This window comes from Nelumbo nucifera, chromosome 1 (genome assembly GCF_055504915.1).
Source record: "Nelumbo nucifera cultivar China Antique chromosome 1, China Antique-T2T, whole genome shotgun sequence".
Taxonomy (NCBI): domain Eukaryota; kingdom Viridiplantae; phylum Streptophyta; class Magnoliopsida; order Proteales; family Nelumbonaceae; genus Nelumbo; species Nelumbo nucifera.
The window spans coordinates 39,164,145-39,308,323 of NC_142649.1; the positions used below are offsets into that span (position 1 = coordinate 39,164,145).

General features: G+C 40.9%; 1 protein-coding gene and 1 pseudogene across 1 annotated transcript; one reads left to right on the top strand and one right to left on the bottom strand.

The window, feature by feature from the left end:
- Positions 1 to 13,984: 13,984 nt before the first annotated feature.
- LOC104590779 (glutathione synthetase, chloroplastic-like) lies at positions 13,985 to 93,742 on the bottom strand. The gene is made up of 13 exons (XM_088896478.1): positions 93,293 to 93,742; positions 92,691 to 92,860; positions 54,432 to 54,507; positions 54,186 to 54,316; positions 53,835 to 53,957; positions 53,624 to 53,705; positions 35,851 to 35,930; positions 35,521 to 35,590; positions 29,407 to 29,528; positions 27,212 to 27,351; positions 14,722 to 14,914; positions 14,323 to 14,464; positions 13,985 to 14,237 (listed from the first exon to the last, which is right to left on the bottom strand). Exons 1-12 carry the CDS (start codon positions 93,491 to 93,493, stop codon positions 14,341 to 14,343), a joined length of 1,512 nt encoding a protein of 503 aa, XP_088752604.1. The 5' UTR covers positions 93,494 to 93,742; the 3' UTR covers positions 13,985 to 14,237; positions 14,323 to 14,340.
- A 48,929-nt stretch (positions 93,743 to 142,671) lies between these two features.
- LOC148803139 (putative folate-biopterin transporter 4) overlaps positions 142,672 to 144,179 on the top strand; it is a 22,734-nt pseudogene continuing 21,226 nt past the window's right edge.

Genomic DNA, 144,179 nt, shown 5'->3' on the forward strand with positions numbered 1-144,179 from the left:
TTAGAATGTTCACAGCCGTTGAATAAGTCTGGGGAGATTTATCCTACTAAGGCTGACACTGATGTGCTGCCAAGTGTTGGGGTAGCCTGTCTCAGCTGCCAGGGTGAGACCCGAGGTACATGTAGTGTAGGTTTACTTGAAACCCTGAATCGGACTAGATTTCCAGTATTGCCCTGGACCTTCGTGATTAGTGGGCAAAACTAGAATGTTACACCTGACCCCTAGACTCGATTATAATACTACACTAGGTGTCGGATTGGGCTATCTTTGATATGCCAATCAGTGAGATCCTTAGAGGGGATCAAAACCTGGGTATGTTGGGACAGTCCGAGAATTCATCTTAGTGGGTGATCATAGTGACAGGATCAACCCCTTTGTCGGACAAAGGTAATGATCGGGGATGCACTCTCTCTGATGGAAACCAAGACTGCCAGCAACTGATTTCAATCATTGAAATTTGTTTTGCAAAATATATTTATATACGGATATACATATATATATATATATATTATGGTTTCAAAATTTTTGCAAAGGGTTTTAATTCCTGGGATCCATGTGAGTAGAGAGTGCAACATGTTCCTTGCAGCCGAGAGAGAGGTCCTCTCTTGTCAGGCAGTGTTTGATCATTATGGGCTGAGAGGTTAAGTATAAGACCATTGAGGGTAATACTTGATGGGCTAATCTTGCATTTGCCCACAGTCCTTGGGTTTTTATAAGGTGGTTTGATCCAGGGACCACTTAGTGTAAGTGTTGGGCCCATTAGGAGCCCATGTGTTGGGCTTCAGGGGGTTCACCATCTTTTCAGTGAATTCGGCCAGGCCTTGTAATAGAGGCTGGGCTAAACCCATGTGGCTGATGTATAGATCAATGTTTGGGTCCCATGCTATACAAAGAAGCCCAATTGGGCAGCAGTTTGGAAGGTTAATGAGCACTTAGACTTATTGGGCCTAAAGCGCATTTCGAACTGGTTTAGTTGGACTAATTAAAGAGAGGGGCGGATCTGGGATTGGATCAGCAGATAGGATAGGGAGTTATCCCTATCCACTCAGAGAGTCCTGATCTGAATTTGGATCTGGAAACCTCCTAATGAGATTAGGAGAGAGCTGATCTAATCTGCAGATAAGATAAGGATTTATCCTTATCACTTAAAGAGAGTCCAAATTCAAATAAGGATGTGAATCAGGAAACTCCTAATGAGATTAGGAGCTGATCTCTTTAAGGCTATAAAAGGAGGCGGGGGTGAACCATTCAGTTCATCGCATCACATCCCAGCATCCCAGAGATTAGATCTCAGATCATACAGAGAGAAGACAACAATAGTGTGACTACGCTATCTTCTCCCTGTGTTCTCCTCCAGTTGCTGCCTGCTGCCAGTTTGATCTCCAGTTTTGTAGGAGCGATCAAGAATAGTTCTTGATATCAATCTTAGGAGAAAGGCTGATCTGAAGTCGTGCTCACTGCCTCCATCGAATTCTTGCTGAAGGATTCGGTTCTTGGGAAGAACACTGTTGATTCTGCTCCACCCTACACTATGTCATCTTCAGTGGGAGCAGTCTTTGGAGTCTTCTTTGGGCATGAATACCTTCATTGGAGGATATTGTTTCTTCGTATCAGGTATATCCCTCTCCTATTGTTTTGGTTCAGATCTGGTTCGGTTCTTGGTTCAAGATTGATCCTTGAAAAATGCAGTTTTTCTAAAATAGGGAATGTGATTCCGAGATGGGAGAGAGAGAAATTTTTGAAATTTCGCCCAACCTACCTGCAGGGTTCGGCCATCCATATGATGGATCTCTCACTCTTTCACTATTTTAGTCTATAAATATGATGTAATTACCATATTCAATTAATTCATTCTTTCTAGTCTTCTTTGAAATCTAACTCTCCTCTACCCCATCACCACCTCCACCATCTGCACCTGCCTCAACCTTATCTGTAATAAACCATCTCCGATATTCTCATATTTCATGAGGCTCCTACATTCTACAACGGCAACACCTGTGGCTCCCTAGGCGGTACTGGTCACATCCATGTCGCCATGACCCTTGACGCCAATTATCTTAGTGGTACCATGGCAGCCATCCCCTGCCAATGCTACAACACTCAACTTGTCTATAAAATGTTGATTTCCACTTCCTGGTAGGTGCCTTTGATTCTGATATCTTCTTAACCATAAATTCCACCTTCCCTTATCTTAACTCCAACATATATCACTTTGATTCCAACCGGGTCGATGGGAAGATCTCCAAATCCGTGCACCAAGCTCTAGACCAATTGTTAAATTATGTATGTATCTACCTTGCCGACATCCTCCCTACAGATGTAAGCCATGCCATATACCTCAACTCCGACATCTTCATGGTCGACGACATTACAAAGCTCTGGGAGGTGGATTTGGAGGGTAAGGTGGTGACCGCATATTGAGGATATTGAGGGTTCGGCCAGCTCTAGTCCTCCTACCAAAAAGAGAGTTGTTAGTCTAGAAGGAGCTCCTACCAAAGATTGAGTAGTTACTATAGAGAGACCATATAGAATGAAAAGGAAACTTTCTCATTAGGATGTTTCTTAGCTAGGCTAATTACCTTGATTGCATGTTTCTATTCTTGTAATTATTTTTCTAGATTTATTCACCAGTGTTTTGTATATAATACCTTTGTACAATCAAATTAATGTTAATGAAATTTGACCCATTCCTAGAACTGTTGTCTTTCTCTTCATTAGAATTTAACTTGGTATTAGAGGCAAGTCTTTGCAACCCAACCATGGATTTTAACACTACTAATGTATCTGAAGCAATGAGCTCAAGCTCGACTTTTTCTGAGTCCTTCAACACCAATGAATGTCAGCTCCATTCCCAACATCTCCCATTATCTGACAATCAAGCTTAATGAGGAAAATTTTCTTCTCTAGAAAGCTCAGTTGTTACCAGTACTTCGAGCTCACAAGCTAATGGGACTAATTGATGGATCGACCAAGCCTCCTCTGGAAGAGATTCGGGATCCTACTAATAATGGTAAGAGAATTCCTAACCCAACTTTTTCTACTTGGGTACAATTAGATCAACTTGTCTTAAGTTGGCTCATAGCATCTCTAACTGAGGGAGTTCTAGCACAAGTTGTTGGACTCTCTACAACTGCTGAAGTTTGAAGTTCCCCTAGAAAAATCATTCTCCTCACATTCTCGGTCCAGGGTACTACAACTTAGGTGCCAACTTCAGAATCTCAAGAAGGGAAATATGTCAATTAGTAACTATGTTCGAAAATCAAAAACAATTGCAGATAATCTTTCTGCAGTTTCAGAACTAGTAGCAAAAGAAGATTTGGTTTTATACGTCCTATCTAGCTTGGGTAGTGAGTATGAATCTCTCTTTTTACAACAATAACAAATCGAACTGATGTAGATCAACTTAGTATTAGTGATGTTCTTGGACTTCTCTTGAGTCATGAAGTTTAGCTTTTGCAACACAATTTTTTTGGTGAAAATCCTAATGCAAATATTGCAACAAATAATAGTAAAATTTTGACCAATAATTTTCAGTCTTCTCAAAATTCCTATAACCAAAATAGATGAAGTTATAATCGTGACAAAGGCAAGGGGCATGACTGTCAGCCCTCTAGTCATGGATGAGGAAACACCATTATTTGTCAACTTTGTAACAAACTGGGTCATGAAGCACTGAAATGTTACAAATGGCATGATCTCTCTTATCAAGGAGAGAACAACTCAAATCCACCAGATCCTACAGCCTTTCATAGTGGAATGTCACACAATGGCTATGTTTCTGGATTTGATCCAATATGGTATTCGTATAGTGGTGCCACCCATCATATGACATCGGATGCTAATAACTTACAAATTAGAACAGATTATAAAGGTCTTGAACAAGTCAAGATTGGTAACAGAACATGTTTGGTGATAGGCAATATTGGACCGACCTCTCTTGTTTGCAATAATAATGAATTCGAGTTTCACCCAGATTTCTTTGTCTTGAAAGACCATATGGGGAGAGTTTTACTCCAAGGACACAATAGAGATGGACTCTATCAGTTTCTCAGGACAATTCAGAACAAGACAGTCAACTCAGAAGCTCTTGTAGGTGAGAAATCTTCCTTGAAAGAATGGCATCAACGACTTGGTCATGCATCTCTAAAAGTTGTTACAAATATTATTTCTAAATTTGGTTTGCCATATTCAAGGCCTCTTAGTCACCTTTTTATGTGTGGGGTGTGTCAAATGGGTAAAGCCCATCATTTAAGTTTACCTTTATTTGATACGAATTTTTCTTTTTCACTCGAGTTAGGTTTTTCTGATGTATGGGAACTTGGCCCAACTTTGTCTAATAAAGGATATAAATTTTATGTTTTATTCATGGATGCCTATTCCAAATTTTCATGGATTTATCCTCTTGAGAAGAAATCGGATGTGTTTAATACTTTTCTTAAATTTAAAAGTCACTTGGAGACCTTATTTTCTACCAAAATCAAGAAGTTTCAGAATGATTGGGGTGGAGAATTTCACAATTGTTTTTCATTATCTTGATGATGCAGGCATCCCTCATCGTCTTGATTGCCCTCACACATATGAACAAAATGGCAGTGTTGAATGCAAACATCGGCATGTCATTGAGTTCACATTATCTCTATTGGCGTCCTCCTCTCTCCCTCAGTCCTTATGGGCAGATGCTACTGAAACTGCCATTTTTCTTATCAATTGACTGCCTACTCCGGGCCTTGGTAATCTCTCTCCTTATGAAAAATTATTTGGAAAACCTCTAGATTATTCTCTACTAAAAGTGTTTGGTTGTAAGTGGTATCCTCTTCTTCGACCCTACAATAAACACAAGATGGATTTTCGCTTTGCGCCTTGTATATTCTTCGGCTACAATAACTGTCACAAAGGGAGTTGCTGTTACAATCCTGCTATGGGTCGAGAAATTATTGCTCGACATGTTGTCTTTGATGAGCACTCCTTCCCTGGACTGTTACAATCATCGCCGTCTACTGGCTCTTCTAACACTGCTGGCGTCATTCTTCCTCCTCTAGGCATCACCGACTTTGCTCCTTGTCTGGCTCCTTCTATTCCTGAGGTATCTTCCTCTCCTCTACCTTCTATTGAGATTACTAATGAGGAATCTGCTACTTCTTCTCCTGACCCAGATTAGGCAGTTTATAAGTGATGATCTCTTACCAGTTTGATGCACTCGAGCTCTTCGACACAACTCTAGTGGTGCATCTTCCTATGCGCACTCATTCCATGGAAACAAGGTCGATGGCAGCTCATTCGGTTCACGCTCTACTTGCCACTTGCCATCCTCTTTTGTCTTCATTGCTTCATGATGTCGCTACTCATGAAGTTGAACCATATTCCTATGCTCAAGCTTCCAAGTCTGCCCATTGGCGTTCATCCATGGCCGTACTTGGGAGCTGGTTCCCTATGACTCCTCTATGAATGTTGTTGGTTCCAAGTGGGTTTTCAAAATCAAACGTCACCCGATGGCTCGATTAATCGTTACAAGGCCCGTCTTGTTGCTCAAGGCTTTACTCAGGTTCCTAGCGTTGTCTTTACAAACACCTTCAGTCCTGTGGTCAAACCCACTACTGTCCATACTGTTCTTTCTCTAGCAATATCTCGAGGGTGGGATATTCGGCAATTAGATGTTCATAATATGTGGATTCAATACAGAAACAATATATGCACCAGTCCAAAGGTTTTGAGGATAGCAATTATCTAAGTCATGCCTACAAGCTTCACAAGGCCCTCTATGGTATCAAACAGGCCCCTCGGGCTTGGTTCTCTCATTTGAGCAATCGGCTTTATGGTCTTGGTTTTCGTGGTTCACAATGTGATCCCTCATTGTTCATTTACACTTGAGATTAGATTACCATATATGTCTTGGTTTATGTTGATGATATTATTGTTACTGGGTCCTCCTCTCATGTTTCTCGTCTCATTGGAGACTTATCTTAGTCATTTTCTTTCAAAGGTTTGGTGTCTTTGCATGATTTTCTTGGTATTGAAGCCCATCGGGATGTCACAGGGCTGTTTCTTTCTCAACACAAATATATTTTGGACCTCTTGTTAAAGACCGATTTTGTTGTGGTTAAACTGGTTTCCAGTCTCATGGCTACCTCATCTTGCCTCTCAAAGTTCCAAGGGGAGCCTTTATTTGACCCTACTCAGTATCATAGTGTTGAGGGAGCACTTCAGTACGTCACTCTCACACGACCAGATGTAGCTTTTGTTGTAAATAAAGCTTGTCAGTTTTTACATGCTCCTACTGAGGAACACTGGGTGGTTGTTAAAAGACTCTTGAGGTATCTCAAAGGCACTATTGGTTACAGACTGCATTTCTCGACTCAGTCATCAGGGTCTTTAGTTGCCTACTCTGATGCTGACTAGGTAGGTTGTCTTGATGACTGGTGCTCTATCGGAGGTTATGGTATTTTCCTTGGTTCTCACTTAGTCTCGTGGAGTGATAAAAAACAACATACTATTGCCCGGTCTAGTATGGAGGCTGAATTTCGAGCTCTAGCTAATGCAACTACAGAACTAATGTGGCTTCAGTCTCTTCTCTCTGATCTGGGTGTTATTCTCTAGTCGCCACCTGTGCTCTATTATGATAATGTTAGAGCTACATATCTTACAGCTCATCCCTACGTGACCTTATTCTAAAGAAATCCCTAGTGGTTTAGTTTCTTCCAACTCAAGATCAAGTTGTTGACATTTTCACTAAGCTTCTCTTTTCTCATCGGTTCGAATTGCTTTGGTCCAAGCTTCATATTCTTCTAGCCCATTTTCGGTTGAGGGGTATTGAGGATATTGAGGGATCGAGTTGAACCCCTAAAGGGTTGGGTCAGGTTCAGAAGCTATTTGTCATTATGTCGGCTTCAAGTAGAAGAATTAGAGGGTTAGGTTAGGGTGAAGGCGAACCCATATTTAACCCGACTTGTTGTATTTGTTTTTCATTATTTTAAAATTAAACTTAAATCAATTTTAAATTAGTAATTTATACTTTTATTAAATTTAAATTTATTTAGTAAATTGTTATTGATGTGTAATTCATGTTACAATATTATGCTAAATTTTTTTATTATAAATTAAGTGTGAAGAAAAACCCATAGCGTATCAAGTTTGTTGTGCTTATTTTTTATTATTATGAAATTAGATTCAGATCAATTTTAATTTATTATGTTAATCATTTTTAAATGGGAATCAAATGAATAATTTTATGAATGACTAACATTAGTTAACTAACTAATTTATTTTTCAAAGAGAACTGAAACGTTGATGTACACATTTAGACGTGTTTGTTCTCTGAAATTTTGAAAAAAAAAATGAAAAACTAAAATAGCTAAAAAATCCAACGTACATGGCTCTATGTGTTCATATGAGAGTGTTTGAAGTTAACACTTTTTTTAGTAACTAAGTTAACAATTTTTTTTTTTGTTAATGGATAGACTTGAATTTTGAAGGGGTTTACCCACTCTCACTTTCCTAATTTGTTGGGCAAAAAAATTGGAGATTGCCATTTTGTAATGGAGCACAAAGAGGCCATTTGACATGGCATAACATTAATGTAGTACACACACACACACACACACACACACACACACACACACACACACACACACACACACACACATATATATATATATATATGTATGTATGTATGTATGTATGTATGTATGTATGTATGTATGTATGTATGTATGTATATAGACTGAAAATGCCATTGACCATAAAACCAAGTTCTTTTTTATAATCCGGAAGCCAGGTCAGGTTGGAAACATGCATAATAAAAACCAATGTTCAGAGAATTGGATTGGGCATTGACCTAGAAGAGGGAGAGGTTCACAAGTCAGAGGTTCAACTAGGGTCTGGCCGAAGGTCGAACCATGATATATTAGATTATAATATATTTCAAATATATAATTATATTCTATTAGAACATAATTTTTATTTGTTTTATAATATAATATAATGTACTATAATTTATACAATATATAATATCCATGATTATATGATATATAATTATATATAATAATAATAATAATAATAATAATAAGCATATTTTATAGATATATAATTATATTCTTCTATAACATATGCACTTTATTTTAGTTTTAAATTTTATATTAGAAATTAACATTTGAAGCAAGAAAGGGCATTTTTTTATCAAAAATAGTGGGGAAAAGCACCCTTTTTACTTGGAAACACATAGATCTAAAAAATTTACGCAAAATAAAAAAGATCACCCCAATTGGACATCCAAATGCAAAGTTATGGCCTTTAGAAGTTCACATTTATGCATAAAAAAGTGTCAAAAAGGTGAAAAACCAGCTCATTTTCTAAAACTGGGTTTGGGTCATTGATTTTCCAGTTCGACCCTCTGGGTCACTAGTTTTGACTGGTTTTTTTCTCACTATAGTTATAGGAGTATGACTCAACTAGCCAGGGTTTGGGTCACAATTCAACCGGTTTGGTTTGATTTTCTAAACACAGATAAGAACACTGCAATTTTGCAATCTTTGGGGTAAATGGTATCCAATTTCACATATGAGATTCTATGTATTAGAATCAAAATTTCAAATTGGGTAATCATTTGAATTAAGATATGAAACTTATACTATTTAGTTTGGTTTATCTGATCAAATTCAATAAATTCAAATATGGTTCGAAGTATTGACATGCACAATATGCAACCATGGTTCAAAGCATCAACATGCATGATTTGCAAACTTGTGCATAATGTTCATAGGGTTGATGCACTCTTTTTTTTTTGTTTTTTAAAGTCTCACTCTATTATTTTTGGATATATTCTAAATTTGTATTTTTTTTATCATCAATAAAAGCAATTCTTCTTTGTCACACCTATTTTTTTTTTAATTTGGCCAATTAATATAATATTCAATGAAAGTTAATACCGAAATATAAGATTTAATGAGAGGAAATTGTATAAGGAGAAATGTAGTAGTTCAAATTACATTTTATGCCATCATAATTAGAAAGAACAAATTTTAAAAAAGTGGGCATTCTAATTAAGAATAGGATTCAATGAATTTAATGGGAGTTAATACCTTAAATATAAGACTTAATGAAAGAGATTTGAGTGACAGGAGTGTAGGTAGGATTTTATGTTGGGGGGGGGGGGGGGGGGAGAGATAATAAACAAGTGTGAGGGGTCAAAGATAAGTGAAACATCAATAGGGACTATGAGGATTTTCAAGGCATGAGGGGGGGGGGGGGGGGGGGGGGGGGGGGGGGGGGGGGGCGGGGGGGCATGGCTCCCCTTTGCCACCCTTGGCTATGCCCCTATTGAATAAGGAAAAAAAAAGATTGTTCAAATTACATTCAATAAAATAAATGGGAGGGACTAAATTAGAAAATTGAGGTATTTACCTAAGTTCTACACTTTTAATATTAGTATAGATATAGATTTTTACAAAATAATACATACACAAAGCCATTATTTTGTTATTTTCTATTTAAGTTCAAGGCACAAAACATACATAACAATTATTTTAATTATTATATATCAATTATTTTTTTATTTTACTATTTTTACTTTTTAACATTAACCAAAAAATCAACTAAATATTAAACTCTCAAATATCTGGTATACAATATTTTTCTTTTTACACATAATAAATATATTTTCAAATCTATTAAAATCATATCATATGTAAATTCATAATTTTTAATTACGAAAATAATTAATATTTTTATTTCTATAATTATCTGAAATAAAAATCATTTTTTGATATAATTGTAGATTATTGGATTTAATAGATTCAATTTAATATTATATACACAAATGTTTTGTAAAAATAGTTTTATTTTTGTAAATAAGAAATATGCTATTGTTTAATTTAATTAAAATAGTAATTTATAATTTATAAAAATATATAAAAATTTTAAGATACTTATCATGTGCAAATTTATAAAATTTTAAGTACTAAAATAACTGTTCTATTATTAATATATTTTTTGTATAGCTTTTTTGAGATTTAAAATCATATAAATGTGGATTTAATAGATTCTAATAGTTTATAAAATACCAAATTTAAATATTATTCTTTTCAATTTTTAGTTTGAATTGTTGAAATAAACATATGCTATTTGTTGGGTTGCATGTAGACAAAAAATGTAATAAAAGTTATTATGTTTCATTTGTTATCAAAAGAAGCAAGGTGGTGGTTTAGTGACTTAAAGGTGTATTTAAGATTTGGGTGTAAAGGTAACAGGGGTTCATAAATCTAATAAAAAGGGTAAAATATGAAAACCCCCCTTAGGTCTTCTGACAATCATATAAACCTCCCTTGTAGTTTTAAAAATATGTATAATTTTTGTTATGAAAAAGGTTAATGTAAATATATTTATTTTTCAAAATACCAGATTTACCCTTTGTGTTGTTCATTTGAAGACAGCAAGCTATGGTTCTCTACGTGCAAGGTGCAACACCAACATCACAAAACGGGAAATGGGCAGATCGGAATCATTCTCCTTAACACCGCACTCATTGGATTATCACTTATCGAGACACCCTTTTATGGATAGGTTTCTCTTGGAATGATGAATCCATCATTTTTGTTGACTAGGATTGCTAGTTTGTGTCATCAAGTGATTTTGCCAAAGCACCTACATTAGGGGATTCGGTTTCAAGAATTGGTTTCAGCAAATACTAATTTTGTGGGTAAGAGACGAGAAATTATAAAAGTTCTCTATGAACTGCTTAACAGTAGTAGCTTTCCAGAAATTATAATAGTTCTCTAATTGGAAAAACGTGATCAGATTTTGACTGGCATAGAATTAAACCTTCCAGGATATCAGAACTAGGGCTATATTATTTACAGTGACAGATCTAAATGGAATAGCACAGCGGAGAGAGAGAGAGAGAGAGAGAGAGGTTATTTCTCATGAGTCTATTGAAGAAATCGATGGGTTTGAAGGATACAATGAATTGTCATTTATGAGACTGCAATGCAAATTGTATCTTTCGATCTATTTCAAGTTCTTTTGTACTTTATTTTTTTAATATGGGAGAATGGAGTGAGACCTGCAATTGTTTCTCTCCTGCTTATTGAAATGGTTTCTGTGAAACCTTCAAGTTGAAGCATCATTTCAATGTCTTTGTTATTAGGAGAGGTTTATATGATTGCCAAAACACCTAAGGGAGGATTTTATATTTTACCCAATAAAAAGTAGTAAACAGAAATGAGAGTATCATAGTTCATATACCTATTTTTGGGTATTAAACATATTGATATTTTAATCCTTGATATATATATATATATAAACCCTGCATTGTAACTACTTGGTTATTCTTCTAGCACCCCTATCCTATTTTATCAAATAAAGCCCCTTGATTTCGTCACCACTAAGTTATGGAGGCTAGCGGTGACATTCATAGAGGTGGTTGATGCTTTTGCCAAGGATCAGGATGAACAATCCGTACTAGGGCAGTCTGGCTTTTTTCCTTCCTATTCTTTCTTGGGTGTGATGCATACATCACACAATGTTTTCAAAACTGGACCGGATCGAAAAAATTAAGAATCAGGACTGGTTCCATTTTACCTAAAACCACTTTTTGGCCAAAATCTTTTGATTTGGTTAGTGAATAGCTGACCCAAGTGGTCAAACCGTCAAATTGTTTGACTTACGAACGGTTTTGGTCATTTTTTGTGTTTTTTAGTTTTTTCAATTTTTTTTGTCAAAGCTGGCCGTCCATTCGGACCGGATGGCCAGACCGTTTGACCCAGGAATCGGACCCCAGAAAGGTTCCCTATCCAATCTGGTTATAAAAACCTTGCTTCAAACATGCTCTTACATGTTTATTTAGCACAATTTCATATCTTGTTCTCAATATACAATTAGCATGTTCATAATTTTGTTTTAAAATTTGGCAATATATCAGCTTGTATACTTTTAGGAAAGATCCGATACTCGGAACATACAAAATTTGATAGTTTGGTATTTTCTTGTTTGGACCAGTCTGGAATGGGATCATGGTTTAAAATTTTGCAACATATCGATCCATATCATTTCAAGAGAGATCAGATATACGGGACATACAAAATTTGATATTTTCATATTTTTTCACTTGAACCGATCTAAAACGGACCAATACACTATGTATTTAATTTTCCTTTCTTTCTACTTTTTAAATTCAAACTTAAATTTACTTTATCTCTTCTCTTCATTAAATGCTAATATTATTTAATTAAATGCTCATTTGAGTTACTTTTAGTTAAAACATTTAAGATGTCATTAAATAATAATTAGGTCGAATAAAGTTGAAGGTAAGGAGTTCTGAAACCTAGTCATTTATTTACAATAACAAATAATTAACGATTATGGCAACCTTAATTAATTATCTTAATAGCATGCATTTTTATTCTTAAAGTAATTTTTCTTCTCTTAGTGGATGTTTCTCAATAAATGCTAAAATTTGGTTATTAAAATTTATATAATAATAAGATTAAATATAAATTATATTTACTAATATACATAATAAATATTATATAAATCTATATAATAAATATTAACTAATAAAATATTAGTATATATGCACACATACATTTTAGTTCTTATATTATTTTTCAATGATTACTAATTATGTAAATAAATTAGTTATAATCACATAAAAGCTCAACTTTATTGTTAATATATTCTTTCTAAGCTTTTTTTTTAGATTTTCTAATATATCTATACATATTTTCATTCGTATTTATGCATTTCCAAAACATATCTCAATACATTTCTTAAAATTACCTTTATGATACATTTTAGGTTTTCAATACTTTAAACCTTGGTTGGGATAGATCATGACCAAAGCAAAACTAGTAGCTCTTAGCTTACAAAAGATCTTTGTTGTGTACACAGAAAATTCCTTGTTCTACTGGAATCCTGGACTTGGAGCATTCAATTACAAACGAGGACTTATGAGAAGCGAGTTCTACTGGGGTATATCATTATCAAACGTGTTTCTGCGTATCTTGTACAAAGACTCCACTGAGGTCTTTAGAAAGCTCCAGAAGACCAAATTCTCATTATTCTTTTTTTCCACCATGTCCAGTATTTTATTACCAATACTGTAACATTAATGCAACGCCATTTACAGTTATTGATCAATAATGAATAATAACAGTATTATGTGAGATGAAAAAGAGAAAAGGCTGCATTTGGCATTCCTTATTTTAAGGGCTTATCTCCTTTTTTTCTATTAAAATGCCCTTATGAACATTTAACTGTAAAAAGGAAATAAGTCCTTAAAATAAGGAATGACAAATGCAGCCTAAGTCCTGAATTATGAGAGAAGAATATTTAAATCCAAATAGAAGCGAGTGTGAGAGGTAAACGAAGAAATATTACAGTAGGTAACTTTAAATAAACTGTTCGTTCCATTTATAGGCTCAACATAAAAGGTTTGGATCTCCTTATTCAGACTCTAAAAAGTAAAAACTAAATTCAACTAGAAAACTATCCCAAGACAACTTCTAGCTACTTCAAAGCCAAAGCAAACCTATAGGGACACCCAAAAATGAAATGACACTCCTACTAATCCTACATTCCTACTACAACTAAACAAACCGAGTACTCCAAGATAGACCTAAAAAAGATTCAATCCTAACATAGATTAATACCTTACTAGTAAATGGTCATAGCTCTCTCAAAACATGTCAGATTTACATGGATTTCACCTCATGGAAAAGTTAATTCAATTACCTACCTAATGAAACTGAAATATGTAACATGGATAAGTTTTGGCCCTAAAATATGAAAGAAAAATAACCTAACCGCATCTTTAACTTTCTAAAATTCTAAAAATTCTCTAATAAAACTTTTTAAACTAATTTTAACTCCTTAAGATGACTAAAACCATATTCCTAAGACGTTAACAGACTAGGAAATAAATTTGAAAAAAAAAAACACAAACACTAAAATCCAAATGACCCAAAATAATGAAATTGCCACTTGCTCAAGAATATGAAGAAGTTTCATTTATTCTTCCATGATTACTTTCCTTGCTTCCACGCTTGAGTCACAATAAACAATAAAGTATGACCATCAGGAGAGTTTTGTTATTTATTTTTATTGCCATAAAAATGGAAACACTTGGTGGAAATAATTTGGAAACAACCTCTCTGTTTGTACAGGGGTAAGGCTGTGTACATCTGTCCCTCCCCAGACCCCGCATTGGCAGGCACCTCGTACACTGGGCTACCCTTTTAATTTGGTTTCTGCATAAGTTCAAAACAATGGTCCTTAGATCAAAAGGTTGTTTATGTCAATAAATCTTCCTTGCATGAGAACTTACTAGTTTACCTTTGCAAATCCGCTCAATCAATTCAAATATATACTATCCAGGACTGCATAACCAGCAGCAACTCCACCTTCATTTGATGATGACACTTTTGTCCGCATCAGATAACCACATTGATCATTAATTATCACTTTCTCTTTGTTCCTGCATTCCAATATGTCATACATGGTGTTGTGCTTGATGGAAAGGTATAACTTTAAAAACTTTAGTGCTATGCCAGATTAAGTATAACAAAGTTTAAAATATCCTAAGCTTTAAAGGGCTCCATCCTATTTATCAAAAAAAAAAAAAAGGCTCCATCCTGCACCTCCTGCCTTAACTACTCTCTCTCTCTCTCTCGCTCGCTCGCTCGCTCGCTCTTAATGCACACATAACAAAAAGGCAATAGAATAACTTAGTACCTTAGATAAGCACCATATATCCCAAGTTCTGATATGGCATGGTCTTGATGACAAATGCCATCCCGAACCAGAAATGCAGAAGCAGCAGTTGGAAAAATCCTTTGCATAAGAATGTAAGCAGCAAGTTCTTCAGTCCCTTCCCTTTCCAGTTTCAATAGAGTTTCCCTCACATTGTCACCATAGATATTGTTCCCTGAAGGATGAATCATAAACCATTGTTATGGAACTACCACCACAAAAATAATATTGAAACCTCAAAAAGCTAAAAGGAATAATGGTACCAAATCTGAAAAAGAAATTTCCAGAACTACTGATCAAAAACAAAGTACCAGAATACATGATTCACTTCTTCCATAATCCCTACTTTCATGCAAACAACTCAAGAGTATTGAACCTGTGAACCACTTCCAAATAGAAGGTTGAAGGCTTGAAGCAATTTCTAGTAAGTGAAGAGTGAAAGGAAGATAAGTTTCAAGAAGAATCCTGGGGAAATGGTTTATTTCAAAATTTGAGGCATTAGTAGTCCCATGGTTTATTTCTAAATCCTACAAGTGTTGGGCTCATGTGGGACTATAGACTAGGATATCATAAAAAAAAAAGAAAAACAGTATAAACTGGCGTAGGTACAGACGAAATAAATCATTCATGAGGGATTGGAAGGTTGTCGGGGCATTTGTGAGCCCAAATGGTGTGAGCTGAAATTCATAATGTCCATCATGAGTGTGAAATTCTGTTTTGTATATGTCGCCTTTGTGCACTCTAATTTGATGATAGACTGCCTCTAAATCCAGCTTAGAAAAAATCTGGGCTTTTTTGAGCTCATCCAAAAGTTTGCCAATCACTGGGATTGGAAACCGATCCTTGACTGTGATGTTATTGAGTGTCCTATAATCAATGCAACAACACCATGTTCAATCCCTCTTTTTGACCAAGAGGATAAGAGAAGAGAATGGGCTACGGCTTGGTTGGATGAATTGTTTATCTAATAATTCTTTAACTTGCTTCTCGATTTCTTTCTTTTGAAATTGAGGATAGCAATAGGGTCTTACATTTGTGGGTGCTGCTCCTGGGAGCAATGGAATGAGGTGATCGTGTTCCCGGGAAGGTGTTAATTCTGTAGGTTCCTAGAATACTGCTGCATATTGTTGGAGAAGTGCTCTAAGTTGTTGATGTTCTTCTTGTGTGATTGCATCTTGGGCTTGGGTTAACATGGGGCCTGTATGATTAAGTTCCCAGAGGATGGGCTGAGTGGGATCCTGAGCTTGTTTCAAGAGGGGAGATAGATTGATTGAACTTTTTGTTGATAGACCCTGTAGGCGAATCTTGGTTCCATTTGTCCTGAATTCCATTGACAATTGGACCAAATCGCACAATACCGGTCCCAGCTGTCTCAGCCATTGGATTCACAGAACAATACCGGCTCCGCTAAGCTCTAGTGGGTATAAGTCCACCACAAATGGCTACCCTTGGATTGTTGGTTCAATGCTTGTACATGCCCTCACAGGGAAGAGATGTACCATTTGCTACTTGGCCCTTGAATGCTGTTATAGGTTGGATTGGTAATCCCAGTTATTTGGCCAACACACCCGTTATGAAATTTAAGGTGCTTCCACTATCGATCAAGATGGACACGTGGAGCCCTTTGACTCTTCCTGAAACCCTCATTATTTGTGGAGAGTTGAGGCTGGTAAGGGCCTGGAGAGATATCTCGGGTGCTAGTTGTTGTTCTTCGGCCCAATTCAATTCTGGTGATCCATTCAGATATACACCACTTTCGGCTCCGTCTTCATTGTCATCTTGGATTGTGTAGATTTGTAAAGTTTTGCACCAGTGACCTGGCCCAAATCGTTCTTCACAATTATAGAAGAGACCCAATCTACTCAAAACTAGACAGATTTCTTTTCACTGCAGATTGGGAAGAGCATTGGGGAGACATGGTGTCAAAGGCGTTACCCAGAGTTACTTCTAACCATTGGCCAATTCAGATTAGCAAGTTTGAACCTGGAAACAAAGGACCTTCCCCCTTCAGATTTGAGAATATGTGGCTGCATTACTCGGGCTTTAAGGAGAAAGTAAAGGAGTGGTGGAATGAAAGTAACCCAAGGGTATATTGGGAAGGCATGAAATTCCATTGGAAGTTAAAAGAGTTGAAATTGAAAAATTAAGGAATGGAATGTTCTTCAATTTGGGAGGTTAGGAGAAAGAAAACAACAGTTGATAAACCAGATTGAGGAATTAGATGCAAAGGAAGAATTAGGTTCTTTAGGGATAAAGAGCTGAGGTGGGAGTTGAGGAAAAATTTGGAGGACATCCTCTTTAAAGAAGAAATTAACTGGAGGCAAAAGTCTAGACATAAGTGGATGAAGGAAGGAGACTTGAATACAAAATTCTTCCATGCCATAGCTAATGTAAGGAGGAAGAACTCCATTTCTAAGTTGGTGGTTGATGGTACAACTCTAACTTAGTAGACTGAGATTGAAGGGGCTTTTGTGGAACACTTTAAATCTATATTTAGAAGGCCCTTGAATAACAGGCTATAGATTGAAGGTTTGGATTGGCCTAGGCTCCCTCAAGAGTTGAAGGTGGGGTTGAAATAAGGGCAGCCATCTTCTCTATGGATAGATCTAAAGCTCTGCATCTCGATGGTTTCACGATGGCCTTTTATCAAAATTGTTGGGAGATACTTAAGGAGGATATTCAAAGAGTTTTCTCTGAATTTTTTGATAGAGGGGTGATTAATCCATGTATGAATTCTACTTTTCTTGCATTAATTCCAAAAAAGGAGGGAGCTTGCCACCTAAAAGAGTTTTCTCTGAATTATCTCCAAGAATTAGAGAGGCTCTCCACACAATCATTTCCCCCAATCAAGGTGCTTTTGTGAAGAATAAACAAATTGTGGATCAAATCTTAATAGCATATGGAAGTGTGGAAGATCAAAAAAGAAGTGAGAAGAAAGGGCTGGTGTTTAAATGGGATCTTGAAAAGGCACATAACTTGGTAGATTGGTCTTGTTTATTGGAAGTCCTTGAGTCTTTTGGTTTTGGACAAAGGTGGTGTAATTGGGTGAAAGGGAGGGTGAGGAGAAATAGAGGAAAGAAATGAATAATATGAAGGAGAAATAAGACCATAAGAATGGTGTTTAGAAATACAATGCGTAGTACATTTTCATTTACCTTTTCTTTTTCTTTTATCAACTTTTTGTTTACCTTTTCTTATGGCAATAGGGACATCGAGGTCTAGGAAGGGAGACTACAAGGGTGTGACCTTAGCACCTGTTGTCTCTTCAGCAATTGGAAGTGTAGGAGGTTCATGTGATGTAGGGGAAACAATATGTTCACTCTTGGCCCTATGCCGCTGGTACCACCTATGAATAGTAGGAGGATGAGGAGGCAATAGCAGAGGAACAAGAATAGTGGAGGGACTAGGGGATGAGTGTTCCACTCTGGACTCAAGAAAAGAAGACTCAACAAGAACCGGAAGGGGGAATGCAAACAACTGTGAAGAACACTCCCTTGAGATGAACCATAGAAGAGTGTAGACTCAGCAAAAGTAACATTCATTGAGACAAAACGAGTACCACTACTAGGATCAAAGCAGCAATAACCCTTTTGTGTGGAGGCATAACCAAGGAAAATGCACTTATGTACCTTTGGTTCAAACTTATGTCTCTAGGTACTAGAAATATGGACATAGCAAGTACAGCCCAAGACTCAAAGGGGAAGAGAAAAAAGCTCCTTGTTTGGATAAAGAAGATTAAAAGGAGACTTAAAACCCAAGACTTTGGATAGCATACGATTGATGAGGTATGTTGCTATAAAAATAACATCCCCCCAAACTTTGTAGGAACCGTCCAGAAGAAAAATGAAGAGAGGAGAGCTTGAGAGTTCAGCAATGAGGGTCTGAGAATGAGAGTTTCGAACCTTCTCTATCTCAGCACCCTAACATTCTTTTATTAAGATATATTTGAATAATTACAAGGAGGCCCTTAGGTGGGCAAGAATTTACAAAGAACTTAATATAGACAGGATGGGCCCAGAATAAGGCCCATTACAGAAAAGAAACATAAATAACAAGAAAGAATAAACAACCTATGGGCCATTTGGCCCATCTTCTCTACACTCCCCCTCAAGCTTAGCATAGATGTCAATCATGCCAAGCTTGCTGGTATCATGCTGAAGTTTTGCCTTGGGAATGCCTTTGGTGAGAAAATCTGCCAACTGTCCTTCAGATGTGATGAAAGGAAGACACACTTCACCCGAAGAGATCCTTTCCCTAATGAAGTGTCGATCAACTTCAATATGCTTGGTTCTATCATGTTGCACTGGGTTGTGAGCAATGTTGATGGCAGCCTGATTATCACAGTACAACATCATTGGCTTGTCATATTCAACTCCAAGTTTTTCCATCAATGATTTTAGCCATAATAATTCAGAAACTCCATGTGCCATGGCCCTGTATTCTGCTTCAGCAGAGGACCGAGCAACAACCGATTGTTTCTTGCTTCTCCAAGAAACAACATTACCAACCACCAAGCTGCAATACCCAGAAGTAGATCTTCTGTCATCAATGTTTCTGGCCCAGTCAGCATCGCTGTAGGCTTCAAGTTTCATATGAACATGCTTGGCAAACAGAATACCTTTTCCTGGGGAGCCCTTCAAATAACATAGGATTCTCTCTGTTGCTGCCAGATGAGTGTCTTGGGAAGCATGCATGAATTGGCTAAAGCAACTGACTGCATATGCAATATCTGGCCGAGTCATGAATAGATACAAAAGTTTCCCAAGAAGTCTTTGAAAGATTCCTTTGTCTTCTAACAATGTCCCTTCTGAGGCTGAGAGTTTATGACTCATATCAATAGGAGTAGCAACTGGTCTAGCACCCATCTTTCCAGTCTCGGAGAGCAAGTCAAGAACTACTTCCTTTGGGAGATAAGAATCCCATCCTTGGATCGAGCCACTTCTATACCAAGAAAGTATCTCAAGTCCCCCAAATCTTTAATCTCAAACTTTGTATGGAGAAAAGATTTTAGATCATGAATTCCTGAAACATCATTACCAGTCACTACAATATCATCTACATACACAATGAGGTATACTGCCAGAGGCCCACTCCTCTTCACAAAAAGAGTATGATCGGACTGTGTCTGCACATAACCAAAGTTAACAAGTGCTGTTCTAAATCTCTCAAACCATGTTCTAGGGGACTGTTTTAGTCCATAAAGAGATTTCTTCAGCCTGCATACCTTCCCTTTCATATTAGTTCCATACATCCCTGGAGGAAGAGACATATAAACCTCCTCATGTAATTCACTATTCAGAAATGCATTCTTCACATCCAATTAATAAAGGGGCCAGTCAAAGTGAGTAGCTAAAGATAGAAGAACCCTCACAGATGTCATCTTGGCAACAGGTGCAAAGGTCTCTAAATAATCAATCTCATATGCTTGTGTATTGCCTTTTGTAACCAGTCTGGCCTTGTACCTTTCAATAGTGCCATCAGCTTGGTATTTGATAGTAAAGACCCACTTGCAACTGACTGGATCCTTCCCTTCAGGCAAATCCACCACTTCCCATGTGTCATTCTTGTATAGGGCATCGATTTCAGATCTCAAAGCATCCCTCCACTCTGGAATCTTAAGAGCTTCTGACACAGACCTGGGAATAGGATGAGAAGCAACAAAAGAGAGAGAGGCAAAATATGGAGGTGAAAGCAAACTGTAAGAACGGTGCTTGGAAATGCAGTGTGCAGTGCATTTCCGTTTTCCTTTCCTAACAGCAATGGGAATATCAAGGTCAAGAAAGGATGAATCCAAAGATGCTGAAACAGTACCTGTTGTCTCTTCTGTGACTGGAAGTGTATGAGGCCCATGTGTTGTAGGAGAAACAACCTGCACATTTCTGGATCTTTGCCTTTGATACACCTTGGGATTGAGGATAGGACGAGGAGGTAGAGTACTGGGACAAGGGGAAAGGAACGATTGATCCACCCTTGATGCATTTGAAGGAGAAGCAGACACATCAAGAGACTCAACAGGGACAGGAAGAGGAAGAGCAAACACCTGTGACAAATCCTCCCCCTGTGGACAATGTCCTTCTGGAGAGGAACCATAAAAGGGGGAAAGCTCATCAAAGGTGATATCCATTGAGACATACCGATTGCCAGACTTTGGATCAAAACAACAATAACCCTTCTGTGTGGGGGAATAACCAAGGAAGATACACTTTTGAGCTTTGGGTTCAAATTTATGCCTTTGGACACTTGGAACATGTACATAACAGGTGCAGCCAAAGATACGAATAGGAACAGGAAAAAGGTCCTTGTCTGGATGAAGAAGATTGAAGGGAGACTTAAACCCCAAAACCCTGGATGGCATACGGTTTATAAGATAAGTAGTAGTAAGAACAGCATCACCCCAAAACCTGGTAGGAACATGTGAGGCAAATAAGATACTTCTTGCAACTTCAACAATATGCCTATTTTTCCTCTCAGCAACCCCATTCTGTTCTGGGGTCCTAGCACATGAGCTTTGATGAATAACCCCCATGTCAGAGAGATAGCAGGATAGGTTTTTCTCAAAGTATTCTTTTGCATTGTCAGATCTGAAGATTTTAATCCTGGTATCAAATTGGGTTAAAACAAATTCATGGAATTGTCTTACAAGTCTTGGAACTTCATCACGGGATTTCATCAGGAATATCCAAGTGAACCGAGAAAAATCATCAATAAACAGGATAAAATATTTATAGCCACCCATGGAAGGTAAGTGGTAAGGCCCCCATACATCAAAGTGCACAATATTAAAAGGAAAAGAAGATCTTTTATTACTCAAAGGATAATTGTTTCTACAATGCTTTGACAATTCACAAGACTCACAATGAAGACTAGACAAACTAATTCCCTTAAACAGTTCAGGGAAAAGATGACTCAAGGCAGAAAAAGATAGATGACCAAAACGACGATGACACAACATAATCCGACTAACAGACTCTGAAGAAACAGATCCAAGAGCAGCATTCCCAAGATGATCAGTGCATTGTTCCGGGGTATCAAGCAGGTATATTCCGTTCGCCTCATGGCCACTCCCAATCACCTTCTGAGACTCCAGATCCTGAAAAACACAATAGGAAGGAAAGAAGGTTACACAACAGTTTAGTGATTTGGTTAAACTGCTTACAGACAACAAATTTGTATTTAGTTTAGGTACATGAAGGGCAGAAGGTAGGAAAAAGGAATCCGTAGCCTTGATGGTTCCCTTACCAGAGATAGGGGCAAGTGAACCACCAGCTAAAGTGATTTTATCACGTCCAGGGAGCAAGTCATATGAAACAAATAGGGTAGAAAGATTGGTCATATGGTCAGAAGCACTTGAGTCAATAATCCAAGGGATTTTGAGATTACATGAAGTGGTAGCATGATTGGCAAAAGCCCTTTTACTTGAATGAGCAAATGCTGAAGCAACAGAAGAATTGCCTGAAGGGTTGGAAGAAGAGGTCACTTCACTCAGCTGACTGATCATCTTTCCAAACTTTTCATATTCTGCTCTCATGGCTGCCAACTGTGCAGAAGCAGACATTTCTTCACTATCTGGCCCGGTAGCTACATTTGCACTTCCTGATCTTTTACTATCATACCTTTTCTGAAACCGACTGGGAACAAGATTAGGATGTAATTTCCAGCACTTATCTTTGGTGTGCTTTGACTTCTTGCAGTACTCACATATAACTTCTTTCTTTCCTATGCCACCAGAAGTTCCAGCATTCCCTTTGGGTTTAATCCCCATATTGGCAAAGTGATCATTCATATCAGCCCCTTGAACCTGAACAGACCTTCTTCTCTCTCACTACTCACCAATGCATAAGCTTGTGACAAAGAGACACACTCCTTGGAAAGAATATTCTGTTTTGTGATATCATATTCTGGGTTTAGTCCAGTTAAGAACTCAAATACCCTGTTCCTTTCAACCAATTTTCTGTAGGTCTCTGCATCATTGGTGGTGTCCCAAGGTACAGCTTCTATTAGGTCAATCTCTTGCCATAAGGACTTAAGGGTTGAGAAATATACAGCAAGAGGTTTCTCCCCTTGTCTTAAATTCTTTACATCACTTCTCAATTTATATGCCCGGGCCACATTGAGTTTTTGTGAATAGGTTTCCGCAACACTGTCCCAAATTTCTTTTGCTGAATTCATCCATAGGTAGTGTTGGCTGATTTGCGGCTGCATTGAGTTCACAAGCCACCCAATGACAGTGTAATTTTCTTGCATCCACTTCTCGTAGGATGGATCATCTTCTGGGGGAGCCTTCTTACTCCCGGAAATAAATCCCCACTTTCCTCTACTACAAACATGAATCTTTACTGATTGTGACCATGCCAGATAATTAGTTCCATCTAGTTTAACTGTGGTCACAGTCAATAAGGAATCATTTGGAGTTCCCTGAACCAGTCCATATTCGGCACCACTTTTGTTTTCAAACTCTGAGGAGTACATCATGTAAACACTCTAAACAGAGTTCAGCCGACCACAAGAAGACAATATATTGAGTTCAGCCTTCAAGAAGTAATCAGAAACTCCTAGGCACTGTGCAATCAGCCGAAGTACCTTTTCAAAGTTGTGCACTCAGCCAAGAAGAGTAAATACCAATCGGTATTGCTGAACAGGCCTTTTCACAAACACAGTGTGGGCAATAGAGACAGCCCCACTGTCAAGGAAGAGAAAAGACCCCAAAAAACAGTTCATACAGCCCCTTAAAACAGCCAAAATATGAGTAACAATACATAGCCTTGTTACAAGGATGTTTCGGTAGGTTTTAACAGTCCAAGAAGAAGAGAAAAAACAGCCCAAAAATTTCTGGGTTACACCAGATTTAATGCAGTCGAAGGTAGTACAGAACAACTAGGGTTTTTGGACACTTCAACAGTCCAAACACAGTCGAAGATAATACAGAACAACCAAAAACTGAGCACAACTTACAGTTCGAGCTTCAACAGTCCAAACACAGTCGAGCTTCAAAAACAGAACAACCAGTCCAAACACAGTCGAGCTTCAATAGTCCAAACACAATCGAACTTCAGAGCAGAAAACTGAGCACAACTTACAGTTCGAGCTTCAACAGTCCAAACATAGTCGAGCATCAAAAACCGAACCGAGCTATTCCCCTTCTCCTTCCCCTTTTTTTTTTTTTCTCTGATTCTTCCTGGCCACCGAACCCCTTCCCCAAGAGATTCTAGTCTTGGGCTCGTCCACTGACCTCCAAGAATCAGGCAGTATGTGACTAAGCTTCCAGCCCTATGATATTCAGGTTCAGATATGCTCTGATACCAAGAAGAAAACTGAAGAGAGGAGAGATTGAGAGTTCAGCAATGAGGGTCTGAGAATGAGAGTTTCGAACCTTCTCTCTCTCAGCACCCTAACATTCTTTTATTAAGATATATTTGAATAATTACAAGGAGGCCCTTAGGTGGGCAAGAATTTACAAAGAACTTAATATAGACAGGATGGGCCCAGAATAAGGCCCATTACAAAAAAGAAACATAAATAACAAGAAAGAATAAACAACCTATGGGCCATTCGGCCCATCTTCTCTACACGTCCCAAAGAAGAAAAAAAAATAGTAAATTATAGCTTTAATACCAAGAAGGAAAACAGTCCCAAAAGAAAAAGAAAAAACAGCAGTTGATTAAAAAAGGGGAAGGAACAAACGAGATAGCAAAAGAAAGAAGAGAAGGAAGAAAAGATGGAAGAGATGAGTTAATCGTACTCTCTCCCTTCTCTAATCTTTTAATTAAAGGGTTAATCACTAATTAACAATAAATTACAAGTAAGCCCTTAGTGGAGCGGCTGGCTGATTTAAAAATAAGAGAAAAAAAACTAATGCTGAAATAGGCCCATAAGAAAAGGGCCATTAAGAACAGAACAGAACATACAAGAATATAAAAAACAACTGTGGGCTATGGGCCATTCGGCCCATCTTCTCTACACTAACTCAAGGTTCTAATGAGGAACCACCTCCTTGGAGTGAGAAATTAAGAGGGAGGGAGAGAGAGAGTTGTTTGAATAAGCTTCCTGCCTCCTTTCTTTCCTCTGTTTGTATTTATTCATGAGCTTGTTACATTCTGTTACATTCTTGGAAGTCAAATCCCAGTTCTTGTTATATTTGGTTATGCCACCCTGTTATTAGTTGTGTCTGGGAGTTGACGCGGAGTTCTTCTTTTGTAGGTCTTGTGTTTGGGTTGGCTATCTCCATACACCCGGTCTTGGTTCAGTACAATTTCTTCTAACAAATAGGGTCAGAAATAAAGTCATTCGGAGGAACCTAGGAGTAGCTCCAATATGTGATAAAATGAGAGAAAGTGGATTAAAATGGTTTCACATGCATAGAAGACCACCTACAGCACCCGTGAGAAGACAAAAGTTGAATAGGCTAGAAGGGCTTAGGCAGACTAAAAAGGATATAGGTCAAAGTAGTAAGAAGTTATTTAAGTGCTCATAATTTTTGTGATCACTTGCTCATAATTTAATAATGGGATATGACATTAAACAAAATGGAACGGTACAGGACTTATGCAGCCAATCCCGTAGAGTTGGGATAATGATGATCAGATGATGATGATGTCTTTTGGGAATGATTTGTTGAATTTCTTTATCCTTTTCTACTATTTTCCTCTTTTGGATTGTTTTACTGCAGTTTGGTTGCAACAAGTTCATGTTTGTATTTCCTAAAATAATTACTTCCATAATAGAGGTGTAGCTAAGGTTTCTTTCACATTGTCACCAAACTCACCATAGGTTGTTCTTCCCAGGCTAGTGACAAATAATCACTAGCGATACAATAACAACAATAAAAACAGCTATAACAATAACAATAATGATGATGATACCAAAGAGTTGTTTGTCTCCCTATTGGTGCTTTCTTTGTAAGGTTAATGGTGAGAGTTGCTATCATTTATTGATCTCATGCTCCTTTGTTAAAGATTTATGGGAATGGTTTTCTTCTTTGTTTGGTTGCAGGTGGGCCCTGCCACCAGATGTGAAAAGCTTGTTTGCTCCATCCTTCCTCAGATTGCCACAGAAAAGAGGAAGAATAATGTGGCATTGCGTAAGGGCTGCTATTATATGGACCATTTGGGAAGAAAGAAATCTCAGACTATTCTCAGGGAAGGAGAGAAACAAGGAATCTATTCAGGAGGTGATTTGTTTCAGGGTAATGCATTGGCTCAAATCTTTGGAACTCTTCAACAATGTATCATTAGATGATTTGTCAAGAAACCGGAAAGAAGTTGCATTCTCAGCCCCAGTTCAGGAGGTATCAGTCCCAGTTTGGTCCCCACCCCCCCCACCCCCCCTCCAAGTGGCTTTCACAAATTGAACATTGATGGAAGCAGTTTTGGCAACCCAAGGGCCAGGGCCCTCAGGTATTGGAGGTGTGATAAGGGATGAAAAAGGGATAATAATTGCCCTGTTCTCAGACCCAATTGAAGCTGGTGATTGTCTTAGAGCTGAGATTTTGGCAGCTTTAGAAGGTGTGCAGAGAGTTAAGGACCTAAATACAAGGAAGCTGATCATTGAAGGAGACTCAAGCTGGTGGTGGATTGGCTGAAGGGAGAAAACAATGGGTTGTTGGTGTACAGTAATGAAAAGAAAAAGTTCAAGTGGCTGATAAAAGACATGGAAGTTAAAGTAAATTGGGTTAAATGATGTACAAACTCCCTTGCTGATGGGTTAGCAAAACAAGGGGTTAACAGGGGTATTTTGTTTTGGGCTCAACTGTAACATTTCTACTTTACTTATCTTGATTGAAGGAGATAAGAGAGGTTATCTCCTCCATTTGTATCCTTTTTTCTAATTAATGAATTATTCTGTTATTGATAAAAAAATGATACCAACAATGACAAGAAACCAAAATAATGATAATAGGAATAGGAATAATAAACTACTCCTGCCATGGATACCCAAAAAAAAGGGTAACTTAGTGAAACACTCCTACAGTTTCATGGATTTACTAAAACCTACCTTATAGTTTGCGTTTTACTAAACACCCCCTATAGTTTGCAATCAATTTACTTAATCAACCTTCCATTAGATGACAGTGGAAAATGACAGTTTTCACCCTAATACCCATTTGAATACATTTAATCAAAAGAAAATACCATTTGTGCCCCTAGTAAGACACAAGAAACCACTCTATTTGGTTCTATTTGGTCAATTTTGTTTTTTTTTACAAAGAAGTGTTAGGGGCACTTTTGGAATAATGAATCATAGGCCCATGCCCTTGAACATTTTCCACTCAGTTTAGGTGATCATTGTACTATTTTCAGATGGCAAAACAAACACTTCTTAGTGAAAGGTCGATTAAGTAAATAGGTGCAAACTATAGGGGTGTTTTAGTAAAATGAAAACTATAGGGTAGGTTTAAGTAAAATAGTAAATCTGTTAAAACTATAGGCAGTGTTCTAGTAAATAACCCAAAAAAATGACAATAGAGCAGCCAAACCTCCTCCTTCACGTTGGGGCTTGAGAACAAATAACTCAGGGCTCTTGATTGCATTCTTCACAGCATTGGAGTCATCCAAACTCCATAATCCAGCAAAGCATTTACGTAGCTTGGCAATATCATCCTTGTTCTCGAGGAACCTGCTTGGCATGGCACACAAATAACACAATGAGTAAAACAATCAATAAAAAACCAAATTCATTGCAGTTTTCCATAAATATGCAGCTTAAAAGTTCAAAAAAAGGTTAACTTGATTAGAATCAGAGAATGTCAAGTGAAACCACAGAAATCAAATAGGAACATAATTGTGCATCAGGAAACTTCATTTTAGCGAGTCATTTACTGGATTTTGAGCACACTTTTACAAATATTGGCATCTTAAGATAGATTTGCTTCTTTCCTGCTAAGAACTATGCATTGTGTTGGGGGGGGGGGTTGTATAGTGGCAGGAGAGGGATTGTCTGATACAAACCTCACAATAATGGAAATCTAGATGCTTTTCCCTCTGCTTTTTCGGTTTATCAGATAGAACTAGAGTAGGATTATGGAAAACCTATGTTTCTGGGAATTGGGACATTCCCATATGCCAAAGGTTCCATAGTCTCTATTCTATATTCAAGTTCAAGAATCTGTCATTGCATTGTGCCTCAATTTTTACATATGGTATTACCTGGAATCTTGGTTTCCTTGGGATCATAAGAGCCTTGAAGTCACAGCCTTTGTCAAAGAGTTCAGAGGCTTATTTCTGTTGAGTTTACTATCTTCTCTGGGCATGTGGGTTTTTTTTTGTCAATTTACTTGTAAGCATATAAGTTCTTGATAGGGGCCAAAAGCCCTAATATTATTTTCTCATATCATCTCTCTTTCTTCTCTCTTCAGATTTTTTGTCCTCTTCCTTTCTCCATTAAAATCATTCACTTCTTCTACTATAGTCCATCTGATACCAATAGATGGGTCTAATGAATTTAGTCTAACAAGCACACTAGTCAGTACTGCTCATATTTCTTTACTAGTCTCAGATCCAATGCTTCTCTCCTCCATTTCCTCATAATTTCATGTAGAGTTTCATCACACTTCAGATCAGGGTATTATGCTGGAAGGTATCAGAATGAAGGTCAGCATCCGTGAATTACCCACCAATCAAAAAATATCTGTCAAGTACTACAATGGCATTGAAGAAGGTGAGCACTTCTTTCTCATGTGCTTCTTGTGTCAGGTAGAAAATAGGTTAGCTTGACATCTTTCCATTCAGTTAGAGTAAAACTAGGACCAACCAGAATAAGGGACATTTCATGTCTCCTTTTGGCTCACAATGGAACCCACCATCAGATTTGCAGAGCACCCTTGGACCGGTTCTCCTCCGTCCTTGCAGAGAGGGTCAGATATGAAGGTGCACTTTTTTGCTGGTATCTGGAGCATTTGGAAAGAAAGGAACAATAGGATCTTTTCTAACAGATCCACCTTCTCGAAGACCATACAACATTGAATCCTATACAGGGATGACGTCAGTGACCTTTAAGTGGATTGATTCTATGCAAGAGACTGCCAGCCCAATATCCCTTTCTTTCTTTCTTCAGCAAGAAGTACTTAGGACTGTGTCTTCCCCTACACCAATGTAGCTGTTAATCTTAATTTGATAGAGTCTCCTCAAGAATCTGGTGTTCTTGGAAATTTATGGTGCTTTCAGAGATCAGAGAAGAAACACCGTACTGGTGTTCCTGGGGCTGTTAGGTCATGGAGGCTCCACGAGGGAAGACTTGATGATTTTCCATCAAAGGTCAGACTGATGCATTCAGATGGATTGACAAAAGACAGCCATATGCCCAGAAAAAGATAGTAAGTCAACACATATTGAGAGTGTAACTTGTCCATATCTCATTCGGATGGATTACCAAATCTACTAACACCATAATGGATAGACTTCCTAGGCTATGGTTGAAAGACCTCTGAGTTGTAGCAGAGACCTCTCCAGGGAAAAAGAGTGTTTCCTTCTTACTATTTCTGGTTACTCCTTTTTATTCATTTCATGGCTTAGGTTAGGTCCCTTATCTTAGACCATGGATAGGCTTATATTTCCTTCTATTCTCCTCATTTTTACTGATTGAATAGAAGCTGAATATACTTGCTCAAAATCAATATTAATCATTTCATTTTGTACAGAGAAAATAATTAAGAAAAAAATATGGGTCTGTTACCTTTCAAGTACATTAGGTTTTGCCAACTCTTGCTGAATCTTCTTGGTTCCTGCTAAATGGTAGGAAATAGATGGGCACTTGATAGCAGAGGACTGCTCCATTAGTAGCCTAGCTCTCCATTCCTAGTCAATGAATAAGAACATAAGCATGTCAACCACCTTGAAAGAAATTGTGCAACATTAAGGCACCCTAGACTCTAGGACTGTCTAATTGTGGGCTCGGATCTGCTACCCACTAGTTGTTCCCACATCCCTACCCACCAGACATAACAGCTGCGCATTGGGAATATCTCCCTTTTCATTCATACGGAGATGTTTCCAATACACAGCGGTGGTGGGTATAGATGTGGGAACAACTAGTGGGTAACAGATCCAGAGTGTCTAATTGCAGTCCACAGAATGATAAATGACTTTGAAATCCATAACTTGATAGCACCAACCTAGGAAATCCCATGCACCCAAAGTCATTTGAAAGAATTTCAATGTGTCATTAGTCAAAAAAAGTGTGACCAATCATAAGATTACAGTAATATCAGGTGATTATACAGGTCCTTTTTTATTTGATTAGATCATTTCTTATCATGGAAGACATTCTAGGAAAGAATTTCAATGTTGTTTATCATTATTATGCATTTGCAGCATGCACTGGTCAGTCTTGCATGAACAGACATGAGAATGCCAGAGTATGGCTTGGCAAGATGGGAAAATGTAGACCCTCGGAAATGTCCAAAGAAAAATATTTTCTAGTAAAATATTCCATATATTTTGAACTCTAACATCTTATACATATGGAAAAAAGTCAAAGTTCATATTTGCTACTTAGTAACATTTTACAGGAAAATTGATCCATCATGTATATTAGCCGTCCATTCATGTCAACTTACCCAGGAGAAAAAGGAAAGTGTTACATAGAATATCTCTCAAGAATCCATGTAGAGTTGGAATTAAATGTATGACAGATAATGGACACATTATCAATTTAGGAAAGTCCATTAAAACTAGTACTGGCTGACCATCCCTGGGGCCTGCCAAAGGTACATTTCTTCCTAAGTAGGTTTTTTTTTTTTTTATTTGTGCATGTACCAGTTGACCAGCCCTTGAGTTCTGATGTATTAGGTATATGCCACAAGGGGCTTTTTAGTCTTTTCTCCTTTCTTTTAAGTTGTACGGTCGCCCTAGTATATATAATAAAAAAGGCTGGCACCACCAGCATCATCTTGAGTCTCTCTCATTCTCTTTCTCTCTTCCTCTTCTCTTCTCTTCACCCACTGTTCTAGTGATTAAAACATGGTATCAGAGCAGGACAGTGCTCTGTAATCATCTCCTGCTATTCGAAACTCTTCCCTGCTCCTCTGAACTGAGAATGGAAGAGACAAGTGCAAACTCCATCTAAAGACTGTTCGTTCCAGTTCCTGCCCCTGTTTCTTGGACTGCAACTGATTCATACAGCACCCAGAGACCAGTGGATGACTGATTGAGTCTTCTTAAGAGGTTGGTGTTCTCTTTCTGTGGTTTTCTGTTTGTTCCTGAGTTGGAAACTGTAGAGACTCCTGGACTGAATACGAACAGAATTTAAAATCAACCTTTTTTTTTAGTTCTTGTTGTTGAAACCAAGAACTTCTTAAGTTGTTCTGCTTGACTGAATGGTATAAAGGGAATTTGTCCCTCTTTGTGGGTGTGAAGACCCAATAATCTTCATGTTTGAGGAAAGTAGGTCATAAGTGACCTGGTTTGACTGACAGAGTGCAGCAGCTTTTTTTTTTAATGTGTTCTATTGTTTGTATTGCCTTAAGAAGGGGCCTATCAGATCTGTGAACATCTGTGACAGCAAGGCCTGTGCTCTGATTTAGCAGTTGTCTGTGTTAGCCTAGTTGAGTAAGGACTGTAGTAAGCTTGTGTCTGCTGCCTACATTTGGCTCCCATGAACTCTGAAGATTCTGCAACTTTGGAAACCACCTCACATCAAGGAGGGATGTCTGGTGGTTATGAGACCCTTCACTTTCCTATGACTATTACCCCTTGGACGGCAGAAATTATTTAGCTTGGTCCAAGGAGATGTGACATTACTGCCAGGGGTAAGGCTGGATATATAACTGGGATGACAAAGGAACCTAAGTCTGGTTCTGCGGATTATGATAAGTGGGACCAGGAAAATTACATGATAAAGTCTTGGCTTTTGACCTCAATGCTGCCTTCAGTCGAGCAAAATTTCATGTGGGCTGAGACAGCAAAGGAAATTTGGGATCAAGCCAATGCACCATACTCAGAACAGAGACACTATGCACGGATTTATCAGCTACAGGCAGAGTCTTTAACATGCAAGCAGGGTGAGAGGAGCTTATCAGCCTACTACTCTACTCTCACATCTGTCTGGAAGGAATTGGACTACTACCAAACCATTGAATGGGAGAGTGAGAAAGATGCCAAGGCCTACAAACAGTTGGTCTCCCAGCAACGGGTGTTTACTTTCCTTCTTGGCCTTAACCCCATGTATGAGCCTATCCGGGTATAGATTTTGGGCAGCAAGGATTTCCCGTCTGTCCAAGAGGTGTATGCTTTAGTTCAATCTGAGGAAAGTAGGAAGTCTGCTATGAATTTTCTTGAGGGGAGACCATAGCTTTAATTGTGCGAAATAACGTCAATTAAGCAAGAAAGGGGGAAAATCAGAAAAAAGTGAATGATAAGGATAAATTGTGGTGTACTCACTACCAAAAGTCTAGACACAACCGTGAGACATGTTGGGAACTGCATGGAAAACCAAAATGAGCACAGGAACTCAACAAGAAATCAGCACAAGAACAGAACAAGAAGCTGTCCTAGAAGTTCACCTCAGCCAACCTTGCCTCACATGAGTCTCAGGATTGTCCTTCTAGTTTTGATCCCAAGGAGGATATTATCAACTCCTTCTATGACCATTTGGAGCAGTATGGTAGGGCTATCAGACAAGCAGATTCTAGATCCACACCTTCTACCTCCTCAGCCTCTTCCTCAGGTAACTTAGCCTTTGCTTTTCATGTGTCTACTGATACTCCATAGTCCCCAAGGATTATTGACTTTGGTGCCTCCAACCATATCACTGGTAAGTTAACTTTGTTTCAATCATATACCCTTCTCTCTAGAAAAGATAAAGTGAGGTTAGCTGATGGATCATTCTCCTCCATTGTTAGTCGAGGATCTATATCTTTACCCTTTGGTCTCTCATCATCAAATGTTTTGCATGTTCCAAAAATTCCCATTAATTTGTTATCCATTAGTAGTATTACACAAACCTTGAACTGCTGAATAACTTCCTTCCCGATTCTTGTGTTTTTCAAGATTTGGCTTCCATGAGGACGATTGATAGAGGGAACATGGTTGATGGCCTCTATGTGCTAGAAACTAAAGTTGGTCTTGCAGTCTTAGAGTCTTTGAGTCAATCTAGTAATAGTCAAGTTTTTTTGTGGCACCATCATTTGGGTCATATGTCTTTTAAGTCTTTAAAGTACTTATTTCTAAAATTATTTAAGTATGTTTTTGTCAATGAGTTTCAGTGTCAAGTGTGCCAATTAAGCAAGCATTGTAGAACTTCATTTCCTTTACGTAATAAAATATCGGATTTTCCTTTACACATTGTGTACCCTGATGTTTGGGGACCTGTGAATATTCCAACTGAGAATGGCTACAAATATTTTATCTCTTATATTGATGGTTTTTCTCGATTCACTTGGGTGTACCCTATGCACTCACAAGAAGAAGTTACTAAGCTTGTGAAAGATTTTCAACGAATGGTCTATAGTTCTACACCCAATTTCAGACAGAGATTCAAGTCTTTCAATCAGACAATGCTAAGGAGTACTTTCATGGTGACCTCTCTAACTTCTTTACTTCTTGTGGATCTATTCACAGGAGCTCCTATGCAAGAACTCCCCAACAAAATGGGATTGCAGAGAGAAAAAACCGCCATATCTTAGAAGTTGTTCAAGGATTCTTGTTGCAGGTGCAAGTTCCAAAAAGGTTTTGGCTGGATGCTTTTATGATTGTCACATATATTATCAACAGGATGCCCTCTCAATTGTTGGAATATAGGTCCCCTTGCCAGCTCCTCTTCCCCAAGGCTCCAATGTTTCCCATACCCATGTGTGTTTTTGGGTGCCAGTGCTTCATTCATGATCTCTCCCCTACTCGGGGTAAACTTGATCCTAAGGCTATTATGTGTGTTTTTCTTGGATATCCCCTTTCTCAAAAGGGTTATCGTTGTTTTGATCTGGTCTCAAGGAAATATTTTGTCTCTATGGATGTCTCGTTCTTTGAAAATGTTCCCTATTTTTCTGTTTCCCCTCAGGGGGAGAATCTTGGTGAGGAGAAACAGAACCAAACTCAAGTCTTATTGCCTTTCCCACCTAACCCCCCTCCATTTTGTGTCTTTCAGAGACAACGTTACAGAAGTCAAGGCCAGCAAAGTTCAATGTTGTAAGGCTTATTCAATTGTTAATTGTTATTTTATAGCTGCTGTTAGTAGGCTGTTAGTCAGTTACAGTTACTTGTTTTTTCTTTTTTTCTTATTATTTTGATTCTAGGATATGCCGCCAGGGACATACTTGTAATTTCTGATTATTTTATGAAGTTAATATAAATAGAAAACTAGCGGCAGCCAGGGGTGAGTTTTCTCTCAACCATACCTCTCTCTTCCTTTCTCTCTTTCTCTCTCTCTCTCTCTCCCAATCCCCACGAATCATCACATGGTATCAGAGCAGTTTTTTTTTTTTTTTTTTTTCTAGGTTGAAGAAGACCTACGATCCCTCCTGCTTCTCTTGCCTGATCTTTAAAAGTGTTTGGACGTGGCAGTTTCTGGCGGCTGATTCTGCAGAAACCCTAGCAGTTTCTGGCGGTTATTTCTACAGAAACCCTAGCAGTTTCTGCCGGCAGTTTTTTGTGGAAACCATAGCAATTTTTAGGCGGCAGTTTTTGTGAACCCTAAATCTCCTGAAAGATACAGGAAAACTTGGGGCCAAACCTGCTGACACCCCTATAGATGTGAATCATAAACTTGGGGACTACGGTGGTGAGCTTTTGGAGGATCCAAAGCAGTACCAAAGACTTGTGGGAAGACTGCTCTATTTATCCATGACTAGGCCTGACAATAGCATATGCTGTAGGGGTTCTCAGCCAGTTTACGCATGCTCCTAAGGTAGCACATCTGGAAGCAGCAGAAAGGGTATTGAGATATCTGAAGAAATTCCCAGGGACAGGCCTATTGTTCAAGAAGTATGGTCATATGCGAATTGAGGTTTACACTGATGCTGATTGGGTTGGCTCCATAGATGACAGGAAATCCACTAGTGGTTATTGCACCTTTGTAGGGGGAAATCTTGTTACTTGGAGGAGTAAGAAACAGGGTATGGTTGCCCGATCCAGTGCAGAGGCGGAATATAGGGCCATGTCACATGAAGTTGCAGAACTACTATGAATCAAGAACCTTTTAAGTGAATTGGGTTTACAAGCTAAAGATCCTATGTCACTCTATTGTGATAACAAAGCAGCTATCAACATTGCTGCAAATCCAGTTCTCCATGATAGAACCAAACATATTGAAGTTGACAAGCATTTTATCAGAGAGAAGCTTGAGAAAGGAGAAGTTTGCACCCCTTACATCAGCTCAGAGGAACAACTTGCAGATGTCTTTACTAAGGGATTGAATTCCTTGCGACATTATGATCTATGTGACAAGTTAGAGATGATTGGCATTTATGCCCCAACTTGAGGGGGAGTGATGTAATATTAGGTGTATGCCACAAGGGGCTTTTTAGTCTTTTCTCCTTTCTTTTAAGTTGTACGGTCACCCTAGTAAATATAATAAAAAAGGCTGGCGCCGCCAGCATCATCTTGAGTCTCTCTCATTCTCTTTATCTCTTCTCCTCTTCTCTCTTCCTCTTCTCTTCTCTTCTCTTCGCCCACTGTTCTAGTGATTAAAGCAAGTTCTTCCTATGGGTAATTAGATTTCTTAGTACAAGATAATAGCAACTCTAGACCAGCTAAAATTAAACTTCACAAGGCATAGTATTAAGTTTCTCCTGGATAAAAGCTGCAATTAGACCATAGTAGAATGCTAAAAGCATTATGGAAAAGTTATTCTTACTGATTCTGAAGGATAATCATTTGGTGTATACCCAGCTCTGAAGTAGATAACAGCAACTGCTTGGCCACATCTGCAAGTATAAGGTTCCCAAATTTGTCAGTCTTAAAAAATATAACAGAGTAAATTTACAAAAATCACATAGTAAACTAAATCCAAAGTTAGAAAGCAGAAATTAGATATGTCAAATGGCAAAAAATACAAATATATAGCAAAAATAAGTGTATCACAAAAAAAAAAAAACAACAAAAAAAGCATGTTAGAAAGCTACATAAAAAATGGATCAAATAAAAGAAAGAAGGGTACAAAAGAAAAAGCACAATGGTTACATACACAAGAAGTGTTCCATCTGGCAGAAGCTCCCCTTCTGCATCAATTTCTGTCAAAGTTTTACGAATGACTGTCACATCATGTGTGCTATGAAGTTGAGGAAAATAGTTGCATAGGAAAACTGCAAGACACTTTTCTACTCAAATGAATAGGAAGTCCTAATTCCCATCCTCCTAAGTTCTCCAGCAAGGATAATAACTACATAGCGAGTAAGGATTCCATGGAATTTAAGAAAAGGGAAAAAATAACAAAAAAGAAACAAATATTATAAACATTAAAATTTTATAACTTAATTCATTGCAAATGAATTATAGAAAAGCATTTTTACAACATCTGTTTCTATGTATTGGCAACTGACAAAGGGGAAGGGTAATGTGGAAAGCAGTTAGGGCAGCAGTGGTGTGGACTGTTTGGGAGGAAAGAAATGCAAGGATCTTCAATGAAAAGCAAAGGTCAAAAGAAGAAATTGTGGATTCTATAAAGATAAAGGTTGCAAGCTGGCTAAAAACACTAGAGCTCTTTCAAAGCAGTGACTGACATTACAAGAGCATGGAATGAAGTCGCAAACTCCACTAAAAGGAAAGATGAAGAAGTGATGGACTGGAAGCCCCAAGATGGCAATAAAATAAAGCTGAACTTCAATGGGAGCTCTTTAGGAAACCCGGGACCGGCAAACATAGGGGGTGTATTTAGAGATAGTTCACGGAAAGTATTGGAAATGTACTCAGGTCCTCTAGGGGTAGGAATTCAATAAAGGCTGAGCTGCTAGTGCTGTTACAAGGTCTAAAACTCGCTAAGCAAGCAAACTTTCAAAATTTGGAGGTAGAAGGGGATTCAAAACTGGCTATCTCTTGGACTACTACAAGGTAGGGGTGGCCACGGGCCAAGCTTTTCACGAGCTATTCGAGCTCGGCTCATGAAAAGTTCGACTAGGCACGGTTTAAACCAAGCTTCGAGCTGAGCTCAAACCCGATATATAGGCTCATTTGATAATCAAGTTGAGCTTGAGCACAATGAAGCTTGGTTCATTAGGCTCACAAGCCTAATCTAGCCTAGTATAATATATAAATAATTTTTAATTATATATATAATAAATAATTTTTATTATATATAATAATATTTTTATTTTTATGTATACCAGTAAATAATTTTTATAATTCTTATTTTTTGTATGTAAAATAAAAAGTATTTTTATATGTATAATTTTTACATTTTAGAAAAAGCTTGGCTTGTAGTCGAGCTTTTGAGCCAAGCCAAGCTCGAGCTTGCGAGCTTTTGGATCGAGCTGAGCTCGAGCTCAAGTCTCTAGCTCGAATCGAGCTTGTGGTGATTTGTGGGGATTGGGAGAGAGAGAGAAAGAGAGAGAGAGGAAGAGAGAGGTACAATTGAGAGAGAAAAGCATCTACTGGCAGCCGCCAATTTTCTATTTATATTAACTTCATAAAAGAATCTGAAATTACAAGTATGCCCCTGGTGGCATATCCTAGAATCAAAATAATAAGAGAAAAGAAAGAAGAAAAAACAAGTAACTGTAACTGTAACTGTAGCAGCAGCTATTAAGTAAGCCTTACAACACTCCCCCTCAAGTTGGGCTGAAGATGTCTATCATGCCCAACTTGTCACATAACTCATTGTGCCGCGAGCATGGAAGCCCCTTTGTAAGGACATCAGCAAGTTGTTCCTTGGAGTTGACATAGGGGATGCAAATTTCCCTTTTTTCCAGTTTCTCCCTTATGAAGTGTTTATCCACCTCAATATGCTTGATCCTCTCATGTAGGACTGGGTTGCTAGCGATGTTTATTGCAGCCTTGTTGTCACAGTAAAGGGACATAAGACTATGAACAACAACTCCAAGCTCCCCTAGAAGGTTCTTTAGCCAAAGGACTTCAGCCACCCCATGTGCCATAGCTGTATATTCAGCTTCAGCACTTGACCTTGCTACCACACTTTGCTTCTTGCTCTTCCAGGTCATCAGATTTCCTCCCACAAATGTGCAATACCCACTGGTGGACTTTCTATCATCCACAGCTCCTGCCCAATCAGCATCTTTAAAGATTTCCACCTTTAGGTGATTGTGTTTACTGAATAGTAGGCCTGTTCCTAGATATTTCTTCAAGTATCTAAGGACTCTCTCTGTTGCCTCCATGTGTGGCTTCTTAGGAGAGTGCATAAACTAGCTCAGGACCCCAACGGAATAGGCAATGTCTGGACGGGTCATGGACAAATAAATCAGCTTTCCCACTAACTTTTGGAACTGCTTCACATCTTTCAAAGGTTCACCAACATAGTCACCTAGCTTGTGGTCCACATCCATAGGAGTATCTGCCAGCTTTACACCTAATTTACCTGTATCCCGTAATAGATCAAGGGTGTATTTCCTTTGAGAGACAAAGATACCCTTTCCTGAGCAGGCAACTTCAATCCCAAGGAAATACTTCAGGAGTCCTAGATCTTTCACTTCAAATTTCGATGCAAGGAATTGTTTCAAGTTTTGTATTTCTGAGATCCAATTCCTGTAATGATGATCGTCTACATACACTATCAATACAACAACCTGCTCCTGACATCTCTTCACAAAGAGTGTATGATCTGACTGACATTGTTTGAATCCCATCTCTTGAACTGCCACTTGAAACTTACTGAATCAGGCTCTGGGAGACTGTTTTAAGCCATAGAGAGACTTCCGTAGCTTGCATACCTTATTTTCACTCCCCTTGGCATAGAATCTAGGAGGTTGAACCATGTATACCTCTTTTTCTAAGTCATCATTCAGGAAAGCATTATTTATGTCCAGTTGATGCAATTTCCATTCAAAATTAGCAGCTAAGGACAGGAGAACCCTAATCGAGTTCATCTTAGCCACCGGGGCAAAAGTCTCATCATAGTCAACCCCATGTACTTGTGTGTACACTTTGGCTACTAGTCTTGCTTTGTACCTTTCAACTGTTCCATCTACCTTGTGCTTAACTGTGAACACCCATCTGCACCCCACGGGGTCTTTCCCCTTTGGAGGATCCACCAATTCCCAAGTCTGATTTTTGTGGAGGGCATTAATCTCCTCCTTCATGGCATCTACCCATTCAGGGCATTTTAAGGTTTCTACAACATTTTTGGGAACAAGGATGCAAATACTGCCGATAGGAAGGCTCGGTACGAGGGAGAAATGTGGTCATAGGAGACAAAGTGGGTAATGGGGTGTTTGGTAGTGCAGGACCTGACTCCCTTTTGTTGGGCAATAGGGATGTCAAGGTCATCCACAGTAGGAGTAGGGTTAAGGGATGGACTTACCTCCTAGGAGTCTGATGGTGTCGGTTGCTCAGTGTTTGACTACTCCACATTTCTATCACCTCGCTGATCTCTCTGACGTGTACGTTGGAAGACACGGAAGGGAGTAAGGTCCGGAATAGAAGGAAGAGATACCTGAACCTACTTCTCCTTTTCCACACTACGACTCTCCCCTTGAGGAGGAGGGAAAAATGGCTCGGACTCAAAGAAGGATACATCCATAGACACAGAATTTACGACTAACTGGGTCAAAGCACCGATACCCTATTTGAGAGGAGGGGTACCCCAGAAAGACACAAGGAATGGACCGAGGGTCTAACTTACCTCGGGATGGAGATAAATCATGGATGTTGTAAGGCTTGAGTCTTCCTTGTAACTGATGTTAGTAGGACAGTTTCAGCTACTAGTCCTTTCTTTCTTTCATTTCTTATTGTTCTTATCCTAGGATATGCCGCCTGGGGCATACTTGTAATTTTGCCTTTTTTATAAAGATTAATATAAATAGAAGACTGGCGGCTGCCAGTACTGAGTTTTGCTTTTCTGTCTATCATCCGTACCTCTCTTTTCTCTCTCTCTCTCTCAATCATCACAAAGAAACTACATGGTATCAGAGCGGAATTTCTGGGCTGGAGAAGACCTACGATCCTAGCATCAGTCTTTCCAAAGGGGATTGGACGTGGCTCCTTTTGTTTCAGAAGAAAAAAGGAAAAAAAAAACCCTAGCAGTGGCTTGTGTTTTCAATTTTCTCTGGCAACTGTGCTTGCATAAACCCTAGTAAGTCCTGCGGCTATACTTCTGCTGAAACCCTAGTGGCTCCATGCGACAGTTACTGAAAACCCTGGCCGTGGGATGGTGCTGGTCTGCTGAAACCCTAATCGAAGGAGGGTGTTGATGGTGCAATGAAACCCTAGCAGGTTCTGATCTAGTGTTGAACAGGTGTGGTTTTGTTTCAGTTTATCTCAGTATTCTTTATCCAATGGTGCGTAGGGCTTATGCCTTGATTATATGATTACTAGTTTGAATAATTGGATGGTTAGAGTGGGAGAACCACATTCGGACTGACAGTAATGTCTGTATTGGTGGTGCTGAACCGATGACTGGACTATTTATTGTTCTGTTTGGACGTTGTAGTGACTGATCTCTCATTCTCAACAGTAGTTCTTGTGCTCTCAGCAATATTCAATAGTTTGTTGCTCACATTCTAGGAGTAAACCCTGAGTTGCCACATTCAAGTTGTGGTGGTTGTGCTGTTAGGTGGCATTTGGACTGGTTGGTTGTAATTTTCAATGGCAAGTCATGAACTGACCTCACCGGGAAACACCTCAACCTGCAACACAGCAGGTATGGGAGGTATGGGAGGTGAAACCATGGTTTTTCCAATGCCAATTACCCCCTTGAATGGTCTGAACTACCTGGAGTGGGCTAAGAGTGTAAAACTCTATGTAACAGCATGGGGTAAGGCCGATTACATCAATGGAAGGGTGAAAGAGCCCAAGGGTGATACAGCTGAACATGATAGGTGGGACCAAGAAAACAGTATGGTGATGTCTTGGCTCCTCGCAGCTATGGAACCTGATGTGAAGAAGAATTTTATGTGGGCAGACACCGCCAGTGAGATCTGGGAATAGGCCAGAAGTACCTATTCTGAGCAAAGGCATTATGCCAAGATTTACTAACTACAAGTTGAGTCCTCTAACTGTAAACAGGGAAACCGTAGCTTGTCCTCATATTATTCCGCTCTTACCTCCATATGGAAGGAGTTGGACCATTATCAGGCCATAGAGTGGAAGCACGATGATGATGCTAAGGCCTACAGGAAGTTGATCTCTCAGCAACGAGTGTTTGCTTTCTTGTTAGGGCTGAACCCTGTATATGAACCATTAAGGGTGCAGATTCTAGGAAGCAAAGAATTGCCTACAGTACACGAAGTATACTCCCTTGTCCAGTCTGAAGAAAGCAGGCGAAGTGTGATGGTTACAGCCGAGGGGGAGCAACAAGTTGCCTTCGCTGCGGTGAATAACAGCCCAACAGGGAAGAAAGGTGATCCTAAGAAGGCAGATGATAAAGATAAACTCTTTTGTACTCACTGTAGAAAGTCACGACATACACGTAACACCTGTTGGGACATCCACGGGAAACCCAAGTGGGCAGCAAAGAATCAAGAATAGGACAAAGGTCACGTGAAAAGAACGAGTGCAGCACATGTGGCAACTGAAGGGATGAGAGATCCATCCTATGGATGCCCAAAAGATTGCGGAATAAGGGGCGAATTTCAAAAATTTTTCTCTCCCTTCAACTGGGAATCGTATTCCCCATTTAGAAAATCATATTTTCAAGGATCAATTCTGAACCATAAACTGAACCAGATCTGAACCAAAAAGAAGTGGGAAGGATTATACCTGATACGGAGAAGTAATATCTCCCAACGAAGGTGTTCACGCCCAAGGAAGGATCCAAAGACTGCTCCCACTGAAGATGGCGCAGTGCAGGTGGAGCAGAATCAGCAGTGTTCTTCTCCAAGAACTCTGTCCTTCGCAAGAATCAGCAAGATGGCACGTGAGCACAACTTCCTTTCAATCCTTTCTCAAAGGACTGATGTCAAGATCCAATCTTGACTTCTCCCACCAGTGGAGATCGAACTGGAAAGCAGGGCGGCAAGAACAGGGAGGCGGCAAGAGAGTATTTGCAGGGAGCAGAATTCTCTCTTCTAGATTTCAGCACCAAAGAAACCTGATGATCTGTGTGTATTGTGTCTCTAAAGGCTGCCGCCCCCTTTTTCTTTTATAGTCTTGACTTCTCCCACCAGTGGAGATCGAACTGGAAAGCAGGGCGGCAAGAACAGGGAGGCGGCAAGAGAGTATTTGCAGGGAGCAGAATTCTCTCTTCTAGATTTCAGCACCAAAGAAACCTGATGATCTGTGTGTATTGTGTCTCTAAAGGCTGCCGCCCCCTTTTTCTTTTATAGTCTTAAAGGGATCAGCTCCTAATCAGATTAGGAGTTGCTAATCCAAATCATATTTGGTTTAGAAGTCCCTTTAAGTGATAAGGGATAATCCTTATCTTACCTGGAGATTAGATCAGCCATCTCTTAATCTGATTAGGAGGTTTCCAGATCTAAATCTTATTTAGATCTTGGACACTCTAAGTGGATAGGGTCTAAGCCCAATCCTATTAGCTGATCCACTTCAGATTTCGCCCCTATATTAACTAAAAAAGCAGCCCAGTTCGAAATGGGCTTTAGGCCCATTAAGCTTATGTGCTCACTTAACCCTCTTAACTACTGCCCAGTTGGGCTTTCTTGTATGGCGTGGGACCCAAGCATTGATCTACACATCAGCCACATGGGTTCGGCCCAGCCTTTGTTACAAGGCCTGGCCGAATACACTGTTAAAAACAGTGCACCCCCTGAAACCCATCAAATGGGCTCTACGGGCCCAACACTTACCCTAAGAGGTCCCTGGGCCAAGCCACCTTGTAACACCCAGGGACTGTGGGCAGATGCAAGATTAGCCCATCAGGTATTAACCTCAATGGTCTTACACTTAACCTCTCAGCCCATAATGATCATACACTGCCCGACAAGAGAGGACCTCTCCCTCGGCTGCAAGGAACAGTGTTGCACTCTCCACTTATATGGATCCCGGGAATTAAAACCTTCTTGCAAACAATTTAGAAACCACACATATATACTTTTATATCTTATATAAAATATATTTTGCAAAACAAATCTCAATGGTTGAAATCGGCTGCCGGCAGTCTTGGTTTCCATCAGTGAGAGTGCATCCCCGATCATTACCTTTGTCCGACAAAGGGGCTGATCCTGTCACTATGATCACCCACTCAGATGAATTCTCGGACTGCCCCAACATACCCAGGTTTTGACCCCCGCTAAGGATCTCACTGATTGGTACATCAAAGACAGCCCAATCCGACACCTAGTGTAGTATCATAATCGAGTCTAGGGGTCGGGTGTAACTTTCCAGTTTTGCCCATCAATCTCCAAGGTCCAGGGCAATACTGGAAATCTGGTCCAGTTCAAAGATTCAATTAATCCTACACTGTATGTGCCTAGGGTCTCACCCTGGCAGCTGAGACAAGCCACCCCAACCGACTTGGTGGCACTACAGTGTCAGCCTTGTCAGGATAGGTCTCCCCAGACCGACCCACTGGCTGTGAACATTCTAAACTAACACGAGTCTCATTAAGTGTCCAGTTTAAGGGTATTACATAGAAACATACCAAGGGAACATGAATCAAATATGTATCTTTATTCATTTACAATAAACTCATAAAGTACATCATTCTGATTGAAGCTAAGGGCATACAAAACTGTCTAACAGCAACCCCAGGTTGCCGGTAGTACCCGGGACCCTCCTAATAAACCTGACCCCAAGGAGGATATAATGAATTCATTCAGAGAGCATCTGGAATCTTATGGTAGGGCATTGCGACAATTGGACAGCTCAGTCACTGGTACTCCCTCTACCTCTTTTGCATCTACTTTAGGTAATGTGGCTTCTGCGTTTCATGTCACTCCCACAGATTCCCCTTGGATTATTGACTCAGGGCCTCAAATCACATGACCGGTACGGCTAACCTATTCCATTCTTATAGCCTTTTGTCAGGAAGGGATAGATTGAGACTTGCAGATGGTTCATTTTCTTCCATTGCAGGTCAAGGATCGATATCCCTTCTCTATGGCCTTAACCTGAATTGTGTATTGCATGTCCCTCAACTTCCCATAAATTTGCTTTCAATTAGTAGCATTACAAGTTCTTTAAACTGTAGTGTAACCTTTTTTGCTGATTAATGTGTTTTTCAGGACCTAACTTCTGGGAGGACGATTGGTAGAGGAAGCCTGGTGGACGGTCTCTACATTCTCGACAACAAAGCTGATCTTTCCATGTCATCCTCAGAGTCACATAGTCAGTCAAATAAGAGTCAAATTTTGTTGTGGCACAGTCGTTTAGGTCATGTTTCTTTCGAAGTAATAAAATGTTTGTTTCCACTTTTATTTAAGTCGTGTTCAGTGTCAGAGTTCATGTGTCAAACGTGTTAGTTGAGTAAACAATGTAGAACAACCTTTCATTCAAGCAATGAAAGATCAAATGTTCCTTTTCATATTGTGTATTCTGATGTATGGGGGCCTACAAATGTAACCTCTGAGGGTGGATATCGGTATTTTATTACATTGATTGATGATTACTCTCGCTATACATGGGTAATCTCTATGCGTAGCAGAGACGAGGTTCCAAAGATAGTGCAAGACTTCCAGAGGATGGTGTTTACACAGTTCCATGTTGAAATACAGATCTTCCAATCCGATAATGCGAAGGAATACTTCCATGGGGAGCTAAATGAGTTCTTCGCCTCCCATGGGTCTATTCACAGAAGCTCATGTGCCAAAACACCACAGCAAAATGGGGTTGCAGAAAGAAAAAACAGACACCTCCTTGAGATAGCCCGCGGGATGATGTTCCACATGAATGTCCCAAAAAGGTTTTGGGTGGATGCTATACTTACAGCTGCGTAGGTCATCAACCGCATGCCCTCCAGAGTATTGAATTACATGGCCCCTCATTAGTTACTGTACCCTCAGTCACCTTTATTTTCCATCCCCATGAGAGTCTTTGGTTGTTGGGCCTTTGTCCATGATTTGTCTCCATCCAAAGGTAAGTTAGACCCTCGGTCCATTCCTTGTGTCTTCCTGGGGTACCCATCCTCTCAAAAGGGGTATCGGTGCTTTGATCCAGTCAGTCGTAAATACTTTGTGTCTATGGATGTGTCCTTCTTTGAGTCCGATCCGTTCTTCCCTCCTCCTCAGGGGGAGAGCCGTAGTGTGGAAGAGGAGAAGCAGGTTTAGGTGTCTCTTCCTTCTTTTCCAGACCTCACTCCCTTCCGTGTCTTCCAGCGTACTCGTCGGAGAGATCAGCAGTGTGATAGAAATGTGGAGCAACCAAACACTGAGCAACTGACATCATCAGAATCCCAGGAGGTAAGTCCAACCCCTAACCCTTCTCCCAATGTGGACGACCTAGACATCCCTATTGCTCAACGAAAGGGAGTCAGGTCGTGCACTACCAAACACCCCATTACCCACTTTGTTTCCTATGACCACATCTCTCCCTCGTACCGAGCCTTCCTATCGGCAGTTGACTGCATCCCTGTTCCCAAGAATGCTGCAGAAGCCTTAAAATACCCTGAGTGGATATATGCCATGAAGGAGGAGATTGATGCCCTCCACAAAAATCAGACTTGGGAATTGGTTGATCCTCCAGAGGGGAAAAAACCCGTGGGGTGCAAATGGGTGTTCACAGTTAAGCACAAGGCAGATGGAACAGTTGAAAGGTACAAAGCAAGACTAGTAGCCAAAGGGTACACACAGGTATATGGAGTTGACTATGATGAGACTTTTGCCCCGGTGGATAAGATGAACTCCATTAGGGTTCTCCTATCCTTAGCTGCTAACTTTGACTGGGAATTGCATCAACTGGACATAAAGAATGCCTTCCTGAATGGTGACTTTGAAGAAGAGGTATACATAGTTCAACCTCCTGGATTCTCTGCCAAGGGAAGTGAAAACAAGGTGTGCAAGCTACAAAAGTCTCTCTACGGCTTAAAACAGTCTCCCAGAGCCTGGTTCAGTAAGTTTCACATGCCAGTTCAAGAGATGAGGTTCCAACAGTGCTAGTCTGATCATACACTTTTTGTGAAGAGATGTCAGGAGCAGGTTGCCGTATTGATAGTGTATGTAGACGATATCATCATTATAGGGAGTTGGAGTTCAGAGATACAGAAATTGAAACAATTCCTTGCATCCAAATTTGAAGTGAAAGATCTAGGACTCCTAAAGTATTTCCTTGGGATCGAAGTTGCCCGTTCAAAAAGGGGTATCTTTGTCTCTCAAAAGAAATACACCCTTGATCTATTATGGGATACAGGTAAGTTAGGTGCAAGGCCGGCAGACACCCCTATGGATGCGGACCACAAGCTAGGTGACTGTATTGGTGAACCTCTGAAAGATGTAAAGCAGTTCCAAAGGTTAGTGAGAAAGCTGATTTATCTATCCATGACCCGTCCAGATATTGCCTATTCAGTTGGAGTTCTGAGCCAGTTAATGCACTCTCCTAAGAAGCCACACATGGAGGCAGCAGAGAGAGTCCTTACATACCTGAAGAAACATCCAGGAACAGGCCTACTATTCAGTAAACACAATCACCTAAAGGTGGAAGTCTTTACAGATGCTGATTGGGCAGGAGCCATGGATGATAGAAAGTCCACCAGTGGGTATTGCACATTTGTGGGAGGAAATTTGCTGACCTGGAAGAGCAAGAAGCAAAGTGTGGTAGCAAGATCAAGTGCAGAAGCTGAGTATAGAGCTATGGCACATGGGGTGGCTGAAGTCCTTTGGCTAAAGAACCTCCTAGGTGAGCTTGGAGTTGCTGTTCATAATCCTATGTCTCTTTACTGTGACAACAAGGCTGCAATAAACATCGCCAGCAACCCGGTCCTACATGAGACGACTAATCATATTGAGGTGGATAAGCATTTCATAAGAGAGAAACTGGAAAAAAGGGAAATTTGTATCCCTTATGTCAACTCCAAGGAACAACTTGCTGATGTCCTCACAAAAGGACTTCCGTGTTCACGGCACAATGAGCTATGTGACAAGCTGGGCATCATAGACATCTTCAGCCCAACTTGAGGGGGAGTGTTGTAAGGCTTGAGTGTTCCTTGTAACTGATGTTAGTGACAGTTTTAGCTACTAGTCCTCTCTTTCTTTCTTTTCTTATTGTTCTTATCCTTGAAGGGATGTCAGATCCATCACATGGACGCCCAAAAGGTGCGGATTAGGGTGGGCGAATTTCAAAAATTTCTCTCCCTTCAACTGGGAATCGTATTCCCTATTTTGGAAAAATCATATTTTTCAAGGATCAATCTTGAACCATAAACCGAACCAGATTTGAAACGAAACAGTGGGAGAGGAATATACCTGATACAGAGAAATAGTATCTCTCAATGGAGGTGTTCACACCCAAAGATGATCACCAAAAACTGCTCCCACTGAAGATGACATAGTGGATGGAGGAGCAGAATCAGCAGGGTCCGTCCCACGAACCGAATTCTTCAGCAAAAATCCAATGGAGGTAGTGAGCACAACTTCCTATCAACCTTTCAGCAAAGACTGATATCAAGATCCAATCTTGACTACTCCTACAATGTTGGAGAATGAACTGGCAGTAAGGCAGCGGCAAGAAGGGATCACAAGGAGAAGGTGCAGGTGTATTCTTCTCTCTATAATTCGAGATCTAGTATCTCTGGAACTTCTGGGATTGTTTGGATGGTTCGCCCCCCTCTTGCTTTTATAGGCTTAAAGAGATCAGCTCCTGATCTTATCAGGAGTTTCCTAATTCAGATCATTATCTGAATTTGGACTCTCTTTAAGTGATAAGGATAAGACCCCTATCTTATCTGCAGATTAGATCAGCCTTCTCCTGATCTTATCAGGAGGTTTCCAGATCTGAATTCAGATCTGATCTCTCTGAGTGGATAGGGTAGGACTCTATCCTATCTGCTGATTTAATCCCAGATCCGCCTCATCTATTTAACTAATCAAATTAGGCCAGTTCAAAATGGGCTTTAGGCCCAATAAGTCTATGTACTCAAAACTACTTCCAAACTGCTGCCCAATTGGGCTTCTTTGTATGGCGTGGGATCCAAGCATTGATCTACACATCAGCCACATGGGTTCGGCCCAACCTTTGTTACAAGGCCTAGCCGAATACACTGTTGTGGACAGTGCACCCCCTAAAACTCATCACATGGGCTTCTATTGGACCCAACACTTACATTAAGTGGTCCCTGGGCCAAGCCACCTTATAAAAACCCAGGGACTGTGGGCAGATGCAAGATTAGCCCATCAGGCATTACCCTTAGTGGCCTTACACCTAACCTCTCAGCCCAAAATGATCAAGCACTGCCCGACAAGAGAGGACCTCTCCCTCGGCTGCAAGGAACAGTGTTGCACTCTCTGCTCATATGGATCCCGGGAATTAAAACCTTTTGCAAACATTTTAGAAACCGTAACATGTATACTTTAATATCTCATATAAAATATATTTTGCAAAACAAATCTCAACGATTGAAATCGGCTGCCGGCAGTCTTGGTTTCCATCAGAGAGAGTGCATCCCCGATCATTACCTTTGTTTGACAAAGGGGCTGATCCTGTCACTATGATCACCCACTTAGATGAATTCTCAGACTGTCCAAACATACCCAGGTTTTGACCCATTGATTGGTACATCAAAGACAGCCCAATCCGACACCTAGTGCAGTATCATAATCGAGTCTAGGGGTCAGGTGTAACTTTCCAGTTTTGCCCATTAGTCTCCAAGGTCCAGGGCAATACTGGAAATCTGGTCTGGTTCAAAGATTCAATTAATCCTACACTGCATGTGCCTTGGGTCTCACCCTGGCGGCTGAGACAGGCCACCCCAACCGACTTGGTGGCTCATCAGTGTTAGCCTTATCAGGATAGGTCTCCCCAGACCGACCCACCGGCTGTGAACATTCTAAACTAACACGAGTCTCATTAAGTGTCTAGTTTAAGGGTATAACACAGAAACAAACCATAAGAACATTAATCAAATATGCACTTTATTCATTTACAATAAATGTCAAAAGTACATCATTCTGATTGAAGCTAAGGGCATACAAAGAATGTCTAACAATCCTAGGATATGCCACTAGGGGCATACTTGTAATTTTGCCTTTTCTATAAAGATTAATATAAATAGAAGACTGGCAACTGCCAGTACTGAGTTTTGCTTTTCTGTGTATCATCCATACCTCTCTTTTCTCTCTCTCTCTCTCTCTCTCTCTCTCTCTCTCTCAATCATCACAAGAAACTACAATGGACAAAGGCCCGACAACCAAAGACTCTCATGGGGATGGAAAATAAAGGAGACTGAGGGTACAACAACTGATGAGGGGCCATGTAGATCAGCACTCTGGAGGGCATGCGGTTGATGACATACGCAACTGCAAGTATAGCATCCACCCAAAACTTTTTTGGGACATTCATGTGTATCATCATCCAGCGAGCTACCTCAAGAAGGTGTCTGTTTTTCCTTTCTGCAACACCATTTTGTTGTGGTGTTTTGGCGCATGAGCTCCTATGAATAGATCCGTGGGAGGTGAAGAACTCATTGAGCTCCCCATGGAAGTATTCCTTCGCATTATCAGATTGGAAGATCTGTATTTCAACATGGAACTGCGTAAACACCATCCTCTGAAAGTCTTTCACTATCTTCGGAACCTCGACTCTGCTACGCATAGGAATTACCCATGTATAGCGAGAGTAATCATCGATCAATGTAACAAAGTACTTATATCCGCCCTCAGAGAGTACATTGGTAGGCCCCCATACATCAGAATACACAACATGAAAAGGAACATTTGATCTTTTATTGCTTGAGTGAAAAGTTGTTCGACATTGTTTGCTCAACTGACACGTTTGACACATGAACTCTGACACTGAACATGACTTAAATAAAACTGGAAACAAACATTTTATTATGTCGAAAGAAACATGACCTAAACGACTATGCCATAAGAAAATTTGACTCTTATTTGACTGACTATGCGACTCTGAGGATGACACCGAGAGACCAGCTTTGTTGTCAAGAATGTAGAGACCATCCACTAGGCCTCCTCTACCAATCGTCCTCCCAGAAGTTAGATCCTGAAAAACACGAGTCAGCAAAAAAGGTCACACTACAATTCAAGGAGCTTGTAATGCTACTAATTGAAAGCAAGTTTATGGGAAACTGAGGGACATGCAATACACAATTCAGGTTAAGGCCATGGGGAAGGGATATGGATCCTTGGCCTGTAAGGAAAGAAAAAGAACCATCTGCAAGTCTCACTCTATCCCTTCCTGACAAAAGGCTATAAGACTAGAATAAGTTAGGCTTACCGGTCATGTGGTTGGAGGCCCCTGAGTCAATGATCCAAGGGGAATCTGTGGGAGTAACATTGAATGCAGAAGCCATATTACCTGAAGTGGATGCAAAAGAAGTGGTGGGAGTACCAGTGACTGAGTTGTCCATTTGCCACAAGGCCCTACCATAAGATTCCAGGTGCTCTCTGAATGAATTCATTATATCCTCCTTGGGGTCAGACTTATTAGGGTGGTCCCGGGTACTATCGGCAACTTGAGTGTTTTGGGTTGCCACATGTGTTGTGCTCATTTTCTTCAAATGACCTTTACCCTGTTCTTGATTCTTTGCTGCCCACTTGGATTTCCCGTAGATGTCCCAACAAGTGTCACGTGTATGTCAAGAACGCCTATAGTGGGTACAGAATAGCTTATCTTTATCATTCGCCTTATTAGGGTCACTTTTCTTTCCTGTTGAGCTATTATTCATTACAGCCAAGGCAACTTGTTGCTCCCCCTTAGCTGTAACCATCACATTCCGCCTGCTTTCTTCAGATTGGACAAGGGAGTATACCTCGTGAACCGTAGGCAACTCTTTGCTTCCTAGGATCTGCACCCTCAACGATTCATATGCAGGGTTCAGTCCCAACAAAAAAGCAAACACCCGTTGCTGAGAGACCAGCTTCTTGTAGGCCTTAGCATCATCATCGTGCTTCCACTCTATGGCCTGATAATGGTCCAACTCCTTCCATATGGAGGTAAGGGCTGAATAGTATGAGGACAAGCTACAGTTTCCCTGTTTACATGTTGAGGATTCAGCTTGCAACTGGTAAACCTTGGCGTAATGCCTTTGCTCAGAATAGGTAGTTCTGGCCTGTTCCCAGATCTCACTGGCGGTGTCTGCCCACATAAAATTCTTTTTCACATCAGGTTCCATGGCTGCGAGCAGCCAAGACATCACCATACTGTTTTCTTGGTCCCACCTATCATGTTCAGCCGTCTCACCCTTGGGTTCTTTCACCCTTCCATTGATATAACCAGCTTTACCCCTTGCCGTTACATAGAGTTTTACACTCTTAGCCCACTCCAGGTAGTTCAGACCGTTTAAAGGGGTAATTGGCATGGGAAAACCATGTTTTCACCTCCCATACCCGCTGTGTTGCAGGTTGGTGTAGCCCCCGATGAAGTTAACTCATGACTTGCCATTGAATACTACTGAAAACCAGTTCAAATATCACCCAACAGCACAGCCGCCACAATCAGAATGTGAACAACTCAGGGTTTACTCCTAGAATGTGAGCAAAAGAACACTAAATATTGTTGAGAACACAGGGAATACAGCTAAGAACAAGGGGTTCAGTCAACACAACGTCCAAACAGAACAATAAATCAGTCCGGTAATCGGTTCAGCACCACCAATACAGACATTACAATCAGTCTGATTGTAGTTCACACACTCTAACCATCCAACATCCAAACAAATAACTATATAATCAAGGCATGAGCCCTACGCACCATTGGCCAAAGAAGGCTGGGACAAACTGAAACAAAAAACCACACCTGTTCAGCACTTGTACGAAGGTGCTAATCTGAACTTGACTTCACAGCATCGAACAGAGGAGCCTGCATCAGCATCACCCTTCTCCAACTAGGGTTTTCTTGCTATTACGGCCCGGAAAAAGAGATCACAAAAGCTGTCGCCAGAAACTGCTAGGGTTTCCCAAAAAACTGCTGCCAAACACTGCTAGGGTTTCTGCAGAAACAGCCGCTAGAAACTGCTAAGGTTTCTGCAGAAACCGCCGCCAGACACCTGCTAGGGTTTCTGCAGAAACAGCCACGTCCAAACACTTTTAAGAACTGAGCAGGAGGGATCATAGGTCTTTTTCAACCCAGAGAACCTGCTCTGATACCATGTGTGATTCGTGGGGATTGGGAGAGAGAGAGAAAGAGAGAAAGAGGAAGAGAGAGGTACGGTTGAGAGAGAAAAGCATCTACTGGCAGCCGCCAGTTTTCTATTTATATTAACTTCATAAAAGAATCTAAAATTACAAGTATGCCCCTGGCGGCATATCCTAGAATCAAAATAATAAGAGAAAAGAAAGAAGAAAAAACAAGTAATTGTAACTGTAACTGTAACTGTAACAGCAGCTATTAAGTAAGCCTTACAACAGAGCTCGAGCTTGAACTCGAGCCTAACACTATTTCAATGAGCCGAGCTCGAATAGCCAAGTATTCAGCTTGGCTCGACTCAAATCCACCCCTACTACAAGGTGTAATGGTCCCTGGATATATAGACACACACTAAGAGAGATAGAAAGTTTGGCAAGGGAACTCAATGCCTCATTCACTTGGATCAGAAGGACTGCAAATGGAATGGCTGATTCTTTAGCTAAGCAGGGGGGTTCATAGGCAGCAGCTGTTTTGGGCTCAATTGTAGTTTTTTTGGATTTGGGATTTGCTGGAATATTGGCTGTATTGTAATTTGGCTACGCCTTTTCACTGATTAATAAAATTAATTCTTCTTTGCTGATAAAAAAAAATCATCTATTTCTATGTATAAAGTCTATGGCATCCAGAAACTTCGACATTCATGGTACAATGCATAAGATGTGTACCTGGTCCTGTCAGGATATTTTTAAGATATATATTTCTCATATGTTATTTTTTAATGTATTGTTGTATCATTTTTATTTTTTCTTAACCACTGAGAACATTCTTACTGTCTTGATGTCTTCTATTTGGGTCATTTAGTAAAGGAGTGTAAAGAACCCAGGAATCTTCTATGTGGCAATATGTTTGAAAGCCCAAAGGTGCCCCACATGGTTTTCATTGTTCTCTATTTATAGGGTTAATTTCAGCTTAAATCCCCAAACCATGTGGCCAAAATAAGCCATTCTCTGGGTGCACTATTAGATAAAATACTGAAACTTTGCATATCACTGAGGGTAAACTTCATACAAGGTGGGATACAGGGATAATGTGAACCATAAGAGTGAACAAGTGATCGATCCAAAGGGTCCCCTATCTGATAGATGGTTTCAGATATTGATAAAAAAAATAGATGGTTCAGATCAGTTACAGGATTCCACATTGCAGAAATAGGTAGAGTAGTCTAAGGAGCTTCTCTAATTGATTGGATTAGAAACCATTATCTGTGCATAAACAAACAAACATATATAAAAACATAAAGAAATGAATATGTGCAAGACTGAATGTTTATGTATATAAGCATATATGTCTTCATGTATATATGGCATAGGTATGTGAAGTATATTTTAATGAATATTACCAAAGGAGTTAGGACTTTGTAACTATTGCATTATTGTATATATAGCACAAAGATGGGAACACCCTTATGTATATCTATCTATATCCATTTCTGGACTCAGGTAAAGAACAGTCATTTCCCCACTTGACTCAAAAATATCTGTGCATGTACCCAACCATCCATACTGAAAATCTTAGACTATAAGTTGTTATTGCTTTTGAAACATCTAAATTTCAATTTATAAATTTAACAAAAAGAGGCAATTCTGAAGATAAAAAGGATATTTCTCCTTCAACGTGAAACAAAGCCAATGTTGGTCATACATGTTACGTTCTTCAGTTTGGACCACAATCATAATGACAGCCCTGTACAGTTAAATCTAGAATTAGAAACACTTGATCTTAAAAAGAAGGCAGCAAAACCCCATAATAGAGTAATAGACTTCCTCGAGTACAGAGACGAAGGCAGGAAAAGCAATTGTGGTTAGCTCCAACCTTGAATCATTATACTCATTCCAAGCTCTAGCTAATGCATCTGCATATTGATTGACAGCATTGTTCGCAGGGATCCTTGTTGGATCTAATCCAAGGTGCTCTCCATGGTGACGAAGTAAGTTCCTGCAAAATGAACATCTATTATTTAAATACATTTTAGTCATCCCTCATTACTTTTTATTGCTGTGTTCACATCCCTCCACATGTTATACGCTTGTCCCATTTCAATAGACTGTAAGAAGCAATATGGTATCAACAAACAGGGATATTAGACAAAAGAAAACCAATTAAAAGGATATTGGGCAAGTATCAAGTATTCTAAGATCTAAGATAAATAGAGAATTACTTAACCTGTGAAGCTCACTGACAAGACAACTAAGACCAGGGAATGAAGATGAAATAGTGTTGAGCTCTATTTGGAATAGTAGATTAGTTTGAGCATCAAACATATAATCTGAGCGATGCAAACCCAGACGTATTTCCTGTCACAGTGATTGAAACAGGCTTAGTATTTGTTCACCATTATCAGCATACCCCATTTCCACTTTCCTTTAGACCAAACAACAAGTTCACTATATGTTAAATACAATAGATCACCTCTTTCTTATTGATTTCTAACATCTTCGAATGAATATCCAAGAGTCTACTGGTAAAGATATCAACTTTCTTAGTTCTGAAATACAAGGAAAGTGGAGCAAAAGTAGTTAATCAGTTATTGATCTCCCAAGTCACACGAGACAAAAACTTCAAATCAAGTTCAAGCAAACTTTCAAACTATAGACAGACCAAAACACCAGAAGGAAAATGCAAAAGAACCAAAATTAAGAATGAAATTTATACTGAATAAACTGAACAAATGCATATGTAAACAAACAGGTGAGGTGGTTGTGAAAATGAGGGGAGAGGTGGAAGGTCCATAGTTGTTGCATCATCATGTTCAGGAAACTAGGCCTTTAGCAGCTAAAGTGAGCATTGTGTTTAGTTGGATACAAAGATCAATTAACATTCTAGCAGACAGTCCTGTGAGATCAGAAGTTGATAAAGCTAGCTTTATTAGGGAGTTGCTATCCCTTTCTTTTGGGATTGGATGGTCTTGTGAGGTAGCATTTTTTTTTTTTGTAGCTATTATTAGATCAGGGCCTTTTTTCAATGGTTGGTTGAGACCTGTTACTTCTTCTATGGGTTACTTGCTTTTGTCTGTCACTTTCTTCTTTGTACTTTTTATCCCATTTTGATGGTTCTAATAAAATATGAAAGTAGTCAATATAAATATGGTAAATTGCAAAAAAGATACAAACAATCCCAAACAATTGCATGTTCCCGGTATATAATACAGTAAATACTTCTTGCTCAGTCTCCCTAGGTGGCTTGTCTGTTAAAAGTAATACAGATTTTTTTTTTTTTTTTTGATGAATGACTGTAAATTTTATTAAATAGAAACAAACACCCTAAGAGGAGGCACAAGGTGTTGCCTCCCCTCAAGGATGGATCAATTCCAACTCTTTTTCCAGATTGTTACAAGGTAGCTCAAAACAAAGAATCCCTTGAAGCCCCTCGTTTAGCTAGAGAGTCTGCCATAGTATTGGCTGATCTGCTAACCCACTGAAAACTAATCACCATGGTTCTTGTGAGCCATTTGACTTTTTTGATGATGTCCCTATAGCCCCAAACAACAGTATCTGGGTCCGACAACCATCACACTATCACCTTAGAGTCTCCTTCAACTATCAAGTTAGTCACTCCAAGTTGGTTGGCAATCTGTAGTCCTTGTACCACAGCACGTAGTTCAGCCCTTGTTGAATCTCCAAAGCCCACTGGTCCTGAGAATAAGGAAAGAATATTACTATCCTTATTCCTCAAGATCCCTCCCATACCTGAAGGTCCTGGATTGCCTTGACTGCTCCCATCAAAGTTCAACTTTACAACCCCTTCCGAAGGCAGAATCCATCTTACTTGAGGTTTATTTTCCTTGGATTTAGTGGAGGCCACTGCTGCCCAACTCCTTCGAAGATCATCACTAGAGTAATCCACAAAGAGATCAGTAGTTTTTAACCAAAGGATTACCCTTGTCAGTATACACTCCTTTATTTCAGCAATGCTTCTCTCCTTCTCCTGATAAATTCTAGCATTTCTTTCCTCCCAAATGGTCCGTAAGAGAGCTGCCCTAATACATTTCCACATTAACTTCCCTCTCTTAGTTGGCCATCCAAAAGTAGACAGGTCGAAGAGCATATTTACTTCAGATGGCAAGTTTCACCTGCACCCAAATAGCATAAAAACCCAATTCCATATCTCTTCAATAAAGGAGCAAGAGATCAATAGGTGAAAACAGTCTCATTCTGCACTTTATATAAGATGCACCAATTAGGGGATAATAAAAAATAAGGTCTCTTCTTTTGCAAGTTATCCACAATATTAATTTTACCATAATAAACTTCCCAACAAAACCCAATAATTTTAGGTGGAATAGGCATTGACCAGACTTCTTTAAGTAGGAACACCAAAGGGGAAGGAGTAGAACAAAGGGACTTAAAGAAGGAAGAACAAGAGAATGAGCCACTTGAATACAAAGACCAAATTCTTCTATCTAGTTTAAGAGGGTCCAGACAAACAGAATCAAGTAGAAGTAGGAGATTGGAGACAGAGACAAATTCCTCATCCCTCAAACCTCTGTGAAACCCAAAATCCCAATTAAGAGACAACGGAGGAATGGGGGAAGAAAGAAACCTAGAGACAGACTCCTTTTTATAGAGGGAAATAGAAAAGAGGGAGGGGTAGAGGTTTTTTACGGGTTGGTTACCCACCCAGACATCTTCCCAAAAAAGCACGAAATTACCATTGCAAACATCATACCTTATAAACTTGAGGAATTTTGGGAGGACGCCAAAAATTGCCTTCCAGGGTGTTGTGAGTGAGGCCCGTCGAGATATCCCAGCATCCCAACCAAATTCAAAACAGCCATGGATACTAGCCACCACCTCGTGCCACAGTCTCACTCTTTCCAAAGGCCACCTCCATAGCCACTTACCCAAAAGAGCTTCCTTTTAACTAGGTTCCTTAACCCTAAGCCCCCTTGTTCCTTACTTCCACTTACCACTTCCCACCTAATCAAATGATCCTTTTTTCTTCGCTTGGCTCCCACAAGAAGTCCCTCATCATCTTTTCTATCTTCTTGGTTTCCCTAGCAAGTATCCTAAAAACAGACATAAAGTAAATGGGTAGGTTGGCAAGTGTAGCCCTAATCAAAGCTATTCTACCCCCTAGAGAGATATAGTTCTTTTTCCATGCCGGCAACCTTTTTTTCAAACTTATCCATCACTAGATTCTGAAACCTAGTTTCCTTTGGATTTGCACCTAGGGGGAATCCTAAATAGATCAAGGGCCAAGCAAAAACAAGACTTAAAACAGGAAGCAATAGACTCTAAATCCCTTCCCTGCACATTTAGCCCCACCACACAACTCTTCTCGAAATTAATTTTCAAGTTTGAGGCATTCTCAAAGAGAACTATTAGACTCCTCAGATTTCTTACCCTCCACAAATCACATCCCTCACAAAAAATTATGATATCATCTACAAACTGAAGGTGGGTTACTGGAGCTTGATTTCTTCCTAATCTCCAAGCCTCTAATTAGTCCAGCCCTGTCTGCTTCTGACAAAAGTCTTCTAAATACATCAACAACTAATGTGAAAAGGAAAGGGTACAACGGGTCACCTTGTCTCAAACCCTTACAAGCTAGGAAGAAGTCCTTTACAACCCCATTTACTAGAACTGAGTAGTTGCAAGATTTAAGGCAGCCACCTATCCACTTACACCATCTTTCACCATATCCGCACTTCCTAAAACTCCAATCCACTAAACCATAGGTCTTTTCAAGATCTAACTTAAAAACAAATCCTTGCCTATACCCTGAGCTTGACTAATGGGGGGGAGTGCCTTTTTAATCCTCAAAGATAAGACCTTAGCCAAAATTGTATAGATGCTTGTTACCAAACTGATTGGTCTAAAATCTTTAGGATGTTTGGCTTCTTTCTTCTTTGGGACTAGGGCTAAGAAAGTACATTAACTCCACGACTAATGACTGAATGTTCCTTAAATTCTATGAAAAACAAAATCTCATTTAATTATATACCAGCAGTCTTGAAAGAATGCCGTAGTGCAGTCATCTCGCCCCGATGCCTTGGATCTATCCACTAAAAAAACTGCTTGTCGGATTTTCTCCTCCCCACAGTTCCTCTCCAACCAAGATTTTATTTCTTCAAAAAGTGTAGACCATTCCAGTCCAACCAACTCCACTCAGCTAGCTAGAGGTTTCCTTAAAATAGATTTGAAGTGGGCTACGAAACAATTGGCTATTTCCTCTTGAGAGTCCAATTCCACTCCATCCACTTCAAGCTTTTTTTTGTAAAAGGTAAAGTAATTTTATTCAACTCAAAAATATACAAGCTGGGATCAGACCCAGAAGGGCAGTCTGAAGACCACAGCAATTACACTTTCCGCCAGAAATCAGAACAATAGAAAGAAGACAAATTCAGACTTTTAAATTCCTCAGATACAGAAATCCAAGAAATCAGTTTGCCCACAGCTCTCTGAATGGTATCTTCAAGACTTTTGCCTTATTGAAGATTCTACTGTTCCTCTCAGCCTAAATGGACCATAAAACAGCAGCAGGAATAGTCCTCCACACCAGGCTCCCTTTCTTACTAAGGCCTCTCACCTTCCAACAACCAAGGAGATCCTTAACCGATCTAGGCATTACCCAACTGAACTCCAAGACTCTGAGAAAGTATCCCCAAATCTGAGAGGAAAATGGACAATGAATACATAGTTGATCTGTCGATTCAGCATGTTGCCCACACAGACTACATAAAGGATCCATAACCTAAATGCCCCTTCTCACCAAATTAACTCTGGAGAGACATTTATCCAGGGCCATCGTCCATACCAGAAAGTTGACTTTGAAAGGGCTTATAGTATTCCAGATCTGAGAAGCAGGAAAATCAGTAGGATCCAAACTACCCAATTTAGAGGCAAGGAACTTAACAGAAAATTCACCAATCAAATTCCATTTCCAACTCCATTTGTCTTCCAACTGCTGATCAATCTTCTGATTTTGAAGAAGAGCCATCAGGCCCCCAATCTCTTCTAATTCCCAGTCAAACAAGTCCCTCCTAAAAATGGGAGTCCAAGTTAGAGACCCACCTGTCACACAACAGTATTCAGCCACAGAAGCTTCTTGATTAAGAGCACACTGAAAAAGATGAGGAAAAGTTTCACCTAGAGTCGCATCCAAACGCCAAGGGTCCTTCCAGAACTTTGTTCTTTCCCCATTATCAATCTTAACAGTAATCCCTTCCATGAACACAGAGAAACTTTTCATGATAGATTTCCACGGGGAACTACCCCAACTTAGGGGAGGATCCCTGGATCTCCAGTTACCCCACTCCACCCCATATTTATCTACAATGAGAGATCTCCACCAAGCCTCCCTTTCAGCTGAGAACCTCCAAATCCACTTTCATAGCAGGGCAGTATTGAAATTCTTCACTTTCCTAATGCCTAACCCACCCTCAGCCTTAGGAAGATAGACTTGATCCCAGCTTACAAGATGCACTTTTCTCTCCTCCCCCAACCCCTTCAAAGAAAATTCCTCTGGATCTGCTCCAATCTTTTGGCAACTTTGATAGGGATGGGGAAGAGAAAAAGAAAGTAAGTAGGTAAATTGGAAAGAGTGCTTTTTATTAGAATAACCCTACCCCCAAATGAGAGATATCTAGCCTTCCATGCAGCCAACTTCCTTTCTAATCTTTCAATAACTGGGTCCCAAATCGATGAAGCCAAACAATTTGCACCCAATGGCAATCCCAAATATTTCACTGGGAGGAATTTAGTTTGACAAGCCAGAACCTCCGCACAATCAGCTAAATTAGATACATGACCCACTGGAATGATTTGACTTTTATTCCAGTTGACTTTCAGTCCGGTGATTACTTCAAACCAAGGTTCAAAGTATCGACACGTATCGGCCCATATCGGCCGATACGTATCGTTCCAAGACCCCTCTGATACGCCCCTATAGTGGGTGTGGAGGATACACCGCTATTGGGGGTCTAACCGGTTCAAGGTGTGGAGGAGACCTAAACCGGCCCCCTGAACCTGTTTCGAAAAAAATAAATAAAACATAAAAAAAGGTATCTATTCGCCCGATACGCCCGGGCGTATCAATATTTTGAACCTTGCTTCAAACCAAGATAGGATTCCAAGGACCAGCTCTAACTGGAATGTAGAAGCATCCACAAAGCATAAAGTGTCATCTGCAAATTGGAGGATATTGATCTTTTCTCCATCAGGGGAGAATGCAAATCCTTCCCACTCACCAGATTCTGCAGCCTTTCTACAAAACAAAGTGAGAATCTCCATGACACAAACCCTAGAGCTATCAAAAAACCCTGCTAACTGACCATTAACCAACACTGAGAATTTGGAAGTGGAAACACAAACTTTTATCGAGTTTCTCCATTTCTACCCAAACTTCATATGCTGCAACACCAAATCAATACACCTCCAGTTGACATGATCATAGGCTTTTTCAATATCCAGATTGCAAATCAAACCAGGGGAGCCCTCTCTTCTTCTTGAGTGAATCAGCTCATTTGCAATAAGAACAGAGTCAAGCATCTGCCTCCCTGGTACAAAAGCACTTTGATTAAATGAGATAACATTCATTAACACCCCTTTCATTCTCTTGACAAGAACTTTGGCTAGGATCTTGTAGAAACTATGCAAGAAACTGATTGGCCCGAAGTCTTTGATGTTAACCACCCCTTCAATTTTTGGGATGAGCGTGATAAAGGTAGTATTTAAGCTTCTTTGAAGGGAAGCATTATCATAAAATGCCTGAAAAACATTCAAAATATCTTCCCTCACAAAATCCCAGCATTTGACATAAAAAAGGTTGGTAAGCCCATCCAGCCCAGGTGACTTATCCGCCGCCAACATAGTTATGGCCGCTTTTATTTCCTCCTCCGAAAAGGGTCTCTCGATGAGATAGGATTGCTCTTCATTTAGCTATTTAAAAGGAAGGTCTCTTGGAAAGGGTCTGGTTGGCCAATTCTCTTTAGAGAGGTTTTTATAGAAATTAGTAGCCATTACCTTTGATTCTGCATCAGATTCCCCCAATCTGCTCTCCCACTCCAGCTTACTTACTGAAGAAACTCTGGCTCTGGCATTTACCATTTTATGGAAGAAATGAGTGTTTTTATCCCCCTCTTTTAACTAGGCCACTTTAGCTCTTTGTCTCCACTTAATTTCTTCTTTTACTGCCAACTTATCATACTTGATTTTTGCTTGAGACCTCTTCACTTTGCTTTCCTCAGTTAAAGGACCTACTTCTTCTGCAGCATCAATTTCCTTAACAAGACTCAACAAAGCCCTCATTTCAGTTTCAGAATTCAATTTGTTTTCCGCTTTCCAGATTTTCAGCCTCTTCTTAACTGCACCAAGTTTGTTTGCCAAAATGAAAGAGCTAGTACCCTCCACCTGCAGCTCATTCCATACAGACTTCAACAAGGGAATAAACTTCTCATCTTCAAACCAGGCGTTCTCAAACTTGAAGGGTGCACTGGTTTTTCCTCTAAATCCACAGACCAGCTGAATTGGACAATGATCCGAAACAGGCCTAGGGAGAGCAATCTGCCGAAAATCAGGAAAAAGTTCTTCCCAATTCGAGGAAACCAAAATCCTGTCCAATCTCACCAGGGTGGGAGTGTCTTGATTGTTAGTCCAAGTAAATCGGCTACCCTGAAGAGGGAAATTAATCAGCTCCAAATCTGTTGATGAAATCAGCAAACTGAAGCATCCCTCTTGACCTCCTACCACTAGTGTTTTTCTCAGCAGCAACTAAAATGACATTGAAATCTCCACCAATGACCCATGGAAAAGATAGATTACCCCTCGCTTCAACCAATTCTTTCCAAAACTACTCCTGAAGATTTCCATCTGTTGGACCATAGACATTTGTGACTTGACAAATATTACCATCAGGAAGTTTCAAAATTAACGAGACCGAGAATCTCCCAATGTGAGTAGAAACTAAACTGCAGATAGAAGGATCCCAGAGACACAACAACCCCCCTGCACTTCCCACAGCCAATTTAGCTTTCCATCTGACCTCTCCCTCCCCCCAAATACTTCTTACTATTGCAGCATCGATATAGTCCAATTTAGTTTCTTGCAACATGATAATCTTCGAACCTGACCTCTTCAGAGATGCACACACCACAACTCTCTTCCTTCTCTGTTAGACAGTCTTGTATGCCCTTAGCTTCAATCCGATTTGATGTACTTTTGTTATTTAGTGGAAATAAATAAAGTGCATGTTTGATTCATGTTGTTTGCTTTAATTCTGTGTAAGACCCTAAAACTGGACACTTACAGAGACTCGTGTTAGTTTTAAATATTCACAGCCGTTGGATAAGTTTGGGGAGATTTATCCTGCCAAGGCTGATACTGGTAAGCCACCAAGTGTTGGGATGGCCTGTCTCAGCCACCAAGATAAGACCCGAGGCACATGCAGTATGGGATTACTTGAATCCTTGAACCAAACCAGATTTCCAGTGTTGCCTTGGACCTTGGAGACAGATGGGCAAAATTGGAAAGTTACACCTGACCCCTAGACTCGATTATGACATTTCACTAGGTGTCGGATCGGGCTGTCTTTGATATGCCAATCAGTGAGATCCTTAAATGGGGATCAAAACCTGGGTATGTTGGGACAGTCTGAGAATTCATCTGAGTGGGTGATCATAGTGACAGGATCAGCCCCTTTGTCGGACAAAGGGTAATGATCGGGAGTGCACTCTCCTTGATGGAAACCAAACTGCCGGCAGTTGATTTCAATCGTTGGAATTTTGTTTTGCAAAATTAATATATTTATATATATATGTACGGTTTCGAATTGTTTGCAAATGGTTTTAATTCCCGGGATCCATGTGAGTAGAGAGTGCGGCACTGTTCCTTGCAGCCGAGGGAGAGGTCCTCTCTTGTCGGGCACTGCTTGATCATTATGGGCTGAGAGGTTAAGTGTAAGACCATTTAGGATAATACCTGATGGGCTAATCTTGCACCTGCCTACAGTCCCTGGGCTTTTATAAGATGGCTTGGCCCAGGGACCACTTAATGTAAGTGTTGGGCCCATAGGGTCCATATGATGGGCTCAGGGGTTTACTGAGTCTTTCAGTGAATTCGGCTGGGCCTTGTATTAAAGGCTGGGCTGAACCCATGTGGCTGGTGTGTAGATTAATGCTTGGGTCCCACGCCATACAAAGAAGCCCAACTGGGCAGCAGATTAGAAACTAGTTAAACACTGAACATCTAATGGGCCAAAAGCCTATTTCGAGCTAGGCTGATATGATCACCCATCTATGGGGCGAATCTGAGATTAATGTTAGTAAAAGGATTGGGCCTTTAACCTTATCCACTCCAAGAGACCAAATTCATATTAGATTTGAATCTGGTAACCTCCTGATAAGATCAGGAGTAAACTAACTTAATCTGCAGATAGGATTAAGATAATCCCCTATCCAAATACAGATTTGGATTGGGATAACTCCTAATTAGGAGGTTTCTTAATCAAGAAGAAAAGAGGAGAAAAACAAGAGGAAATACATCAGAATTCGAACTAGGGTTTTGGTGAAAAGAAATCTCCCTGCGAATTGAGATTAGATCTCATTCATACTCCAGAGAGAGAGAAAAAGCAGTTCAGCCTTTTTCGCCCTTGGAGTTCTCCTCCTGCCGCCGCCATCTACTTTTGCAAGATTCGATCTTTGCAGAAATAGGAAGTCAAGAAATCTGTTCTTGACATCAGTCTTGCAAGAAAGACTGAAAAAGACTCAGTGTTTAGTGCTTCCAGAGGGTTCTTGCGAAGGATCCAGTGTGTAGGACGCACCCTGCTGGTTTTGTTCCATCCACAGTTGTGTCATCTTCAGCAGGAACGGATCTTGGTGCATTCTTTGGGCGTGAACACCAACTTTGGGAGATACTGCTTCTCCGGATCAGGTATATTCCTCCCATTTATCTTTTGGTACAGATCTGGTTTGATTATGGTTCAAGTAGGATCCTTGAATATTGTATTCTAAATCTAGGGAATATGATTCCTAGTTGGGAGAAGGTAGGAAATTTTTGAAATTCGCCCCACCCATTCCGCAACCTTTATGGCGTCCACTTGATGGATCCTACCATTCTTTCATTCTCAACCCCAGCCCTCTTACATTCCAAGACAGAAATTTTAAATCCATGACGAGACCAAGAAAAACAAATCCCCCCCCCCCAAATTAATTTTTCTTTCCCCCCTCACCGATCCCTCACTACTACCAGCTTTATCATTTAATCCCTAGGTCAGCCTCATCATCTCTCTACTCCTCTTTGAATTCTTACTTCTTTTCTTTGTCGTCAGCTTCCCCTCTCTAGGATGACTCGCTGTTCAATCCCCTCCAGATATTTAATCGTTTCCTCCTCCACCCCCCCCCCCATTGAAACTCCTAAAAACTTCCCTAACCCCAATAACTTCGATGAAACCCAAGTAGATGAACTAGAAAGATTGGGAAACATACCTCCCTGAAACATTAATTCAGAATTCTTTTCAGTCGACCCCCTTATGTTTATTAGGTTCTAATTACACTTACAAAGACTAAACTGCCCTCACTTAAGTGTGGGGCAGAGTACTCTAATAAAACAGCCACATAAGCAAAGTACTTAACTGACATGAGATTACTAAACTACCCCTATTCGGCTCACTCTAACACTCCCCCTCAAGCTGGAGAATATATGTCATATAATCCCAGCTTGTTACATAGATGGTTCACTTTCCCTGAGTTTAGAGCTTTTGTAAACAAATCTGCCCATTGATCATTTGAGCCCACATGTTCTGTGTTTATCTCTCCAGCAAGGACCTTCTCCCTCACAAAGTGGCAATCAACCTCTATGTGCTTTGTTCTCTCATGAAATACAGGATTGGATGAGATATGGAGTGCATCTTGGTTGTCATAATACAGTCTCATAGGTTTATCCATGTGAAACCCAATTTCTTGTAGAAGATTCCTCAACCACACTAACTCACAGGTAGTATGTGTCATGGCCCTATACTCAGCTTCAGCACTACTTCTGGCCACAACCGTCTGCTTTTTACTCTTCCACGTCACAAGATTTCCTCCAAGAAATGTGCAATAGCCCGTAGTAGATTTTCTATCATTCACTGAGCCTGCCCAGTCTACATCTGTATACCCCACTACTTCAAGTTTTCCTCCTCGTTTATACAATAGTCCACGGCCTGGAGCTCCTTTCAGATACCTCACAATTCTAAGAATTGCATCCCAGTGAGGTATACGAGGGTTTTGCATGAATTGGCTCACCACACTGACTGCAAAGGATATGTCGGGTCTCGTGATAGTCAGATAGTTCAGCTTCCCCACTAGTCGTCTATACCTTCCAGGATCTTCAAATACTTCTCCTGTATCACTGCTCAACTTAACATTTGGTTCCATAGGGGTCTCAGCCGGTTTTGCACCTAACAGTCCTGTTTCTTCCAATAGATCAAGAACATATTTTCTTTGGCACAAATTTACACCTTGTTTTGACCTGGCAACCTCTATTCCCAAGAAATATTTCAATGTTCCAAGATCTTTTGTTTGGAAATGATTTTGCAGAAATACCTTTAATTTGCCAATCCCCAATTTATCACTGTCAATAATGACAATATCATCAACATAGACCACTAATAGAATCTTCCCAGCTTCTGAGTCATAGCTGAACACTGAGTGATCTACCTGGCACTGCTTCATTCCAAAACTCTTCACCACTCCACTGAACTTGCCAAACCAAGCACGCGGCGATTGTTTCAGCCCATAAATTGCCTTCTTCAATCTGCATACCTTACCATCCTCCCCCTGAGCAACAAACCCAGGTGGTTGCTCCATATATACCTCCTCCACAAGATCACCATGGAGAAAGGCATTCTTTATATCAAGCTGAAACAGAGGCTAATCATACATAACTGCCAGGGAAATTAGTACACGGAACAGAACCAATCTTAGCCACCAGAGAGAATATCTCCATGTAGTCCACTCCATACAACTGTGAGTAACCTTTAGCAACAAGTCTGGCCTTCAGACGCTCCACACTACCATCTGGCAAGTATTTCACAGTATACACCCATTTACATCCCACAGCATGCTTACCAGGTGGGAGAGTAGTAAGTTCCCGCATTTGAGTATGTTGAAGAACAGAAAGTTCCTCCTCCATTGCCCGCCGCCAATCAGGTGAACTGAGAGCTTCTTGAACATTGTTAGGTATGGAAATAGAGGATAAAAGGGAAACAAACTGGCGATGTGATGTAGAAAGACGAGATAATGAAACAAAATTGGAAATGGGATGGAGGGTAGAACTGCATTTACCTTTCCGTAAGGCAATGGGTAGGTCAAGGTCTGAAGGTTCAACAATAGGAGCCATGAGAGGATCCGCAGATGAGGTAGAAGCTGGAGGAGGGGCCGGTGTCGTTCGACGTGTATACACTTGCCGGATTGGTGGACGTTCGGTGGTGATCTGCACGGGATGAGGTGATGAGTCTACTCCAACAACAGCATCTGGAACTGGATCACTGACAGGGAGAGGAAGAGGAAGTGCGGGTGGAAACGAAGGCACTTCAGGACTTGAGAAGAAGGGGACTGACTCAAAAAAGGTGACATCAGGGCAGACATAGCACTTCCGGGTAATGAGATAATAACACTTGTACCCTTTTTGAGTCCGTGAGTAGCCAAGGAAGACACATTTAATTGAGCGTGCATCTAGCTTGTCTATTCCAGAGCTCAAATTGTGGACAAAGCACACACAACCAAAGACACGAGGAATTAATGGGAATGAAGATAAAGTGGGAAACAAGATAGAGAAGGGGGACCGACCATGAAGGATGAAAGAGGGCATCCGATTAATGAGAAAACATGCAGTGAGTATAACATCACTCCAAAAACGTTTAGGAACATTCATGTGGTGAAGAATAGACCGGGCAGTTTCAAGAAGCTGACAGTTCTTCCGTTCAGCTACCCCATTTTGTTGAGGGGTGTATGCGCATGATGTCTGATGAATAATGCCATGTTGTTCTAAATACTGTTGAAATGAAGTAAGAAAGTTTTCACGACCATTATCTGAACGGAGAATTTTGATTGGAACACCAAATTGTGTGCGTATTTCAGCATGGAATTTTTGAAAAATGGAAAACAATTCACTTCTTTCTTTCATTAAGTAAATCCATGTCATTCTTGAACAATCATCAATAAAGGAGACAAAATACTTGTACCCATTATAAGACTCTATTTTGATTGGACCCCAAACATCTAAATGAACCAAAGAAAAAGGACTCAACATATGACTCTCAACTCTTGGACTAAAGGACACACGATGATGTTTCCCAAACTTACATGACTCACATTGCAAAACTGACAAATGACTCAATGACGGGACCAAAATCTTGAGAGCCTTGAGAGATGGATGTCCCAGTCGGCAATGCCATTGTAGAGGAGTAAGTGAAGTCTGAAGAGCAATTGAAGATCCACCACCGTCGAGTTAATACAGTCCACCAGCTTCATGCCCCCCACCAATCTTCTTCCCCGTCTTGAGATCCTGAAAAACACAAGTGGAAGGAAAGAAGGTAACAGAACAGTTAAGAGCTTTGGTTATTTTACTAACAGACATAAGATTGAATGGAAATTTAGGGACATATAAAACAGATGATAAGGGCACAGAAGCCATGTCAACATTACCAACACCACATATGGGAGATAAGAACCCATTGGCAAGTGTAACAGTTTGTGATGTGGAGGTTTCAGAAAGAGAAGAGAACACACCTGGAGTCCCGGTCATATGATCTGAGGCTCCAGAGTCAATAATCCAGGGAGAGGTTTTAGATGACATGCAAGCAATACCTGATTGGGCAAGTGTGGCAGTGGTATGCTGTGAAGTAGTTTGAAGGAACCGTTCATACTCATCACGCGGTACGCTCACCATTTCCCTCCCAGAGGTAGATGTAGATGTGGGAGGAGTTCGGTTTGCCGGTTTACTGTCACTGATATCAACCTCACCTGCTACATCATGATTAGCCCATTTAGAGGGAGGGCCATGTAGATCATAACAGAAATTCACTGTGTGTCCCTCTCTACCACAATGAGTACATTTCCTTGTAGAGTTATTCTTCCCTCTGCCACGGCCTCCCCCTGAGTCATGACCACCCCGACTAATCATGGAACTGCCACGGCCTCCTCGGGGAGCATGACCTCCCCCTCTTGTACTATGTCCAACCCCTCTAGCTGTCACAAGTGCTGATCTATCAGACTGTGTGGAGTTCTCTGTCTGTCCCAAAGAAATTCTATGAAGTCTTGAGAATACTTCCTCAAGTGCAGGAAGAGTAGAGCCCCCCAATATTTGGGCTCTAACTGGTTCATATTCCGACTTCAGCCCCACTAAAAATCTTGTAACATCTAGTTGCTCCCTTTGTTGTTGCTAAACTTTAATATCTGGAGTAAGGGGTGATAGACATTGAGTTCATTCCTTATATTCTTCATGCTGGCATAGTACTCTTCTAGTGTTTTGGTTCCTTGTTGTAAATCAAAATACTCCTGATAAAGCTGATACACTCTTGTTGTGTTATCTTGTCCAGAATATAGCTTCTTAGCATGCTCCCATATATCCTTAACCGTATCAAGGAACATAAAGTTGGCACTAATTTTGAGTTCCATACTATTCCACAGCCAGGTCCTGATTTGAGCATCTTCTTGCTCCCAATCATAAACCCTAGAGAGTCCTCCGATGGCTTCTCATCTCTTACATGCTTTACTTTCTTCTTTGCCTTGAGAAACACTTCCACTGATTTAGCCCATGGAACATAGTTCTCCCCATTCAGCTTAATTGAAGTCATTTGTAACCCTAAGTAGTCGGAGGAAATTACCACATTAGGTTTCTGATCATTGTAGCCATCTCCTATTGCTGCCATTGTACTCTTTCACAGTTGCCTCTAACCTTACTTCTCAACTACAAGCTGATTGATGTTGTTCACAGTTTGATACTTCAGCACCTATTGCAGCCCCTAAACACAACAGTGGGAGCACACACTTGTTCTTCTTCACACTACTGCTGACTTCACACACCTACGACCCACATAAGCATCACAAGCACCACAACACAGTCAAACTGCTACACCCAGTTCAGATTTGTTTAACACACTTAAGAGGGCATTACACGACCACAAGGAGCTTGGCAAGGTCACTGCATTCCACCTTACACCACTCGGCCAGCTACAGCAGCCCTAACACCACTCAACAACTCACAGCAGCCCTACACCATTCGGCTACTGCACACACAGCCCTTCTTAGGGCAACAATGAACCTAGTTCTCTAGGTTCTAATCAGTACTAACTGATTCTTGAAGGGTTCCTACCCAGAAATACCAGCAACACAAAAGGACTAAATAACCAACCTTCCTTTGAGAGTATCAGCCAACCATTCACTGCTGAAATCACCTTCCTTGATGAAGAAAACTGTGCGCAGCAGAGAGCAATGAGCTGTGATGTCTCAGACCTAGGGCGAACCAGCTCTCTCCATTAACTAACCAGAAACGAAGAAGAGGGTGTCACGAACACAGCTGAGATGCTTTGCAAGCGGAAGCAGGTCAGAAACCTCGCTCTGATACCATGTTTTGAAGCAGCTACAGTAATCCGAACCAGTGAAGAAGGAAGAAGAAGATGAGGAAGAAGACAAGAGAAAGAGAGAACAGGAGGGTTTAGTCGAAACTGATTAGTCTCCCATTCAGTCGACCCCCTTATGTTTATTAGGTTCTAATTACACTTACAAAGACTAAACTGCCCTCACTTAAGTGTGGGGCGGAGTACTCTAATAAAACAGCCACATAAGCAAAGTACTTAACTGACATGAGATTACTAAACTACCCCTATTCGGCTCACTCTAACATCATTAAATCCCTAGGTCAACCTCATCATCTCTCTACTCCTCTTTGAATTCTTACTTCCTTTCTTTGTCGTCAGCTTCCCCTCTCTAGGATGACTCGCTGTTCAATCCCCTCCAGATATTTAATCGTTTCCTCCTCCACCACCCCCCCATTGAAACTCCTAAAAACTTCCCTAACCCCAATAACTTCGACGAAACCGAAGTAGATGAACTAGAAAGATTGGGAAACATACCTCCCTGAAACATTAATTCAGAATTCTTTTCTTTGCTATTTCCCAACTGCACTGAATTACCATCTACTTTCCTTGAGTTGAGATCACTCCCCCCCCCCTCCTATAAAGAAAGATGATTGGGATTCTCCCTCCTTTCTTCAAACTGCTCATTGGAGTTCACCATCGCAATTGGATCAGCTTCAACCAATGTGACATCCACCCTCACCAATGCAAGATGAAAATGTTTAGGGCAACTTCCCTCCAAGAATGTTGAAACATCCATTCGCTGAGGAGTAGGGGATTGACACTGGACGATTCGCACACCTGCACCACCATTCGGCTCCACCAGCAAGGGAGTGTTGGACAGTTTTGTATGCCCTTAGCTTCAATCAGAATGATGTACATTATGAGTTTATTGTAAATGAATAAAAGTACATATTTGATTCATGTTCCCTTGGTATGTTTCTGTGTAATACCCTTAAACTGGACACTTAATGAGACTCGTGTTAGTTTAAAATGTTCAAAGCCAGTGGGTCGGTCTGGGGAGACCTATCTTGATAAGGCTGACACTGATGTGCCACCAAGTCGGTTGGGGTGGCCTGTCTCAGCCGCCAGGGTGAGACCCAAGGCACGTACAGTGTAGGACCAATTGAATCTTTGAACCGGACCAGATTTCCAGTATTGCCCTGGACCTTGGAGATTAATGGGCAAAACTGGAAAGTTACACCCGACCCCTAGACTCGATTATGATATTGCACTAGGTGTCGGATTTGGCTGTCTTTGATGTACCAATCAGTGAGATCCTTAGCGGGGATCAAAACCTGGGTATGTTGGGACAATCTGAGAATTCATCTGAATGGGTGATCATAGTGACAGGATCAGCCCCTTTGTCAAACAAAGGTAATGATCGGGGATGCACTCTCTCTGATGGAAACCAAGACTGTCGGCAGCCGATTTCAATCGTTGAGATTTGTCTTGCAAAATATATTTTATATGAGATATAAAAGTATATATACATTATGGTTTCTAAAATGTTTGCAAAAGGTTTTAATTCCCAGGATCCATATAAGCAGAGGGTGCAGCACTGTTCCTTGCAGCCGAGGGAGAGGTCCTCTCTTGTCGGGCAGTGTTTGATCATTATGGGCTGAGAGGTTGAGTGTAAGACCATTAAGAATAATACCTGATGGGCTAATCTTGCATCTGCCCACAGTCCCTGGGTGTTACAAGGTTGCTTGGCCCAGGGACCACTTAGGGTAAGTGTGGGGCCCATAGAGCCCATTTGATGGGTTTCAGGGGTGCATTGTCCATAACAGTGTATTCGGCCAGGCCTTGTAACAAAGGCTGGGCTGAACCCATGTGGTTGATTTGTAGATCAATGCTTGGGTCCCACGCCATACAAGGAAGCCCAACTGGGCAGCAGTTAGGAAGGCTAAGTGAGCACTTGACCTTAATGGGCCAAAAGCCCATTTCGAACTGGGCTGTTTAATTAGTTAAATATGGGGGCGAATTCTAAGATGGATTAGCAGATAGGATAGGGTCTTAACCCTATCCACTCAGAGAGTCCAGATCTAAATGTGATTTGGATCTGGAAACCTCCTAATGAGATTAGGAGAAGGCTGATTTAATCTGCAGATAAGATAAGGGTTTATCCTTATCACCTAAAGGGATGTCTGATCCAAATATGATTTGGATCAGCAACTCCTAATGGGATTAGGAGCTGATCCTTTAAGGTTACAAAAGAAGGAAGGGGCGGCAGCCTTTAGATTACATCACAAGATCATCAGATCACTGCAAGTCTTTAGAGCTGAAATCACAGAAGAAGAGTATTCAGCATACCTACGAAAATACTCTCTTGCTGCCTCCTTCCTATCGCCGCCTCACCTGCCAGTTCAACCTCCTCTTCAGTGGGAGAAATCAAGATTCGACCTTGATATCAGTTCCTTGTGAAGGGACTGATAGGAAACTGTGCTCACGTGCCATCCTGGTATTTCTTGCGAAGGAATAGGTTCTTGGAGAAGAACATTGTTGATTCTGCTCTATCCTACAGCGCCATCTTCAGTGGGAGCAGTCTTTGGATCTTTCCTTGGGCGTGAACACCTTCGTTGGGAGATACTATTTCTCCATATCAGGTATAATCCTCTCCTACTGCTTTTGTTCAGATCTGGTTCAGTTTATGGTTCAAGATTGATCCTTGAAAATATGATTTTCTAAATAGGGAATGCGATTCCCAGTTGAAAGGGAGAGAAAATTTTTGAAATTCGCCCACCTTCAGGGAGCCTGCTTACAACCCTGATTATCCCAGCCGAACCCGGTCCTCTTTGGAGGCTGACTGAACCAGCCGGGTTTATTTTGGTTCAGGAGACATGGATCATCCCTACAGAAGATGGGCCTGGGCTCACTATTTGCTCTGGACCCATCCCCACTATTTAATACCTGCAAATTATCCCTATCTGAGTACAGACGGTTCATGTTCTACGTCTAAGCCTTCATTAATTCATGCTGGCCCAAACACGTCTCAATACTTTGGGACTGCCTTAAAGTCTTATGACTTTCCTGCGCACTTTGCTCCTTGGGTGCCACGTGCATCTCCACAATGCACTGCTTTATGAGTTCCTTTAATTCATTTGTCCACTTCAAGTTTAGTCACCAAATTTTTCCTTATTCTTCCATTGGCTAACTCATGAAAAAAATTGGTATTCCCATCGCCTTCCTTTATCCATTTGTGCCTTGATTTCTGCCTCCAAGAGATCTCTTGTCGCAATAGGACCTCCTCTAACTCCTTTTTCAGCCTCCATCTTAATTCTCTTTCCTAAGTAGTCATGGTTCTTTGAGATTCCTTCTCGTCCAAATCCTCTATCTGGGTCATCAAATTGGATTTCAGTTCCTCTAGTCTCCCAAAGTGGTCCCTATTCCATCTCTTAAGTTCACCCTCAGTCTTTTCAGCTTCTTGTGAAATCTCACCCCTTTCCACTTCACCCCCCTCATTTCTTGACTCCACCACTCCTCAACCTTTTTTACAAAATCTAGGTGTGTTAGCCACATGTTTTCAAATATGAAGGATCTAGGTCCTCTCCTAAAAGGTTCTTTTCGTAGCTCAGAGGCAACTCTAGGCAAAGCTTTGGATAGCAAATCTCTCCAATGGTTTTCCCAACTCTCATTAAATAGGAATCTATCCAGTTTCGAGTAATTTGGGTTTTCTTGGAAGTTGGACCAAGTGAAAAGTGTTTGCACAAGAGGAAGCTCCTTAAGCTCACTACAATTAATGAAGTCATTGAATTTTCTCATACCAGTTGTAATAAGTTGTTGGGGGTTATTTGTCTCATTAGTAAAGCGGGCTACATTGAAGTCACTACCCAAACACCAAGGACCCTCCCATAACCCTTGGATTCCATATAATTCTTCCCAAAATCCATTCCTCTCCTTGTAATTATTTGGGCCATACACATTGGTTGACACCCGTACAAAGCCATCATTCACCGTTCTGAACTTTATACACATTGAAAAGCTTCCTATTTAACTCTTCGTTTGCCTCTACAGCATCCTCTCTCCACAATGTGACAATACCCCCTGAAGCCCCCCAAGAGGGTGCAGAGACCCATCTTACTCCTCTTGACTTCCACACACTTCTGGCCCATCTTCTATTGAAATCAACTAATTTGGTCTCCTATAGCATTACAATATCAGGCCTATTCCTTCTGAGAAGATCCTTAATTAATCATTTTCCTTGCACTCCCTAAGCCCCTCACATTCCAACTGATGATTTTCATGGAAACAGAATTTGATAGCCCATCTAAGGTTACAGGTTCCTACCTAGGAGCCTTTTTTCTTTCCCCTTTGCCACTAAACTCAATGTCTACTTCTATATCTGAAAGCAGCCTCTCTACCTCAGCTCTTTTCTTTTTTTTTTCCAATTATTTCCCCCTCCCAAATTGCTTGGACAGTTTTTTAGGTTCTCATTCTCTAAGGGTTTTCCTCCACATATTCCTTTGTGTTCTTATACTCCTCAAGTAAGGTGCAGATTTGCCCCCAAATCCTCTATAATTCCTCCTCCTGCAGCTTCTTCAAGAGCAGCTCTCCCCCCTTATTTTCACAGACTTTGTCCACACTCTCCCCACCCATCTCCTCTCTGCGCTTGTACTCCTCCAAAAGAGCACATATTAGGTTCCAAATTCTCTCAAACTTCTGCTTTTTTCTCAAGTAAAGTTCTCTCTCCCTTTCATCACAATCATTATCTACTCTCACACCTTCCCCTCCATTAGTTGTTCTTTCCTGTTGAGAAGCTAAGATACCTGTTCCAAGCACAAAACCCACATCAATACCATTAAACAAAAGGATAGACATACCTGGACCAATCCTTGTGTTTGAGGTCCCAGAAAAAGAAACAGGGTCTGCAACCAATCCTTGTGTTTGAGGTAAATGTGGGAGTGTATTAGATTCTATTAGTACTATGTTAACTGGTGCATCCAAATCCACCTTAGACATTTGTCCCCCAACCACTGTACCTCCATTCCGTGAGAAGAGAGAGTCATGTCCCTCTGATACGAAAAAGAGAGTGTGTTGTTCTATTGGAATGGGAATAGGCTCTGGGGTAGGTGTACCCTGTTTCTCCTTTGTAAATTCTGCTAGTTTCACCACCACTTTTGGTGACCTTAGAGTCTTCGAACAATCCTCCTGAACATCTTCTAATGGGCCCAAAGCATCATCTTCTAAGAAGAGCAACTCTGTATCGAAACTTTCATCCTCTGAGAGACACATCGACTACCACAGATCCACACTACCAAGACTGATGGTATCGTCCGAATCAGAATTTGAAATGGTCTCCTCCGTTGAGCAGTCTTCCTCATCCAAAACTAGCTGACTTCGCCTGATACTATGGGGATTGCAACGATTCGGAGATAGTCTTTGGAGCTTTCTGGATGGAACCCACTGTAGAGAACTCCCGCTCTGGGTTGCTGCAGAGGTCCTATTTGCAGGGCTTTTTTTATCAATAACAGTGAATTTTATTAAAAGATTGAGAAATTACATAGCTAAGGAGCTAAAAAATCTTAACTCCCTAATACATCAATGTACACTCAAACGGCCAAACTGTAAATCAATTACAAAACAGCCCAAAAAATAGAGTTTCTGTTCACCCCTTGCCTAGCTAAATCATCTGCCAATGAGTTTGCACTTCACTTTGTTAGACAGTTTTGTATGCCCTTAGCTTCAATCCGATTTGATGTACTTTTGTTATTTAGTGGTAATAAAAAAAGTGCATATTTGATTCATGTTGTTTGGTACAATTCTGTATAAGACCCTAAAACTGGACACTTATAGAGACTCGTGTTAGTTTTAAATGTTCACAGCCATTGGAAAAGTCTGGGGAGATTTAACCTGCCAAGGCTGATATTGGTGTGCCACCAAGTGTTGGGATGGCCTGTCTCAGCCACTAGGGTAAGACCCAAGGCACATGCAGTATGGGATTACTCGAATCCTAGAACCGGACCACATTTCCAATATTGCCCTAGACCTTGGAGATAGATGGGCAAAACTGGAAAGTTACACCTGACCCCTAGACTCGATTATGACATTCACTAGGTGTCGGATTGGGCTGTCTTTGATATGCCAATCAGTGAGATCCTTAGATGGGGATCAAAACCTGGGTATGTTGGGACAGTCTGAGAATTCATCTGAGTGGGTGATCATAGTGACAGGATCAGCCCCTTTGTCGGACAAATGTAATGATCGGGAATGCACTCTCTCTGATGGAAACCAAACTGCCGGTAGTTGATTTCAATCGTTGGAATTTTGTTTTGCAAAATTAATATATTTATATATATATGTACGGTTTCGAAATGTTTGCAAATGGTTTTAATTCCCGGGATCCATGTGAGTGGAGAGTGCGGCACTGTTCCTTGCAGCCAAGGGAGAGGTCCTCTCTTGTCGGGCAGTGCTTGATCATTAAGGGCTGAGAGGTTAAGTGTAAGACCATTTAGGATAATACCTGATGGGCTAATCTTGCACCTGCCCACAGTCCCTGGGTTTTTATAAGATGGCTTGGCCCAGGGACCACTTAATGTAAGTGTTGGGCCCATAGGGTCCATGTGATGGACTCAGGGGGTCTCTGAGTTTTTTAGTGAATTCGGCTGGGCCTTGAAATAAAGGTTGGGCCGAACCCATGTGGCTGGTGTGTAGATCAATGCTTGGGTCCCACGCCATACAAAGAAGCCCAACTGGGCAGAAGATTGGAAACCAGTTAAACACTGAACACTTAATGGGCCAAAAGCCCATTTCGAGCTGGGCTGATATGATCACCCATCTATGGGGCGAATCTGAGATTAATGTTAGTAAAAGGATAGGGCCTTTAACCTTATCCACTCCAGGAAACCAAATTCAAATTAGATTTGAATCTGGTAACCTCCTGATAAGATCAGGAGTAAACTAACTTAATCTGCAGATAGGATTAAGATAATCCCCTATCCAAATACTGAATTGGATTGGGATAACTCCTAATTAGGAGGTTTCTTAATCAAGAAAAAAGGAGGAGAAACCCAAGAGAAATATATCAGATTTCGAACCAAGGGTTTTTAGTCAAGAAAAAACTCCCTGCGAATTGAGATTAGATCTCATACAAACTCCAGAGAGAAGAGAAGCAGTTCAGCCATCTTCATCCCAGGAGTTCTCCTCCAGCCGCCGCCATTCCCTCTTGCAAGATTTGATCTTTGCAGCAATAGAGAGTTAAGAAATCAGTTCTTGACATTAGCCTTGCGAAAAAGACTAAGAAAGATTCAGTGTTCAGAATTTCCAAAGGATTCTTGCGAAGGATCCAGTGTGTAGGACGCACCCTACTAGTTCCGTTCCATCCACAGCTGTGTCATCTTCAGCAGGAGTGGATCTTGGTTTCTTCTTTGGGCGTGAACACCAACTTTGGGAGATACTGCTTCTCCGGATCAGGTATATTCCTCCATTTTGCTTTTTGGTTCAGATCTGGTTCGATTATGGTTCAAGTAGGATCCTTAAATATAGTATTCTAAATTTAGGGAATATGATTCCCAGTTGGAAGAAGGTAGGAAAATTTTTGAAATTCGCCCACCCTTTCCGCAACCTTATTGGCGTCCATTAGATGGATCCTACCATTCTTTCAGAGGTATCAGAGCCACAGGTTCGAATCTTGAACCAGAAGAAAATCAAATCTGACCCTGCACAGATGGATAGAAGATGTTCTGCCAAGATTTGCGCAGATTGCTTTCTTTTTTTCAAGAAATGGTTTCTTGTTAAGGGCGATTGGTCTGAAATTAATTTTTGTTAAATCAAAAATTTATTTAGAATTGTTCTTTATTTATTTTGATTTAATGGACTGTTCGAACCTGGAGATCGCAGTGCAGATTTGGCGCAGATGGTCTGTAAATAATTTTTTTTTATTTTCTAGACTGAATGTATAGGATTTGATCAAGAATGTAATTAATTAATAGAAATAGGATTTCTGTTATTTATTTTCTTGATTAAAGAAGAAGGAAGAAGATGGCGGCACTGGAGATTTGCAGATGGAGAAATCGCTTCCTGCGATTTGCAGTTTGTGAAACTGCAACATTTGTGATTAACCTCTGTTTTGCAGGTGGGGCGAACAGTCCATAGTTGATTTGTGATTGTTTAAAATCAAGATTATTAATTTCAGATCTTTCATGAATTAATTCTTGAATTGAAAATCAGTTTTGGACCATTTCAGACTAGATTGGACCAAAACTGTTTGAACCGAATCTAGGGTTCGAAAGGGACTGTTTTTCAGTCCATCTTTCTCACACTTGTTGTTCCAAATTTGATGTTCAATTACAGGGATTAATTCGGCCCACCTGTAAAGCCCAGTTTTAAAAGGTTAAAACTGCAAAAGCCCACTATTGCAAGAAAAGCTGTATGGGCCGAACTGCTAACTGCGATTCAGCCCATACACCTAGTTGACATTAATTGTTAATGTCAAGTTTTTAAATGGGCTATTAAAATGGGCTTTACAGCAGTTAATTGATTGGATCAATTCCTCCTTTACATGTGATGATTGAATGTTTGATGTGCTGCGACCATGGGCCATAAGCACTTGGCCCACGAAGACTCGTTAGTGGCTCTTGCGCACACCATGGCTGAATGCACATCATTGCCATGGTGTCCCTTAAGGTCATTGGATGACCCCTCCTTGCTTGGTGGGCCCCACAACCCTAAAAAGGGATGCGTACGGAACCCCTAGCCGATTAAGGCCCACCAGAAATCTGACTTTATGAAAGTCAGTGGGAGCCACTCTGGTTTGACCTAAATTAGAACTAGGGCGTAATCTCGTTCCCTCCAGCAAATATGAGTGCATGCGATCGGGAGATCCATATGATGGACTCTCTAAAGGCCTTCCGTCATTAGCACAATGATGGGTCCTTCAGTAATGAGGAAACGCACCATAAAATTGGGCTATCCATTTGCTGATGGATCTGTCAGAGTGTTTCATAAGATGATAGGGGCGTCATAGACCCATGTGGGAGGGGCTTCACTAGAAAATGGGAACTCTCTCACGGTACCTTGGCGTAACCTGAATATGATGAGTAAGCACTCACTGGACAGAAAGGTTTACCTGAAAATAGCTCTGAACCTTGCCTGACAGAGGCTAAAGGGAAACTCATTTGATGAGTGGATATGATCCGTCACAGAAAGGTGGTGGGGTTATGTTGCTGAAACAGTTGGCTTCACGCACCCCATGTGATTTCCCACATTTCCAGAGACATTTTGTCGTCTCCGTCACTAAGAAAGGAGGGAAATCTCAGAGATGAACAAATGGGAATGGAACATAGATTAAAAACCATGTCTACGTAAGTAATATGAATCAAACTAAGGTTGTGGACTAACGTCTTTGCTGTTTTATCAGAAAATGGCAAACAATCAATTCGCAAAGCTTCTAAACGATAATAAGCTTAAGGGCCCAAACTATGCCGACTGGTACAGAAATCTTATGCTGGTCCTAACTTCCGAAAAGTTAGATAAGGTGGTGAAAAATCCTGCCCCGGAACGTCCAGGTGATAGGGCTTCTGAGGCCCGTAGGAGGGATTACCAAGATTGGGAGGACAAGAACTCCCTAGCCCGCTGCTTTGTCATTGCCTCATTAGACAACTCAATACAGAGGCAGTTCGATCAGATCGAACTAGCCAAGGACATATTGGACAGTCTGAAGACAATGTATGAAGAGCAGAACCGTTCTACTCGACAGAAGGTCCTGAAATTGTTCATGACCGCGCAGATGTCCAAGGGGCAGAAAGTTCATGACCATTGTCTTCGGATGATGGGATACATTAACGAACTCGAAGCCCTTGGATCCGGGCTAGATCTTGGCATGCAAATGGATGCCATCCTAAATTCTTTGCCCTCTTCCTTCAATGCGTTCATAATGAACTACAACATGAATAAACTGAATGTCAGCGTCCAGGAACTCAGCAATATGTTGCAGAGGGCCGAGGATCTACTCAAGAAGGATGAGCCTATGGTTATGCTTGCCGAATCTAACAAATCGGGCAAGAAAAAGAGAAAGGCAAAGAAGCCCCAGAAGAAAGCTACCAAACCTAAGAAGCAAAAGAAGAACAAGGCATCTGAAGCTGCCAAGGAAGCCGTGTGGATGAAGAAATTCATACACGAATTGGGAGTGATACCATCCAGCACATCACCCATCCCGTTGTTGTGTGACAACAATGGAGCGATCGCCCAGGCTAAAGAGCCTCAGGCCCACTCGAGGTCGAAGTACATCGAGAGGAAACGGGAGATCGTTGGTAGAGGGGATGTCCTAATTCAGAAGGTAGTATCAGCAGATAATGTGGTAGACCCATTGACTAAGCCACTGACACAGAAGGTGTTTGAGAAACACGTGGAAAGTATGGGACTACAGCTTGTACCAGATTGGACCTAAGTGCAAGTGGGAGCTGTTAGACAGTTTTGTATGCCCTTAGCTTCAACCCGATTTGATGTACTTTTGTTATTTAGTGGAAATAAATAAAGTGCATGTTTGATTCATGTTGTTTGGTACAATTCTGTGTAAGACCCTAAAACTGGACACTTATAGAGACACGTGTTAGTTTTAAATGTTCACAGCCATTGGATAAGTCTGGGGAGATTTATCCTGCCAATGCTGATACTGGTGTGCCACCAAGTGTTGGGATGGCCTGTCTCGGCCACCAGGGTAAAACCCAAGGCACATGCAGTATGGGATTACTCAAATCCTTGAACCGGACCACATTTCCAGTATTGCCCTGGACCTTGGAGATAGATGGGGAAAACTGGAAAGTTACACCTGACCCCTAGACTCGATTATGACACTTCACTAGGTGTCGGATCGGGCTGTCTTTGATATGCCAATCAGTGAGATCCTTAGATGGGGATCAAAACCTGGGTATGTTGGGACAGTCTGAGAATTCATCTGAGTGGGTGATCATAGTGACAGGATCAGCCCCTTTGTCAGACAAAGGTAATGATCGGGAATGCACTCTCTCTGATGGAAACCAAACTGCTGGCAGTTGATTTCAATCGTTGGAATTTTGTTTTGCAAAATTAATATATTTATATATATATGTACGGTTTCGAAATGCTTGCAAATGGTTTTAATTCTCGGGATCCATGTGAGTGGAGAGTGCGGCACTGTTCCTTGCAGCCGAGGGAGAAGTCCTCTCTTGTCGGGCAGTGCTTGATCATTAAGGGCTGAGAGGTTAAGTGTAAGACCATTTAGGATAATACCTGATGGGCTAATCTTGCACCTGCCCACAATCCTTGGGTTTTTGGCTTGGCCCAGGGACCACTTAATGTAAATGTTGGGCCCATAGGGTCCATGTGATGGACTCAGAGGGTCACTGAGTTTTTCAGTGAATTCGGTTGGGCCTTGAAAAAAAGGTTGGGCCGAACCCATGTGGCTGGTGTGTGGATCAATGCTTGGGTCCCACGCCATACAAAGAAGCCCAACTAGGCAGCAGATTGGAAACCAGTTAAACACTGAACACTTAATGGGCCAAAAGCCCATTTCGAGCTGGGCTGATATGATCACCCATCTATGGGGCGAATCTGAGATTAATGTTAGTAAAAGGATAGGGCCTTTAACCTTATCCACTCCAGGAGACCAAATTCAAATTAGATTTGAATCTGGTAACCTCCTGATAAGATCAGGAGTAAGCTAACTTAATCTGCAGATAGGATTAAGATAATCCCCTATCCAAATACTGAATTGGATTGGGATAACTCCTAATTAGGAGGTTTCTTAATCAAGAAGAAAGGAGGAGAAACCCAAGAGAATAATATCAGATTTCGAACCAAGGGTTTTTAGTTAAGAAAAAACTCCCTGCGAATTGAGATTAGATCTCATACAGACTCCAGAGAGAAGAGAAGCAGTTCAGCCATCTTCGTCCCAAGAGTTCTCCAGCCGCCGCCATTCCCTCTTGCAAGATTTGATCTTTGCAGCAATAGGGTGTCAAGAAATCAGTTCTTGACATTAGTCTTGCGAAAAAGACTGAGAAAGATTCAGTGTTCAGAATTTCCAGAGGATTCTTGCGAAGGATCCAGTGTGTAGGACGCACCGTGCTGGTTCCGTTCCATCCACAGCTGTGTCATCTTCAGCAGGAGCGGATCTTGGTTTCTTCTTTGGGCGTGAACACCAACTTTGGGAGATACTGCTTCTCCGGATCAGGTATATTCCTCCATTTTGCTTTTTGGTTCAGATCTGGTTCGCTTATGGTTCAAGTAGGATCCTTGAATATAGTATTCTAAATTTAGGGAATATGATTCCCAGTTGGAAGAAGGTATGAAAATTTTTGAAATTCACCCACCCTTTCCGCCACCTTATTAGCGTCCATTAGATGGATCCTACCATTCTTTCACTCTTTACCCATGTACAACTAACTTCAATGTCCTTAGTCAGCCACTTAAATTTCCTCTTTTCATTGTTGTAGTTCGAAAGCTTGGAGTTGTCCTCTTTTAACTAGTTCACTACAATTTCAGAATCACCTTCTATGATCAATTTATTAATATGCATGTCTTTGATCCTTTGCACCCCTTCAAGAGCTCCTAGTATCTCATCCCTCAAGGAATCTCCCACCCCAGTTGGACCAGAATACATAGCTAACAGATTCCCTTTTTCATCTCTTATCACTCCCCCTATTCTGAAGGGCCCTGGATTGCCCAAAATACTGCCATCAAAGTTCAGTTTGATAAAGCCATAGTGGAGGGGTCCAACAAGAACGTGATGCTTTCTTAGCTGAAGATGATTCTGCAATTTTCTTCCAATTCCTTAGCACCTCATCAACTGAGAAATCTGCAAACAATTCCAATGTTTTCAACCAATGTATCACCCTAATGTGAATAATCTCCAATATTACTTCCAAGCTTCTCTCTTTATCTAAAAAAATCCGTGAATTTCTCTCCTCCCAAACAGTCCGACATATTGCAACCCTAACACATCTCCACATGATCTTGGCCCTTTTTTTTGGGTAGTTGAGCATGGAAGTAAATAAGCTTTGCACATTCAAAGGGGGAGTCCACTTGCACCCAAACAAAGAAGCAAACGATTCCCAAATGGCTTTAGCAAACTGACAGGAAATTAGTAAATGGTATCCAGACTCACCATTAGATTTACAGAAGACACACCAATGAGGAGACAAACAGCTATTGGGTCATTTTCTTTGAAGTAAATCTCCTATATTAACTCTTTCTAGAAAGGCTTCCCAACAGAAACTCCTAACTTTCGAAGGTATAGGTTGACACCACACCTCTTTAATAGGGAAGGACAGTCCAACAGAAGAAGGTTGTATTAGGGCCTTAAAGAAAGATGCACAGGTGTAGGAACCCGAGGGAGTGAGTGTCCAAATTCTATTGTCTGCCTTTGTTGGCTCTAGGAAGATCCCTTCAAGGATGGATAATAAGCTAAAATACAGCCCAACTCTGTGTCCCTGATATCTCTTCTCAAACCCAGGTTCCAAGTTCCAAAAGAATTCAGAAGGTGAGTTAGAAGGTACAAAGAAGGAGGAAACTAGTTCATTTTTAAGGGTAGAGATAGCAAAAAGAGTTGGAAATTGATATTTCAAAGGGGAATCCCCAACCCAAACATGTTCCCAAAATTTTATTAGGTTGCCTGAGTGCAAGTCATACCTGATCCAAGGAGAGAACACAAACAAAATAGTTTGAATAGCTTTACAGGGAGATGCTCTTGTAGTCCTTGCTAGAATCCCAATCCCATCCATTGTCTACCACCCCATGAATACTTCCCACTATCTTAACCCAAAGTTTTTCTTTCTCCAATGAAAATCTCCATAGCCATTTCCCTAATAATGCTAAGTTTCTATTCCTTATGATCCAAATTCCCAAACCCTCCTTATTCCTACACACCACCTCCCACCTAACCCTATGGTCCTTCTCATCCCCCAGCTCCCAGAGAAAATCTCTCATAAGTTTTTCCAACCTGCTAGCCACCCTAACCGAAATCTTAAAGACTGACAAAAAAAAGACAGGAAGTTAAGCTAGTGTGGACCTAATTAGCGTGATTCTCCCTCCAAGAGACAAATAGTTTTTCTTCCAATTGGCAAGTCTTTTCAAACCTCTCCACAACCGAAACCCAAAATTCATCGTTCTGAGGATCATCTCCCAATGGCAAACCAAGGTAGTTTGAGGGCCAATTAGATACTACACACCCCAAAATATCTACACTCACATACCTCCCCTTCCCCCATATTGACTCCAACTATACAACTTTTCTCAAAATTCACTTTAAGGTTTGACATTTGCTCAAAAAGTTGTATAGTGAACTTCAGGTTTCTGATCCTATTGAGATCCCCTCCTTCACAAAAATAGAATTGTGTCATCAGCAAATTGCAAGTGTGTGATCGGTATGTTCTCTCTTCCAACTCTCCATCCCCTTATTAAATCCCTAGAATCTGTTTTGGAGATTAGTCTCCCCAACACTTCTGCGACTAATGTAAACAAAAAAGGGGAGAGGGGATCTCCTTGTCTAATCCCTCTCAAAGCTGGAAAATAGTCCACCATTGTTCCATTCACCAAGATGACGTAATGGCAATTCCTAATGCAACCCATCACCCATTTGCACCATTTATCTCCTAACCCAAAATTGACCATCACCTCCAACAGGAAAGACCAATCAACCAAGTCATAAGCCTTTCCCAAGGACCTTAGTGATGATCTTATATAGGTTGTTAACTAAGCTAATCGACTTGTAGTCCTTCGAATGGTTTGCATCACTTTTCTTGGGTACCAAGGCAACGAAAGTGGAATTTAGCCCAGGGTTAATCACTCCTCTAGTATGGAATTCATCAAATACCAACCTTAGGTCCTCTTTTAGTATCTCCCAACAATCTTGATAAACATCGTAAAACCATCTGGGCCTAGTGCTTTTGATCTATCCATAGAGAATACTGCCTCCTTTATCTCCTCCAATTCGAATTTCTTTTCCAGCCACTCCCCATCTTCTAGCTTCAGTGTTGGCCATTCCAACCCTTCGAGCCACACCCTATTATTTAGGGGCCTTCTAAATATAGACCTAAAATGATCCGCAAATGCCCCTGCAATCTCTCTTTGATTGGAAATTGTTGCCCCTTCAATCTCCAAACTTGAAATAATGTTTCTTCCCCTTCTTCCACTTGCCACAGCATGAAAAGACTTGGTATTCCTATCCCCCTCTCTCAACCATTTGCATCTTGACTTTTGCCTCCAACTTATTTCCTCCTGAAGAAGATAGTCTTCTAATTGTTTGCACAATTTCCATCTTTGTTCCTTATCCTCTTCTGTTAGGCAGCCCCTCTCTCCTTTGCTATCCAAGACTTCAATTTATGCAATCATATTCTGCTTCCTTTCTTCCAATCTCCTAAACTCTAAAAGATTCCATTCCTTGATTCTAGCTTTCAAAAATTGGAGCTTTTTGTGAAACCGCATCCCACTCCATTCCACTGCTAGATTGCTCTCTAACCACCACTCTTTAACTTTCTTAATGAATCCTGGGTGTCCTAACCACATGTTTTTAAATCTAAATGGAGTAAGACCTGTATTTCTCACCTCCTCCTTACAAATTACAGTAGGCCAGTGGTCGGAGGTCACCCTTGGAAGTGCTCTAGAGTTCAGGTTCCCCCAATGTTCTTCCCAATCATTTGAAAATAAGAATCCGTCCAGCTTAGAACAAATTGGACTAACTTGGAGGTTGGATCAAGTAAAACACCTATGTGACAATGGAATCTCTTTAAGTTCATATCGATGCCTATTGATGGAGCTCCTTTTTGCAGGGCTTGAGTGACAATGGGATCTCTTTAAGTTCATAGGCTCCCTATTCATAGGGCTTGAGTGAACTCCTGTTTTTCTTCCTTCAAACTTTTCAGAAAAGCCTATAAGCTTGCAGCAATCCCTTGCCAATTGTTTTTTACCCTTGGCAAAGAAATCTATAAGAGCAATGTAAAAACCTTTGTGGTTCCTTTTGCATTCCATTATGTACCTTCTTCCTGTTGCTGTAATTCTTTCCTTCCAACTTGGGTTCTTTCCTTTGTTTGCTGCCTCAACCAAAAAGTCTTTGAGCCATTCTACCGTCTCTAGTCCTTCCACCAATACAGTTTCCTTCTGCTTCTCCCGTACCTCCTTCAAACTAAGTTGTCCCTTGAGTCTTAGCTCTTCAAACAAGAAATCCTTGGCCTCCACTCTCAGAAAATGCCTCCACCTTGATGTCGCCACGAAACCTTCCATCCCAACCTTTATGAACTTTGTATCACGTTAAAAGTAATACAGATTACACGATTTAAGATAATTGAAGCATAAGATGCATTGCAAAGACTGAATATTTAAGGAAAAGAACATCCCCAAAAACATATCAACCAAGAAGTATTAATAAATAGTAACTAAAAACAACACTGTTATGAACCAAAATCACATCAATAATCAACAAGAAAAATACCCAAAAAGTAAATAACCACCTCAGTTTAAGGGGAAAAACCCATGTCCTCAAATAATGAATGAGACATCTTCAACTAAAGAAGATGAAAACATCATGCTCATCGTTCTTTTATCAAAGACAAAATATCCAAGAACATATGACAATATTCCTTGTAAGTTAAGACTTAGGAGTTAGGAGGTACCTCCTCTTGCATAATTAAAGGCCCCTAAGGTGCTTCTGATGATTGTCAGCAAAACTACAAATGTAAATCAGTCCTCTAATATCAAGAATAAACTTAGTGATTAGCAGAATAGAACAGATCTGAATAACTATATAAGAGAGGAAGATGGCAAAGAGAAGAGGTAAGAGAAGAAGAAGTCGAATTTATCACCCTTCTCCTCTAACCCTATTTTATTAATCTCTAAAAAATTGATGATAACAAGTATACCCTTAAGTGGGCAGTCAGCTTGGCAGTTGCATAAAGAAAATAAAATAAGAACAAATAACAGGCCCATTAAGTAAGGCCCATCAACATAAAATAAAAGATAAAATAAAGGATATCACACGAAAGGCTGTTAGGGCCCATTCGGCCCAGTCTCTTTACACTCCCCCTCAAGCTGAGCATAGATGTCAATCATGCCCAGCTTGCTTATAATAGTGTGTCAATTTCCCCCTGGAAACTCCCTTGGTCAAGATATCAGCCAGTTGCTCTTCTGATGTGATTAATGGTAAACAAACTTCTCCTGAAGAGACTCTTTCCCTTATGAAATGCCTATCAACCTCAATGTGCTTAGTTTTGTCATGTTGAACAGGATTATGTGCAATGTTGATAGCAGCTTGGTTGTCACAATAGAGCATCATTGGTTTCTCGTAGTCCACCCCCAATTCCTCTAGAAGGGATCGTAGCCATAGTAATTCTAACACACCATGAGCCATTGCCCTGTATTCTGCTTCAGCTGAGGATCTAGCAACTACTGATTGTTTCTTACTCCTCCAAGACACAATATTCCCAGCAACCAGAGCACAATAACCAGAGCACAACCTTCCACCATCAATACATCCTGCCTAATCTGCATCAGTAAAGGCTTCCAACTTCATGTGACCATGCTTAGCAAATAGAATACCTTTCCCTGGAGTACCTTTCAAGTAGCATAGAACCCTTTCTACAGCAGCTAGATAAGTATCTCTGGGAGAATGCATAAACTGACTGATAACACTGACTGCATAGGAAATATCTGGCCGAGACATGCAAAGGTATAATAACTTCCCAAGCAGTCTCTGAAACACTCCCTTATTAGACAAAAGTTCACCATCTGTGGCAGAAAGCTTATGATTAGGATCAATGGGAGTGGAGATGGGTTTAGCTCCAAGTTTACCAGTTTCAGCAAGAAGATCAAGGACATGTTTGCGCTGAGATATGAATATACCATCCTTAGATCGAGCAACTTCAATGCCCAAGAAATATCGAAGATCTCCCAAATCTTTGATTTCAAATTCAGAGTTGAGAAATGCTTTTAGTTTACTGGCCTCTTCAATGTCATTACCCGTGACCACAATATCATCAACATAAACAATCAAGAAGGTCACCAGAGAGTCATTTCTCTTCAAGAACAGTGTATGATCAAATTGTGTTTGAATGTAACCAAAAGAGACAAGAGCAGCCCGAAATCTCTCAAACCAAGCCGAAGGAGATTGTTTGAGACCATAAATAGATTTGTGTAGTTTACACACCTTGCCTTTCATTTCTTTCCCATACACTCCTAGAGGTAGAGACAATATAGACCTCTTCATGCAATTCTTCATTCAAGAAGGCATTTTTAACATCGAACTGGTGTAGGGGCTAGTCAAAAGTAGTTGCTAGAGATAGTAAAACCTTGATTGAAGTCATCTTAGCTACAGGAGCAAATGTCTCAAGATAGTCAATGTCATACATTTGGGTGTAACCCTTAGCAACCAACCGAGCCTTAAACCTCTCAACAGAGCCATTAGAGTGATATTTAATAGTAAACACCCATTTACAACCCACTGGTTCCTTCCCTTCCGGCAAGTCCACAATATCCTAGGTATGATTCTTATGCAATGCATCAAGTTCAGTCGTCATAGCTTCCCTCCACTCAACTTGAGATAAAGCTTCCGGTATAGACCTAGGTATCACATGGGAAGAAACAGAGGCAAGAAAAAAGTAGTAGGAAGGGGAGAAAAGGCTATAAGATAAGTGTTTGGAGATACAATGGGCTGTACACTTCCGCTTGCCCTTGCGAAGAGCAATAGGAAGGTCAAGGTCTGGAACAGTCTGAGATGGGTCAGTAGAGGGCTGACCTGTTTCCTCAGGAATGATGGGAGTGGCAAGATGCTCTTCTGAAGGAGTGGAAACAACCTACACATGTCTGAATCTCTACCTTTGGTACCACCTTTGGAGAGCAGGAGTAGAAGCAGGAGGGGGAGCAGGGACATCAGGGGTAGGTCCAGTGGAAGACGTGGACACCCCATGATCGAACTCACAAGGGATGGGAAGAGGAACAGCTGGAGACATAGCCAAGTACTCATCAGATTTCTCCCCCTCAGGAGGAATACTAAAGAAGGGAGTCAACTCTGCAAAGGTGACATCCCAAGATACAAAGCGGGTGCCACGAACTGGATCAAAACAGCAACAACCCTTTTGTGTGGAAGCATATCCCAAAAACACGCACTTATGAGCCTTAGGTTCAAACTTGTGCCTTTGGTGACTATGAATATGCACATAGCAAGTACACCCAAACACACAGAGAGGAAGAGAAAAGAGATCCTCATCCGGGAAGAGAAGACTAAAAGGGGTTTTAAAGCCAAGGACCCGGGAGGGCATACGGTTGATCAGAAAGGTAGCAGTAAGAACAGCATCTCCCCAAAACTTTATAGGAACATGGGATGCAAATAAGAGGGATCTGGCCACTTCAACCACATGCCTGTTCTTTCTTTCCGCCACCCCGTTTTGTTGTGGAGTGTAGGAACAAGAACTTTGATGAATAACCCCAAAAGTTTCAAGATAGGTGGAGAGGGTTCTCTCAAAATACTCCTCAACATTGTCAGAGCAGAATATTTTGATACGGGTATTAAACTGGGTGAGGATGAGTTCATGAAAATTTTTCACAATAGCTAGTACTTCATCCCTGGATTTCATGAGATAAATACAAGTGTAACGTGAATAATCATCAATAAAAAGGATAAAGTACCTGTAACCCCCCATGGTTGGCATGTGATATGGCCCCCACACATCAGAGTGAACAATATGGAAAGGAGAAAATGATCTCTTATTGCTAATTGAATAGGAATGTCTACAATGCTTTGCCAGCTCACATAATTCACAATGAAAACTCGATAAAGACACTCCTTTAAACATATCTGGGAACAGATGACTCAAAGCAGAAAAGGACAAGTGACCAAACCGAAAATGACATAATAAAATTTTGTTAACAGACTCTGAAACGACTGACTCTAAGGCAACTCCATGAGGTGGTCCCAAAACTTGATCTGGTGTGTCTAGCAAGTATATTCCATTCGCCTCATGGCCACTCCCAATCATCGTCCGAGACTACAGGTCCTGAAAAACACAATGTGTGGGAAAGAAAGTTATGTTGCAATTCATTGACTTTGTTAAGCTACTAACAAATAAGAGGTTTTTGTTAAGCTTAGGGGCATGAAGAACAGAGGATAAGAACAGGGTGTCAGAGGTCTTTATATCACCTTTACCAGAGATGGGGGCAAGGGACCCATCGGCAAGGGATATTTTCTCTTTCCCAGAGAGGAGGTGATATGAGCAAAACAGGTTAGATAGGCTGGTCATATGGTCTGATGCACCGGAATCAATAATCCAAGGGATTTTATGATTACCTGGGCCGAACAGTTTCATTCCCGCATGTGCAAAATGTTCTGTAGATGGACTCTGCAATTGCACCTGCCGCCTACTCTCCTCACTACTTATCATAGCATATGCCTGTGAAACAGTAACCACATCCCTGGCCAAAATGTTCTGTCTGATAATATCAAACTCAGGGTTGAGTCCAGTGAGAAACTCAAACACCCTATTTCTCTCCACTAGTTTTCTATACATTTCAGCATCCTTTTTACTCTCTCATACCACTGTCTCCATAACATCAATTTCCTGCCATAGGGATTTTAGTATAGAGTAGTAGATTGCCACACTCTTCTCCCCTTGTCTCAGCTTCTTCACATCACTTTTCAATTTGTATTCTCTGGCTACATTCAGTTTCTGTGAATAAGTCTCAATTACACTGTCCCATATCTCCTTAGCCGAAGACATCCAGAGATAGTGCTGGCTTATATGGGGTTGCATAGAGTTGACTAACCATCCTATAACAGTATAGTTCTCTTGCATCCATCCTTCAAATTCAGGGTTTGTCTCTTCGGGTTTCACCTTGTTGCCTGTGAGATACTCGAGTTTTCCTCTACTACAAACACAGATTTTTATAGACTGTGCCCAAGCAAGATAGTTCGTCCCATCTAGCTTAATTGTGGTAACACCAGTCAAAATGGAATCTACTGAAGCAGGTCCAGAAACTGGCACCTGCTTGAACTCACTTCCGTATGCCTCCATTAATCAAACGGAAATCAAAGAACAGAAAATTTTGACTATGTAAACTTACTTGAAGTCAAACCAGAACTTGGGTGCTTGAAAAACTAGGGTTTTGCTCCGTCCAGCAGATGGGAGGAAGAGAGAAGACACTGCCGCACCCATTAGACTAACCTAAACTCTTCCAAACCTAAACCACCCTCCTTTAGCAATCACAAGACACCTTCCAAGCACAGAGCGCCACACCCAAGCTTCACCTTTCCTGGTAACCTTGAAAATCTCTAGTCGGCTAGGGTTTTGGGCAACAGCAAAACAACATCACTTCTTGGCAAAATCTAGTCAGAACTAAACTCTTCAAACCCTTCTACCAACTAGGCAAGTGATTCTCTATACTATAGAGCACCTATCTCTCCATACACTCTCTTGATTTTAGAGTGTACAGGAACAAAGAAAAAGAAGGAAGAGGAACTAAACCTGCTCTAATACCAAGATGTAAATCAGTCCTCTAATATCAAGATTAAACTTAGTGAGCAGAATAGAACAGATCTGAATAACTGTATAAGAGAGGAAGATGGCGAAGAGAAGAGGTAAGAGAAGAAGAAGTCGAATTTATCACCCTTCTCCTCTAACCCTATTTTATTAATCTCTAAAAAATTGATGATGACAAGTATACCCTTAAGTGGGCGGCTAGCTTGGCAGTTACATAAAGAAAATAAAATAAGAACAAATAACAGGCCCATTAAGTGAGGCCCAACATAAAATAAAAGATAAAATAAAGGATATCACACGAAAGGCTATTAGGGCCCATTCGGCCCAGTCTCTTTACAACTACCAAATACCAACTCAATTCAGTAAACTCTTATCCCAACCATATAGAGCCTGTTACATGTAACCTGTTTCACATCTCCACTCTGTCAAGAACCATATATCCATTGTTAAGTTGTGAGTCCTCAAATCATTTCTCACTACCTCAATCTATGTCCCTGCCCTGGCTCTTCTAGACCTTTCAATTTGCATGTTGTAAGCAAAATCACCATCGTACCAAATATCTAGAACCCTATATTTGGTTCTTCCCAAAAGAAAACAGGCATAGGTGGAGGAAATCCAGACTTGGTAACAACAAAATTAAAGGAAAGATTAGTGGAAAAAAGGATTCACAAATCAGACAACATTCTCTGGAAAGAGGCATGGGTCATTCAAGGATATTGGGTTTCTAATAGAGGTCTATTTTTCTAGCAGAGAATCACTACTGATAAAATTTTATTGAGAAAGGAAGAAAAAGAAAAGACAGAGAAAAGAGGGAAACCTTGAAGTGACAACTGAAGCCAATGACCCAACTAAGATATCTAACCCTAAGAGAGCTCCCTTCTGTTGATCTCTAATATTTTCCAGTAAGTCTGATAAACAGATGGTGTCCATATGGCAATACAGCATTTTCCTAATTGCTGGCAAGAACTTATTTTCCTTTTGTGAGCCACATAATGATTTTAGAATCACAGTCCATTATAAGAGCCAATATTTATGAATAACATTACCATATATCTTGAAATATTCATTTGCTTAACTGCTGCTGTAACATCTTCCATATTTCATCTCTGTCATAGTAATCAGTACCAAAAAATGACAGTAACCTCGGTTAGATAAGAAAAGCCCCAAATTCAGAACCATGGTGTTTTCTTCGGTTGTCTGCCACCACTTCTAGGATGGATATCCAAAACATTTCTATACCCACATCACAATAGAGTCCAAGAGAATCTAGTCAAATCAACAGATAATTGAGCACCAGGACACAACTGAAGATTTTCCAAACTACAATTAGATCAACAACATATGATAACCCATGCAGCTAAGAACTCCATGATTTGATGCTTCACTTAGTCTAACAGAGCATATTCACGTGTCAAACACGTTAGAAACTGTTTTATTTAGACAGCATGCAATCCATCATATATCTCTTTTTTTTCAACATTTTATAAGTAGAATTCACTTCTTCATATACTAGTAACCCATACTTATATAAACAAATTCCTTTACAAAGATATCTCACATATACTTGCACTCTATCGTGCAAAGCCATATGGTCAGCAAACCTTTAAGGTGTAAACAGGATCAACTAGATTATTTGCTTCAGAATATAATCAAAATAGCTTTTTTCAAACTAAAGAATTACCTGGAAAGCGAGTCCTGTAGGAATTTCCCATCCAAGCTCACACGATCCACAAGCTCATTGAAGAGGGGAGCTAACTCACAAGCTTGTTGCCAATGACTTTGAGGGAACACCATGGGCAATAAAGCAAAAGGAGCATGCACCATACCCACACCAGGAATCATTCCTGACCTCTTCAATTCGATCACCAATTTCAAATATAAGACCAGCAAGTCAAATTGCATCACATTAGATCAAGTTTTAATTTATTCATCTTTTCTTTTTCTGCCCTTCTTTTAAAAGGATTGAGGGTTTTAACCAACCCTGAACGAACAGAATCAAAGAGATGGAATAAAACGAAGCGGGTTACTGGAAACATAAAATCTAGTGGAAGAGAAAGAGCGGAAAATAAAAAATAAATAAATAAACAGCAAGAAAAACAATTAAGAAAAAATTAAGACATGCAAACCAACTGATTCATATGTAGAAATTATTCAATATCTTGCCAAAACATATTTCCTCCATAATTCAATCAACAACGAAAAACACTGATCCCAAGAAGAAATAATTCACAAAATAAGAAAAAATATAATTCCGTCTAAACCCATATATGAAAATATAAGCACCTGGACGCTCCGGTCTCCAACAACAAGCCCATGGAGAGAACTCCACACCAGAGCATCGTAAACCAATTGCTGAAGCAACTCCGGACTCATATTATGAAAACCAGCTGTAACAGTTTCATTTTGGGTTTCTGTTTCTTCAACAGTTCCGCATTTCGGGGGTAAAAAAGATGAAGACATAGAAGAATGTGATGATTCGTTCATGGCTTTTCTGGGTTTTCTGCAGGTCAATGTGAAAGATATCAGTGCTTGAATTGAATAACTTTGGTTTTAATTTACAGGGCAAGAGACGCTAGCGGTCGGATGACAGATATCATTAGGCAGTGGGAAGAATCAAGTCAATCAACCCCCCACTGAAAATTTAGCCTCCACTGAGAATATTCTGAGTTGGAGTGTTAGGATTGGATTGGCCCATCCCGACCCCGCGACTCGAAGATGGGATTGAGGTCTTCGATCACGATTATATATATTAAATATTATTTATATTAAATATATATTATTATATACATATATATGTATAATATTATTTATATATATTAATATATATTTAAAATATTATTTATATTATAAAATTTTTGTTTATTTTAAATAAATTTATTTTTTAAAAAATAATATCATTTAAAAAATTTCTAAGATTTGAGTGCCCTACGAAGATCACCAATGGAGGACAACTTTTATCACTGGCAAGGATGGAGAAGAAGACGGGGATTAATTTTAGAATTGGATCGGAGACAAGGATTATGACCACTCCCTGCCAGAATTGTAGTGAGGCATGGATAGGGTTTTTGGGGTCTGTGTTCTGTGCATCCATGGGTGCATTGGACGAGAACGTGTTTAAAATTTATTAACTTTAAAGGAAGTTTAGGTGTCAGTTAAAAAATCCGATTAAACCCCCATACTTTTCTCTTCCAACCCTTACACACCTTACACTATCCTTCCTCCCATACTTTTCTCTTCCAACCCCCAGCCCAGAAGCATCCACCTGCGACCGGCGATCTCACTGAATGCAGAAACCACCAGCGGCGGGTGCGAATGGGTCTGAGATTTCATCCTTTTTGCCTTTTACCTTTCATAACGCTGGGACCACGAAGCCAAAGCTCACCCGAAGAGAAAAGTTCTTTCTGAGCTTCTCTCATGGTTGTTGTACTGTTGTTTCTTCTCATTTCTGTATTTTCTTCACTAGCAGCTGCTCAACAAAGATCATCTAACATAAGCTTGGTCTCATCTCTCTCCCCCACCAAAACCCATCATGGCTCTCACCTTCTGGCCGATTTGCTTTCGAGTTTTACACATACAGCAATGGCTTTGCTGTTGGAACTTGGTTTGCCAAAATTCCCCAAAAAACAGTCGTTTGGACTACAAACAGACAAGACCCGCCAATGCCATGAAATACTACATTAGTCTTGAAAAATGACGGTAGACTCATCTTGCAATCCGCACAAAACCAAGCCATCAAATCCATCGCTGAAGGTGCCCAAGATGCAGCAGGATGGAAATCTGGTGCAGTATCCCGTAGACAATTCAGACACGGCCCCTTGCGCTTATTGGGCTTCAGGTACTAATGGCCAAGGAAACAACGTTAGTTTAAATTTTAACATTGATGACCATATCTCTACTTGCTCAACGGAACCAGTTTCAACATAAAGAATGTAACTAATGGTGGATTTGCCACCGGAAGGACGACGGTTTACCTGCATGACAATCGATGTCGATGGGCTCTTCCGGCTCTATTCGACCAATTTGGATGTAAATAGCAGTGATTGGTCAATGGAAATGAATTCAATGAATGATTTTTGTGATGCCAAGGGGCTATGTGGCATGAATGCATATTGTATTCTCATGGATCAAAAAGCTGATTGTAGATGTCTACCTGGTTTCGATTTCATTGACAGAAATCAGCATACTTGGTGTTGCGCGAGGAAACTTAGTGCAGAGAATACTTGTGGAAGTGAGAACCAAAATATCGAGTACACCATGTTCTCTTTGGACCATACCTACGTACACCACACATTACTACACATTGTAGGCTATTTTATGCAGTTTGGTCTCATGTTTAACCTGTTTGATGTTACACGGGTAGAACCTACAAATGTAGAGGCATTAATTTTTCTTCTTGGAAAATGGAAGGTTTGTCAAAGAGGGGCAAGGTCCTTTGGAGCAAGGTGCCTGAGGCAATACACTGGTCAGTTTGGAAGAAAGGAATGGCAAATCCTTTCATAGTCAGGCCATTCTGGTCAAGAAACTCTGTGGTAAAGGTGAAAGAATATTGGTGGAAGTGGGCATCTATTAACAGTCTTTTGGGAGTTTTAAAATATAGCCATTTCTAAAGTCATTGGGGTGGCATCATATTGGATGAAAACTTTGCTTTGTTATCTGAAATGTTGTAATGCTGTTTTGCTTTGTTTGTTAGATCAATGAGGTTGTATCGAGGGAATCTCTCAGATTGGATATGGACTAGATGTTGCCATTTTTTGCACAAAGTGGCCACTCTCAGACTACAACTGAGATTCTCATGTTTGTTACCCAAAGTTTTAACATCACACAAACCAATGGCCCTGAAGCTTGAGTTGTCTCATTTCTATTTTATTAACATTCCCATAATGACTCCATTTACATGCTACATTCAAGCACAATGGAAAAATAAAATGATACCATTTGATTTATTAGTTCCCTATCAACTCCACCTGCTAAGTTATTAAAAAGCATTGGTACTCAATTTTCACAACTTAGAGATTCGTGAGTTAGAAAGAACCACGAACAACAATGCATAAGCCTACTGAGAATTTACATAATGGGTTACATTACAAAACATTCCTATTTTCGTGTCTGCCCACATGAATATATCAAGAATCACCATCGATTTTGTATGATAGGAATAGATATGAAAACTCTGCCTTGGTTTGAAAATGATCAACTTCCCTTTACATTGTAGCCTGGTTCCAAGTTTGGCTTAGGTATGTCTGATCCAACCAGGTTTGGCTTAGGTATGTCTGATCCAACCTTGATCACCCACCATAGAGTTGGCACAACTATTCTAAAACCTTAAATTTTTCAAATTTAAGGCTCAAATACAAATATGTACAATGCAAAGCTTTGTAGTTTATATTCATAAACTTGTATTTACACTGTCTCAAGGAACTAGTCCTATTAAGTGGTGCTGCCCAATCCAAATTTGTCTTGCCAGTGTTCAGATCCTATTAAATTTTGTTGAAGGGTGTCCCACAAAAGTTTCATAAATGGAAAAATTCTTAGATGAAAATTTTGTTCAGATTCTATGAAATTTTGTTGAAGGGTGTCCAACTAAACTTTCATAGATGTAACAATTCTTAGTGGACAATTTTCTACAATATCACATCACCTGTGATGATGATGATGATGGAAATAATGAAGGGATGAGAGATCCATCATATGGATGGCCAAACCCTGCACGAAGGTTGGGCAAAAATTTAAAAACTTCTCTCTCTCCCATGTGGGAATCACATTCCCTATTTTAGAAAACTATATTTTCAAGGATCAATCTTGAAACCAAAACAGACTAGATCCGAAACCAAAAGGGAGTAGAGGGATATACCTGATCCGGAGTAATAGTAAACCTCCAATGAAGGTGTTCACGCCCAAGAAGAAGACCAAAGGCTGCTTCCACCGAAGATGACACGGTGCAAGGTGAAACAGAATCAGCTGGACGGTTCTTCAGCAAGAACCAAATTCTTCAACAAGAAAATGATAGAGGGCTAATGAGGACGACTTCAGATTGCCTCTTCTACCAAAAGGCAATATCAAGAACTGTTCTTGATCGCTCCCACTGGTGGAGATCGAACTGGGTAGGGTGGCAAGAGCAGGACAAGAGCAGAAGACAGAATCAGTCAAACTGTATATTGTTTCCTCTCTTAATTTAGTAGACTATTTGTTGTCTTATTGTGGGTTCGCCTTGCTCTCCTATTTATAGCCTTAAAGAGAGGTTCTCCTAATCTGATTAGGAGTTTCCTAATCCAAATCTTATATTTGGATATGAACTCTCTTTAAGAGATAAGGATAATTCCTTATCTTATATGCAAATGAAGATCAACCTTCCTAATCTAATTAGGAGATTCCTGATCCAAATCTTTATTTGGATCTGGACTCTTTGAGTGGATAGGGATAATCCCTTATCCTATCTGCTGATCCAAATCCCAGAACCACCCTCATTTAATTAATCTTATTGAGCCAGTTCGAATTGGGCTTTAGACTCGTTAAGTCTATGTGCTCACTAGCCCTCTTATTCTGCTACCCAGTTGGCCCTCCTTGTATGCCGTGGGACCCAAACATTGATCTACACATCAGCCACATGGATTCAGTCCAGCCTTTGTTACAAGGCCTGGCCGAATTCACTGTAGAAGACAGTGAACCCCTGAGTCCATCACCATGGGCTCTTAACGGGCCCAACATTTAAATTAAATAGTCTTTGGGTCAAACTACCTTATAAAAACCCAAGGACTGTAGGCAAATGCAAGATTAGCCCATCAGGTATTACCCTCAATGGTCTTACACTTAACCTCTCAGCCCATAATGATCAAACAATGCTCGACAAGAGAGGACCTCTCCCTCGGCTGCAAGGTATAGTGCTACACTCTCTACTCGCATGGATCTCGAGAATTAAAACATTTTGCAAACATTTTGAAACCATAATATATATGTATATCTTTATCTAAATATATTTTGCAAAACAAATTTCAATGGTTGAAATCGACTGCCGGTAGTTTTGGTTTCCATCAGAGAGAGTGCATCCCCGATCATTCACTTTGTCCGACAAAGGGGCTGATCTTGTCACTATGATCACCCACTCAGATGAATTCTCGGACTGTCTCAACATACCTAGATTTTGACCCCCTCTAAGGATTTCAATGATTGACACATCAAAGACAGCCTAATCCGACACCTAGTGTAGTACCATAATCGTGTCTAGGGGTCAGGTGTAACATTCCAATTTTGCCCATCTATCTCCAAGGTCTAGGGCAATACTGGAATTTTGGTTCGGTTCAAGGTTTCAAGAAAACCCACACAGCATGTACCTCAGGTCTCACCCTAGCAGCTGAGACAGGTCACCTTAACCAACTTGGCAGCACATCAGTGTCAGCCTTGGTAGGATAAATCTCCCAGATCTATCCAACGGATGTGAAGATTCTAAACTAACACGAGTCTCATATGTGTCCAGGGTATTACATAGAAACACACCATGATAACACGAATCAAATATGCACTTTATTCATTTACATTAAATGTCATAATGTACATCATTCTGATTGGAGCTAAGGGCATACACTATATAACAGCTCCCACTTACACTTAGGTCCAATCGGGTATAAGCCAGAGTCCAATGCTTTCCACGTGTTTCTCAAACAATTTTTGTGTTAGTGGCTTAGTCAATGGGTCTGCTACATTTTTCGCTGATGCTACCTTCTGAATCAGGACATCCCCTCTTCCAACTATCTCCCGCAGTACATGGTACTTCCTCTCTAAGGGCTTCGACTTCAAGTGGGCTCGTGGCTCCTTAGCTTAAGCAATGGCTCCAGTGTTGTCACACAACAATGGATTGGGAGATGTGCTGGATGAAACTACTCCCAATTCCTGAATGAACTTCTTCATCCATACGGCTTCTTTGGCAGCTTCACTTGCTGCAATGTATTCGGCTTCGGTTGTGGAATCTGCCGTGGACCCCTGTTTGCTGATTTTCCAGCAAACAACACACGATCCTATCATGAACATATAACCAGATGTAGAATTTTTATCATCTGGATCTGACTGGAAATCGGTATCAATACACCCCTGTATTTGAAGTGAATTACCATCAAATACCAGACAAAATTCTTTTATTCTTTGAAAGTATTTTACTATGTTTTTCACAGCGGTCCAATGCTCCTACCCTGTGTTAGATTGGTATCTGCTTACCACACACACTGCTTGAGAAATGTCAGGACGAGTGCACAGCATGGCATACATGATGCTCCCTACGGCTGAGGCATAGGGAACCTCTTTCATGCCCTCAATCTTTTCGGGAGTCTTGGGAGACATACCTCTGGAGAGAGTGACTCCATGCCTGAAGGAACGTTTCCTTTCTTGGAGTTCTCTATGCTATATCTCTTGACTATTTTGTCAATGTAAGCAGACTGGGATAATCCTATTATCCTCTTTGATCTATCTCTATAGAGTAGAAGACCCAATATATAGGAGGCTTCTCCAAGATCTTTTATGGAGAATTGTTGTGAAAGCCATACTTTCACCGTAGTTAACATTCCTACATCATTCCCAATGAGTAAAATGTCATCTACATATAGAACCAAGAACATAACTGATGGAGGATGATTTGGCCCGACCTACGAAATGGTGACACGTGGACCCGACTCAGCACAAGCAACAACTCAGCATCGTGGCCTAGTATGACCAAGTGACGAGCCGGTAAAGCAGTTCGCTACATCGTAGCTCGCAAAAGAAGGAGCTCACCACAACGCGAGCTCTAGGTTCCTCGAGCTACCCCGGAAGGGATATTCCGAGGCAACTTTAGCTCGTGAGCTAGGGAAACCAGCTCGCCCGAGCCCCCAAGCAGATAAGTCATCCCAGGGACCAATTCTACTAAGGGTAACCCTGAAAAATTCCGAGCTCACTACAAAGTAGCTCGTGAATGAGCAGCACGAGCGTTCCTCAGGAAGCTTCCATCTGACAGGCCGTACCGATCAGATTGCGTCACGTCCCCTAACTGATGGCGCAGTCCCTGTCCTTTCGAAAGTCTGCACCCATGTCTCTCAGCAGGCGGAGGCGCGCCTGCCCTTTGGAAACGTGTCACTCACCCGGGCAAGGAGTACGTTGCAACAGCCACCTGCGCAGCACTGGCAGGTAACGGCTGTGGCAGGGGCCCAGTGGCGATTACGCCCGATCTGACAAGAATGCCCCTATAAAAGCCCTTAGGGCAGAAGAGAAACTTCTTCTTCAGACTTCTAATCTGTCAAGTATAGTGAAAAAGCACGACCTACACTCTTAGCTACCACACACTTCTTTTCTCTTACCCCTGCGTTCTAACTTAAGCTTCGAAGTATTTCCACCGGGTAAAATCCCTGGGAATCCTTCCTTTCCATCTTCTCAGGTGTCGTTCGTCGCCAACAAGGAGCCAGCCAACAGCCAGCTAGGAGTGCCCGGATCGTGCCGCATCATTTGGCGCTGTCTATGGGAACCGCTTCTAAAAGCCTTCCCCTAAACCTTCACAGTTCTTTCTTCTCTAAAAACTCAGCGTTCATGGCTTCTTCAAGCAATGCCGGACGTAGCATGAAGATGGATAACACCAAGGAACAACCCCAGGTTCCCACGGTCTGCATTGGGCAGTTCACCATTCCCCTCTCGGTGGACGGAATCCCTAGCCTGAACGTGCCGCGAGCAGCGGCGCCTGTGGGTGTTCCCCTTCCCCCCTCTGTTGAAACGACCTTTCCTGAACCGACTGTCGTCCCTCTGGCGACCAGCCAGAACCAGCTTGACGATTTGATGCAGTGCATGCGGGCTATGCAAGCCCAAGTGCAGCAGCTCCAACAACACCAACTTTACTAGCAGCAAGTGCTGCATTACGTCTCCCAATACCACTATCAGCAGCAATTCCCTCAGCTGCCTCAGTCTCAACTTCAGCCTCAGCTCCCTCCTCGGCACCCAGCCTCATGGCAAGCTAGGTCTCACCGCCAGGATGAACGCCCTTCTCGTCAAGGAGAAGCTTCCCAAAACCCCCCTAAGATCCAAGCCTCCTCCCGCGGCAGACAAAAAAGACCGGCCACTCCGGTCTCGCCGCGGGCAGTCAGGTCGGGAGGATCCTAGCTCACCAGGTCTACATCACCTCGGCAATCAAAGTTCGAAACCCCGCTTTTGGAGAACCGGTTCGAGATCCTGGCTTCAGACTCCAAGCAGGATCCCTCTATCCGCAGCCATCACCAGCGGCTGGAGCTGCTTCCTACGCAAACCATTCCTGACAGCACAGAGGTGAGCAGCACCAATGCGGAGCCCGCCTAGAAGCAGAGACGCCGCTGCCGAGCTCGCCGGTCTACCAGCCACAACCTGCCCGAGCTCGGAGGTAGGGGAGAGGTAAGCTCGGGTGAAGTTAAAGCTCCCCTTCTTTCTGTTCCTTCCCCCTGTCTCCCGAGCTTCTGGCTGTTCTAATGCCTAAGGACTTCAAGCTCCCCCCTCTTGACAAGTATGATGGGTCGTTCGACCCAAATGATCATGTAGACGCCTTCCAGTCGCAGATGCACCTGGCGAGGGCCAGTGAGTCTTGCATGTGCGTGGCTTTCTCCACTACTTTCAGAGGAGCGGCCCGCACATGGTACCGAAACCTCGCACCCGAATCTATAAGAAGTTGGGCACAATTCACACAAGCCTTCACGTCCCATTTTGTCACTAGTAAGCGGTGCCCGCGAACTGAGGAAAGCCTTCTCAGCATAGTCCAGAGAGAGGGAGAGTCCATTCAGGGCTATATCAAGCGATTCAATGATGCATACATGCAGATACCGCGCCTGGATCCCGTAGTGCGTCTCGCAGCAGCCAAGAAGGGCGTGACGCACAAAGAATTCAAGTGGCACATGGTTGTCAACCAGCCGGCGATCATAACTGAATTCCTCAAACTGGCAGACAGGTTCATAGCCACGGAAGAAGAGATCAACCAGAAGGGCGAGAGCGCGCCCGAGAAAAAAAAAAGAGAAGGAGAACCTTCCAGCCAAGGAGACAGCCGAAAGAAGAAGGACGTAGCTCGGGGGGCAAAGCCAGGTTAGCCGTTTCGACCCCTTGTAGTGGACCGAACTGATTACACCCCACTGAATGCGAAGCGAGCCGAAATCCTGATGGCAATCAATGACGCCCCATACGTGAAGTGGCCACCCCACCTGAGGGGCAATCCTAATGAAAGAAATGAAAATTTGTATTGTAGTTTTCACAGAGACCACGGTCATAGTACCAAGAATTGTAAGAACCTATGCGACGAGATAGAGGAGCTCATCCATCGCGGATATTTAAGGAACTTTGTACAAAACAATAATAATAATAATAAGGTAGGTCGGCAAGGGGAGCAGGTAAGGATGCGCCCGAGTCCAGTAGCAGGTTGGCCGAACAGTCACAGAGGCAGCCTCCAGAAGAGAGGCCGGTTCGGGGCACCATCCACTTGATAGTGGGAGGCTTGATCGTTGTAGGTTGTACCTTAGTAGCAGCTCGGACGTCAATTCGCGAAGCTGCCAGGGAAGAACAAAATCCTCCCAAGCGGCCAAAGATGGAAGAACCAAACTTATTCACGGAGGACGATGCGCGAGGGGTCCACTACCCCCACGACGATGTGCTTGTCATAAAACTAAGGATCAGTGATTTCGAGGTCAGGCGTGTCCTCGTTGACTCAGGTAGCTCGGCAGATATCCTCTTCAAAGCCGCGTTCGACCAGCTTCAGTTGTAAGGAAGTGACTTGCGGTCCGCGAACACCCCCTTGGTGGGTTTCAGCGGAGAAGAAGTCAGGCCCCTTGGGAAAGTAACAGTGCCTGTAGAAGTCGTCACATGTCCCTACGTAGTCAGACTCAACCATGACTTCCTGGTGGTCGCGACCCCCTCCCCATACAACGCCATAATAGGCCGGCCGATCACCCATGTCCTGCGGGCAGTGGTCTCCACTTATTATTTGGCGATGAAGTTCCCTACAGACTTTGGTGTGGGGGTAGCATGGGGCGACCAGCTTGAGTCCCGCAAGTGCTATGTTGTCGCCCTTAAGGGGAAGACCAAGGTGGCCGATGACCTCGAACTGGAGCGGCCTACGGAGCAGAGCGAAGAGCGAGCTGCACCCACAGAAGAAACAATTGCTGTTCCAACTTCCGCAGCAGACCCAGTTCGGACACTTCAGATCGGTGCTTCAGTCCAAGAACCCCTGCGATCCGAACTAGTAAGTTTCCTACTTCAAAACTTAGATGTTTTTGCATGGTCCGCGGCAAAGATGCCCGACATAGACCCTAGTCTTATAACTCACAAGCTTAATACTGATCCTGTAGTTAGGCCCGTTAGATAGAAGAAGCACAACCTAGACCCGGAGCGATGGAAAAGCAGTCGACGAGGAGGTCGTGAAGCTCCTCGTAGCTGACTTCATAAGAGAAGTCCATTACCCAAGTTGGGTAGCCAACCCCGTTCTGGTAAAGAAGGCTAACGGCAAGTGGTGCATGTGCGTCGACTACACCGACCTAAACCGAGCCTGTCCAAAAGATTTCTTTCCCCTCCCCAGAATCGGCCGCTTAGTGGATGCAACCTCGGGGCACGAGTTGATGAGTTTCTTAGATGCCTATTCAGGCTATAACCAGATTAGGATGGACCCGGCCGACGAAGAAAATATTGCCTTCATCACAGAGTTCGGTCTATATTGTTACAAGGTTATGCCCTTGGGTTGAAAAACGCAAGGGCAACCTTTCAAAGACTTGTAAATAAATTGTTTGAGCCATTAATTGGCAGAAAATAGAGTGTTATGCAGACGACATGGTCGTCAAAACTCAATTCTCACACGAATTAATACAAGACTTACATTCTGTCTTCTAAATTCTGAGACGATTTAAAATGAAATTGAATCCAAACAAGTGTGTTTTTGGTGTTACCTCGGGCAAATTCCTAAGATACATCGTTAACCAGCGCGACATCGAGGCCAACCCGGATAAGATTAAGGTCATCTTAGATATGAGACCACCCCGGAAGTTGAAGGAGGTTCAGAGGTTGAATGGCCGCGTAGCCGCCCTGAGCCGCTTCATGTCCAAATCAGCGGACCACTGTTTGTCTTTCTTTAAGGCAATTAAGAGCAAAGGGTTCGAATAGACCCAAGACTGCCAGCTCGCGTTTGACGAGCTTAAGAAATAACTCACTAGTGTGCCAATCTTAACCTGACTCGAAGAGGGCGATGTTTTAGATTTGTACCTCTCGGCAAGCGACGAAGTGGTCAGTTCGGTACTAATAAAGGAAGTAGATCGGGTCCAACGACCCATCTATTATGTTACTAAAGTATTGCAGGGAGCAGAGACGAGACATCTAGAGATAAAAAAGCTAGCCTACGCCCTGGTCATTGCAGCTCGGAAGCTTCGTCCATACTTCCAGGCTCATACTGTTATCGTCCTCACCGATAAACCTCTGAGGCAAGTCTTACTTAAGCCCGAGGTCTTTGGTCGATTGACGAAGTGGGCCATTGAGCTCAGTGTGTACGACCTCCAATACAAGCCGCAAACTGCTATTAAGGCCCAAGCCTTAGCAGATTTCATTGCCGAGTGCACTTTCAGCTCCGAGGTCCCCAGGCCAGTTGAGCATGAGGCCCCCAGTTCGGGTGAGCTCGGAGCTCCCAGGCCAGTTGAATCTGAGCCCCGTGAGGTAGTAGCCAGTGTGGCATCACTCCTAGTTAGGCCAAGCGCGAACTAGGACGAGGAGCCCTAGATCCTTCATGTGGATGGCTCCTCGAACCAACAGGGCAGCAGAGCCGGAATAGTTCTGCACGGCCCAAGTGGCACAAAATTGGAGTACGCACTACGCTTCGAGTTCGCGACATCCAACAATGAAGCGGAATACGAAGTGTTGATAGCTGGACTAGCTTTAGCCAGAGAAGTAAAAGCCAATCACATCGTCATCTGCAGCGATTCCCAGCTCGTAGTCAACCAAGTCACAGGAGATTACGAAGCTCGCGAACCAACCAGGGTTGCTTACTTAGCCAAAGTAAGAGAAGCTCTGCTTAACTTCCAGTCACACTTCATCAGGCAAATCCCGAGGTTGGAGAATGCTGGGGCCGATGCCCTGTCCAGGTTAGCCAGCACCGGCGATATCACCATGAGAACCGTGTACATAGAGGACCTGCCTCGGCCCAGCATTCTCGGGGGGGCAAAGGAGGTCGCTTCCGTTGTTCAAGTAAAGCCGAGCTGGATTGACCCGCTCGCGAGCTTCTTTCTACACGGGACCCTCCCTACAGATTGCAATGCGGCCAGAAGGGTAGAGCACCAGGCAGCCAAATACTAAAGGGATGGGATATCCATCACATGGATGCCCAAGTCTTGCGGAATGGACTGTGCGAATTTCAAAAATTTCTCCCATCTTTGCAGGGAATCGAATTCCCTATTTTAGAAAAACATATTTTTCAAGGATCAATCTTGAACCATGAACCAAACCAGATCTGAACCAAAAGGAAAAGGAGGGATGATGTACCTGATACGGAGAAACAGTATCTCCCAATGGAGGTGTTCACACCCAAGGAAGGATCCAAAATCTGCTCCCACTGAAGATGGCGCAGTGTAGGATGGAGCAGAATCAGCAATGTTCTTCCAAAAGAACTTGACCATTCGCAAGAATCAACTGGATGGCTTGTGAGTACAACTCCAATCAATCATTTCCCAAAAGATTGGAATCAAGATCAGACGAGCTTTGTAGGTCTCAACCCTGCCATCGGGGCCCTCTTGTAGATCCATTTGCAACCAATTGCTTTTACCCCGGAGGGCGGATCCACCAGAGCCCAGACTCCATTGGTCTCCATTGAGTCCATCTTAGCTCTCAAGGCATCTACCCATTTAAGGGAGTCTATGTCCAACATAGCTTTCGTATAAGTTACGGGATCCTCTTCACTAGTCAAGGTTTTGACCAGGTAACTATCCTAATCATAACCAAAACGGACCGGTGGCCTGGACACCCGGGTAGATCTTCTAGGTTGGTCACTACCTGGAACTTGTGGGACACCTCCCACTGCATCTGAGCTCTCCTCATCAAGAACAATTTCCTGACGAAGATTGTCCAGGATGTAGTCATTTTCCAAGAATTGTGCATTCCGACTGCAGAACACCTTCTGCTCACTTGGATCATAGAATAGGTAGCCCACTGAGCCCTTTGGGTAGCCTACGAATAGGCAACGACTAGTCTTGGATTCCAATTTGTCCGGATTCATTCTTTTAACGTGAGCCGGACAACCCCAAATCTTCAAGTGTCATACACTTGGTTTCTTTCCGGTCCAAAGCTCATAGGGAGTCTTAGGAACCGATTTGGTTGGAACCCGGTTCAGCACGTATATTGTAGTCTCTAATGCGTATCCCCAAAAGGATGTGGGTAACTCTGAATGGATGAGAAGTGATCGGACCATATCTAATAGGGTCCTATTCCTCCTCTCTGAAACACCGTTAAGTTATGGTGTAGCAAGAGGAGCTAACTATGATACTATCCCGTTTACCTTTAAGTAGTCCCTGAATTCGTTAGAGAGATATTCGCCACCTCAATCTGATGGAAGGGACTTAAATTCTCTCCCTAACTGTTTCTCGACCTCTTGTCTGAACTCTTTGAACTTTTTAAAGGATTCAGACTTATGTCTCATTAGGTACACATAACCATACCGAGAATAGTCATCAGTGAATGTAATGAAATACACGTGTTGGTTACGGGTCCTAACACTCAGGGGACCACACACATCAGTATGTATAAGGTTAAGCGTGCTTGTACATCTTTCAGGCTTACCGTTAAATGGCCTCTTTGTCATGTTACCTTGAAGGCAAGTCTCACAAGTGGGAAGATCTTCTACAGTTAGAAAATGCAAAGGACCATCCTTTACCAATCTTGTGATTCGGTCAATACCGATATGGCCAAGTCGGTAAAGCCACAGGCACGTGGGATTAACTGTATCACGTGCTCTTTTCTTGGGGATTTTGGTCGACGTAGTTTCGGCTATGTTAGTTTCTAGAGAAGGATGTAGAACATAGAGACAATTCTCCAGTTCCTCATATGCGATGAATTTATTGTTTCTTTTAATAGTAATCATATTACTGAAAAAGACAAAATATCCATCCGCAAACAGTTTTGAGACAAAAATCAAAATTCTTCTTAGATTTTGGACAAAAAGACAATCTTTATGTACAATATTTCCTTCTCTAAATTTTAATTCTACAGTGCCTATTGCCGTAGCTGCAACGCTTGTAGAAGTCCCCAAATAGAGCATCACTTCTCCATCATCCAGCCTTCTATTTACCTTGAACCCCTGCGATGAATTACACGCATGAGTTGAAGCCCCGGAGTCAATACACCAGGACGCAGAAGTTACCAATAAGTTAGTTTCTATGACACAAGATTCGAAATTACCTTTCTTGGATTCCAGGTACTAAGGACAGTTCCTCTTCCAGTGGCTGGTTTGTTTGCAGAAGTGACATGCATCTGCTATCCTGTCCTTCTTCTGCTTCTTGGGCTTGGTAGTCTTCTTCTAAGGCTTCTTTGCCTTCCTCTTTTTCTTGCCCGTTTTGTTAGCTTCAACAAGCATCACCACAAGCTCATCCTTCTTAAGTAAGTCCTCGGCCCTTTGCAACATATTGCTCAGTTCTTGGACGTTGACATTCAGCTTGTTCATATTGTAGTTTAATATGAACCCATTGAAGGAAGAGGACAAGGAGTTCAAAATGGCATCTATTTGAGTGCCAAGATCTAGCCCAGATCCAAGGGCTTCCAGCTCGTTAACGTATCCCATCATCCGAAGACAATGGTCGTGAACTTTCTGCCCCTTGGACATCTGAGCGGTCATGAACACCTTCTGCCGAGTAGAACGGTTCTGCTCTTCGTACATTGTTTTCAGACTCTCCAATATGTCCTTAGCGAGTTCGATCTGATCGAACTGCCTCTGTATTGAGTTGTCCAAAGAAGCAACGACATAGCAGCGGCATAGGGAGTTTTTATCCTCCCAATCTTGGAATTCTCTCCTACGGGCTTCAGAAGCCCTATCACCCGGACGCTCCGGGGCAGGAGACTTGACTACCTTGTCCAATTTTTCAGATGTTAAAACCAGCATTAGGTTACGGTACCAATCGGCATAGTTTGGGCCCTTAAGCTTGTTGTCGTCAATAAGCTTTGCAAATTGTCCGTTTGCCACTTTCTGATAAAATAGCAAATATTAGTCCACAACCTTATTTGATTCATGTTCAAATCACAGACATGGATTTTAATCTATGCTCCATTCCCATTTGTTCCTCTGAGTTTTCCCTCCTTCTCAGGGACGGAGACAGCGACTTGTCTCTGGAAATGTGGGAAACCACATAGGGTGCATGGAGCCAACTGTTTCAGCTGCAAAACCCCACCACCTTTCTGTGAAGGATCATCTCCACTCATCATATGAGTTTTCCCTTTGGCCTCTGTCAGACAAGGTTCAGAGCCGTTTTTAGGTAAACCTTTCTGTCCAGTGAGTGCTCACCCATCATATTCGTAAACGCCAAGGTACCGTGACAGAGTTCCCATTTTCTGGTGAAGCCCCTCCCACATCGGTCTATGACGCCGCTATCATCTTATGAAACACTTGGACAAGCCCATCAGCAAATGGATAGCCCATTTTCTGGTGCGTTTTCTCATTACTGAAGGACCCATCCTCATGCTAATGATGGAAGGCCTTTAGAGAGTTCATCATATGAATCTCCCTATCACGTGCACTCATATTTACTGGAGGGAACAAGAATTACGCCCTAGTTTATTTTAAGTCAAACCAAAGTGGCTCCCACTGACTTTCATAAAGCCAGATTTCGGTGGGCCTAAATCGGCTAGGGTTCCACACGCAACCTCTTCAGGAGGTGTGGGGCCCACCATTGAGGGAGGTCATCCAATGACCAGGAGGGACACCATGGCAATGATGTGCATTCAGCCATGGTGTGCGCAAGAGCCACTATCAAATTTGCAAGGGCCAAGCACTTATGCCCCATGAACGTAGCACATCACACATCCATACATCACATGCAGGGAGGAATTGATCCAATCAATTAATCATCTGTAAAAGCCCATTTGAAGCCCATTTTAATCCACAATATTAACAATTAATATCATCTAGGTATATGGGCTGAATTAGGGTTACCCAGTTCGGCCCATATAGCTTTATCCTTGAAGTGGGTGTTTGGCAGTTTTAACAATTTAAAACTGGGCCTTACAGGTTGGGCCGAACTAAATATCCAATTAATTATCAATCCTTAGGCCCATTAAACAAAAATTAGGGCTGACATTCAGCCTTGATCCAACCCCAGATTCGGTCCAAACAATTATGAACCAATCTTGGTTCGAATGGGTCTAGGGTTTGATTTTTAATTAAATCTTTAATTCAAGAAAATAATCTGAAATTAAAGAACTGATAAAAGAAAACAAGAATCAGATTTATATAAAATTTAATTTCAGATTATTCGCCAATAAATTTTGGGAGCAAATTCCCAAAACCCATATCTGCGCAAATCGAGTAGAACACCTTCTGCCCATTTGCGCAGGTTCAGATCTGAATTAAATTGATTCAAGATTTGAACCTGGCTCTAATACCACTGAAGGGATGGGATATCCATCACATGGACACCCAAGTCTTGCGGAATGGACTTGGCGAAATTCAAAAATTTCTCCCATCTTTGCAGGGAATCGAATTCCCTATTTTAGAAAAACATATTTTTCAATGATCAATCTTGAACTATGAACCAAATCAGATCTGAACCAAAAGGAATAGGAGGGAGGATGTACTTGATACGGAGAAACAGTATCTCCCAATGGAGGTGTTCACACCCAAGGAAGGATCCAAAATCTGCTCCCACCGAAGATGGCGCAGTGCAGGATGGAGCAGAATCAGCAATGTTCTCCAAAAGAACTTGACCATTCGCAAGAATCAACTAGATGGCTTGTGAGTACAGCTCCAATCAATCTTTTCCCAAAAGATTGGAATCAAGATCAAATCTTGATTTCTCCCAAGAACTGGAGATCGAACTGAAGGTAATGGCGGCGGCCGTAATGAGGCGACAAGAGAGTATTCGCAAGGTGCAGAATTCTCTCTTCTTGTGATTTTCAGCTCTGAAGAGAATTGAACATCAATCATTAACTATTGCCGCCCCTTTCTCCTTTCATAATCTTAAAGGGATCAACTGCTAATCCCATTAGGAGTTGCTAATCCAAATCATATTTGGATTAGAAGTCCCTTTAAGTGATAAGGGATAACCCTTATCTTATCTGCAAATTAGATCAGCCATCTCCTAATCTAATTAGGAGGCCTCCAGAACTAAATCTCATTTAGATATTGGACTCTCTAAGTGGATAGGGTCTAGGCCCAATCGTATTAGCTGATCTATCTCAGAATTTGCCCCTTTTAATTGACTGATCAAATCAGTCCAGTTCGAAATGGGCTTAAGGCCCATTTAAGGTTATGTACTCACTTAGCCATCCAAACTGCTGCCCAGTTGGGCTTCCTTGTATGACGTGGGACTCAAACATTGATCTACACATCAGCCACATGGGTTTAACCCAGCCTTTGTTACAAGGCCTGGCCGAATAAACTGTTATGGACAGTGCACCCCCTGTAACCCATCTTATGGGCTCTATGGGCCCAACACTTACCCTAAGTGGTCCCTGGGCCAAGCCACCTTGTAACACCCAGGGACTGTGGGCAGATGCAAGATTAGCCCATCAAGTATTATCCTCAATGGTCTTACACTTAACCTCTCAGCCCATAATGATCAAACACTGCCTGACAAGGGAGGACCTCTCCCTCGACTGCAAGGAACAGTGTTGCACTCTCTGCTTACATGGATCCCGGGAATTAAAACCTTTTGCAAATCATTTCGAAACCATAACATATATATATTTTTATATAAATATATTTTGCAAAACAAAATCTCAACAATTGAAATCGGCTGCCAGCAATCTTGGTTTCCATCAGAGAGAGTGCATCCCCAATCATTACCTTTGTCCGACAAAGGGGCTGATCCTGTCACTATGATCACCCACTCAGATGAATTCTCGGACTGTCCCAACATACCCAGGTTTTGATCCCCGCTAAGGATCTCACTGATTGGTACATCGAAGACAACCCAATCCGACACCTAGTGTAGTATCATAATCGAGTCTAGGGGTTAGGTGTAACTTTCTAGTTTTGCCCATCTATCTCCAAGGTCCTAGGCAATACTGGAAATCTGGTCCGGTTCAAGGGTTCCATTAATCCTACATTGCATGTGCTTCGAGTCTCACCCTAGTAGCTGAGACAAGCCACCCCAATAGTTGGCAGCACACCAGTGTTAGCCTTGGCAGGATAAATCTCCCCAGACTTACCCAATGGCTGTGAACATTCTAAACTAGCACAAGTCTCATTAAGTGTCCAGCTTAAGGGTAATACACAGAAACACACCACAGGAACATGAATCAAAAGTGTACTTTATTCATTTACAATAAACTCGTAATGTACATATTTCTGATTGAAGCTAAGGGCATACAACTATCTAACAAATATGTCATAATAGATGAATGGTTGTACCGGAGATCCTACATGCTCCCCTACTTGCGTTGCTTGCGACCTACCAAATCCGAGCTCGTACTCCGCGACACTCATGAGGGTCTGTGTAGTGAACACTTAGGGGGCAGGGCCCTCACCCAAAAGGCACTACGATAGGGGTATTATTGGACAACAATGAAGGCAGATGCCATCGAGCTCGTCAGAAAATGTGACAAATGCCAGAAGCATGCCAATATTCACCATCAGCCTGCTGTCGACCTCAAGTATCTCACCAGCCCGTGGCCTTTCACACAATGGGGCATCGACATACTTGGACCATTCCCGCCAGCGACAGGCCAGAGGAAGTTCTTAGTAGTAGCAGTGGATTACTTCACCCAGTGGGAAGAAGTTGAACCTCTTGTAACAATCACAACCCGGAACGTCCAAAATTTCTTTTGGAAGAACATTGTGTGCCACTTCGGGCTACCTTGGGTACTAATTTTTAACAATGGAAAGTAGTTTGAGGACATCAAATTCCAGAACCGGTGCCAGGATATGGGGATACGACAAAATTTAACTTCGGTCACACACCCTCAATCAAACGGTCAAGCAGAAGTCACAAACAGAGCCATCCTCCGCGGACTGAAGGCACGTCTGGACCGAGCTAAATGATTATGGGTAAACGAGCTACCCAGTGTTCTATGGGCTTACCGAACCATGGAGAAAACCGCCACAGGAGAGACTCCCTTCAACCTCACCTACGGCACCGAAGCACTTATCCCGACAGAAATCGAAGTACCTACGCTGCGACTGGAAGCATACAATGATAAGACGAATGAAGATGAGCTACATACCAACCTCGATCTCCTCGACGAAGTAAGGGACCTCGCGTACATCAGGACCGCAGCTTACCAGCAAAGAGTAGCGCGGTACTATAACGCCAGGGTCAAGAAGCGGAACCTCCACGTCGGCGACCTGGTCCTGCGTAAAGTTATGGTACCAAAGCCCGGCGCTGGCAAGCTCGGGTCCAATTGGGAAGGACCTTATCGAGTGAAACGAGTGCTCGGGGAAGGAACATACGAGCTCGAGACCCTCGAAGGGAAACAAGTACCTCGGGCATGGAATATTGTCAACTTAAGACAGTATTACTTGTAACAACTGAGTAGACTATGAGTCATTCCCAGATCCTAAGGGCCAAAAATGTCGAGCTAACACGACCTCGGCATAATAACACCCTGTCGCCTCCATGGCATGGGCGAACTCCAAGAGTGGACTATGAGTCACTCCCAGAGCCTAAGGGCCAAAAATGCCGAGCTAACATGACCTTGGCGTAATAAGACCCAGTCGCCTCCATGGCATGGGCGAACTCCAAGAGTGGACTATGAGTCACTCCCAGAGCCTAAGGGCCAAAATGCCGAGCTAACGTGACCTCAGCGTAATAAGACCCAGTCGTCTCACAGCATGGGCGAACTCCAAGAGTGGACTATGAGTCACTCCCAGAGCCTAAGGGCCAAAATGTCGAGCTAACGTGACCTCGGCATAATAAGACCCAATCATCTCCGCAGCATGGGCAAACTCCAAGGGCGGACTATAAGTCACCCCCCGGCTTACGGGCTAAAACACCGAACTAACTAACATCTCGACATCAAGAGAGACTTAGCCATTCCAATGATGAAGGCAAAGTATGAAAAGCGTAAGCAACTCGGGTTTAAACCCCGCCACACATAGTTCATTTCAGTATGTTGATTGAACTAAAGAACAACCGACAAGTGTATGGTTCGGGCACATATGGTAATCACTTCGCTGCGCACCATAGAGATGCCTTAAATGGTTAACGGACAGTTCAAAATAACGACTATCGAGAAGTCCTACTTCGGGTATGTAGCTCTAATAGCTTGGGTGTTGAGATCGCCTTAGCAATAATAAAGAGGGCACATCATACTCGGAAGAAAATGAAGAAATTTCATTACCATAAAAGAAAAAAAAAGGAAAGAGAAAAATAACAAGGCAATAACCGAGCTAGACAACTTGGGAAAGTCTGACAATCAAAGGGCACAACCGCCCAACCAAAGATCTTTGCAAGACCGAGTTTATGGTACCCGGGAACCACCAGAAGTCCAAAAAGACACCACCAAAGCCTTAGGGATCCGCCTCCTCATCTTCGTCCTCCAGAGAGTCAGGCTCCTCTTCCTCCGCCTGTTCCGCCGTCTCGGGAGACAGGCCCTTCATAGTGATGCCGTCAAGGTTGAGCACGGAGAATTTCTTCCGAACCAACCACCGGCAGAGCTTAAACCCAGAGCGGTACGAACTCGAGCCATATTCCACCTGGAGGTTGTGATATTCCTGGGAGTCCTTGAAATCCCAGACCACCTTCTCTCGCTCAGCCTCCACCATCTGGTCAAAATTCCGAGTTCGACCCAGAAGAGTAGACTCCAAGTCTCGCACCTGCTGCCAGAGGAGTTCCCTCTCCGCCACCACCCTCGACGACTCTTCCCTGTAACGCACACTCTCTTCAGAAAGCCGGGCAATCTATGCCTCCTGGTCGTGGACGAGCAACTCCTGAGATTCACTCCCCTTGTGAGTGTGATTGAGCTCGCCCCGAGTCCGGTCGAGCTCGCCCTAGAGCTTCTGATTGGTAGTCCGCTGGTCGATGGCGTCACCGCGGTGGATGCTCATCTAGAGGGCCATAGCATGGATGGCGGTATTCACCTACCAACAAAAGGAGGATCAGAAGACAGTAAAAGGAAGCAAAACGAGAGAAGAAAGGAAAGAATCACTTACCACCATGCAGTGAGAGGAGGCAAACGCGGCGAGGTCATCGGGCTCCATTTCCCCCCACTTGGTGACCTCGTCGTTACAGATCGCCCTCCGGCTCTTCCGTCGAGCCACGACGTATTCATTCACCCCCTCCTAGTTCCCCACTGGGAACCGCGGATAAGGGAATGGCTGGAGAGGATTATGGGGAGTCACCCCCTGCTGTGGGAGCTCCTCCCCTTCGAAGCTAGCCCTACTAGCTCCTTCAGGGGGAGGTGGCGGGATTTCAGGTGGCAGAACCTCAGGCAGCGGAGAGGATAAGACCGGCTCGGCCGATCCAAACTTGGTGCCCCCCAAGGGGGGAGTCCGATCGGAGCGTGACCTCTTCTCTCTTCGCCTCTGGTTGCTTGAAAGAAGGCGGCGCGAGTCGATACCAGACATGATGACTGCCAAGAAGAAACCACAAAGTGTTAGTTCGGTAAGAATGAAGTATATGTATATAAACACAACGTTATGACAAGTACGACGCGACCTAAAAAGGCAACCTACTCAGGCTCAGGTCGGCCTGCATGAGCTTCTTCTCGGTCAAGTAGTTCGAATAGAGGAAGCCTTCCGATGCCCAGGACAGCATCGTTTTCTGAGTATCGGGTTCCAGCTCAACCCCGGAGTCCTGGATGGCGCCCCTCTAGGATGTAGGGAAGGGCCACCTTTCAGGGTTGCAGACAAAAAAATAATCCCGCTTCCAAGCAGAAATCTTTTTCGGGAGCTCATGCAAGAGCTTGTAGCCACGGCGGGGAGAGAAGTAATAGAGACGCCTCTCCGGTGGAGCCCCGGGGTGGCATTATTTATACAGAGGATAGCGGAAAAAATATCGAGATTCAAGGGAAGACAATATTCTCAACACAAGGATATAGTCCCAACCATGTTCTGAATGGCATTGGGATGGAGTTGATCGATAGTGACATTAAAGTGGTTTAGCACCTCCACTATCAAGGAGTGCAGGGGAAGATGCAGGCCAGCTTCAAGCTGCTCCTGGTAAATGACTATCTCATTGGGACCATGCTCCCATGGAAATTTACTGGTGGGAAGGCAGTAGAGAAGGTCCCTGGGGAGGTGGAAATAACTAATTAGAGACCTAAGCCTCCCCTCTGTCATGGAGGAAGGGCCAAAAGTGTCGGGCTCCCTTCCCTGGGAGGTGGAGGCTCCTTCATCGGAGGCCTCCCTGGCCCCCAGAACCTGCTCCCAAGCTCCCCCCGAGCTCGAGGGAGCATCATCGTCCTGGTCACCGCCCTGGTGATGAATATGGTACGGATACCCCGACATGACTGACAGTAATTGAGACTCACCGAAAAGGATGGGGTGAAGTGAGTTGAGGAACTCGGGTAGACTTGACAGATGCACGACCTCAGAATCCGAAGACAGCAAGATGGCGTGAGGGAAAATGAGACCCAGAGGGCCCTCTTATTTATAGCCCCCACGTCTCCGAATCAATGGCCCAGATTAGAGCAGATCCAACGGTTCACAGGCATATTGACCGCACGCCTTCTGAAAACCAAAAATGATCGGCTGCATGTCTTCCATGATTAAGGTAATGACGGTTGCATGATGTCCGGAGTTAAGAGCCCCTTCAGCACGTTTTCGGAATTCGAAAAGTCAGAAGATCTCCTGATTCCCGCGAATGCATTTAATGTGAGTAGTCAATCAAGTTTGAATTTCAGTCAAATCAGTCCATCATACTTCATGAACTCCTCGCGCTAAGGCAACACTCTCAGCTCGAGGAGTGGGGGGCAATTGATGGAGGATGATTTGGCCCGACCTACGAAATGATGACACGTGGACCTGACTCAACACGAGCAACAGCTCAGCATCATGGCCTAGTACGACCAAGTGACGAGCCGGTAAAGCAGTTCGCTACATCATAGCTCACAAAAGAAGGAGCTCGCCACAACGTGAGCTCCGGGTTCCCCGAGCTACCCCAGAAGGGATATTTCGAGGCAACTTTAGCTCGCGAGCTAGGGAAACCAGCTCGCCTGAGCCCCCAAGTAGATAAGTCATCCCAGGGACCAATTCTACTAAGGGTAACCATGAAGCATTCCGAGCTCGCTACAAAGTAGCTCGTGAATGAGCAGCATGAACGTTCCTCAGGAAGCTTCCATCTGACAGGCCGTACCGATCAGACTGCGCCACGTCCCTTAACTGACGGTGCAGTCCCTGTCCTTTCGACAGTTTGCACCCACATCTCTCAGCAGGCAGAGGCACGCCTGCCCTTTGGAGACGTGTCACTCACCCGGACAAGGAGTACGTTGCAATGGCCACCTACGCAACACTGGCAGGTAACGGCTGTGGCAGGGGCCCAGTGGCAGTTACGCCCGATCTCACAAGAACGCCCCTATAAAAGCCCTCAGGGCAGAAGAGAAACTTCTTCTTCAGACTTCTTCAAACTTCTTCTTCAGAGTTCTTCAAACTTCTTCAAACTTCTTTTCTCTTTCCCCTGGGCAACAGTTAACAGTTGTAGATCAATGTTTGGGTCCCACGCCATACAAGGATATCCAACTGGGCAGCAGTTTGGAGGGTAAGTGAGCAGATAAACTTAATGGGCCTGAAGCCCAATTCGAACTGGCTTAGTGAGATTAATTAAAAGAGGGTGGTTCTGGGATTTAGATCAGTAGATAGGATAGGGGATTATCCCTATCCACTCAAAGAGTCTAGATCCAAATAAAGATTTGGATCAGAAAACTTTTAATTAGATTAGGAGGGCTAATTTTTATTAGTAGATAAGATAAGGGATTATCCTTATCTCATAAAGAGAGTCCAGATCCAAATACAAAATTTGGATTAGGAAACTCCTAATGGGATTAGGAGAACCTCTTTTTAAGGCTATAAATAGGAGAACAGGGAGAATCCTCAGTACACAACAGAAACCAATCTGATTGTTGAATTCAAAGAGAGACAACACAGTTAGACTGCACTGTCTCCTTCTCTCCTGCTCTTGCCGCCATACTAGTTTGATCTCCACCTGTGGGAGCGATGAAGAAGTGTTCTTGATATTACCTTTTAGCAGAAAAGGTAATCAGACGTCGTGCTCACTAGCCCTCCATCAGATTCTTGCTGAAGAATCAGGTTCTTGCTGAAGAGCCATCCTGCTGATTCTGCTTCATCCTGCATCGTGTCATTTTCGGTGGAAGCAGTCTTTGGATCTTTCCTTGGGCGTGAACACCTTCATTGGAGGTTATTGTTACTTCGTATTAGGTATAACCCTCCACTCCCTTTTGGTTTCAGATCTGGTCTGGTTTAGGTTCAAGATTGATCATTGAAATTGCAGTTTTCTAAAATAGGGAATGTGATTCCCACGTGGGAGAGAGAATTTTTTTTTTGAAAATTCGCCCAACCTTCCTGTAGGGTTCGGGCATCCATATGATGGATCTCTCATCTCATCAGTCTCACCCTGGCAGCTGAGGCAGGCCACCCCAACCAACATGGCGGCACATCAGTGTCAGCCTTAGTAGGATAAATCTCCCTAGATCTATCCAATGACTGTGAAGATTCTGAAGTAACACGAGTCTCATATGTGTCCAGTTTAAGGGTATTACACAAAAATACACCATGATAACACGAATCAAATATGTACTTTATTCATTTACATTAAATGTCATAATGTACATCTTTCTGATTGGAGTTAAGGGCATACACTGTCTAACAAATAAGGTGTCATAATCTTTGCCATTGTCATGAGTTCCCACCATAAATAAATAACATATATGTGCGTCCTTTTGAACCATCCAATAGAATTTGAAGTTTTTAATTGAAAATAGAAAAAGTTGGAAAAGGGTCAACTTTAGCTGAGGGTATACGTGATCACCCTTGTAATTAGGGGTGATCATTTCAGCCCGGCCCTGAAATTTCGGGCTTGGGCTTAGGTTTTGTTTTTAGGCCCGGCTCGGGGCCGGGCCCATATCAGGTCCACAAATTTTAGGGTCGGGCCTGGGCTTAATACTTCAAACCTGGCCTTGGCCCGGCCCGACCTGCATATATTTAAAGTTACACATTTTGTGTATAATGTATACATGTTATTTTACAGTATATTATATATTTTATATATAAATATTATAACATGACACATATAATTTATATTATATGTAATATTTTATATTATATAATATATAAAATAAAAGTTTATATGATTGTTATGTCATTTAATATAAAACATTATATATATAATGTTTTATATATAAAAGACATTGGCCCGGAATCAGGCCCATGTAGACCTGGGCTAGGGCTTATGCTAAGGCCCGGAACCCTAGGCCGGGCCGAGCCTAGGCCTAAGCTTTAGCCCTTATCATAATTGCAAAGCCCGGCCTGGCCCGGCCCCTGATCACCTCTACTTATAATACTAATAATCTAATTTGTATATCAACACCTTTGCCCCCCTCCCCCCTAAAAAGATTAGCTTAGCTAAAGAAAAGAAAATTGATCTTCTTCAATTATACAATCTTTACTATTCTACGTGAGGGGACATTGCCAAAGCTTTTTTCTTGTCCACACAAAAAGTTGATTATTTCTTTTTCATTTTTTTTTAATTTGCTTGCCATGATCAGATCATGTTAATGTGTTTGGTGGTCGTCTCCTATGTGGAATCCATTGGATGGCCAAAAGACCCAGGCTTGGATTGTTTGATGAAGACAGAAATTAGAGGAGATCCATTCAATTGGATTGTTTGATGGTCCCCACTCCCCACTTATATGAGTTGTGAGTTGTGACCAAGAGCACCCTCACCTCACTGTACTACTGTTCTAAGAATGGCCAACTGATCAGAGCCCCTTGTATTAATGTATTTACACCACATAAATCTGACATTTAATTATTTCAGATGGGTCTGGCATAATTGTTCAATTCAGTGGTTTCATTCACAAAATTCCAGATATATGGTCTAAGATGCACTTAGAGAATGTAATATGTAAAGTGATACATCTAAAAGAGAAGGGGAGGGGGAATAAATAGGAATAATGGTGGTTGAGAGAGAGAGAGAATTCACAGTTTGACACTACTATTCTTCCTGCACTGTACTTACTATAGATATTCCTAGCTATTTCTATCCTAATAAATTTGCATTTTCAATTAAAACCAAATAATATCTCTTCCTTTATGCTCGTTTTTCCTACTCCCAATAACTCCCCCCCGTTTCAGTCAACTATTCCTATAATTTTTTAGGCTCATCCTTTAGATTCCATTTTCCTAGTTTATCCCATGATCAGCATAATCTGTACGTGCCTCTGCTCAAGTCCTGATTAAATAGAAATTTCATTAAGGTGGGTATGAACTTAGGTTGTGTTTGGTTTAAAAGGAAAGAAGGAAAGGAAAAGGGAAAAGAAAGGAAGAGGAATAGAATGCTTTCTCTTCCCTCCTTTTCTTTCAAACCAAAATCAACCTTGATGCTCAATTTGGGAAAAGTGTAAATACAAATATGTTGAGTGCAAAACCTTGTATACAATATATCTAAACCTTGTATTTGCATTTTGCTTCTTTTGTGATTTTCTTTTTTTTTTTTTTTGGATCTTCTCTGTCTCTTAACCTGAATCTCACACGTCTATTTTTCAAGGAAAAGAAATTTCTTCATGAAAAAAAAAACTCAGGTATTAGAATCTATATAATAGATGGATTTTGACAGAAGCAGAATGCATATATTTCTATCTTGAAACCTGATTAAAGCTTGTGATGATTGGTCAAATCAGTATATTAGAATCTATTATCCACCTTCTTGATGGGAATTTCAAATCTAATCTTTTGCTTAACCTATCAGAAGGAATCAATATATATATATATATATAATCAAGATCATGGTGATTATCCTCAATGTAATTTTGGGTTCTTTGCAATTAATTTTAATGTTGGATGAATTCTGATAAGAACATCATTTAACAGATAATTAATGGAAAGGGGAGTCCTAGTAATGCCATATCAGTCAATGAGGGAGATTTCAGTAAATATTCAAAAACTAGGGAAAGTTTTATAGCAATAGCAACATAGTTGAGTAGAAATTTAAATAAAGTTTCTCTGTTTTAATCTTTATTTATACCCCACAAAGGATTCAAGGTATGCAGAAAAATAATATAAATGAAATGGTCCTCTCTCTCTCTCCTATTAATACTATGCAATGAACGCTTGTCCCATTTAAGTGAAATATATATTTGATACGGACTGTTGTATTAAACTAGTTTGTCTTTAAGCCATTTTGGATAAGGCAATGGAAGCCTTGGTGGAAGAAAGAAATCATTGATTCATTAGATCCCTTGATGTAGGACAAAATTTTTATGTTGTTAATTTATAATGCATTTGATGTAGGACAAAGCTCACAATACTAAAATGTAGGTCTAATGTGTATGGACAATATCAATTCAGACCTGAAACAAATCTGTAGAGTAATAAAAGAAAGAGAAAAAAGGGATAGAATACCCTAGAAGTCAACACCTAGAAAGTTTATTAGGACTTAGGAATTGGCACCTAATAGCCAATGTTCAAAGTATCGGATACACTTAAAGTATTGGAAATGCAAGATATGCTTTGGAAATGCATGCGTATCAAAGAAAAATTAAGATACGCATAGATATGCAAAGATACACATAGAAACACTATAAAAAGTTCAATATTATATAAACATACACTAATAACACTAAATATAAGGCTTTAATAAGATATACACATTAAATTAATATATTTTAATAGAATTGATAAGGAACCACATCATACTCAACTACTCAATATACGGGAGCATCTAAACAATGTTTATTAAAATTATAATCACATCAATATTTAATAATTCAATTCAACACATACAACATAATTCAACACAAAATATTATCTAAAATTAAAGAAAAAATATTTAGTAATAGAAGTGTAAAACATACCTTCATAAATGATGATGTCCGTTAATAACCTATATAACATACAATTCAAAAATAATTAATAAATAAATATTAAAATCATAATAAAAATTAATTATTTGATAAATTATTTACTTATATACCTGAAATCATGTGATGACAACCAATAATTCAGTACCATAGAGAGTTTCTTGCACTCTCATAATTGCTTATATTTACATTGTGTTGATCTCTAACCAAAGCACAATATTCGCCCCAACTCATTTTATTAGAATATGATGTTATATATATCTGTCTGAAATGCTTAGATTGCTCCCTAGTACAACATTGTTGATAACAAGGTTGAGTCTGATAATTTGATCTGTATCTTTCAGCAAGACTACCAAAAAGCTAAGAACTCGTTATAATTCTAGGGGTTGTAGCTATATGACCCGTGTCATATGACTCATATCCATATTGAGAAGAGTTGTATTCACACTTAGAAGTTGAACTCAAATTCATCTGATCTTCCATAATCATAAGAACTATAACTGGAACTATCCATTAATTGCATGTCTCTACGACTTGGATCATATTATTCTTGACTAGGTGGCATTGAATAATCCATAGGTGGTATATATTTAACAAAACTACTAGTAGCATCACCTTCATTGTGACCACCTGTTCTACCATAGCCACCTCTATCATATTCACCACCATCACCATCACTACTACCGTCACCATCACCATCACCATCAAAACTACCATCATCATCAGTAGATTCATTATCACTACCAGTCCTACTATTGCTTGTCTATTCTTTGACATAATCATCAATATTTATCCAATGATTTGCAATATAGGGATCGAGTCTTGGAGGATTACCTGGTTCATCTAAGACCCATACTTCTGTGTCTTTATCTTCTAACCAAGATACCACTGGATCTTCTTCATCATATATATCATCAAGATCAATTGGGTTGAAGTAATCTTCTAGATGCCTTCTATCTCTAATGAGGTGTCTAACTCTTAACCTCATGTTGTAGTGGACATATACTGACTTCTCCAAAGTGTCATAAGATAGACGATTCCTCTGCTTTTTATGAATAAGGCCAAAGGTACTCCAATTTCATTTGCAACCACTGGAAGAATCCATTTGTGATAATACCTTTATTGCTATTTTACGAAGATGTGGGGCATCTTGGCCATAAATCAACCACCATTAATCAGCTGAAAGAACAAAAAAATATACATACATTTTAATATAAATATAAAATGTATAATATTAAAAATAAAATTAATTAGTTAACAACTTGATAATTAATATTAAAGAATAGAGAAATCAAGAATATATTAAAATTTTAATTTACCTGGGTCAGTTCTTGTTCTAGCTTTAACAGCCACAGGATCTGCAAAGCCACTTAATGCTTTGCGGAATATTTTTGCCTAAATTGAAAATAACAAATATTAGTATCATATTTATCAAAATATATTTATTATATAATTTATCAACTTACACAATTACACTTTACCTCTTGTAAGGAAATGGCAGCTCTGGTTTCATTTGACTCTAGCCTTGTAATGACTTTTTTCAAAGATGACAACAAATCCTCATTCACAGCAAGATCATGATCATATTGAAAAGCTAGATTTAAATAATATGCTAAAATCTAAGAAAAAAAATATTGTTAACTGACATCTTAAAAACTCATTTAGCATTTAGCATAAAAATATAAAATATTAGAAATTAATGATATAATTAAATAGAGTAAAAAAATACTTGCTTTATGCAAATGGTGAACGAGCTGTGCATTCAATTTCTTGTTTATAATGTTCAGGATGTGTTTATTTGAATTTGAAAATTTATTTTCAATCAACTTTTCACTCTATGCATTGCCTCATATATAATTCCCATTGTTGCTCTTTTTTCACCATCAACAATTCGAAGCATTTTTACAAGGGGCTTAGTCATCAAAGCATATTGTTGAACTAATTTCCAAAAGTTGTTGTCATTGATAATTTTCTCAACTTCTTCTCCCCTTTTTGTTCTTGCTTGTGGTAGTGATTTCCATTCATCTGAGTCAATCATGTGTTTCAATGTTGTCTTTTGAGAATTTAGACTTTCAAGATCAATATAATGAGTAGCAAAGCGAGTTGGCCATGGACGTATTAACTCTCTATTATTTGTGAAGCTCCTCATCAAGTTGAGAACAATTGAGTGATTATAAATGAAATTGGTAATTGTTTTCCCCTTTCAATCACTCTAGACACCATAGGAATTTTAGCAATGTCTTCTAACATTAAATCAAGGCAATGAGTTGCACACGGTGTCCAATACAAGTGCTTTCTTTTTTGTTTTAACATTCTTCCAACTGCTTTATAAGTACTTCCATTATCAATTACAACTTGTACAACATTTTCTGCACCAACTTCATCAACCACTGCATTCATCAAATTAAAACAAATACTATGCATTATGTCGATTAGTAGATGCATTAATAGATTTATAAAACATTGTTTGCCTATTACAATACACCATAAAATTGATGATCGACAATCTAGTTGGTCCTGTCCAACCATCACACATAATAGTGAGCCTATATATTTCAAATTTTTGGAAGAATGTTTTGAAATGGCTTTTCAACTCTTCAACTTCCTCATCTAAGAACCTCCCCATAATTTCATAAGGTGTAGGCCCCTGTACACCTTATCCTACTTTTGCAATTTCATCTATCATGATTTTATAATATGGAGAGGTTGATGCACTTGTAGGGATATGATTGTATAGAAAAAACTTTGAAACAACTCTTCTAGCATAATTTCCAGATCCATGGCCATAACACTCCTTAATTTCTTTTTGCCGAGCATCTCTGTGTCTATACAAAAATCTGTCAATCTCTTCTATGTTAGGAGTGTCACTTTTTGAGGATTTTTTAGACTTAAAGGGCTTAAATATGTTAAATGCTTCTTTCCAACTCTTTGCTCGAAAGATACTACTCTTGCTTTTAGATAATTGTGGTTGCGAAGAACCCCCTCTTGGTGTTGTGATTCTCTAAATTGGGGCCTAGTGCTATGGAATCTTTGTAATTGTTCTTATTCCCATTGAGAAGCTCGTGATGAATATCTACCCATATTGAATGCCCTTTGCTCTGTATCATCATCATCATCAATGCTAACATATTCAGACCTTTCTTCATCATCATCATCTTCATCTTCTTCTTCTTCTTCTTCTTCCTCATCCCCATCATCCCTTTTGGGCCTTAATATTCTTCTTATCATTTTTTTTCTCTCTTTGTTTTTGTTTATTCAACATCTCCTATTCTTTGAGATGCTCTCTCATTGCCTTGGAAATTTCCATTGGGCACTTTAGACAATTAGAAACATTTGGATACCCTCTAGCCAAGTGATGTTTAAGACGAGTTACACCACCACCTTTCATAATTTGCCCACAAAAATTACATTTGGTATGGAGTCTATTATTATTGACTTTAGTACTATAGCTCCGTCCAATATTTGGTTCTTCTTCCCTTTTAGGTGCCATATCAAATACTTGGTAGAGAGCACTTCATAATTTACGTAAACCATAAAAATAAATTAGAAAATACTTCATAATCATATTTATATTTATTCAATATAAATGTCATATTTATTCATGATCCACATTTCCAAATTATTATTCAAATTTAAATAAAAAAACCAAATGATCTATGGAAATGTTAAATTAGCCATATATTAAGAATAAAAGATAAATAATTAATATTCATTTTTAATTTTAAAACTGATAGATCAAGCATATATTAATAATATATTCAGTCCTTAGGGCTATATCATAACAAAATATAATTAATTATTATTTATTATTTATTCTAAAAATTACAAAAGAAAATTAAAAAAAATCATATTTGAATGATAAATGCCAAATGGTCAATGGATATGATAGATCAACCATATATTAAGAATATATTCAGTCCTTAAGGCTATATGTATATCATAACAAAATATAATTAAATATTATTTATTTTTAATTCTGAAAATTATAAAAAAATTCAAAAGCATCATATTTGAATGATAAATGTCAAATAATCTATGGATATGATAGATCAGCCATATGTTAAGAATATATTCAGTTTTTATGGAAAAATCATATTAAAAAATAATTAATTTTAATTCTAAAAATTATAAAAAAATTCAAACAAAATCATATTTGAATGATAAATGTCAAATAATCTGTAGATATGATAGATAAGCCATATATTTATAATATTTTCAGTGTTTATGGACAAATCATATTAAAAAATAATTAATTAATATTTACTTTTAATTCTGAAAATTACAAAAGAAAATTAAAAAAAAATCATATCTGAATGATAAATGTCAAATAATACATGGATATGATAGATCAGCCATATATTAAGAATATATTCAGTGTTTATGGACAAATCATATTAAAAAATAATCAATTAGTATTTATTTCTAATTCTGAAAAGTACAAACAAATTCAAAAAAATCATATTTGAATGATAAATGTCAAATAATCTATGGATATTATAAATTAACCATATATTAAGAATATATTCAGTGTTTATGGACAAACTGTATTAAAAATTAATTAATTAATATTTATTTTTAATTATGAAAATTACAAACGAAAATTCAAAAAATCATATTTGAATGATAAATGTCAAATAATCTTTGGATATGATAGATCAGCCATATATTAAGAATATATTAAGTGTTTATGGACAAATCATATTAAAAAGTAATTAATTAATATGTATTTTTCATTATGAAAATAACAAAAAAAATCAAAAAAATCATATTTGAATGATAAATGTCAAATAATCTATGGATAATATAGATCATCCATATATTAAGAGTATATTCAGCGTTTATGGACAAATCATACTAAAAATAAATAATTAATATTTACTTTTAATTATGAAAGTTATAAAAAAATTCAAAAAAATCATTTATTTAAAGAAAAAATGCCAAAATGCCAAATTATCTATGAATATGATAGATCAGCCATAGATCTACAATACATTCAGTGTTTATGGACAAATCATAATAAAAATTAATTAATTAATATTTATCTTTTATTTCCAAAAATTACAAAAAAAAAAAACAAATTACATAGAAAATTTCAAATCTTAGATGGATATGGTAGATCACCCATAGGTTTCTAACATATTAAGTGCTTACATTCAAATAAAAAAACAAACAATTTTTAAAATTTTTTTTTCTTTATTTTTAGTTTTCCATATTTCTTTATAAAAATCCATAGATCTACACATATAATAAAATAATGTGATTTTTGACATGGGAAATGTAGATCAGGTAGGTTTAGAGCATTTTCAAGCATTTAAACAAGAAAGAAACAACAAATCACAGAGATTAGATGAAAAAAAATTGAAAAAACTCACATATTTTTGCAATATTTTCCAAAACTTCAAAAATCTTTCCAAATCTTCAAGTTTGATGCATTTTTGTTGTTCTTTTTTTTGCAGATCTAACAGTGTAGACAAGTATGTGAGAGGTTTGGAGTGGTTTGGGAGGGAGAGAAGGCTTTTTTCGAGAGAAAGAAGCCTTCTTTCGTGAGTTTGAAAAATTATAGTTCCACCCGTATCGTTTTAGCACTGTATCGGTCGATATGCCACCGTATCGGGCGCGTATCAACCGATACAACACTGAAACGCATGATATGGCCCCGTATCGTGTTGATAGGGTACCAATACGAGTAAAAAGATACGACATTTATGAATTCCTATCGTATCTCGTATCTTATTCTAAAAGATATGATACGATACGCCCCGTATCGGGCGTATCGTTATTGATACTTTGAACCTTGCTAATAGCTTGAAGGAGTCAACACCTTTAAAAAATGTTTGGAGCCTGCACCAAACCAAAGAAACAAAGCTGCTCATAAAATGTATTTCCTTCACTAATTCCCTTATAAAAGTTTCCATCATATTTATAGACTCACACAGTAATATATGCTAATTACAATAAAATATTGACTTTTAGGTTAAGAAAGAAGGAAAATATCATCTATGATTTTTTAAATCCCTAAATATTCCCTGAGATTTGAGATCCAGTTGTCTTCTTGGAAGGCGGAGTGACCCTTCTGAAAAGTGCTATCAGACCTTCCGACTTATTTTCTTCCCTTCTTTCCCATACCCTCCAAGTTAACCAAGAAATTAGAATCTCTTCAACGAAATTTTCTATGGAGTGGCTAGGAAGAGGATAAGAAAATTCATCTTGTAAACCGAGACCAGGTTTGTTTGCCTGTGAAAGAAGGGGAATGGGAGTAAGGAAGTTAAAGCTTGGTCTTTAATTCTGATCTATCGAGTAAATGGATTTGGAGGTTTGACTCCGAAAGAGGTGCTTGGTGGAAGACTTTAATAACTTCTAAATATGGTGTTGATTGGGGTAATTAGAAATCTTTGGATCCCTTTCAAAGTTTAAACTTTGGGATGTTCTGGCATTATGAAAGCTTTCCCAAGCATTCATAACAAAGTACCTATTTTTTCCATATACCATCTCCATCTGACCTAATATCAGAATGGTTTAACTAATCCATTCTAATCCAGCTTTATTGTGTCTTAACTCTTAGCTCATGTTCGATTTGATAGAAACTAAAGATCGAAAGAAACATAATGAAAAAATGACCAAATTTGATTCTTTCTCCTCTGGATATTCATCTCCAATGGGATTTTTTAATCAAGGTTACTTGTTTCCATTTATTTGATGTTGTTCTTTGATTTGGACTTTAGTAGCTTAAATATGTACTTTATATTTAAAATATGTGTCCAAGTCATTCAATATCATTATACAAAAAATGGCACGCCTTCCAATTTCAAACAAAATGCGAAAACATGTTCGCAATACCCAGATTATGTGTTCGATGATCATGTTATTCATTGTCTTGCTGGATATATGGTATTATATTGTGTTAATGTATTTCACGATAAGAAGATATCGGTCAATATTATCTAATAAACGTGAGAGGATGATGAAATGAATGGAATATATAAGTAGGTTCACTATGGAGAGTGATGTGTACTGTGATTGAGCTTAGAATGGATAAACACACTTTTTGCGTATTATGTAAGATGGTTACAGATATTGGGGGGTTGAGGGGTAATAGGAACATGCCAGTGCAAGAAATTGTTGCAATTTTTCTTTATGTACTAGCTCACCACTGATGAGAATGAAAATTATTATATGTTTATCCCTTAATATTTAATCTTTTATACTTATTTAGTGTCTAAGTGGATTCATTATTCTTATATTTTGATTTAGGACATGAAATGAGGCGTTAAGTGAAAAACAAGGCTAATCGGATAATTCTGGACAGTTTCGGCACTGCGTCGTAATTTGGGTATAAGTCTCTCATCCGGACTCCGGTTGAGATGATTCAAGATGATTTGGAAAGATAAGGAAAAGTTATACAACTTTCATGTTTTGAGTTTTGATAGATACGGACTGCATCAAGGTTAAAATTGGGCCCAAATTATCTACAACCGCACTGCTGACGTGCTGGAGCCATTCCTTAGCCTGCAAGTTTTCATCCGGGAATTCGCCACTCTCCTACTTACATGAGTTGGAGGCTTCTCTTGGAGGCTAAAGAGGAAAGGTATAAAAATAAAAGAAAAAGAGAGGATTAGGGTTCGAACCACTGAAAGAAAATTGAAGAAGAAGGCTGCTAGGGAGAGGAGGAGGTTGCTGAATGCGAACTGAAGGAGAATCACTACAAAGAGATCGAAGACTGATGCAAGGATCTTAAGTGTCTTCCTCTTTGGTTCTGTAGTTTGGTAACCTAGATTCGATTAGGGTTCTTGAGGTTTCTTTATTGAATCTTTCTTCTTTCTTCCTTTTTATGCGAACCATGATGAGATTTAATCCTGATTTGTAATTAAACTTAGGAAAATCCAAATTGAGTATGTTTTGTTCTTGGGATTCTTGATTAGGGTTTCGATTTATAGAACAATTTTGGCCGAATTGTTCTTGCATCTGTGATTTACTTGAACTGCTTGAGAAAGTGACAGGTTTGTCGAAGCCCTCAAAATTAGTACTAGTCCCACAATAAGATATTTGTAGTAATAGTGGTACTAGGTCGAATCCCATAGGGAGATAACAGTAATCTCTTAGCCGAATGGATAATATTACTGAGTGGGAAAATTAAATACTGAAATTAAAAGAAGAAATAGCAAACTTAAACAAACAAGAGAAATCTGTCTTACCGAATTCTGGTTCAAGGTTCGATTTAGCCAATTGGCCATCGATCATAGGTATCCCCAAAATCTTGCAATTCAAGCATTTAACCATAGATTTATTAGGATAGCCATAATAAACCTTGTGTTTTCCTAAATCAGCTGACCAAACCCAGCATTCGATCAACACTTATCACTAATTGACTGGGTACGATAGCGTTCCATATCAATTAGTGATAGCATTAAGCTTTGTGAAAACAGTTAAACCAAAACAACAATAATTGAGATATCTGCAATTATCGAATCTTGTTCCATCGATTCCCTTAGGTTAAACCATGTCAATACATTGGTCAAAGGCTGTCACGAACAATTGACCCAAAAAGATATTAACCTAATTGCTACTTGTACCATTATTCGTGACAATTACAGATCACCAAAATCATGGATAGCAGTAGAAAAATCAACATTAATTCAGTTTATCAGACTAATTAACATTAACATCCAATGAAAATATGCACAAGAATCAATAAATACTTGAATTAGAAAACAAGAACTTAAAATTAAATACAGAACCTCACAATGATTCAATCGAACCTCCCCCCTTGAACCAGAAAAAGAGAAGTTTAGCTGCTCATGATCTTCAAACCCTCCATGCGTTTCTTCTCTATGGTTGAACTTCTCTCTTGGTAGCTTGAGTTGCTTGGTGATCTCTTGGATATTGGAGTGAGTGATGCTAGAGCTGGTCCGCCCCCCTCTTTATATAGCCAAAGGAGAGGGCTGTTTTCCAACTCCTTCTAGGAGATCATCTTATCTTCAGGGAGTCCTGATCTTCTTTGAACTAATCCTATCCTATCTCTTATCTAATCCCCAACCTTCTTATCTTTATAAAATTACATTCAAAATTTAGATCTAATAAGACTCTCTCCCTCCTTGGAGGTTACATTCGAATTAGGACTCTAGGCTCTTGCATCCGAGTTGAGCTTTTCTGATAACTTGGGCTGCTTCCAGGTTCTTCTGCGAGTTGGGCTTCAACTGTGAAATGGGCCTGGCTGCGAACTTGCTCCAACTTCGGGTCCGATTTCGTACTCGATGCGGACTGAAAATGCAAAAACCCAAAACATAAAAGTTGTGGGTCTTCCTTTCATCTTTCTAATGATTCTTGAATTGTCCAATTCGGAGTCTGGAATTGAGATTTATGCCCAGATTACTGACTATCACCGAAACTGTGCAAAATCACCCGATTTGCCCTATTTTCTTCCAATTACATTCTTTATTGCCCTGAATCAAAATACAAGAGTAATGAGTCCATTTAAGTGCTAAATTAATGTAAAAAGATGAAAATTAGGGGATAAAAATAGGGTTTTTTTTAATCTCATCAAATCCCCCCACACTTAAACTTTGCTCGTCCTCGGGCAAGGCAAAACTCAAGCAAAACAAAAGAAACTAACTATTGAATCTCTCTTCTTTTTTTTTTCTCTCAACATAAGGCCTGATCCATTGCATGCTTCGGTCCAGACTTGGTAACCTTCCCATTTTCCATTTCTTTTTCCCTTTTTCTCGTCCAAGAGTGATCGCAAATCACCATTCCTCATGGTACCAAGTTAAATCGACAGTCAAGGAAACAAGCCTTCCACCGGCTGAACCTTCTTGGACTGAACAAGTACCCATTGCTTTAACAAACCAATTCAGCTAGATTCAATTATTTTTCTTTGTTTCTTAGGTCAAAACAAGGTGTGTTATTTCCATAAGCTTGCTATGCATCACATCTCCACCACTTAGTATGAATTTCAAGGATCTAAAGGTGAGAATGGGGTTGGGGTTCTAGAGTCAGTGCATTTTATGCTCCATCTCACCATTTCCTTTCGCTTCTAAATGTGAGTGCATTTTATGCTCCATCTCACATTTTCCCTTCGCTTCTAGATGTGAGTGCATTTTATGCTCCATCTCACATTAGTCACGAAATATTTATCTCTCTCTCTCTTTTTTTTCGCACAAGAATCACAAGGTCTCGCCGCCTGATCCATGAATTTATTGATTGTGGTCTCAATATGCCTAACACGACAAGTTCTAGAATAATCAAACCATGTTTGACAGATAATTATATGAAAATTAATCAAACCCTTATGCATCTTGCCTATTGATCGATTAAAATAATGAGGTACCATATGCAGCCAAGAGAGATTCAGTTAGTCATGCTTGCATCCTATCCTATCTATTCAGCCTAGGCACATGATTCCTGATAAGTAGAAATCGTTCTAGGGAGCAGAAATTTTAAAAGGTAAGGTTAAGAAGTGGTGATCAAAGCATGCTAGGGTTATCACAAATTTCCATTAGGTTTCCCTAATCCCCCCCAAACTTAAATTATACATTGTCCCCAATGTATGTGATCATGCATAAAGTAGAAGGATTTGGGGGTACTTCCCTATTCGCCTTGTTGGGTTCCTGCTAAACACAAAAATCAAAATCAAACAAAATAACAAAATTAACTAAACACAATGGGTTGCCTCCCACAAGCGCAATTGTTTAACGTCGTTATGCTCGACGTTCTCCTCTGCTCCTTTAATCCAATGAATACCGAGGAATGTCCAACGAGATGTCTACCATAGAGGAGACAGTTGCATCCTCATGGAACAACTTCAATCGATGCCCATTCACCTTGAAGATCTTACCTGTGTCGACACTTTTGATCTCTACTGCACCATAAGGAAATACATTAGTCACAATAAATGGACCCGTCCACCTGAAACGCAGCTTACTTGGCATGAGTTGGAGGCAAGAGTTGTATAGTAAGACCTTTTGTCCAACTTTAAATTGTTTTCTTAAGAGTACATTGTCATGGAACAATTTGGTCTTTTCTTTGTAGAATCTTGAATTTTCATATGCCTCTAACCTCAACTCTTCCAGCTCTTGCAACTAGAGCTTCCTTTCCTTCCCTGCTTCTTCCATATTCATGTTGCATCGCTTTATTGCCCAATAGGCCCTATGTTCAATTTCGACTGGCAAGTGGTAAGATTTGCCAAAAATTAACCTGTAAGGGGACATACTTATCGGGGTCTTATAAGCTGTTCGATATGCCCAGAGAGCATCATCTAGGCATAGGCTCCAATCCTTCATTCCCGGATTCACCGTCTTTTCTAAGATGGACTTTACCTCTTTATTTGAAATTTCAGCTTGCCCGTTAGTCTGGGGGTGATAGGTAGTGGCGATTCGGTGATGCACCCCATACCTTCTCAACAAGGCTTCTACTGTTCTATTGCAAAAGTGTGTCCCTTGATCGCTTATGATGGCTCGAGGAATGCCAAACCTGCTGAAGATGTTAGATTTGATAAACCCTACAACACATTTAGAATCATCAGTCTTGGTGACCTTGGCTTCCACCCATTTTGAGACATAATCGACTGCCAAAAGTATATAAGAAAAACCACAAGAGGGAGGAAAGGGTCCCATGAAATCGATGCCCCAAACATCAAATATTTCACATATAAGAATAGGGGTTTGGGGAATCTCATTCCTACGAGATAGTGTACCTGTTTGCTGACATCTTTTACAATTTTTACAGAACAAGTATGCATCTCTAAATAGGGTTGCCCAATACAGCCCACTATCCAAGACCTTTCGAGCAGTCCTCTTTGGCCCAAAATGGCCACCACAAGCATAATTATGACAAAAATTTAGAATCGACATCTGCTCTTCCTCAGGGACTCATCTCCTAATCATTTGATCAGAACAAAATTTCCATAGATAGGGTTCGTCCCATACATAATATTTCACCTCATACCTGATTTTGTTCTTCATGGATTTGCTAAGGTCATTAGGCAAAACTCTGGTGACCAAGTAGTTCACAATATCAGTATACCATGGAACCATGCCTCTCATGTGAAACAACTGCTCATCAGGAAACAACTCACAAATGGGTGAGGAGTCCTCGTCTTTCACCCACCTACTTAGGTGATCAGCCACCAAGTTTTCAGCTCCCCTTTGATCCTTGATCTCTAGATCAAACTCTTAGAGCAAGAGTATCCACTTTATCAGCCTCGATTTTCACTCCTTCTTTGCTAGTAGGTATTTCAAAGCTGCATGGTCAGAAAACACAAGTACTTTAGAGCCAAGCAAATATGATCTAAATTTATCTAAAGCAAACACAATAGCTAGTAGCTCCTTTTCAGTAGTTGTGTAGTTGCTTTGTGCAACATTCAACATTTTGGAAGCATAGTAAATGACGTGGCTCTTCCCATCTATTCGTTGACCTAGAGCAGCCCCTACCGCATAGTTGCTTGCATCGGTCATGATCTCAAAGGGCAAGTTCCAATTGGGTGGTTGAATAATGGGTGCAATTGTTAATAAATTCTTAAGCTTGTCAAATGCTTCCTTGCACTCATCACCAAAATCGAAAGACACATCCTTTTGCCGCAAATTGGACAATAGCAGGGCAATTTTTGAAAAATCTTTGATGAACCTGCGATAAAAGTCTGCATGTCTAAGAAAAGAACGAACCTCCCTAACATTTGTAGGGTAGGGTAAGCTCACAATCAAATCAATTTTGGCCTTGTCGACCTCTATTCCTCTAGCTGAAATTACATGTCCCAACATAATGCCTTCCTTCACCATAAAATGACATTTTTCATAGTTTAAGACAAGATTTGTTTCCACACACCTATTTAGAATTTTACTTAAACTATTTAGGCTGTCATCAAACGAATCACTATAAATAGTAAAATCATCCATGAACACTTTAATGCATTTTTCAATAAAATCAGAAAATATACTCATCATGCATCTTTGAAAAGTGCCCGGAGCGTTACACAAACCAAAGGGCATTCGTCTGTAGGCAAAAGTGCCGAATGGGCAAGTGAATGTTATTTTCTCTTGGTCCTCCTGCACAATAACAATCTAATAATATCCTGAGAACCCATCGAGAAAACAGAAAAAAACATTACCTGCTAATCGCTCTAGCATCTGATCGATGAAGGGTAGGGGAAAATGGTCATTTCGAGTGGCCAGGTTAAGTTTTCGAAAATCTATTACCATTCGCCAGCCACCTTGTACCCTCATGGGAATTAGTTCATTATTTTGATTTTTTACTACAGTAATCCCAGTTTTCTTAAGTACAACATGAATAGGACTTACCCATTTACTGTTTGAAATTGGATAAATTATCCCTTCATCTAATAGTTTAAGCACTTCTTTCATTACTACTTCTTTCATTACCGGGTTGAGTTTTCTTTGTGGTTCTCTAATCGGTTTGGCACCATCTTCCAAAAGGATCCTATGCATGCAAATCGAGGGGCTGACCCCCTTTATGTCGGCTAGGGTCCAGCCAATCGCCGCCTTATGGTCCTTTAAGACTTTGATGAGCCTTTCCTCTTACTCATCAGTCAACCCTTTTGCAATGATCACAGGCAGTGTCTCTTTTTCGCCCAAGTTGAGAAGAAATTAATAGGTGGCTAAATAATTCATTCCTCGTGGGAACGATTCTGTACTCCTTACTATATTATTTGCACGACTCCGTACTCTTGCGGATAGCGGTCAACCACCATAAAAATAGAACTATTCGTGTTGATTTCGTAAGAAGTGGAGAAACTATAAGTCATCAATTTAATTGATGCCTCCTAGCTATATTGAGGATGCACAAAGTCTTGCTAAAAAACCTTGTGCCCATTAAGGAGGACTGCACCAACGATAGGTGGAAACGTTTCAAGGTATCATATAATTTGATTATTCTATTGATTTTTATCATTGCATTGTGCTTTAACATGTTGTATTAAGTTATAATTGCTTTCATATTGATAGCTATAAATATATAACTCTAGCAAGTGCATTAGTTATCAAGTAGTATAATAATATCGTTCCCATGGGGATTTAACAAAATAAGTATTAGAATCACAGTCTTCCCTAATTATTTGGACAGTCGAAATTTAGATTTAAGGAAACAAGAACTACTGAAAATAAAAACTGGAACAAAGAGAAAATGGAAACAAAGGTGATCACTAACCGAATATGCAATGATGAAATCGCTAGGACTTTTGGTTCACCTAACCAATGTAATGAATATTGATGGGTCCAATTATCCAAGACTAATTGTTATTCCCATAAGCTGAGATTTTCACAAATTTATTTAATATTCTCTCTCGAGGTATACTAAACCTACGCCCATCAGGTAACCCTTCGATCTCTCGAGTAGAGCTTTCAAGATGGAAATGCATTAGGTCCAAGAAAACCATTAAATTTAGATGAATCATGTATATATATCTCTATATACCATTCAATTCACACTATGAATTATTCTGTCAATTATGTGAATTCATCTCTCAATTCATTCACATAACCCAAATCAATTAAGAGGTGACCAAGCTCTTAATTGCATTAAGCACAATAATTCATAGACTATATGGAAATTACAATCTTGGATAAATCAAGAAGATAAAAATATATTCATTAACATTGTTAGGCTTTCCACAGCCCTAGCAAGAAACAAATCAGTTCATAATGGAAGAATTAAAACAAAGAAAGGGGAAGAAAGAACTCTTGAATTCGCCCATGGTGTTGAGATCTCCTCTTCTTGAAGTTTCTTGAATTCTTGAACCTTTCTTGAACCCTTCTTGACTGATTGCTCATTGCTCCTTGATTCAAATCAGAAGTTGAATGATTGAATGATTCAGTGATCAATTGATCTAAAGCTGGTCCGCGCCCTCCTTTATATAGATTAAAGGGGAGGGGGTGGTCTCCTACTTTCTCTTGAAGTTGATCTTTACAAGAAATAGAAAGTCCTATACTAATTCTAATCCTATCTCTTTATCTCTTGAACTCAATCCTTTTATCACTCTAAGATTACATCAAGAATTTAAATCTAGAAGGATTCTTCTTGGTTTTTTTGTTTTTGGATTCGTAATAGACCTCCTCTACGAATTGGGCTTCAGCCAGGCTTTTCTGTGAGTTGGGCTTCAGCTGCGGATTGGGCCTTCCTATGAATTTGCCGTGACTTCGGGCCTGGAATTGACTTTGATTCAAGCCGAATCTGCGAAAGCCCAAAACATGAAAGTTGTGGATTTTTCTCTTATCTTTCCAGTGGATCTTGAATCAACCCATTGTTCGGAGACGCGAGTTAGGCCCAAATCACTGAACGATGTCAAAACTGTGAAAAATCATCCAATTTGCCTTTCTTTGCTCTTGATGCCTTTTTTCATACCCTGGACCAAAATACAAGAGATATGAGTCCAATTAGATGCTAATTTAGTATAAAAGACGGAATAATTGGGGATAAAAATATGATAAATTCTACTCTCATCACATATCGTAGAATTGTCTTGGGGAACTAGATGGTACAATGGATCCAGTTACTATTCGCGCTTAAGACAAACCAAAGTATCAAACAAGAAATGTAAATATTGCCACTAATGTGTTAGGTGTATGCGCACTTGACATGCAATTTATTTATGTGTTGCCTGGTTGGGAGGGTTCTGCACATGATGGTCATGTGCTTCTAGATGCAATCTCTAGGCCTAATGGATTAAAGATTCCACAAGGTAAATAATTTTGTTACTATTGATGTGTTAGCTAATCTTAACATTCAATTTTATTTGTTATTTTTTTCATACATCATATGTGTCAAGGTCATTACTATTTGGTAGATGCCGGGCATTGCAATGTCTGTGTTGATTAAACCCTAATAAATAAGAAAATAATAAAAATAAATTAGTATATAAACACACAAAATGATTATTTTAGTTTAATAATGTCTGTTTTATAATTATAATATCAAAAAAGAATGAATAAAAAAGTATTTTATAGTAGGAAGTAGAAAATTGCTAGGTGATTAGGTGAGACGAGCCTCAAACGGCGCCTTGTCGCCTAGGCATCGCCTTGACAACTATGGAAGGAGTATTTTAACATGAAACATGCCAAAGCAAGGAATGCCATAGAGAAATGTTTTGGAATGCTGAAGCAACGTTTGAATATCCTTTCTAGTCCATCATTCTTCCCAATTCAGACACAAGCATGAATTATCATAGCTTGCTGTCTTCTCCATAACTTGATAAGAAGAAAAATGGCTACAAATTCCAAAGAAGATGAAGTTAGAGAAGGTTGTGAAGATAAAAGAGGACGAGGATGAGGATGATGATGGTGATGAAGAGGGGGATGAAGTGGAGTACATCAATACCATTATCCCTAATGATCAATGGGTTAACTTTAGGAATACTCTAGCTCAACACATGTTTAACAACTGGAGGGCTAGAGCTAGAGCCTAAGTGTTACGTTATTATGTATGATGTTTAAGTTTGTTAGTTTCTTTATGTATTATGTCTTTTTATTTGGAATTATTTTATCAGTTATGAAACACATGAGACATTATATTATTGTTGTTTTATGTATTATTTCCTTTTCATTATGATGCATTGAATGAATTATTTTTCACTTGGAATTCTCATATAATTTAGAAAAATTATCTTTATTTGAGAAGATGTCTACCAATATTGAGGTTACCCAGCCTGAGCGTGGTAGGGGAAAAACAAATGCAAGTGGGTTGATGAAGAAGACCAGGCATTGATTGAAAGTTTACATGAATTGAGTATCGATCCCATGTAGAAATGTGATGTTGGTTTTAAAAATGGGTATATAATAAAGTTGCAAGATATGATTCGTTCAAGGATTCCCAAATGCAATTTACAAGCAAATACTCATATTGATTCTAGGCTCAAATGGCTTAAGCAGAAATACTTTGCAATTGCTCAAATGTTAAAGGAAAGTGGTTGTAAGTGGGTACAAGGAATATGATTCAATGTGTGAAAGATTGGTATGAACGTTGGTGCACGGTAAGTTGCCCATCCATTTATTATCTTTTATAATTGCCCTTGATGTGTTTTGTTTGTTCTTTTATGTATTTATCTTTTGTTATAGATTGTATTTTTTATAATGTTAGGAGCACAAGGATGCAAGTGGCTTGTATGGTGTGGAATTTAAATGGTTTTGGGAACATGGAGAGATTTATGGCAAAGGGCAACTGACCAATCAGTTGAAACATTTGAAGAAGCTGTGCATCATATGGAAGTAGATGACATAGAAAACTGTGAAACACATATTATCAGTGATGATGATGATTTGGATGATGAAGGCCAATCAATTCCTCAACCCAGCATTTCAACCTCTACAGGCACAAATAGTTCAAAGAAGGAGAAGAAGTAAACTAATTAAGAAAAGGAGGCAAAGAAACAAAAAGTAATGCGGACACAGATCAATTTGGAGGCACAATTTTCATCTGTTGCGGACAAATTTGGGTCATTGATAGAAGATATTGGTATCCATTTTAAGGCCATAGCTTCTGCAATGGTTCATGAGGATGAGCGTAAACAGCAAGTAGCTGATAGGAGCAGTAACATTGTGGGTGAATTGATGAAGGTTGAGGGATTAACTAGTGGTGATGTATTTCGAGAGGCTAATGTTCTGTCTACCGAAGCATTGAAGATGAATGTGTTTTCATAGCTACCACAAGTAATGAGGAGACAATATGTGTTAGAGTTTCTCTGTCCTAGCTGTGGTGGATCTACATCTAACCACTAGGAAATATGCATAAGCTATGCATATTATCATTTCAGTTCGGTATATGGCGGATTTTTTTTTTATAGATGATGGACTTGGATCTGGACTTAATTGATTTGAACTTGATTTTGTTGTTTTATTTATTTATTTTTTTTTGCTTTTTATTGGACTTGGATTAAGCTAAACGGACTTGGACTTGGTCGACTTTTTTGTGTTTTTGTTGGACTTGTTTTTTTTTTTGTTTATGTGTTTGTTTATTATAGGCCATGAACTTAGAGATTGATGCCCAAAAGTTGAAGAAAATCAGAGAATTTTGATGAGGTTAAATTCCAGAATGGTGAGTCAGTTTATCTTTTAGCCATTTCACAACAAACTGAATTTGATGATGTAGGAGTAATAATTTGCAATTCACTGAATTCTTTGCCTTTGCCTTTGCCTTTTTTTTTTTGGCACAATGGCCATTCTTTGAGTTGAAACCACATTCTCACACTTGCCAGCCTGAGATTTTACCATTATGCCTAGTAATGGCTTCTATATTTGATGAATTGATGCATCATTCAAATTCTTGCCCTAGACAAGAGATATATGTTCTTTCTTTTAGTACTGATGTAACGGTTTTTGGTCACGTATCATTTTTTCGTGATGTGTCAATTTTTTGGCTGAGTACCTCGTTATCTTGTCTGCTCCCAGGTGGTCTGTGACTTAGAGGCTGATGTGGAGCTCCCTAGTGGCGAGCTGCCTGGTGGCGAGCTACCTAGGGGCAAACTGCTTGGTGCCGAGCTGCCTAGTGGTGAGCTACCTGGTGGCAAACTGCCTGGTGCCGAGCTGCCTGGTGGTGAGCTACCTGGTGGCGAACTGCCTGGTGGTGAGCTACTTGGTGGCGAACTGTCTGGTGGTGAACTACCTTGATGAGTTGCTTGGAGGTGAGCTACCTTGATGAGCTGCCTGGTGGTGAGCTACCTTGATGAGCTGCCTGGTGGTGAGCTACCTTGATGAGCTACCTGGTGGTGAGCTACCTGGTGGTGAGCTACATGGTGGCGAACTGCCTGGTGGGATACCTTGATGAGCTTTGTTGCTCTTTTAGAGGTCTGCAAGGAACTAAATGTCAGAGGACCCGGGGTGGCTAACCCGGCGAGGTCACTCTGATACCTAAGTTAACACTTAGTGGAGAGCTGATGATGATACTGGAGAATGAGAGAGCTAGAGAGCAGAGGTTACCCATCCTTTTTCGCCTCCCTTTGCCCCTGGGGGGTGAGGTCTTTATATACTGGAGTCCTCGTGGGTTAGGTGGAGCAGTTCCTGGATTCCCACTGTGATGGGACCTGCTTTCGTGTTAGGTGGGGATAAAGCCTCCAACTAGTAAGGTTGCCCATTTTCGCCTAAGTCGGGGAGTGGGTGACCTAATATAGCCGTTACAAGTCACAATCTCGTAAAATGCGGGGTACGGTGGTGAGCTCCTCGGGGTTGTCAGGTTGGCGCCTGTGTTAGGCCGCCAGGTTGGTGCCTGGGCTAAGCCGCCAGGTCGCGCCCGGGCCAGGCCGCCAGCTTGTGCTAGGGTCAGGTCACGCCAGGGCCAAGCTACGAGCTCGTGCTAGGGCCAGGCTGCCAGCTCGTGCCATGGCCAGATTGCGCCAGGGCCAGGCTGTCAGCTCGTGCCAGGGCCAAGCTGCCAGGTCGCGCCTGTGCCAGGCCGCGTCTGTGCCAGGCTACGCCTAGTAGGACACCATCAACTTAGCAAGGAAAGTTGTTGCCAAAGTGGTCCCAGGTGTCACCTAGTTGTTCTGAGGTGTTAGGCTACAAGATGGCGAGCTGCCTAGTGGCGAGCTGCCTATGTGTTGCACGGTGGCGAGCTTCCTATGAGTGTTGCATGATGGCGAGCTGCCTAGTGGTGAGGTGCCTATGAAGTCTTGCATGATGGCGAGCTGCCTAGTGGCGAGCTGCCTATGAAGTGTTGCATGATGGCAAGCTGCCTAGCGAGCTGCCTAGTTGTCAAGAGGCTGCACTTAGTTGGCATGAGGTGCCAGGTGTCACAATGTCATTGGAGGGCCAAATCCACCCTCATCATTTGCCCCCCACTTCCGAGCTGAAAGTAACTTGGCGAAGGGAGTAGATTTCTCCTTTTGGCCTGTAATCGACGAGCTCGTAGGCGCTGATTCAGTTTCTTAGGCTCTGGGAGCTGCTGGGAAGCGAGCTGCCCGTGAGGCGCCGAGGTCTTTGCCAGTTCGGTATTTTAGCCCTTAGATTCTAGAAGCGACTTGTAGTCCACTCTCCTTGACTTTGCCCACGCCGACGAGGCGGCTGGGTCTTGTGCAGTAGTGTTGCCCATGCCGTAGAGGCGACTGTGTCTTAAGCAGCAGTGTTGCCCATGCCGTAGAGGCGACTGGGTCTTAAGCAGTAGTGTTGCCCATGCCATAGAGGCGACTGGGTCTTAAGAAGTAGTGTGGCCCTTAGGCTTCGGGGAGTGACTCGTAGTCTACTCCTGAACTTTGCCCATGTCGTAGAGGCGACTGGGTCTTAAGCAGCAATGTGGCCCTTAGGCTTCGGGGAGCGACTCGTAGTCTACTCCTGAACTTTGCCCATGTCGTAGAGGCGACTGGGTCTTGTTGTAGCGCCGAGGTCTCTGCCTGTGAGGTGCCGAGCTGCCTGTGAGGCGTTGGGCTGACCAGGTACCGAGCTGGATCGATGAGCTTCATTGCTCTTTAGAGACCTGCAAGGAACTAAATGTCAGAGGACCCAGGGTGGCTAACTCGGTGAGGTCCCTCCGATGGCTAAGTTAGTACTCTCATAGTAGACTGCGAGCTAGAGCTTGCTTACTTGTTTCTGAGGCTGGTGCCTTTTCAGTTCGTAATCAGAGGTAGTATCGCCTTAGATTGCTGATGTTCCATGCCCGAGGTCAATTGTTAGCTTGGCCTTTGGTCTTCCAGGGGTGAGGAAGTCTTTTATCAGTCCATCAGTTCGCGCCTGGGCCAGGCCGCCAGGTCAGCGCCCGTGCCAGGTCGTGCTGGCTGCCAGGCCGCGCCAGGCCGCGCTAGGCCATCAGGTGGGCGCCTTAGGGCTATGAAGCGAGAGCTTCAATTTCTAAAAAGGTGAGGACTTAGCTTTCTGGGAGAAGAGGACTTAGCTTTTTGTAAGATAAGAACTTAGCTTTTTGTAGAATGAGAACTTAGATTTTGTAGCATTTCCCACAAACAGCGCCAAATGATGTAACGATTTCCGGTCACGTATCATTTTTTCGTGATGTGTCATTTTTTTGGCTAAGTACCTCGTTATCTCGTCTGCTCCCAGGTGGCCTGTGACTCAAAGGATGAAGTGGAGATCCCTAGTGGCGAGCTGCTTGGTGGCGAGCTACCTAGTGGCGAACTGCCTGGTGCTGAGCTGCCTGGTGGTGAGCTACCTAGTGGCAAACTGCCTGGTGCCGAGCTGCCTGGTGGTGAGCTACTTGGTGGCGAACTGCCTAGTGGCGAGCTGCCTGGTGGTGAGCTACCTGGTGGCGAACTGCCTCATGGTGAACTACCTTGATGAGCTACTTGGAGGTGAGCTACCTTGATGAGCTGCCTGGTGGTGAGCTACCTTGATGAGCTGCCTGATGGTGAGCTAGCTTGATGAGCTGCCTGGGGGTGAGATACCTCGTGGTGAACTACCTCGTGGTGAACTGCTTGGTGGGCTACCTTGATGTGCTTTGTTGCTCTTTTAGAGGCCTGCAAGGAACCAAATGTCAGAGGACCCAGGGTGGCTAACCCGACGAAGTCACTCCGATGCCTAAGTTAGCACTTAGTGGAGAGCTGAGGATGATATTGAAGAATGAGAGAGCTAGAGAGCAGAGGTTACCCATCCTTTTTCGCCTCCCTTTTCCCCTGGGGAGTGAGGTCTTTATATACTGGAGTCCTCGTGGGTTAGGTGGAGCAGTTTCTGGATTCCCGCTGTGATGGGACCTGCTTTCGTGTTAGGTGGGGATAAAGCCACCAATTGGTAAGGTTGCCCATTTCCGCCTAAGTCGGGGAGTGGGTGACCTAATATAGCTGTTACAAGTCACAATCCCGTAAAATGCGGGGTACGGTGGTGAGCTCCTCGGGGTTGTCAGGTTGGCGCCTGTGTTAGGCTGCCAGGTCGGTGCCTGGGCTAGGCTGCCAGCTCGTGCCAAGGTCAGGTTGCGCCAGGGCCAAGCTGCCAGCTCGTGCAAGGGCCAAGTCGCGCTAGGGCCAGGCTGCCAGCTCGTGCCAGGGCCAGGCTGCCAGCTCGTGCCAGGGCCAGGCTGCCAGGTCCCGCCTGTGCTAGGCCGCATCTGTGTTAGGCTACGCCTAGTGGGACACCATCAACTTAGCAAGGCAAGTTGTTGCCAAAGTGGTCCCGGGTGTCACCTTGTTGTTCTAAGGTGCCAGGCTACAAGATGGCGAGCTGCCTAGTGGCGAGTTGCCTGTGTGTTGCATGGTAGCGAGCTGCCTAGTGGCGAGCTGCCTGTGAGTGCTGCATGATGGAGAGCTACCTAGTGGCGAGCTGCCTATGAAGTACTGCACGATGGCGAGCTGCCTAGTGGCAAGCTGCCTATGAAGTATTGCATGATGACAAGCTGCCTGTGGCGAGCTGCCTAGTTGTCAAGAGACTGTACTTATTTGGCATGAGGTGTCAGGTGTCACAATGTCATTGAAGGGCCAAATCCGCCCTCATCAAATACCAATAAGTTGAAAATGATTATCAATATGCATCCATGCAGGTTCATTACTTCTGGCCTTTAGATAGCTATGCTGTTAAAGAATTTGATAAAATATGGTGCAAAATCATCAATAAATCTGGATTTATGATTAGTGCTACTACCATTCCAATGATGTTTGGAAGGTAACACATTCAATCTGATGATTGTCATCATTGGTGCAAAGAGAAAAATAATTAATTTATTGATGTCATAATTGTTGATTTGTTTGTTCTATTGAGTACCAAATGCTATCATGTAGGCTTTACTCAAGGTACATAAATTGCAAAGATAACAATATGCTGTCAAGGGATCTATATTTGTTAAACCCAAATAGGTCGAAACATAATCTCTCTCTGGATATGAAATTTATAATATGTGCATCCTGGAACTTCATTGCATTTCCTTGTGCAATCCAATCATTTGGATATTAGGGATGGGTATTTTTGAATAATCGAAATATATATGAATATGACGATTTTCTAACTACTGTTTACACTATAATTGTTTAAAAGAAGCATAGTTAACATGCCTGTCATCATGTCTGCTATTTACTGAAGTTGAGAAATTAATTAATAAAAATTTTTTAGTAGTAACCATGATGGGGTATAGCATCCAATAT

Excerpts from the sequence above, each read along its gene's own strand:
- LOC104590779 (XM_088896478.1), bottom strand. The coding sequence starts at position 93,493 with ATGAACGAATCATCACATTCTTCTATGTCTTCATCTTTTTTACCCCCG. Across the intron at positions 54,317-54,431 it reads TAGAAATCAATAAGAAAGAG|GAAATACGTCTGGGTTTGCA; the intron begins GTGATCTATTGT and ends TCACTGTGACAG. Across the intron at positions 14,465-14,721 it reads ATATATGGTGCTTATCTAAG|GAACAAAGAGAAAGTGATAA; the intron begins GTACTAAGTTAT and ends ATTGGAATGCAG.